Here is a 110,699-nt window from a genome sequence, read left to right as displayed (position 1 = left end):
CCTGAACTTGCATTCAAGACTGAATAGTGTTTAGCATCAGCTAGTTTACACATGATCTCTTCTACTGTGGGCCACTGGTAATGCTTTCTTTGTACTGCCTGGTTTAAGTCTCTGGGATCCAGACAGACTCGCAGATTCCCACCTGATTTTTCTGCAATTACAATTGGATTAACCCATTTTGTCGGTTCTTCACTTTTCTTGATGTGAAGTTTCTCCATTCTGTCCAACTCTGCTTTCAGTCGATCTCTCAGCATTACTGGTATTTTTCCTGGGTGGGTGTATTTTGTGTGTCACAGTTGTGTCAATCTTGATGGTGTGTTCTCCTTTTAGGCAGCCAATCCCCTGAAACACATCTTTATAGTCGCTCAAGATGTCATCAGTGGTGACTGTCATTATACTCTTGATTAGCTTCAGATTTTCACAAGCTTTGATTCCAAGAACGGGTTTTGCATCAGTTTTCACCGCTATGAATGGGAAGTGCTTGAGACTTTTTTATAGTTCACATTAAGTGTGCACTTGCCTTCTACTGCAATTTTTTCACCTGTACAAGTAGACAGTTTCACTTTTGCTTTAGTTAGCTGTTTTACTTTGCATATCCTACAATATAGGCTTATGGGAATGACATTTGCTTGCGCACCTGTGTCAAGCTTGAAATTCACCATCACGTTGTCAATTTTTAAAAGTTCAGTTTCAGTGTTTGTGTCAATCGTGCACTTTCTTTGATTTACACATCTTAGTGAAGTGATTTAGTTTATCACTGTTCTTACACTGCTTTCCGTAGGCTGAACAACTATGTGGTAAATGCTCTGTACTGCATTGGCTGCATTTAAATGTTTTAATAGTAGTTTTGTTCTTACATTCAGACTGTCTATTTGTTCTTTCCTGGCGCTGTTTCTGTTTAACTGCATCTAACTGCTTGACCGTGTGTGGCTTATCTTCTATCATCTGTTTAATCTGGCATTTTGTTGTCTCTGCCGCTCTGCAGATATTTACTACTTTCTCCAATGCGAGATCAACTTCTTTAAAAGCCATTCTCAGAATAATTTGCAGAATCACAAATGACACTCATCTTGGATGAGCGATTCTTCAAGCTCTCCAAATTCACATAGCTGAGAAAATGAGCCAAATCATGTACTGACTAACGTTGTCACTGCCTTGTGTGCACGTAAAAAATTGGTATCTTTCATACGTGATGTTTTTCTTAGGGCTGCAGTAGGCTTCAAATTTTTCCATTATTTCTTTCAAGTCATTTTGTTTCTCATCACTTTCAAACATGAATGTGTTATGGACTTCTAGGGCTGTTTCACCAGCTACGTGAAGAAATATGGAAGACCATGTACCTGAGGGCCTTTTTTTTAATCACGGTCCCGTTGCTGAGGTACAGCTAAATCACTGCCAGAACCACCTCCAGTTTTTGGCAAGATTACCCTCCAAACCAAGCTGTCGGTGGTTTCAGAACCTCCATTGTTGCATTTAGTTTATTTCTGGCACCATGTCTTGTTTTCTGTTTCAATGATGTGTACAAGCCATCAACATTGTAGCTGAGCTAACTTTATTGATAACACATTTTCCTAACATAAAGACATATCTGCAGTAACTGAATTCTATCTAGATAGCACATGTTGGAGCCTATCTGACCTTCAACTCCCAGGTCAGGTGACACCCTATCGAGTCCAGAGTACCGTATAGTCCACTACCACAATCAACTATCATCATGACAAGTTGTAGGAGGTTAGAAACATAGGGAGGGGTGAGACAATGGAGGAATTTGTAAACAAGTTTTAAGAATTTTGAAATTGAGGCTGCAAAGAAATGGGCCCAGGAGGGCTCTCACTTAAGGTTGTTGCAAGAAAGATCCTCATAAGACTCTACTCTTTGCCTCTCAGAGACAACTGTGATATAAGTATGCTGGATAGAAGTAAAGAAAAATTGGACATTACCTTTGGGTGGTTCTTCTTTGGCCTGTCTACTTTTAATGAACAGCCAACTTGAAGAGATTCTGTTTTATATATAAATTACAGGCCAACACCACCAAGTGTCACTTTTGTTGTTTTCAACAGACATGCAACCTTTAGTTTCTTGTGCATTATTTGAAAATGCCTCGAGATAAAGCCAGTAATTTGGCAGCACTCCTGGTGCAGGCGATAGATGATTGTGTATGTATATTTTAAGACTCTTAAAATGAGTGGTGTTCTATATAGTTGGACACTTTGCACACTGTAAGGATCCACATTTGGTCTTAAAGGCAATTACTTTGTGTAAAAGCATGTGTTAACAGCATTTCTATAGTTTCCATAACTATTAAACTGTTTAGCTCCTGGAAGAGAGATGCAAGAGAAAAGTGACATACAATAGCTGATCAGAATTCCAGGGTCTGAATTAGCATTAGCCAGCCAAGAGAACCAGTGCTACATCACAAACGGGCGGATTCAAATTTTCCTGCTTAATCCTTCATCACTGGTTTCTGTGACATATGCTGAATAGAGAGTTCCCTCTCCTAAAAAGAGGAGAGTCCCTGTGTATTTTGATGTTTCAGACATGGAGGATGTGGGAACAATTGAGGATGTCCAAAGATGTAACTGGTCATTTCCCTTATTAAAATGCTGGATAAATTATTTGATTAATGAAGTTGAAGTGAAACAATCAGAAATTGAACTCTTTAATCAAGCCTTCAGTACAGATGGGAGAAGGCAAAAAAAAAACATATACTCTAAAATCCATTAATCACATTGATAATTAGGGTGAAGTGGTTTAAAATCAGTTTATTTTCTTATAGAACTTCACTTTTCACAGTCTCCAAGTCAATGGTTAAAATATATGGCTGGTTACTGAAAAGCATACTCTACTAGATCAACGACATTGCACATCTGAAGAACTGGTATAATTGCAATAGGACAATTTTCATCCAAGACCACCTCAGTATTACAGCATTCTTGTACTTTTTGTACATTTTACATTAACTAGCATTTATTCTGATGTAGAAGTCATTGTCAAATTGACTTGGTAATTAGTTTACTTTAAACTTCCTTAAAAAAATTAATGTTGAAGAAATGCTAACAATTATTTACTGTTAAATCAGTAAAGGATGTAATTGCTCCATTTAAGCCAAGTTTACAAATGGTGTATTAAGTAGGCTAAAGTACAATCCAGAGACTAAATGTTTCTTTTCGCAGAAACCTAAGAACAAGCTTTTCATTTGGGTACACATATTATTAAAAGTGGTCTTGGTATGATACATTAAAACTTGAAACAAATAACAAAATTGTAACTCGGTCTCTTATAAAAACCTCGATCTTCCTTAACTATCCCCTTTTCTGAAAGCTTTGTGATAAAAATATTAAACGTCAACATTGTATGATGCGATTAAGGGTCAATCAGTCTTTTCCATGCTAATTCAATTTTGTACAGGAGAGTCAGTTACAATTGACAAAAATCACGTACTTTTCATCAGTCATTTTAAGAAGCTTGTTAGTTTGGGTTGCATATGTGCATTAGAGAAGGGGGAGGAGAAATAGTGCAAAACTATTAAAAAAAAATTTGAAACAATGTGATAACAAGAATTATTAGTGACAGAACATTGAGTGTACACTCTGTTGCCATAAAGAATGATTACACAAATAACATTAGATAAATCACAAACTCAAAGAAGGTCAACTGTTTACAAATATTGCACTGTATAATCTTGTTCCTGTGACAAGTAGATTATTTTATTAGGATTTTTCTCCATGTCAAAACTATAAAATACTGACATATTCAACATGCTACAGTACAACAAATGTGACCAGAAAGAAGCAGGAGTTGTGATGACCCAAGAAAGAATTCTTCTGCATGGTGTGTGAACATACTTTAGCTCTTCTAAAGCTTTAGGAATCTCATCCAGTGGAGAAGGGGACAGGCAGCAGAACAATTAGATAAAGAAGCTACAGAGGAAAATTAAAGAAAATCGGTTAAACGGACATCAGATGAAAGGAGAAAAAAATGGAATAGAACCTAATAAATGACCAAGTGTACTTCCAGACCCTGGGATGAAACTGGGAACGTCATGCACCAGTGAAATATCTTGAACGAAAGGCAAGTTATTGGAATAAGGAAATCATCATAATTGTCAACTCACCCTCCTTAAACTGAAGATACTTAAAGGTGCAGTTGCCTTAGCGCTAGCTACCATCTGATAACTTGGCCACCTTCAACTGTGAATTTAGGTAGTAAGTGCCAGCAAAATATTCATCTGCAGCAGACATCACAGCAGAGCCCAACCCATGTCTCCATCTGCCAACCATGCATGTGCACTTTCCAGTAGGAATCAGTGGGTAGTGATCATGCGCAGGAATATCTGGCTGATGTTTTCCCTTCCTGACTGACTAAGGATAATCGCACAACTACAGCTATCCCAAATGAGATCAGCAAACTCAGCCTTCAGATTTACATAGCTTAATTACGCACCAGACCATTCAGCTACTGGGTCACTGGAAGCTATTTTTTTTTAATAGACAAGCACACAAGTTTGTATTTCCCCTAATAAATTCTTACAATTTTTAAATCACAAATTGGACTCTACATGAATATTTTTCCTCCCTGTGAAGATACCATTCCTCCCCAACCACACAAGATACTGTATGAACACCAGTGAAAATGTTGAACATAAGAAATATCCAACTCCTAGTTTCACAGTCAAAAGAATCAGGAGCATATGCAGGTTTACAGAAACAATAATTGACAAAGCAATACACTTTTTGCAAGCTCGTTCAGTAAGCCACATACAACAAACAATGCATTGACTGAACAACAGGAAAGGACAGACGGCAGCTTACACTGTAAATCAAAACTTCACACAATAAAACATTCCAATGTAAAAAATTATAAGATACATGTGAACACTATGAATTCACTCAGGATGCAGTATATTCAGATTCTGGCTCCCTACTATTGGGACATGATTACAACAGTGTGACGTGCACTTGTGGTTATCTTACTTGTGTAATATTTTGGTGGTACAAAAAAACATTTAACCACACACTACACAGAAAGGTCTTACAAAAACAGCCATTTGAATAAAATGTATCCGTGCTGGCACCATTATATTTATATGTGCTCTGGAATACTCAAGAGTGTGGCTATAACCAATAGCTTAGTATTTTATAATACTATCAGAAAATTAACCATTATTACTACACGACCATTTTAGGAAACCTAACAGCAATAAACATTTAGCTAAATACACATAACTCTAATCATGTCTTTTGAGATACAAAATTTGTTTGAAATATATTCAAGGATTTACTAATTCCACCCCATCCCCCCTCCCAAATCCCCATATAAATTCACAAATAGAAAGCAGGAAGCATAAAAAGGCATATAAATACATTGTTGTGTAGTACGTGTTCATATCTTTAAGTAAGGACTTCATACAAGCAATATAAAAATGACTGGTCAAGGTACACATATGTACGTAATGGTGCATCTTGGAGAAACTGCAATAAACATGTTCAGCAACAAGGTGATTAAGCAGCTGCAATTCATATAAAAATACAGAGAAATCTACATGAACTTAAAACATTTCTTAAGTGTTAACTGCATTAAAGTGGAGCACAGTAAATGCAAAAATAAATGTGGCATCTTGGTGAGCAAACTATTTGGCAGAGCCGAAAGCAAAGTAAAATTTGAGTGTGGTAGAGGCAGCTGGTGGAACACTTCACAGTGGGGAAACCAGACTGGCCTAGAAGTATTTCTGCCAGAGTTCTGAACCCTTCTGTTATCAAAATGGGTTAGATCAGAGGCCAGAGCACAGGCAACAAATCCTTTGGGCTATATATTCATCGCAAGAATACAAAAGTTCCAACTGCCATACTTACATGCATAGGTGAAAGTACAATCCAACTAGATTTGTGGGATATTAGTTATTCCGTGCAGAGCCAAGGATTACTGTGAAAACAAGGCAGAAGACATACAAAACAAAATAAAACTGCTGCTAGGGTAATCAGCTAAACATGGCCCAGGAAAGATGTGCAGTTAAAAGCACTTTCTTATGATTAACACGTCCTCAAGATTATGGATTAAGGACTAATGTTAAAATTTTGATTACCATAAAGTCATCAATAGAAAAATTTGTACTTACTGAATTCCAGTCCTGCTTCATTCCCCACCACCACCCCTTCCTACCAATTAAAATAGGAGTCATTGCTATAGTTTACTGGGGAAGGTCAGAGAAAGATGATTGGTTTTAATATGACTTGAGAATAATCGCCCAGGCATTTGGAGGTGCAACAGATTCTGATGCTGTCTCCATCTTCCTCTCGCCATGCCCCCATAATCTTCTCCATTATCACATACAATGTAAAGATAGAAACTGGCATTGAGGGTGGTCTTACCCAACTGAGACAAACTGAAGGACAAGTCGTTATTGAAAATGAACTAAAGAGCTACTGAGTTAACCAAACACAGTGCAGTTGATATTCAATGATACATTAACATTGTAAAGCTTGTCAGCATTGAAATTGATATTTATAGAAAAATATATACTAATATTTAGTATATACTCAGATGAGAATTCAACCCCAAGAAGAAACGTGAATTTCAAGATTACTGAATATCAGTTTAAACGCTAACCCCCAGTAAAGATATCTTTTAAAAGAGTTGTTTTTCTGATTTATAATTCCTATGTACTAAAAGATGACAAGTTTCATTCAAAGGTCAGATCCAATCTGTAAGGTGGTAAACTTTCATAAGTTTTAATGTGCAAAGTTTTCAAGTACATGTACAGTTAACTGCACTGCTGATTGAAATGTAAATGCTGAAGGTTAAATGCAGGTTGGTATTAAGACTGCTTCTGCACAGGCCAACATGGATATTAACATCTCTCTTTCCTGAGCCATGTTTGGCTGGTGAGCAAAACTGAAGCCTGCCATTGGAAGGTTTGAAGCTGTGTAACTCTGCTGTAGTAACATTAGTCCTTGTTTAAAATAGGTTGGTATGTTCAAAATAAGCAAGAGGCACTACCAAGACAAAAGAGAGCAGATACAAATCCATAGCAGCCACAGAGGAACAATAGTTGACTTCTCTTTGGAAAGGCATCAAAAGGAGAATCTATCCAATGGTGTATGGCATGAAAGGGTTAAAAGAAACAACTTTGACCTGTGTAGTCAGCACACTAAAAACAGGGACAAATATTACTTTAAATTCCATCTTATTAATAATAACTGAAGCATATCAAGGAAACTGGGAATATTAGATTAATTTTAGATGATCTGGAATGAACTTTTCTACTTCCTAAATAGGCTGCTGCTTATGGTAGCAATAGGCAAAAGAAAGTATACTATTTACTATCTGTAAACGAGTAAACTGGAAATCATCTCTTTCAGATTTGGTTCCTGCAACACTTCAAAATGGAAAGGGGTTGGGGAAATAGCTATGATATCCATCACTGCTCCCCAACTACATGGCTGACCACTCTCCTGTTCATAATAACTGTCCTATTATGTTAGCTTCTGTTTTCAAAGCATTAAGACTTCACCCTTTCTCCTCACTGCCCCCTCAGTTTGTTTCAATTTTAAGTTGTACCCCTCCTCCATTTCATGGAATGTTCTTGAAAGGATTTTCCTATATGAAAAGATAACTGTTAATGTTCTCTCAATTTTTTTTCTAAATGGATGGATATTCTGATGCCAGACACGTTACAGCTAAGCAGATGGATAGGTGACATCCTTGACTTGCCAGGGTTGCTTATGTGAAGCTTGCACTGCAATTAAAAAGGAAAAAAAAAATAAAACACACAATTAGAAATCATACCTCATAAATAAACTAATTTGTTGCATTCCAATACAGTTCCATAAGCAACAATTAAAAAACAAACCATTTTTATAAAAAGCTGCATTTAATTACAACCGCTAATAAGTAACTCATGCATTATAGCAAATTATATATGAGTTCCAAATGAAAAAAAAACAAAGCACAGGCACTTGAGAGATAACTGGTAAATTACACACCCAACCTAAATTCATGGCAGAATGATGTCATCAAATAGATTGACACTCAATACCCTCCCCAAAGTTATCAATTAGACTAATTAAAATAGCATCTAGATTCGGAAATTTAACTTAAGATACGGTTATGTTTGTGTAGTTTCAAGCTGGTGTTTTACAGGCCACAGCATTTTAAAAGTGATTCCTTTATGTTTTTCCACTTCTTTGGAGAATAAGTCATAATTTCACTACTCCCATTATCCCAATTGTTTATGTGGTGAAATATTGTTCGACAGTTTAGCCGAACAGAGGAATTTCAAAGGATTGAGCTATTAGATTAGGTTTAAGTTCCAACTATTTCCACACATTCCTGACAACTTCAGTTCCTAATGAGTACACTGTACCACTGAAAAGCAAGTACTGCATTCTGTGATGGCGTAAAGTTAGCTGTATGACCACTATTCTGCTGAGCTGCCCAATGTAGATTTAAATGGTTATACAGCTTGCATTATCGATCAAAAGAATCCTGTCTATTGATAAATTTGATCATAACAAATGCTGTACAGTTGAACTACGAATTTTTAATACTCATCTCTTAGCACCTTGGAAGAAAGCAAAGAGTTGAAGGTTAAGAAGGTCAGTATTACTTTTAAGCAAAATGAATGGAAACTTTGGCCCTTAATTTCCATGTGCATTCTAATGCATTCACATCATTAATTTGAGAATACAGATCTGTCACAGTTTAACTGAATGGCAGAATAGGCTTGGCGAGCTAAATGGCTTATTCCTGTTAATATGTTCCTAAGTAGGAGGATGGGTGTTGCAAAATGCTTTGGAGATATACCAGGTCCTTGTTTCTGCTCTCAGCTTCCAGGATCCATGTTTACAGATGAACCTTCAACCATTCTACCACACAAAGCACCCACATCAGCAAGACAGCAAGGCCAGGAACTTTCCTTGGACTCTTGAAGATGATGTTGGAAATATTTGTAAGATTTTTTTCCAGCCCCCTTTTAGAGGGGCCACAGGGGCTGACAGTTACTGACAGATTTGCAAACATGTTGAGACCCAACACCTTCCCCCCTACCCACCCACTGCCGACCCCCCCCCCCCCCCCCCCCCCCCCCCCCCCAAAATCCCTTTTTATGGTAGGCACATGAGATGGTGCCCATTGGGCATGATTGTTTTGGCAGACTCAATGGCAGAAGTTCCCAGTTCATATATCCCAGCACTAATTTCAGCTCTGTATATTTTCAGTCTCTCTAATTTTCAAGGAGAAAGTCAACAGGACCCCAACATTCAATATGGGCCAATAACATTTATTGCTTGTCATCTTCATAATTAATATATGTGTATGTGCCCGTGGTCAGAAATCACAGGTTTAATGTGTAACATTGAATAATTAAAATGCTAAAGTGATCAATTTCTGATTACTGGAAAATTCTTTACACTAGCAGCTGGTTATGCAGGTTTTGCTGCCTCTTGGAGGCTGGGGTACAATCCCATGAGTGTCTGCTGCCTTACAGCATATTAGTCAAGTGGCCAATCTTCCTAATACAAAAGGATAGAGTATGTACACTAATAGCTGGAATGGTCTTCACAACCAAACCCGTTTGTGCGCTGACCAGATGTTTCAATATGGGCTTTCAAACAGGATTCATCAGACAGCAATTAGGAGTGGCTCTCATCCCTCTCTCCAGTCAGAGGAGGCTGGAGTCAACTACAGTGCTTCCACTTATACTTAGATCAGAGACTGGTATAAAATTTAGTCAAAAAACTCTATTTCCAGCCTCATTTCAAAATGCTTTCAATAAACTAGAGGTGATTTAGGAACACTTCACAAGACATGTCAGTCATGGTAATAAAGGAACACCTAGGGAATAAGCATCAATATGAAAAATGAAAATGAAATTGGATTGGATAGCCTACAATTTGATCCCAATCATATGGAATTAGTTTAACACTAGGGGCTTAGAAATGCCCATTAATTACTTTCCATATTTTGTCTGAGGAATGAAGCTATTACATCATGCAACTTGAAGATAGCAGATATCCTGAACAGTTTTCTGCATCAGTATTCACAGAAGAAGCTGTTGATCCGCTCTCAGGAGTGTGGTTGATTTTTTTTTTAGGAATAACAAAGAACAATCAGGATAACAGCAATTATTGATGATGACGTGATGGTAACATTAAAAAACATGAACAAGAATTAGGCCCCAGGCTACAAGGCCCTCCACACAAATGACCAATAACATTGGTTATGAAAGGGATTCATTAGAATCTGGAGTAGGAAAGAAAGGAACATCACACCTATATTTTTAAAAACGGCAAAAGGGCTGTCCTGGCAGTTACAGGCCAGTGAGGCTGATGAGGTCCTGAGTGTAACATTAGGAGATTCTCCTGAAGAAAGGGATTTTGAAATATGAGAAGAGTATGAGCTCATTAGAATAGGTCGGTGTGGCTTGATAGGGGTAAATGCCATGCTTGATAAAATTGTTTGAATTTGTGAGGAGGTAATAGGAACTCCATGGAAATTCTTTACAGTTTCACATTGAAGCTTAGCCCATACGGTAGCAAAGCATGGAATAGTTGAGCAGTTAATGAACTGGATTAGCAACGAGCTGCATCAAAAGGAGACAGAGTAATCATCAGAGTGCTGTATTGGAATGATAGAAAATAACTACTGAGGGACTCCAACATCAAGTTGCATTGGGACCCTCACAATTCATGTTGTACAGTATATTGATGATTTGAAAATGGGGATAGAAGCAAAATTGTCACAATTTGCCAATAACATGAAGGTGGTGGTGGTGGTGGGGGGGGGGTTTACAAACAACCAAGAGCATGCACAAAGGGACCTAAATAATTTGGGCTGAGAAATAACAAATGAAATTCAATTTCAATCAGAGCAAAGTGATGACACTATAGCATATATTTAGATGATAAACTAATTGGTAGTAGGCACAAGAACAAGATTTGGGAGCATTGGTAGATAGATCATTGAAGTGTGGAGCAGTGGTAAATAGGAACTTGGGTTGTATAACGCATGAAACAGAACACAAATCATAGGATGTGACAATGAGTCTATATAACATAATGGTTTATCTTGATCTGGAGTAGTGTGTGCAGTTCTGATTGCCTTATTGTAGGGAGGACATCACTGAAACATTGAAAAACTTGCAGCAAAGAGCTACTTGTCTGATACCTCATGACAAGGAGTTGAAAATGTTCACAATGGAGAAGACCGAGAAGGAATCTTAAAGTATTCAAAAATTCCTTAAGGATACTGATGAGTTGAACCCAGAAAACCTTTTTCCCCATGCTCTTAAAAATGACACAGCTGGAAGCCCAGAGAAGGGAAGGTGAATGTACAGATCAGATATAACTATTTCACATGAGTGGCAAAGGATTGTCTAGTGAGACAATTGAGATTGAGAGGAGTAGGATTGACATCCAGCAAGAAAAAAAATTGAGGGATCTGATAGTGAACTATGCATTCTGCCAGTTGGACTAACATTTTTCCCCTATATTTATATGCTCCTAAGTTATTAATCTTGTATTTGTTTATGGTATAGCCTATTCTAACCAGTGCACAGACACTGATTCTATCCTGATATGGCACAAGTTTAACTAATAAACACTAGAATTTCCATACACGCATTACAAAACAGCTTAAATGCACTGTTTAGAGGACAAACATATGGAATCGTGCAACAGATCACACTTGATAAATTTACTTAATCAGTGCACAGTGTAAGCAATATAATGATAGCATTAGTGATTGAAAAGTTACTTTAATGATGTAGACATGCAAATAGTAAAATAATGAAAGCAGCGCAAACAATGTTAAGTCCATACAACATGGAGCAATACTGTGGTAAGTCAAAGCACCTGTAAAAAAGGAGGGAGCTGGAGAATCACCTGTAGATAGCTGCACCCCACAACTCTTCATCTGGTATTGCCCCACTATACTAGTGATAGGAAACGAGATTTTTCCTGTCACAGACTTTTCCCTAGTGTGAACTCCATGTGAAAGGAATACATTATGTTGCCAAATCTATCAGAGAGTATTTATTCCTGCGATTGGAAAGTACATAGATTACACTTTATTATGTCTTAAAGTCACTGGTTATAAACATTCATATGAAGAAGCAGGAAATATGGAAATAATTCAAACCTATTTCCTAATCTTCCCATCCCTATGAAATAATCCATTTTTTAAGCATGTTCCAGGCCACATGTTAGATTCCAGTAGTAACTGAACTTCAAAAATAATCTGAAATGTTTTGATAGACATCAGCAAGTAAGCAAGCAACATTTCCTCCTTCAATGTAATAATTAAAGCTGATAAGATGAAAACTTGCTTTTAAAAACTAGCAATTCAAACATACCACCAGGGGCGTGGGATTATTGATAGAATCCATATTCAGTAACATTCCAGTTACTACTGTTTGTGATTAAGGTCGTTACACAAGAGGTAAAAGCAGGGATAGACCAAACAGCCCATCGGGCCTGTTCTGCCATTCAACATGATCATGGCTGATCTTAAACTCCACTTTTCCACACCCACCCCCCACCACCCCAAATCTCTCAGATTCCCTGAGAGCCCAAAAATCTATCCATCCCAGCCTTAAATATAGTCAACAATGCAGCATCCACAACACTCTGGGCTACAGAACTCCAAAGATTCACTACCCTTTGAGTGAAGTAATTTCTCCTTGTCTCAGTCCTAAACGATCAATCCCTTATCCTGAGCTTGTGCCCTCTTGTTTTAGATTCCATGACGAGCGGGAACAGTGTCTCAGTGTCAATCTTATCAGGCCCCTTCAGAATCTTGTATGCTTCAATGAGATTGCCTCTCATCCTTCTGAATTCCAGATAATACAGGACCAATTTCCTCAGCTCTCAGCATTGGACCCCCTCATCTCAGGGACCAATTTAGTGAACCTTTGCTGTACCACCTTCAATGTAAGCATACCTTCCCTTAAATATGGAAACCAAAACTGCACACAGTATTCTAGAAGTGATCTCACCTAAGACCTGTACAATTGTACCACAACTTTTTTATTCCTGCACTCCAATCCTTTTGCAATAAAGGCCAACATGCCATTTGCCTTCCTATTTGCTTGCTAGACCTGCATGCTAACTTGTGTTCCTTGAGCACACCTAGGTGTCTTTGAAAATCAACATTTACAAGTTTCACACCTTGTAAAAAAACATTATTCTTTTCTGCAAAGTGAATAACTTCAAACTTACCCACAGTATAATCCATCTGCCATCTTGTTGCCCACTCACTTAACCAGTCTATATCTCTTTGTAGCCTCTCTGTGTCCTCCCCCGCCCCACAGCTTACCTTTCCATCTAGCTTGGTATCATCAGGAAAATTAGATATATTACTCTCTGTCTCTTCATCCCAAGTCATTAATATAGATTGTAAATAGCTCAAGCCCCCGCACTGATCATTGCGGCACTCTACTAGGCAAAGCCTGCCAAATTGAAAATGCTTTGTTTATGTCCACTCTCTGCTTCTTTCCGTTAACCAATCCTCTATCCATACTAATATATTACCACCCAGCTCCACGAGCCCTTTCCTTGCCTACTAACCTTTCCTGTGGCACTTATCGAATACCTTTTGGAAATCCAGGTATACTGCATCTTCTGGTTCCCCTTTATCTACCCTATTTGTCATATCCTTAAAAAAGTCTAATACATTTATCAAACAGGATTTCCCTTTTACAAAATCATGCTGACTTGGTCTAATCATGCTTTACTTTTCCAAGTGCATTGTTAAGACTTCATTATTAATAATTTAGAGCATTTTCCCAACAACTGATGTGAGGCTAACTGGCCTGTAGTTCCCATTTTCTCTCTTCCTCCTTTCTTGAAAATGGTGTAACGTTTGCCAACTTCCAATTTGATGGGACCATTCCCAAATCTAAGGAATTTTGGGAAATCATGGCTAGCACGTCCACTATCTCTGCAGCTATCTCTTTTAGTACCCTAGGATGTAGACAATCAGGTCCCAAAGATTTTTTGGACTTTAAACCCTTAAGTTCCTCAGGCTAATGTCATTGGCCCAACCAGCTTCAGCAGCTTCATCAGTATCTTGCCTTCCATCACAAGGTCAGAATGGGGATGTTCGCTGATGATTGCACAATGTTCAGCACCATTCGCGACTCCTCAGATACTGAAGCAGTCCAAGTCCAAATGCAGCAAGACCTGGACAATTTCCAGGCTTGGACTGACAAGTGGCAAATAACACTGGCCAGACAATGATCATCTCCAACAAGACAGAATCTAACCATCATCCCTTGACATTCAATGGCATTACCATCGCTGAGTCCCCCGCTATTAACACCCTGGGGTTACCAATGACTAGAAAACTCAAATGGACTAGCCATATAAATACTGTGGCTAAAAGAGCAGGTCAGAGGCTAGGAATTCTGTGGTGAGTAACTCACCTATTGATTCCCCGAAGCCTGTCCCCCCTCTACAAGGCACAGGTCAGGAATGTGATGGAATACTTTCAACTTGGCTCGATGAATGCAGCTCCAACAACACTCAAGAAGCTTGACAACATCCAGGACAAAGCAGCCTGCTTGATTGGCACCCCATCCACAAACATTCACTCTACCACCAATGCACAGTAGCTGTGCAGTGTGTACTACCTATAAGGGGAGATGGTGGCATAGTGTCATTGTCACTGACCTGGTATTCTAGAGGCCCAGAGTAATGCTTTGGGGACCTGGGTTCAAATCCCAACACAGCAGATGGTGAAATTTGAATTCAATAAAGTCTGGAATTAATATATGACCATGAAACCCTTCTGGTCCTTATCTGGTCTGACTACATGTGACTGTGGTTGACTCTTAAATGAACAAGGGCAATAAATGCCTATGTCTGAGTGAATAAATAAAAAGATGAACTAACAGCAGGAACTCACCAAGGCTCCTCTGCAGTTAAGTAGCTCACCACCAGCTTTTCAAGGTGTGGGCAATCATCCCATGAATGAAAAGTTTCCAATACTTTTTCTTTGCTGATATTACCTTAATTTCCTCACTCTTATTAGTCACTAGTCAACCACTATTTCAGGTATCCAACTTGTGTCTTCTACTATGAAGAAAGACATAAAATATTTGTTCAATACCTGTGCTATTTCCTCATAATTTGTCTCTGCTTCTAAGGGACTAACATTTATTTTAACTATTCTCTTCCTTTTTATATACTTATAAAAGCTCTTACAATCTGCTCTTACATTTCTGGCTGTTCACTCTCATATTCTATGTTTTCCCTTTCTAATCAACTTTTTGATGGCCCTTTGCTAAAATTGAAGTCAATAGGAATCAGGGAAGAACGCTCCACACTGGGGTCATACCGAGCACAAAGGTTATGGTCGTTGGAGGCCAGAATTCCTCAGAATGGTGCCCTATGTCCAGTCATCCTCAGTTGCTTCATCAATGACCTGCCCTCTATCAGAAATGGGAATGTTTGCTGATGATGAGTGTTCAATACAATTCACAACTCCTCAGATACTGAAGCAGTCCGTGACCGCTTGCAGCAAGACTTGGACGACATTCAAGTAACATTCACGCCACATAAGTGGCAGGAAATAACCGTCTCCAACAAGTCAGAATCTAACTATCTCCCTTTGACATTCAATGGTTTTTTTATTGCTGAATCCATCTCCAACATCTTGGGGTTTACCATTAACCAGAAATTGAACTGGACCAACCATATGAGTATTGTGGCTACAAGAGCAGGTCAGAGACTGAGAGTTCAACATTGGATAACTCACCTCCTGACTTCCCAAAGCCTGTCCATCATCTCAAAGGCAGAAGTCAAGAGTGTGATGGAAATCTCTCCACTTAGCTGAAAACCATCCAGGACAAAGCAGCATCCACAAGGAGTGCACAGTGGCAGTGTGTACCATCTACAAGATGCACTTCAGCAATTTGCCAAGGCTTATTCAATGCCACTTGCCATACCTGTGACATCTACCATCTAAAGGACAAGGGCAGCAGGCACATTCGAACAGATCACCTACTAATCCCACACCTCCATGTGCCATAACATCCTGACTTGGAACTATATTCTATAAGTCATTCCTTCATTGTAACTCAGTCAAAAATCTGAAAATCCCTTCCTGACACCATTGTGGGTGTAATTACACCATAAGGACTGCAGCGGTTTAAGAAGGTAGCTCACAACCAACTTCTCAAGGGAAAATTATGGATGGGCAATAAATGCTGGTCTTGCCAGTGACGCCCACATCCTATGAACAAAAAACTCATCCCATCCAGGTGATTATTTCTCATGTGAGAGACTACGCCTCAAAAACCAACAGGCCATTCAATAATGGGGTGCCCAGCCCTATCTATTCCTTACCTGACATCTACACAGGGCTGTCAGTCCTATCCTGGCTGAGACCTGCTAACTTCTTAAGAACATTAAAGGATTGAATGACAGGTATCCTTGGCTCTATAATGTGCAATGCCTTGCTTAGGAACTTCATTTATTCAGTAAGCCATCTGGGAGCTTTTCATATGTTTCTAGTGAAGAATGTAATAACATCGTGGAAGCTTAGCCAGTGGTATGGCACAGGTTTGTGCATGAAATAATACGTTCACAATTTTATTCCAATAGCAAGTCATATCCAATCCCTATGTGAATTCTAAATGTTAGTCACATCACTTTTGAGCAACACCAAGCAGAGGAAAGATGTGGGACAAGTTTTACCTGGCCGCCAACAGGCATCACCTGGTGGCTAATACAGACCAGTTAAGACTGCAAGCCAAGATCATTCACCTAGCAACTTTGTTCACATGAACAAATGGCCCATTTAGAGAAAAGTAGGAGAAAAAGAAACAGATAAAAATGAGAGTAAATCTATTTTGCAAAAGAAAATCATCGTAGAAATATACCAAGTGCTTAATGAATTAAAATCTTAAGTAGTTCAAAGATACTAACAAGCTGCTGTAAAATCAAGTTACGAATGAGCAAAAACCATCTCAATGACTGCAGGGCTCCCCACTCCCTGTGACTACCATTTACTAAATTGTTTTATGACTTTAAATAATCTAGCTGTAATCACTTAAATTTTCATTTTCACAACTGTAAATGTGTCTATTATTAAACAGTGGGGTAGACCTTTGTGCAATAGTGTAAAACAGGTGATTGTAATTTGGCAGCCCATCTTACAATCATTAAGTCAATAAAAATAAAAAAGGAGAAGATGTGAGAAAAGCTACTGACTCGCTATCGTCTGATCTACACTACTGCACAAAATCAAAACCTACCCCAGTATATAGGAACTCAAACATTTATACAGCAAGTTACTCTTCACACCTACACAGTTCCACCTCATTTTTGACCTAAAATTATTTAAATAATTTCCCATAATCTAATACTATTGCCAATTGCAGAAAGAATTTGATACTCTAGCAGTCATGATCGCACAAAAAGAGTACAATCCTCTTCTGAAAATGCGCATCAGCACTGAACAGAGACAGTGGAAACCAACCCAAGAAACCCTGGAATGCTACAAAACAAACACCCTATAATCTCTCACATTTTTCATGTGGGGTCATACAAATTAATTCAATATTAAATTTTACAAACTGCTCAATTTGATTCTCACTTAATAAGAAACACCAAACCTGTTAGATGCAAGGACGCAGAGATTCACAGTTCAATCTCTGCTGTGAGTTCACTCACTCTCCAGCTCTTATTACATTAAATGTTCTACTTTCATCATTTAGAAAACAGACTACTGAAGCTGTTATACAAGAATAAAGTTGAAACAATCTATACAGGGATATTTGTGGCTAAGAGACAGGCCAGGTTACAAGGTATAATGAACCAACACAAGAGCATTTCTAGAGTGGTATGTATAGGAGACCTACCTGGTAGCAAGTTTTAACACATATATTTTGTGAATAAATATTACAATTTCTAGCCATTTGACACCTAAATTGTGCTTTTCTCCCCTTTCACTTGAAGATTAAAATCAAATCAGGAAATTTCTGTAGAAGATGTAAACACGAAAAAGAAAAACACCCAGCATTTTAAATGCATTGAAAACTGACATACTTCTTCTTATCCTTGTCCTTCTTGGTTGTCTGGGAAGCTTGCTGAGCCTGTGATTGAAGCAGCTGAGTTGCTGCTTTCCTCTTATTGAATGCATTCATTTCATCCTCTAGGTCCTTCTTCTTATCTTCAAGTTTCTTCTTCTCATCTTGGTGAGTCTTCTTCAAGTGATCAAACTTCTCATGAAGCTGTGAACACACAATATACCATGCGCTTCAAACATGTACAACCAAGTGGGTGAATAATTGTAATAAGGAAACTTGTTGATGTATGAATACAAGCCCTTGGTGTACTATAGACTAGTGACCCAGAAGTTGTGAACTCTCTAAATCTCACCATAGCAAATTATGAAAGCAAAGTCAGTAAAATCTGTGAACTGTGGACTACCACCAAAAGGAAAACGGAGCATAAAAATACCAAATTGTCATGAGAAGGATTGTTAAAGGAAATCTTGCACCCCTATCTATCCATGACTCCAATCCCACACAGTGGTTGTTTTTTCAATTCCCTCTCAGCTCAGTGTAACATAGGACAGTTAATAAATGTAATCTTGCCAGATTCACACACATCCCAAAGCTTTTTTTTAAAGAAAGTCCTCCACTATTCTAAGTTTGCTTTTTTAAACCAGGTTTTCGCCCTTTCAACCCTGAAAGAGGCATTTCATGTTAAAGCATGATTTCCTAGGCACCAGCACTCTTCATCCAAGCAAACAATCTGTGTAAACTAGGCAGCAAGTGTCTGCAAGGTTATATGATTTTGGCAAAAGAGGCATCACATTTGAAAAACAAGCAATTTCTATCAGGAGATATTGGATACCTCACAGAAGCAGGAATTCTGCAGTAACCCCAGTGCCCCAATTAAACTTGGGGAATAGCACAGATCATGTATTTTGCTGTCCTCAGCACCAGGTGGTATAGAAACTTCAGAAACTGACCAAAAACTTCACTGGACCAGAAATACTGTGGCTAGAAAAGCAGGTCCAAGGTTGAGAATTCTGCAGCAAATAACTCACCTCCTGACTCCCTAAAGCCTGTCTAGAAGCTACAAGTCAGGAGTGTGATGGAATACTCTTCACTTGCCTGGATGAGTGCAGTTCCAACAACATTCAAGAAGCTCGACACCATCCAGGACAAAGCAGCTGCTTGACTGGCACCCCATCATTCGCTCCCTCCAGCACTGATGCACTGTGGCAGCAGTGTGTACCATCTACAAGATGCACTTGCAGCAACTCAAGACTTCTTTGTCAACACCTTCTAAATCTGCACCAGCCGCCACCTAAAAGGACAAGGGCAGCAGCCGCATGGCAACACCACAACCTGTATGGCCTCTCCAGGTCACACACCATCCTGAATTTGAAATATAATCACTGTTCTTTCATCGTTGCTGGGTCAAAATCCTGGAATTCCCTCCCCAGCAGCACTCTGGGTGCACCACACTGACTGCATTGGTTCAACAAAGTAACTTACTATTACCATCTCGAGGGCAATTAGGGATAGGTAATAATTGCTGGCCCTGCCAATGACACATCATCCCATGAAAGAATAAGAAATAAAAGGTTCACTGAATCACAGTTTTGCTTAAAATTGATATTAAAAGTAGATTAATAAATTATCATTGAAGTCACTGTATTTTACAGCTTCTTTAACCTTTCCTTATTGTTCAGCTGACATCAAGCTTCTACTAAAACATCTTAAAACTTAGGCAATGCATTAAAAATTGCAGAATAGGTCACCACTTTGAATCACAAAATAAATTGGAAACTCCTATGCTAAGCTTTGCTCATGGAAATATCCATTTTAAAAAAGAATATTTTGTCTATGATGGGATAGAAGTTTTCAATGTTAAATGCCATTCAACAGTACATGCCGTAGCATATGTGTTTATGACAGAAAAGCTGTTTGAGTCTAGCCACTAAGCATGGCTGTGAAGTAGCCCAAATCGCTGGGATTCAACTGTATCACAATCTTTTAAAAAATATTTTGTACTTCCAGGTTTTCCAAAGCTCCCGCTCACTAGCAGCCCTTCCTTTATTCTCCCACATTGGATCATTCATCATCCAGGTGCTGCCCCCTGCACCACCACACCCCCACCGCCCCCCTCCCATCCCAAACTGACTTACGCTTTCTTTGTCTTCCCATACCTTGGGCCTCCTGCACCCCCATTAGCACACAGTGCCCCTCCCCACCCTTCTGAAGCATTGTTGGTTGGTGAATGGGCCATCATTTCTCTTTTTTGCACCACTACCTGATGAGTAGTTGGGTGTGGCCCCTACATATTATTCAGCCAATATGATATCCAGCCAACATTTCCACCCTACTTCCAGGCCAATCACTGCCCCCTTAACAACATCCCTCAGGCCAGAGAAAAACAGGTACTTGCCCCCCATCAATCCCCCAAGTACAAGTTCTACCTCCTTCTCAGCTTCTTTCAGCTCAGCCTCCTTCTCTTTCACCCTCATGACGAACATCTGTCTCATCTCCTCTTCCTTTTTTTGAAGCTCAGTCAAGAATTCATTTCTCTTTGCTTCGTAGGTCTCCTGTAGGCTAAGGTTAAAAAAAACACAGAAATACAATTGAGACTGTTTTCAACCTATGTAAACATACTTTAAATGCACGCAGTTGTTTTTCCAGGAAAAGATTTTTACTTGGCTCTGTCCCATACTAGCAAGTTAAAATATAGATTTAATCCATTAAAAAGATAAAAACAGCCTTTGTAACCAAATGTTGAATGCCACAATTTTAAAAATAAACAAATGAAGTATTGTACGTGAACTGATATTAAAAACATCACATGCAAATTGCAAATAACTACAGCACAAAAATGTGGTTTCTGGATTATCCCCAATTGAATGGAGATAATTTGAAGACACAATTGGGCCTCACGAGCATCCAAAATTTTGGGTGTCCTGCACATTTCCCAAGCACCAATCCCACTCAGACATAAAATTAATCCTACTGGATTAAAATACATAATTCAAAAGCTATTTCCTTGTTTATTTTCTATCTTTGATCCACCTCTCCAGAATATACTTTTTTTGCTGGAATATAGCACCAAAGGCACGGGGAGCTTGGAACTATTCCTTAGTCCCAGAACCTAAAGGAGGAATCATCCCAGAATTGCACTGTGCAGTGGCAGGTGTGAAAAACGATGTTTTATCCGCCGGCCACAATGGTGGCTTTTTGCACCATATCGTCCTCTTCCCGCCTCAAATTATGCAGTCACGCCGTCTCGCTGGTGGGTGGCATCCGATTTGCCCGCCATGCTGTTACCTCGCCACTTCCTCACTCCGGTTGCCATATTAAACCACAGCAATGTGCACACTTCTCAATGCTTGCAGCCCAAGACTGCTCCGGTGAAGACATGGCCCTAAAAGCTAAGAAGAGTGCAGGCTCCTGATTTAGTGACACAGCCCTGGAATGCCTTTTGGATGCTGTGGAGGCCCACCACGATGTCCTCTACCCACGCTCTGGCCTCAGGAGGCTCATCAGTCTCACCACTCCAGTTTGGGAGACTGTGGCAGAGGTGTTCTGTGCCAACGCTGCACACAAGAGGTCGGCCATCCATTGCAGGAAAAGAATGAATGATCTCATCTTTGCCATCAGGGTAAGTCAACCATTTCATCACTCTCAACTCACCCACTCACAAACCCATCACACATTCACTGGCATCTCACTCACTGCCAGCTCAAGAGACATCGCCACTCATTCTCTCACATAAATCCTCAGATCTCCATCCAGCCTCATCTCCTCTAGAGATCGTCTCCACATCCTGTCCATGGCTCTACTCAGCACAGCCGCACACCTGGCATCATTCTCATTTAGCTTCATATGGGCCTTGCTCACATTCTCGCCATCTGTCTTTATGCAGGACAAGATCTCGCGCGATCACTGGGAGAGGTCCCAAACCAGGGTGGAATGCTGGACATCAAGGTCCTCACCCTGTTCATCCCTCTATCAACGCTACTCTGAGTCCTCTGTTCTGTGTGTAATGTGGCTGCCAAGCATTAATAATCTCCACTTTCTCTCCTAGGCACATCTATCATATCGCCCTCAGGCAATCTTGGCCCCAACTCCAACGCTGAGAGGACCTTGGATGAGGATCCTGAGGGCAGCACCATTGAAGACCCGTCGTGGCGCTCACACACCCTCCACCAGCGCTGTGACACACACCTCGATGGGACCTAGATGTAGAGTAGCCTCAGGACCACAATCTGGTAAACACAGCACACAATCTGTTCCACAGCAAGCAGAGTTAGGGACATCCGAGGACGCCGGCACTCGGAGGACTACTGAGGGCAAGGAGTTTGCTGAGTTCAAGCCAGATGATGAGCCTCGGGACTCGATGCTCAGTTGTTGGAGCTGCAAAAACAATCACGGGAACATCAGGATGGGACATCTGGTGCACTTCTCAGATTGCAAGGGATGACCGAGGAGTCCATCCATCTCAAGTTGGAGGTGTTTGCGCCGTCATGCCAATGCATGACAGCGCAAACATGGGGCAAGGGATCAAATTTGAGAAGATGTGGTAAACCAAAGAGTCAAGACAAGGCAAGAGAAAACGGTAGTAACATGGGAAATGACAAACAGACCATGACAGGAAGGGACAAAGGGTGCAAATCTAAGAGTAAAAATAAAAAGGTCAAAACTAAAGGCTCTATATCTAAATGCACGTAGCAGTCAAACAAAACAGATGAACTGATAGTGCAAACAGAAGTAAGTAAGTACAATCTGATAGCCATTACAGAGATATGGTTACAGGATGACATAGATTAGGACCTGAATACTGAAAGGTTCGTGACATTTAGGAAGGACAGGAAGTTAGGAAAAGGTGGAGGGGTGGCTCTATTAATTAATGACGGTATTAGCACATTAGAGAGGGATGACCTAAGTTCACGAAACCAGGATGTAGAAGTGGTTTGGGTTGAGATGGGAAATGATAAAGACAAGAAGTCACTTGTGGAAGTGGTGTATAGGCCGCCTAATTGTAACTACACAGTAGGACAGTATAGAGAAAATGGGAACTTGACAGAAAGGTACAGCAATAATCATGGAGGATTTTAATCTACATATAAACTGGAAAAATCAGATGGCAAAGGTAGTGTAGATGAGGAGTCCCTAGAAGGTTTTCGGGATGGTTTCTAGGAACAGCAAGTTCTGGACCTAACTAGAGAGCAGGCTATACTAGACCTGGCATTGAACAACGAAATTGGATTAATTGATAACCTCATTGTGAAGGCACCCCTAGGTGGCAGCAATCATAATATGATTGAATTTTACATTCATTTTGAGGAAGAAACGAATACGTCCAAGGCCAATATTTTAAACTTAAATAAGGGCAATTTTGAGGGCATGAAAGCAGAGTTAGCTAAACTGAACTGGCAGATGAGGTTAAGAGATAGGTCAATAGAGGTTCAGTGGCACACAGTTAAAAGGATATTTCAAAATACACGGAATATATACATTCCAATGAGAAAGAAAAATTCCAAGGGAAAGGCCCACCAGGGCACTTAGAAAAATTCAAGGCAATCAGGCAGTCAATATGGTTTTGTACAAGGGAAAGCATGTTTAACCAATTTATTGGAGTTCTTTGAAGAAGTCACATGTGCTGTGGATAAAGGTGGATGTACTGTACATAGATTTTCAGAAGGCATGGTAAAGTGCCAGATCAAAGGTTATTGCGGAAAATAAAAGCTCATGGTATTGAGAGGGGCGGGTGGGGGTAACATACTGGCATGGATAAAAGATTGGCTAGCTAACAGGAAACAGAGAGTAGGCTTAAATGGGTCTTTTTTCTGCTTGGCAGGATGTGATGAGTGGTGTGCCACAGGGATCAGTGCTAAGGCCTCAACATTTTACAATTTATATAAATGACTTGGATGAAGGTACTGAAGGGATGGTTGCTAAATTTGCTGATGACACAAAGACAGGTAGGAAAGTAAATTGTGAAGGGGACATGAGGAGGCTACAAAGTGACATAAATAGGTTAAGTGAGTGGGCAAAGATCTGGCAAATATAGTATAATGTGGGCCTATGTGAAATCGTTAATTTTGACAGGAAGAATAAAAAGGAAGCTTATTGTCTAAATGTTGAGAGATTGCAGAGTTCTGAGATTCAAGGGATCTGGGTGTCCCAGTGCATGAATCACAAAAGACAAATATGCAGGTTTAGCAAGTTATCAGGAAAGCTAATAGAATGTTATCATTTATTGTGAGGGGAATTGATTACAAAAGTAGGGAGGTTATGCTTCAGTTGTGCAGGACACCGGTGAGACCACATCTGGAGTATTGTGTACAGTATTGGTCTCCTTATTTAAGGAAAGATGTAAATGCGTTAGAAGCAATTCAGAGATAGTTTACTAGACTAATACCAGGAACAGGTGGGTTGTCTTATGAGGAAAAGTTGGACAGGTTAGGCTTGTATTCACTGCAATTTAGAAGGCTAAGGGGTGACTTGATTGAAGACAATGAGGGTTCTTGACAGGGTGGATGTGGAGAGGATGTTTCCTCTTGTGGGAGAATCTAGAACTAGGGCTCACTGTTTAAAAATAAGGGATTGCTCATTTAAGACAGAGATTAGGAGAGTTTTTTTCTCAGAGGGTTGTGCATCTTTGGAACTCCCTTCTTCAAAAGGCGGTGGAAACAGAGCCTTTGAATATTTTTAAGGCAGGACTAGATAAATTCTTTATTAACAAGGGGGTGAATGTTTATTGGGGGTAGGCAGGAATGTGGAGTTGAGATTACAATTAGATCAGCTATAATCTTATTGAATGGCGGAGCAGACTCGAGGGGTCGAGTGGCCTACCCCTGCTCCTAACTCGTATGTTCATATGTAGGTCAATAGTGGCAGGATGGTGGTTGCCATAGAGACCTTGGTCCAGGGCATCGATCCTGCACTGCTCCTGCGAGGGCTGAACTCCATCACTGATGCCACAGTTGGCCGCTAACAGTGTCAATGCAAGAGGAGTGTGGGGCAGCTCAATCTCATTCCAGCTTCCCTTTCTCCTCAAGGAGTCAGCCTGGGGCTCTCGGCCACCCATGGGGAGGAGGACTAGCATCTCAACACCGCAGTGCAATCCACCCTAGTGATTCCAGGAATGTCCGGCCAATCCAAATCCCCTCTTCTTGTGACCCCATCATTTCCAGCTCCACAGGCCAAGGAGGGTGAGACAGGCCCCCAGCAAAATACCCAAAGCAGGTTGGGGCCCTCCACATCTCGACTCTCCAGAGGACACCCGCTAAGGCCACCAGAGACAGGGCGTAGCAGGCTGCCTCCACCTCCATGTGGATGTCAGGGGAGCTCCAAGACGTGGTGGCAGGGTTAGGAAAGTTAAGATGGTGTGGTTGCACCTCATGGGCACGGGTGTTAATTACTTGTACATAATATTCACTATTGTAAATAAACTCCCAAGAATGTCTCCTTGTCTATGGCTCCTTGTTATGATGAGCAGTGTTCATGTCATTCAGATGTGAAACCCTGGTTCCTGCACAAGATAAAGGCAGGTGTCTCAGTCCAGGGCCTCTTCCCTGTACAGCATGAAACCTTCAGATCAAAGTGATGGTCCAGCCTCACACTCACTGGACACATTACTGATGCCTGCAGCTCATCAGTGCTGCCAGAATGTCATGGGCAGGCGTCACAGAGTTCTGACATTCTCTCTGTGTGCTCGCAGCACCTTTGAGGTGGGACTATCACCCATCTTGCCAGCATCTGTGTCTGGTGATGGTGTGGTCCTGAAGGGTACAAGTGATGAAGATTGACAAAGGGTCAGGTGCTTTTGACATTTCATGGCTGAGTCTCCATGAATGACCCTGATCACAGAGCGCAGGTGAGCAGCCCTCAGCCAGACAGCAGTCAGACGCTCACAGATTCAATGTGAAGATCTATGGAGTGTCCGCACCACGTCATTATCATTGTTCTGGAATCTTGCGACTATTATGGCCTCTGATGTGTCTCCATGACACAAGCCTGAGCACTGAGGGTATGTGCACTACCATCAGCCACACAGGAGTCAAACGTTCATAGATGCAAGGTGAGGATGTCAGGACTCTCCTCACTGCATCTTTTCATCATCCTCCACAAATCTAGCAGCTATGAGGGCCTCCTAAGCGTGCCAGTCTTATCTGGCCAGTGCGATGGCCTCATTGCCGGCATCCTCGCCTTTGAGGACCTCATCACTGTCATTCCCTTTGACGTCCTTCTCATCAGATGAGACATTGCAACTCTTCCATCTTCTCTTCAAACAGGTCTTCCCACCATTGCAGTGACAGGTTGTGTAGTGTGCAGCAAGCTACTATGATGCAGGACATCCTCTGGGGACTGTATTGCAGGGCTCCACCGGACCTGTTGAGGCACCAGAACCTCACTTTCAAGATGCCAATCGTTTGCTCCACCAAAGTCAGGGTTGTGAAATGAGCCACGTTTTACCATCGCTCTGCTGCAGTCAGAGGCCTCCGCGCAGGCATCATCAGCCTTGTCCTGTGGGTAACCCTCATTCTTGAGTAACCAACCCTGCAGCCTCTGTGGGCCCTGGAAGATGTCATGCTAAGGATGTAGGAGTCATGAACACTCCATGGGAATCATGCACAGATCTGCAGGATATATTTGTAATGGTCACAGACCAGCTGAACATTCAGCAAGTGGAAACTTTTGCGGTGTCCATAGATCTCCGTGGCAACAAGCAGTAAACTAAGTGCCACGTGAGTGCAATCGAAGGCACCTTGCAGCTGTGGAAAACTAGAGATCACCACAAATTCTTGCTTCCTGGCTTGCCTGACCCCGGTTGAAATGCTCAGAGTTCTGTGCGTTCGCGAAAATGGCATCTGTGACCTCCTGGACGCATTCGCGGGTGGAGGCTTGCAAGATCCCGCACGGGTCACCTGTGGAGCGCTGGATGGATCCACTGGCATAGAAATTGAACACTGCGGTCACTTTCACTGCCACTGGCAGTGGATGCCCTCCATGCCCCCGAGGCGCCAACTCCTGCAGCAGGTAGCAGATGTGACTGACCAATTCCCTAGACATGAGCAACCTTTGGGGACATTAGTTCTCAATCATCTTCGGGAATGACAAACGCTGTCTATAAACCCTGGGTCTAGCGAGGTGCCTACAAGCGACAGCTCATTGTGGATCTTCAGCTGGTTGCACAGGAGGCCCTGCTGCATCTTCAACTTGAGGGAGGTGCTCCTCCCATTGGCAAGTCAGGCACCTCCGTCACACATTCCTCCTTCTTCTCTACTCCCTGTAAGCCATGAGGCCAGATCACCAGGCCCCATGGTCCCGATGTTCTTCTCCTGCAGGATCAAAGAGACTGATGCGTGGATTAGCATGTGTCCTCAGGACCTCTCTTGGTTAAGTCTCCAGCTTCGGCTATGTCTCAAAGCACCTTCACGCATGCCAGAGAGTGCCGGCTACCACTTGGATGGCCTGTGTGTAGTGCACTGCATGGTTGTCTGAAACTCCACCCACCTCCGCCCCACTCCACTTGACCAATTAGCAGCACCATCGGCCATTGGACTGCATGCTGTGCTTTCAGCTCAGGCATTCTCCTAACCCGCACTGCAAGACTGCACTGTTAGCTTGAACCATGAGGGATACTGGTCCAAACCGGAATGATGACATTGCAAGGGGCTGTAGCGCCTCCACCAGTGACTGCGTGATGGCCACCTTTCACAAGGGGATTCTACAACTTGACCAGTCAGCCAATTGTTCTGCTGCTCCCTAAAATGCTCATTAGTTTGCAGTATGCGCCCGAGGGGTGCAAAGTTCTGGAGCATTTGGTGGCGCATTCATGTTTTTGTGTTGCTTGAGTGGGCAGAAAAGTTTCAAAGGCCCGACTTCAAGCTTGTCAACGGAGCTGCAACTGAATGCTCTTAGCTGTGGAAGAATGTTCACTTTTGACAAGCTTTTCCAAGTGTGTGGCCGCACCCCTCACCCTCCATCCCACTCCCCAGCATGTGCTTGTGTACTTCAATCAATCTGTGCTGCCTTGGCCACCCTCAGCCCCACCCACACTGAATGCCAGCCGGGAAAAGTGACTTGCATATGCTCCCCTATCTGCCCGAATGCGCAGTGCCTCTTCCTTGACGTCCTACAGGCGATCATCGCAAGCACTGCACCAGGTCGTGTGCACTCACCTCCAAATTCCCCTCAAAGTTCAGGTCGCCAGGTACACACCTTTTAAAGGCAGCCCTAAATCACAGCAACATGGGAGGTAAATTTGACATGAGGGGAATGATTCCGGCATGCCGCCACAATGATGAGGTGCAAATGCATTAAAATTAAGTTCCTGACATTGGACGGCAGAAAACACAGCTTGCCATTGACGGGTGGAGCAGATGATTGTAAACTGGTTTCACAACAGCGTCAAACCGATTTTTGGCCTTGTCGTCATATTGTCCGCTTACGCTGCCAAACACGCCTTCTGCCAATGGGAGTGGAAAATTCCCGCTTAAGTTTTCTCTTGTCATTTGACTGCAGAGGGCACCACTGTTGAATGCAATCCTGTATTTGTCTAATGTCCACACGATAAGTAGTGGGAGCAGTGTCACCGAATAGGAATCAGGGATCAATTGCCCCCTCACTAGCTTGGATTCTGAAGTCACTGTCCTGTCCCTAACATTGCATTGTCTGAATTCAATGAATGCAGCATAGGCCATAGATATTCAGCCTGGGATCTTCCTGACCTACAAAGCTCAATAATGCACAAGAGTGTGACCATACAGACAGATCCTACAAAGGTATTCACATTCAGAAACACATTTTTAAAAATTCACCATAATAAACATAGGGACCAACCATAACATTAAAAAACATTTTCTATTTCACTCTGGATCTCAATAAATCAACATTATATAATGTATATTGATTTTAGTAAGGAAAAATATCAGTGCTTTGCTGTAAATCTACATGACCTCACCTTCACTGAAGAAATAAGCCTCAACAACTTTAAAACTAGTTCTGTACCTGAATGGTTTGCTGTCTGGATCTGTGTCTTTAAAACCCATTTCCTCCAGCTTACAGCGTCTGTACAGTTCATAATGACGTGCATGTGTCTGCTCCCTCAGATCCTCCATATTTACACGAATCAGCATTTCGCGGAGCTTCACAAAGTCACAGTGGTTTTCATTTTCCACTATAAAGTAGTTTAGTTTTACCCCCAAAAAGGGTGGGTGGGGGGGGAAATAAGTAATTTTTGTCAGCAACTGTTTTCTTTAAAACGAGGTTCAAAGCATATAATTTCTAGCTCCTTAATATTTTCATAAATCAATGATGACAGACTGTACAAGTATAATCTAAAAGCATATTACATTGTACTGGTTGATCTACTGGTTTCTGAGGGAGAGGGCTGGTGAGTGGGGAGCATGACAATATTTTTAAAAATGCACATTTGTTTAAAGAGAGCATACGTAAAACTGATGGCATCAGGTCTCAAATTACATGAGATACTGCAGCCATTGGCATCCAAGGTGTTATTTTCCCAATATATTTACTACATTCTACAAAACGATCATGCATTACTTAAGTGATTTCCATAATTAGGCATCAGGCCCAGACACACCAGCTCTCTTCCTATGTTGTTTTTACAAGGTAAATTTTAAAAACTCCTGAGGTTTCACTGTTGCAATTTATCTTTAAAGGATTCAACAATTATTTGCTACCACCATACACATTCAATTTTTAGGCTAGTTTCTGGTGCTGAAAGGAAGTCAGGGTTGTTTCACTAGTAAAACTGTGCAAAAATCAACAGAATCTAAAGCTGATCTCTTGGATGTAAATCACCTCCTACTCTTGTAGAATTATTTTACTAATAAGTTCAGTACAAAGCAGCTCAGTACTATAATTTGGTTCACTGTTACACTGTCTGGTTACACTGTTAGTTTGATACGAACCCTGAATGACAGAGGCGAAGAGTGGATTCTTTACTATTTCACAGGCCTTTGAGGCATACTGCTTATATGAAATTTATGTTAAACATAAGTGTATCGGTTGGGTGCATGATGCACTATATTCTGTTTCAGGTGACCTCACTGAATATCACAAATCTATTGTTCTGCTGCAGGTGATGAAGAATAGATATGTTTTGACTACTACTTTCCATCATTCAAAAAACTCAACCAAAAACAAATCAAGAATTTAACATCTTCATCAAAGGAGATAATTACTTGGCCACTTTATCATGGCCAAGTATAAAAGCTTAATGGAATGGAGAAAAGCTCTGCTTCCAAGAATTTTTAAAAAATAATTTCCCTGTGATATGCTCGTGGGGCACCTGAACCCCACCTTGGTGACTACTCTGCCTGGTGTAGTGAGGCACCATGTCAAGACACCTGCATTCAGCAGCAATGTGGGCAAACTGATTGTGATCTAACTGGCACAATACACAGTGGTGTTCCAACATGCTGCAACCAATCCCTTCCACGATACGCTGAATGTGCTTCTTTTAAAAGGGGTAAAAGCAAATCTAATCAATTTCAAAAGCACAATGCATCAATTATGCCTGTTAAATTGCTGCACATGATTACTGATAGATTAATAAAATTCAGAAGTAAGATAGAAAGCAATTTGTTTCAATCCTTTATCACAAAGAAATATGCTTAGCAAATTTGCAACTGTTCTTTCTGCCATTGAGTTCACGAAACATAACAGCCAGATTTTAAAAAATGCACCTTCCTAGTCAAACATACCCTGTACAATTCCCCAGGGATACTGCCGAGCTTTCGCCATTTTATTCCCAATCTTTATTTCTTCAGTGCTGCCAACAACAGCAAATGGAAGATGGCCCTGCAGAGGAAAGAAAGGAAGAAATAAGTTCTTCCTGCATCAGTCTGCAACATAGTGAAAGGGAACAATACACTCCATTAATACGCAAATGCTTTCTTTGACATAGTGTGCAGTTTTCAAATACAATGAATCACTTTGGAAGTATAAAATCCAAAAAGAACAAAAATCCACTACAATGCCTAATTTTGAAACTTATTTTCATTTATTTTTTCATGAGAAGTGGGCACTGTGGCCAGCGTTTATTGCCCATCCCTAATTGCCCTTAAGGTGGCGGTGAGCTGCCTTCTTGAACCATAGGTCCACCCACATTGCTGTGAGGAAGGGAGTTCCAGGACTTTGACCAGCGACAGTGAAGGAACAGTGACATAGTTCCAAGTCAGGATGGTGTATGGCTTGGAGGGGAACTTGCAGATGGTAGTGTTCCGATGTATCTGCTACCCTTTCCTCCTAGGCAGTAGAGGTCAAAGGTTTGGGAGGTGCTTTTGAAGGAGGCTTGGTGAGTTGCTACAATGCATCTCATAGATGGTACACACTGCTGCCACATCTGTCGGTAGTGCAGATGTTTCAGATGGTAGATGTGATGCCAATTAAGCAGGCTTGTTTTGTTCTGGATGGAACCAAGCTTCTCGAGATTTGTTAGAGCTGCACATATCCAGACAAGTGAAGAGTATTCCATCACACTCCTGACTTGTGGCTTGGAGATAGTGGACAGGCTTTGGTGAGTCAGGAGGTGAGTTACTCGCCACAGGATTACTAGCCTCTGACCTGCTCTTTTGTAGCCACAGTATTCATATGGCTGGTCCTGTTCAGCTTCTGGTCAATAGTGATGCCTAGGATGTTGATAGCAGGGATCCAGCGATGGTAATGTCAATCAATGTCAAGGGGAAATGATTAGATTCTCTCTTGTTGGAGATGGTCATTGCCTGGTACTTATGTGGTGCAAATGTTACTTGCCACTTATCCGCCCAAACTCAAATGTTGTCCAGGTCTTGCTGCATCTGGGCATGGGTTGCTTCAGTATCGAGTCATGAACGGTGCTGAACATTGCGCAATCATTAGTGAACACTTCTGAACTTGTGATAGAGGGAAGATCATTGATGAAGCAGCTGAAGATGGTTGGGCCTAGAACAATACGCTGAGGAATTCCTGCAGTGATGTCCTGGTATTGAGATAACTGAATTCCAACAAGCACAGCCATCTTCCTTTGCGCTAGGGATGACTCCAACCAGTGGAGAGTTTACCCCGATTCCCATGAACCTGAACTTCTCAATGCCACACTCGGTCAAATGCTGCTTTGATGTCAAGGGCAGTCACTCTCACCTCACCTCTTGAGTTCAGCTCTTTTGTCCATGTTTGGACCAAGACTGTATTGAGGTCAGGAGCTGAGTGGCCCTGGCCAAACCAAACTGGGCATCTGTGAGCAGGTTATTGCTAAGCAAGTGCCGCTTGATAGCACTGTTGATGACCCCTTCCATTACTTTACTGATGATTGACACTAAACTTATGGGGCGGTAATTGACTGGGTAGGATTTGTCCTGCTTTTTGTGGACAGGACATGCTTGGGCAATTTTCAACATTACCTGGTAGATGCCAGTGCTGTAGCTGTACTGGAACAGCTTTGCTACGGGCACGGCTAGTTCTGGAGCATAAGTCTTCAGTACTATTGCCGGAACATTGTCAGGACCCATTGCCTTTGCAGTATCCAGTGCCTCCAGCTGTTTCTTGATATCACGTGGAGTGAATTGAATTGGCTGAAGATTGGCATCTGTGATGGTGGGGATCTCTGGAGAAGGCCGAGATGGATCATCTACTCGGCTCTTCTGGCTGAGGACGGTTGCAAATGCTTCAACCTTGTTTTTTGCACTAATGTGCTGGACTCCTCCATCATTGAGGGGTGTAGCCTCCTCTTCCTCCAGTTTATTGTTTAATTGTCCATCACTATTCATGACTGGATGTGGAAGGACTGCAGAGCTTAGGTCTGATCCGTTGGTTGTGGGATCGTTTAGCTTTGTCTAACGCATGCTGCTAACAACATTTGGCACACAAGCAATCTTGTGTTGTAGCTTCACAAGGTCTGGCTTGGTGCTGCTCCTGGGATGCCCTCCTGCACTCTTCATTGAACCAGGGTTGTCCCCTGGCCTGTTGGTAATGGTAGAGTGAGGAATTTGCCAGGTCATGAGAATACACGTTGTGATTCAATACAATTCTTCTGCTGCTGATGACCCACAGTGCCTTTTGGATGCCTAGTTTGAGTTGCTAGATTTGTTCAAAATCTATCCCATTTAGCACGGTGGTAAGGTCACACAGAGGATGTCCTCAATGTGAAGATGGGACTCCACAAGGTCTGTGCAGTGATCACTTCTACCAATACTGTCATGGACTGATGGATCTGCAAAAGGTAGATTGGCAAGGATGAGATAAAGTAGTTTTTTCCCTCTTATTAGTTGCCTTGCCATTAGGCGCAGACCCAGTTTACAGCTATGTCCTTCAGAACTCCACCAGCTCAGTCAGTAGTGGTGCTACTGAGCCAATCTTTCCTCCCATGACATCTGAAGTCAATGCTGAGAACTCCCAGGGCAACTCCCTCTCAACAGTATACACTGTGTCATCTCCTCTGGCGGATCTGTCCTGCCAGTGGGACAGGATATACCCAGGTATAGTGATGGTGGTATCAAGGACATTATTTGTAAAGTATGATTCATGAATATGACTATGTCAGGTTGTTGCTCGACTTGTTTGTGGGACAGCTTTCACAACTTTGGCACAAGCCCCCAGATGTTACTAAGGACTTTGCACAGTTGACAGGGCTGGCTTGTCCAAAAACAGTCTGTCCCAGTAGACCACAACACCTTCCCACTTGGAAATTACAGTGGCAATATGGATTACAACCTTCAAATGGAATTTGTTTATTCTAATGAGATTTCAAGAAGGTTTGGTTAAATAAAATAAAAAATCAATGCATTAACTGGCTTTTCAGAGGCGTATAAAATGAAAACATACATCGGGGGCAAAGAGGGAAATTGTTGAGAAGTAATATCAAGACAGCAACTTGTGTAATTCTGCATGACAAATTAGATGCAAGAAATCAGGGTAAACCTAAAAATAATTTAAATGTTAAAAAGAAAATATAATCCACAAGTAATTACAACCTACGTTCATTGTTGAATTGATCTCGGCAACAGTTTCATCATCCGTTGGGAATTGGTAAATCTGCACGCCATTACTGACTAATTCACTCATGATTTTGATCTTGAATTTATGTAGTTCACTCTTGGATATTGTGTCTGCTTTAGCAATGATGGGGATTATATTCACCTGTAAAAATAAAAATACATCGGCTCTTGTTTGCTTTGCTTGGCCAAAGGCCACATCCTGAATTCTGCAGAATAATAAAGTTGTGTGTTAAGGATTAAAAAAAAAACCTAATGGCTACAAACTGCAGTTGAATAACTAGATTCAAATGGAGACACGTTTTTGATTAAAGTTGATAACAGTAAACTGACCAGTGGCATAGCAATGGATAGGTCACAGCTCACACACATTCTCTCTCGCACATGTTATTAGTGCATTACAATGCAGTATATATTTGTTCGCTGGATTGATAAAGCAAGGCATTTGGTCTCAGGGAATCAAGGGAAATGGGGAGCGGATGGGAAAGTGCAGTTGAGACAGAAGATCAGCTATGATCTTACTGAATGGTGTTGCAGGCTCGAGGGACCTTATGGTCATGCCTGCTCCCATTTCTTATGTTTTTAAGGTCCCCGCCTCATCCTCCACCACCAATTCTGTCCTATTTCATCAATCTTATTGCCGCCATGAAAGAAGAAGTTTCATGCTTGTATTATAACTGCAAAGCCATGTGAAATCATTAAGTTTAAATTAACCAGGTCAGAGATCATCACAATAGGCAGTGAAATTAGTTGGCTATGATTGCCTAATTCCACATCAAGGGGTTGGGATAATTTCATTCCAGGTCAGTTGATGAAAGGACATGAAGTGAGAAGGAGAAACTGGGTGAATATCAAACATTTCTGCTGGATGCAGGCTATTAGAACACAATGTACAAAAATAGAAGAATGTACAACAAGTGTCTTTATCTGCAATTTATTTGTAAACTGCATTCCCAGTGTTGTCATTATTTTAATTATCACGTAGCTATAAAGTATTAACCAGGTAACAGGCACATATTTGGAGCTCATTCTCAAGCTACAGACTGCACCACAGTTTCTAAAGAGAATAGTTTCCAAATACACAAAAAAGTCCAACTTATAAAAGTTAGGAATGTTACTACTAATATGGTAATGAGCTCATCTCCAGAGTTTAGAAGAACGAGAAGTGATCTAATTGAAACGTATAATTTTTTTTAAAAAAAGAGAGCTTGACAGGATATATGCTGGGTGCATGCTTCCCCTGGCTGGAGAGCCTAGAACTAGGGGATAGTATCTCAGGATGAAGAGGTTGGCCATTCAGGATTGAGATAAGGAGAAATGTTTCACAGAGGGTTGTGAACATTTGGAATTCTCTACCCCAGAGGGCTATGGTGTTCCATCAATGAGTACATTCAGGACAGAGATTAATACATTTGGACACAAACAAAATCAAGAGATATGGGGATAAGTCAGGAAGGTGAATTTGACTTAGAACTTCAACCATGATCTAATTGAATGACAGAGTAGGTTCAAAGGGCCACATGGTCTACTCCTATTCCTTTCTCTTATATTCTTGTTTAAATGCAAAGATAATAATGAATTGTTAATATTGCATAAGTAGGAAAAAATTCTCCCCATTTTAAATGGAACTGGTATACATTACTTAAAAAATTAATTTCCCTTCCTTTTCCTTATCAAAATATTTCACTCCATTTTAATTACTTTGGTCAAATGCTGAAAAAAATGCAAAACACCTATTTGGATTTCTCAAATACAATTAGCTCCAGAGATGAACAATGTCAGTGCTCGGGTAGACAATGGAATAGTGGTAACATCACTGGACTTCCTTGGGGGCACGGGTTCAAATCTCACCATGGCAGCTGGTGGAATTTAAATTCAATTAATAAAAAGTCTGGAATTGAAAGCTAGTTTTATGGTCACCATTACTGAAACTATCAATTGTTCTAAAAGCCCATCTTGTTCACTAATGCTCTTAAGGGAAGGAAATCTGCCATCCTTACCTGGCCTGGCCTACATGCGACTCCAGATCCACAGCAATGTGGTTGACTCTTAACTGCCCTCTAAAATGGCCAGCAAGCCACTCAAGTGCAATTAGGGATGGGCAACAAATGCTGGCCTTGCCAGCAACACCCACATTCCATGAAAAAGTAAGGAACTAAAAAACTCTCATAACAGTGAGCAAAATTCAGAAAATAAAGGGCTGCCTGAAAATAAAAGTATCTGTATAAAATGCATTTTGTTTGGAATGTGTGTTATGCAAGAGCAGATGAAAAATCCAGGTATGAAATGTGATCGTTAGTAATGATGATGATATATCGGACCTCTTCGAACTAGAGTGCTGTTGTATGTGGGTTGGAGGGGATTAAAGCATCATTTATCTTGGATCCTGATGGGGAGAAGATTTCAAAATTGATTTTAATTTTGCAGAAGCAGAACGTCAGTATCCATATCTCATGACGTTTACAACTGCATGTGGCTAGTGAAGGTTGTGAAATTAAATTGCAGGTGGGAGCCCTGCTGTGACACCACTGCCTGCAATGGGGAAATCACCCAAATTTCAATTTCTAGCCTGAGGCTGGCAAACAATATAAGCAATTGTTTACTACAAGGCACAATTTGAAGTTACTGCAGTTTCTCCAATGTGCTGCCGGCCAACAAAATAAATAACTTGCTTTTATGCAGCAGCTTGCACATCGTTCTCAGAACGCAGTTTACTGCGTTTGCCTACAAAACAACAAAGTCCCACAAACAGCAATGAGATGAGTAACCAATTAATCTCAAAGTTGTTCAAAACGTGACTGTCTGCATCGTGTCCAATATTAAATTGCACTTGGCCACTACTCGGCCACAGAGATCTACACAAAAATCAACTTTGAAATCTTCTCCCCACCAGGATCCAATATAAATAATGCTTCCATCCCATCCAGCCCACATACAACAGCACTCCAGTTCGAAGAGGTCTGATATACCAGCATCTTTACTAACATCTTCCCTAATATCTTGAACCTTTGTCCATATTTTTGAATTCCTCCACAGCACCTTTGCAACCTTGTCCAATCTTCACCCTTTGGAACTTTGGTCTGCTCCATTGCTCTATCCGCTGAACCAAGATAACAATCCCTGGGGTTGTTCCCACCCATCCCCACTCCTTCTCACTCCAACTTCAAAAGTTTGCAAAACAAAAACTTCTTGACTAATCTTTCATTTATCTATACCAACATGGCTCAGTTCCTTTTTTATTTTTCTCTCTCTAAAGCTCTGTAAGATTTTTTCCCATGTTGTATACACTCAAGTTAAGGTTGTTTTATCCTGAGATTGACTATACAAAGTGGAAGAGCCTAGAGGCAGTAAACTGTTTCATTTGGTATTAGTTTATAGTTGAGCTAATTCCCTTAAAACAGCTGTCACCCCTAAGGAACAGAAAGGTCCTTTGTTTGATTCCTGGTCAGTTTGAAGTTAGCTGGTCTCAGCAGGGACAGCAGCGGAGGCCCTGGTGTTCACCAGAATATTGCTGGACTTTACTCTTAGACTACAGATGACATTACAGATGTCAGACAACATCAGGATCACACTTGGCTTTGAAAGCACAAATAATCTTTTAATGTTCACTGCCTACCCTCCTGAAGAATGGCTCAGTGGGTGAAGTAGTGGAGCAATATAGGCCCTTGTGTAGCCTTACCATGCCACCTGAGAAAACAGAAAAGAACTGCAGGCAGAGCATGAAGTTGAAACATTTCATTGGGCACCTGGTGGGAATGATGAGGAACCAAAATACCTACAGTGTGCATGCCTGGCGACCCCAATGGGGGTAGTCTTTATTTTCACAGGTTTGACGACATATGCAATTAAAAAGTCAGGTCTTTCATGCAGAGTAGGAAATAGTCAGAGTAGGAATTTGCAGAACCAGAAGTTCAAAAGCTAGTAGATCACCCCAGACATAAAAGTACAACTTTCTGAAGGCAAACAGAATCCCACGAGTATAAATTTCTTGTTGTAGTTAGGCAGGAAGGCTAACATTTTACATGCATTGACTGGAATATCTTCCTGGTAACCCAGTAGCAAAATAAAACTATCCACTGCATCCTTCTTGATCCATCTGTACCAATAACTCCACACTAACTGAGCTATTAAATGCAATGCCTAATAAAAAAAGACTAGTATCTGTATCGTGCTTTTCATGACCACCAGATCCTTTGCAGCCAATGAAGTACTTTTTGAATTGTAATCACTGTTGCAATGTAAGAAACATGCATCACATTTGTGCCCAGCAAATTCCCACAAGCAGCAATGTGACAATGACCAGATAATCTGTTTTTGTGAAGTTGATCAAGGAATAAATCAAGTAGGGCACTGGGAATATCTCCCCTGCTCTTCTTTGAAACAGTGTTATCGGATCGTATACCTCCATTCAAACCAGCAGATGGAACCTGGGTTTAACGTATCACCCAAAAGACAACACCTCCAACAGTACAATACTTCCTCAGTACTCCACATTATCAGCCTGGATTTGTGTGTTCAAGCTTTGGACTGGGACTTGAACCTTAAAACAATATAAGCTTATAGGAAACAATTTTTCATTCTTGCACTAAACAATACCCTCATTAAAAACAAATTTTGCTATTTCCTTTCAAGTAGCTATAATAGAAAACACTAGTGTCTGCATCCTTTTCAACAACACTCATAAGGAATGAAGAGGAAGCATGCTACAGGAAATCAAAACAGCGTGAGATTCGCAACAGGAAATTAATTACCCCAACACATTGAGCTAACTTCTTTAAAATTACCTTATTTGAAATTATAAATCTGGAAAACAACTGTATTTAACAAGTGGAGACCTAAGGGTAGTCCTATCTTGTGATTATATTTTGAGCACCATACTGGCTAGAAAGCTAACTTTTTGATATTTTCCACTCTCAGAAGATTAACTGCAGCTTATCTCACATATTAAAAATTTTCATCTCCATCACATCAAAACAAATAAAAGCTTCTTCTGGAGAAAGATGAAAGGGAAAAGGAGGAACAAGTTGCACATAAATAGCACATCGAACAAAAGGAGAAGACTAGATGATTGTGGGTATGACTGAAAAGATTATAAGATGGTTTTTGAAAACAGGGCGCAATACAGGAGCATTAGGAAGCGCATTCCAGCAACGAGGGCCATGACAGGTGTGATGTAGAAGCAGAACAGTCAGGAAAATTTATAATTTATTTAAAACATCCAGGGAATTTATAAAAGCAAAATACTGTGGATGCTGGAAACCTGAAACAAAAACAAAAATTGGTGGAAAAACTCAGCATCTGTGGAGAGAAAGACAGAGTTAATGTTTCGAGTCCATATGACTCATCTTCAAAACTAAAGAGAAGTAAAAATGTTGTGAAATATATACTGTTTAAGGGGGGTGGGACAGGTAAAGCTGGATAGGAGGCCAGTGATAGGTGGAAGCAAAGGAGAGATTGCAAAGAATGTCATAAGCAAAAGGTCGAAGGGATTTTAATGGTGGTGATACTGGCTAAAGGAGGTGCTAATGGTGACATTAAGAGTAGAAAGCAGAATGAGCAAATGACAGATGGCCCTTATGTGGGAGGGGGGAGGGGAGGGAAAAAGATCGAAATAGGCTAAAAAGTGGTGAGGATGGAGGAGAGAGTTCATGATCTGAAATTGTTGAACTCAATGTTAAGTCCAGAAGGCCGTAAAGTGCCTAGTCGGAAGATGAGGTGCTGTTCCTCCAATTTGTTTTGAGCTTCACTGGAACATTGCAGCAGGCCAAAGATGGGCATGTGGGCATGAGAGCAGTACGGGGTGTTGAAATGGCAAGCGACAGAGAGGTCTGGGTAATGCTTGCGGACAGACCGAAGGTGTTCCGCAAAGCGGTCACTCAGTCTGCGTTTGGTCTCTCCAATGTAGAGGAGACCGCATTGGGAGCAGCAAATGTAGTAGACTAAATTGAGGGAAGTGCAAGTGAAGTGCTGCTTCACTTGAAAGGAGTGTTTGGGCCCTTGGACGATGAGGAGGGGGAAAGTAAAGGGGAAGGTGTTGCACCTTCTGCAATTGCATGGGAAGGTGCCGTGGGAGGGGATTGAGGTGTTGGGGGTAAAATAGGAGCGGACCAGGGTGCCCTAGAGGGAATGGTCCCTATGGAATGCCGACAAGGGAGGTGAAGGAAAGATGTGTTTGGGGTTAGCATCATGCTGGAGTTGGCAGAAATGGCAGAGGATGATCCTTTGAATGCAGAGGCTGGTGGGATGAAAAATGAGGACAAGGGGGACCCTATCACGGTTCTGGGAGGGAGAGGAAGGTGTGAGGGCAGCGGAATGGGAGATGGGTCAGACAGGGTTGAGGGCCCTGTCAACCCACATGGGTGGGGTTTCTTTTTCAAACTGAAGAGGGAGTCAGGAGAGAAAAGTTTGAAAAAGAGTTGAGATTGGAAGCTTGAGGCTTTGCAAAGTTCTACTGTACTTCCAATCAGCTGACACGATAGCACAGATCTGCAGCACCCTTTCTTTGAAAAAAGGGCGGATGGAAAATCAATTTTCATTGTTCATTTTTGACAGTCTTCAGAGAGTTACAAAGTTCCTACTAATGACGTAGGAGAAGCTACATCATCTATCATGGATGACAAGAACTCTGAATTCAGATAATTTGAAATTGTGAAACAAAACATTTTCTTTCCAACAGCTATCACAGAAGAACAGTGAAGATTGTTATGCTGAATTATGTGGTTATCAGAATTGGAAACAAATAGTTGCCACAAAGATTTCTACAATGGGTCACTGAACCATATCTGGAACACAAATGCAGTGATATTAGAGAAGAAACTTAACTTACAAATTTATACAGCATCTTTAAAACAACCCAAGGTCAGTATCAAACAGGAGCATGATCAAACAAAATTTGACAGCAACGCACATAATATTAAGGCAAATGACTGAAAGCTTAGTCAAAAAGGGAGGTTTTAAGTGGTGTCATAAAGGAGGAAAGAGAAGAGAGAGGCAGAAACGTTTAGGAATGGAATTCCAAAGCTTAGCGCTAAGGCAGCTGAAGGCATGGTTACCAATGATGAACTAATTAAATTGGGGACACAATGGAGACTAGAATTAGAGAAGAGCAGATATCTCATGAGGGCTGTCAGAGGTGACAGAGGAAGAGGCAAGGGCTATTTGGAAAAAAGGATGAGAATTTTAAAATTGAGGCATTGCCGGACTAGAAGACGACGTAGGTCAGCGAGGAGTGATGGCTGAACAGGATTGGTATGAGCTAGGATAGGGGCAGCAGAATTTTGGATGAGGTCACGCTTGTGGAGAGTAGAATATGGGGAGCTGGCAAGGAGAGTATTGGAAGGTCAAGACTAGAGATAACTAACACATGGATGAGGTTATCAACAGATGAGCTGTTGATGATAAATACCACTAACTATTTAACATCTGCATCCATCCTTTTTATAAAATAGGCTAAAATGAACTTGTGGTGATTTTTATTATTAGACTTGCACATGATGTAGTTTACATTCCTTGGAGCAAATGGACTAATTGTATCTTTTTTATTCTTTCATGCGATGTAGACATTGCTGGCAAAGCCAGCATTTGTTTCCCCATCCCTTAGTGCCCTTGAATTGAGTGGCTTTCCACTCCATTGCAGAGGGCAGCCAGACTGAGTAAGGATGGCAGATTTCCTTCCCTATAGGACATTAGTGAACCAGATGGTTTTTTTTATGACAATCCAATAGTTCATGGTCACCATTATTGAGGCTAACTTTATTTTCCAAATTTATTAATCAAATTTAAATTCCACCAGCTGGCATGGTGGGATTTGAAGCATTAACCTAGGTCTCTGGATTACTAGTCCAGCGACATTCCCACCACACCAATATCTCCCCCCATATAAGTTTACATCTAGTTATTTTCATTAGAGGACTCAACTTAGTGTACGATTAAATTGAAGTAGATTACAAAGCCATAAGAGCATTCCATTAGGGGGTCAAGCATTTAAAACAAGTATGCTGAATGCCCTGTATTAACCTATAAAAAGCAACGGTAACAAACTACGAAATATGGTCATTGAGGTTAATTTAACAGTGACTTACAAAATGCAACCAATCCTTAATATATTCAAAAATTGATCAACATTTTGTTTAGATATTTGACAACACCACATTGTTAAGAGTGAAAAATAGTCAATTACCTTGCTATCTAACTTTTTCATGGTAACGAGGTCGAGGGATTTCAGTGAGTGTCCTGTGGGTGCAATGAAGTACAGACAGGTGTGAATTCTTGAGTCAGGATAATTGTAGAAGGAACGCCTGATTTTCAACTCTTCCTGGAGGTAGGCTTCAAACTGTGCATCAATGTATTCAACGATAGGTTTGTAGCTGGAATGCAAACAACGGTAAATTATTTAGAAGTATAGGAAAACATTCCTGAAGTAAAATATAGAAATTATCTGGGAAACTGATCAAGTTAAACATACAAACTGACTTGAGCCATCGCGAAGAAACTGTCTACTCTTTTATGGCTACAACCCAGCTTGATTGGAGTGGGGAGGGAGGGGCTGGAGTGGGTGGTAGACAGCATGAGAGCAAGAGAAAGAGCAGTGAAAGGGAAAATGGAAAGCAGGGAACAGAGCAAGAGAAAAGAGAAAATATCGAAAAAAAAATCCAGATAGAGAGTCCTATATTGGCTTCATTTCAGATTACTATCTAGTGGCAACTGCGCAAAATTTTGTTATATAGACATCCGGTGATGGCAGTACTGGATACCATTGTTCACCAGTATAGTCACAATATAAATTAACAAAGAATTACAGCTGGAAGGGTGACAGCATTGTAAAACCAACACCAAATTACAGCACAGAATTTTATTGCTATACTTTCAATAACAATTGTACTTAAAAACTTACCTGTCTTCCTTGTTTATCTGGTCTCCAAATCCTACTGTATCTACAATGGTCAGCTTTAGCCGTACATTACTCTCTTGTAGTTCATAGCTGCTCGATTTTAACCGGACACCAGGTTCAGTGTGGGATGCTTGTGTATTTTCAAATTTAGTGTTGAACAATGTGTCCATTAATGTTGATTTACCGATACCAGTTTCACCTAAAAGATTATATTAAAAATGCTATTTAATACACAAAAACTTAGTTAACTCCTCAAATTTTATTCCTGGGTCTATCAGTGAAGTAGTAAGGAGATGTATATTTAGGGATTTTTTTTAAAAAAATTATACACAAAAGCTCACAGTGGCCGAACCAGCCGGCTTAGATGGATTCATAGTAGATAGTTACTTAAAACAGAGGTGATCAATGGTCACATTAAAAATCCAGACAGAAACACTGCAGATTAATGCTCAATTCAACCACTGAATGTCTCTGTTGCAAACATTCTTGAATCAAGCAGAAGGCAAATACAAATACAAGAAATAGGAGCAGGAATAGTCCGTTCAGCTCGTTGAACTAGCTCTGACATTCAAATAGGGTTGATCTTCTACCTGAACTCTATCTACCTGCAATATTCCCATATTCTTAGTTTATTAGTATCCAAAGATCTAACAATCTGTCTTAAATATATTCAACAACTGAGTATCCATAGCCCACCAGGGTAGAGAATTTCTCATCTCAGTCCTAAATGCCCCCTTTTACCAAGGCTGCGACCATTAATTCTAGACTCACTGGCCAGGGGAAACATCCTCCCAGCATCTAATCTATCAAGCCACTTAAGAATTTTATATGTTTCAATTAGTTCACCTCTCAGTTTTCTAAATTGCAGAGTATATAGGCCCAGTCTATTCAATCTTTCCCCTCATTCCAGGAATCAGTCGAGTGAACCTTTGTTGCATTCCCTCCAAGGTTTATGTATCTTCCTCAGGTAAGGAGGCCAAAGCTATACTCAAGTACTCCAGGTGTGGTCTTACTACATCCTTGTAAAATTGTAGTAAGACTTCTTTACTCTTGTACCCAATTCCTTTTGTAATAGAGACTAACATAATATTTGCTTTCTAAATTGCTTGTTGTACCTGCATATTTCTGTGATTCATGTACAAGGAAACTCAGGACCCAATAAACACCAGCATTCCACAGTCTCTCACCCTTTAAAAAAAATCCTGTTTTGCTACCTTTTCTTCCAAAGAGCAAAACCTCATACTTTCCCACATTATATTCCATTTGCCACGTTCTTGCCCACTCACTTAACTTGTCTATATCCCTTTGCAGCCTCTTTGCTCTCTTCTCACAGCTTACTTTCCCACTTTGTATCATCAATAAACTTGGATACTTTACACTTGGTCCCCTCATCCAGGGCATGAATACAGATTGTAAACAGCAGAGGCTGAAGACTTGATCCTTGTGATACCCCACTGGTACCTCTAGGCTGAGCCTACTAACTGGAAAAATGAGCTGTTTATTCCTACTGTTTCCTGTCCGTAAACCAATCCACAATCCATGTTAATATATAACTCCCAACCCAATGAGTTCTAATTTTTTGTAATAATCCTGTGTGACACCACATTGAATACTTTTTGAAAATAATTTTTTTGCATATATTTTGCTGCACAGTTATCTTTGGATACTGGTTTCCCACATTTTTAATAAACATTAGGGGAGGTGGTGGCACAGTGGCAATGTCACTGGATAGCAATCCAGATGCCCTTGAGGACATAGGTTCAAATCCCACCATGGCAGCTAGTGGAATTTAAATTGAATTAATAAGTCTGAAATTAAAAGCCAATCTTGGTAATAGTGATGCTGAAATCATTATTGATTGTTGTTAAAAACTCATCTGGTTCAATAATTCCCTTAGGAAAGGAAATCTGCCATCCTTACCCAGTCTGGCCTACATGTGACTCCAGATCTACAGCAATGTGGTTGATTCTTAAACGTCCTCTCAAATTTCCTAGCAAGCGACTCCTGTCTTCACCTTGAGGATACCGTTCATTGTATTGTGTGGCACCACCACCGTGCTAAATGGGATAGATTTTGAGCAGAACTCAAAACTGGGCAACCATGAGGCGCTATGGGGCAGCAGCAGAGTAAAAAAAAAATCTAAGCTCAGCAACCCTGGCACATCCAGTCGTGAATGGAGGTAGACAGTTAAAAACTCACTGGAGGAGGAAGCGCCACAAATATCCCCATCCTCAATGATGGGGGAGCCCAGCACAACCGTGCAAAAGGCAAGGCTGAAGCATTTGCAGCCAGCTTCAGCTAGAAGTGCCGAGCGGATGATCCATCTCAGCCACCTCCTGATGTCCCCAGCATCACAGATGCCAGTTTTCAGCCAAGTCGATTCACTCGACATATCCAGAAATGGCTGAAGGCACTGGATACTACAAAGGCTATGGGCCCTGATAACATTCAAGCAATAGTATTGAGAGCTTGTGTTGCAGAAAAAACTGTACCTCTAGCAAAGCTGTTCCATTAGTTACAACACAGGCATCTACCCAGCAATGTGGAAAATTGCCCACCAAAAGGAGGACAAATCCCAACTGGTCAATTACCAACCCATCAGTCTGCTCTCGTTCATCAGCAAAGTGATGGAAGATGTTTTCAACAGTGCTTTCAAGCAGCACTTACTCAGCAATAACCTGCTCACTAACAATCAGTTTGTGTTCCACCAAGGCCACTCAGTTCCTGACTTAATTATAGCCATGGTCCAAACATGGACAAAAAAAGTAGAGTCAAGTGGTGAGGTGAGAGTGACTGCCCTTGACAGCAAGGCAACATTTGACTGAGTGTGGCATCAAGGAGTCTTCCAGCAAAACTGGAGTGATTGGGAATTGGGGAAAAACCTCCACTGGTTGGAGTTATACCCAGCACAAAGGAAGATGGTTGTGGTTGTGGCAGGCCAATCATTTCATTCCCAGGACATCACTGCAGGAGTTCCTCAGAGTAGTGTACTAGGCCCAACCATCTTCAGCCATTTCATCAATGACCTTCCCTCCATCATAATGTCAGAAGTGGGGACGTTCATTGATGACTGTACAATGTTCAGCACCATTTGCAACTCCTCAGATACTGAAGCAGTCCATGCCCATATGCAGCAAGACCTGGACAATATTCAAGCTTGGGCTGATAAGTGGCAAGTAACATTTGCGCCACACAAATGCCAGACAATGACCATCTCCAACAAGAGAATCCAACTATCTCCCCATGACATTCAATGGCATTACTATCGTTGAATCTTCCAACAACAACATCCTGGGGGTTACCACTGACCAGAAACTGAACTGGACTAGTCATATAAATACTGTGGCTACAAAAGCAGGTCAGAGGCTGGGAATTCTGTGGAGAGTAACTCACCTCCTGACTCCCTAAAGCATGTCCATCATCTACAAGGCACAAGGCAGTAGGGTGATGGAATAGTCTCCACTTGCCAGGATGAGTGCAGCTCCAACAACACTCAAGAAACTTGATACCATCCAGGACAAAGCAGCCCACTTGTTTGGCACCCCATCCATAAACATTCACTCCTTCCACCACCAACGCACAGCAGCAACAGTGTGTACCATCTACAAGATGCACTGCAGCAACTGACCAAGCCTCCTTAGATAGCACCTTCCACATCCACAACCAATACCATCTAGAAGGACAAGGGCAGTAGGCACATGGGAACACCACCACCTGCAAGTTCCCCTTCAAGTCACTCACCATCCTCACTTGGAAATATATCGCCTTTCCTTCACTGTCGCTGGGTCAAAATCCTGGAATTCCCTCCTTAACAGCACTGTAGGTGTACCTACAGTACAGGGACTGCAGCGGTACAAGAAGGCAGCTCACCATCACCTTCTCAAGGGCAACTAGGAATGGGCAATAAATGCTTACCCAGCCAGCGACACCCACATCCCATGACTGAATAATAAAAAATAGGTTTAAGGTAAATGGGTGTTGTTTGAACTGGGGAAAGGTTATGACTTCCACATTCATTCTCAGCATGGGTGATGATTTGGGCATGGGTATAGGGTCTCAATATAAACTTTAACATTTGCTGATGACAGAAAATGAGGTGGTTTGATAAACTATGAGGATGGCAGAAAACTTCAGGAAGACAGACAGATTAACAAAGTGGGCAGGCAGATGTAAGATACAATTTAATGTGGTTAAATTTAAGTCATGAGAGAAAAAACAAGGAGGGAAATATACACTTAAGTGAAAGACAGTGAAGGGTGTGAATGAACATTAATTTAACAGAAGTGGTGTGCATAAAGCCATACAAAAGACCAAAAGAATGTTGGGTTTTATAAATGAGAGAACAGAGTACAGGAGCATAAGAAGTAATGATAAATGTATACAAAACATTGGCTAGGCCACAGTAGAATACTGCATGTAATTTAGGGTGCCACATCATTGAAAAGACATTAAAGAGAGTACACAACATAGATTTACTCGGATGATATCAGTGATCAGAAACTATGTTGATGTGGAGTGATTTGAGATTATGGGACGATTTCTATTGGAGCCAAAAAGCTCAGAACAGATTCAATAGAAATGTTTCAAATTGTGAAGGACTTTGATAGATTGAATATGGAAGGAGTATTTGCCCTGGCTGGGAAGTCAATGATGAAAGGGTCATCAATGTAAAATTATCACAGAGAGCAACAGCAGAGATGATGAAAACTTAAATGGAATGCTTTGTCACAGACTGGTTAAGACAGACAGCATTGTACTTTAGGAGAAAGTGGATCAATATCTGAAGCAGGGTAAGATACAAGGTTATGGGGAGGGAGCAGGGCTGAGAGATTACTCTTCACTTGCTTCAGAAAATAGCTGGCACAGAAATGATTGGCCCAAAGGCCTCCTTCCATTTTGTAAACGTCAATTTTTACTTTTTTTTTTACAGATTTGATGGGGCAGGAGACATCTGTCTAATCCTACAGGGCGGAGTTAGTATAGGCTGAATGGCCTTCCTCATCTTCATCTACCTTGTGATCTTGCAGTAAAACTGACTTTATTGGCATAACATTTCACCATTACTTTTTCCTTAAATAAAAAACGAGTATTTTTTTTCTTTAAAAATGTGCTCTTTCCTTTCCATACATGGACTTACTTTTCAGAATCATTTTGCTTAATTTTATTAAATCATCACATGTAAATAAACTAATTCTACAAAGTACAGCCAAATTCAGGGTGATCCGAAAGAATTATGCGCAAAGCCAAAATGTTTTTACTGTTTTCTTACGCAGTGTTATGACTTTCATTAATATGAATAGCATTGATTGGAGCCACCCAAGCATCTACCTCTTTATTCCCACAGCACTTCTAGTGATTCCCCATTCAAGCTTGGGATTTATTTGCATCCCAACTCATTGGAAAATATATATTTATTAAACAACATACAAGATACCAAGCAATGTTTCCTCTAAGCTCCACAGTGACCCGAAAATTCCCACACAGAGGCCAATGCGCATGGCCTAAGTTACCGTGCATGGGTAGCCATGCAAAAAAAAGTGAAGGGCCTGTACACTTGAACAAATTGCCCAGGAAGAGGGTATGTTGATGCAAAGTGAATACCAAGGTCAGTCCTTGCTCCCTGAACTCTGTTTTTGTGCTGCCAGACCTCTTCCCAATCCTAAACAGAGAGACCATTTTACTCCCACAAAAGCAACATTTAGAGAAACCTCACAAGCATTACATCAGCACAACACTGACAAAGTAACCATTGTGTTCATATCAAGTTCACTGAGCTTGTGATCAAATTGTGGTACAAGATTTCAGCAATTTTAACAAAACAGTTTCCATATATCACACACTAGACTAGGCCCACTCCTATTTGGAGCAATTTTGCAAGGTAATTCCTATACTCAATTTGTAAATCAAGCGATCCAGTGTTCCAAATGATCTCCAATGCTAAAAAAAATTGGGAAGCAAATAGAACTCTTGATCAACATGTTGCAAGTGAGATAAAACTAGAATAGTCTGCATTTTATTTGGCCTTTAACAGAACACATATCACTTCGATGCATGCTAAAGACGATAAAAATAAAGTCTTCTCAAATTTTATACTGACATTGTTTATTTTCTGAAACAGCTGTTTCTATTGATGGAAGAAAAATTTAAAACATTCTTAAGTCCAAAACAAATTTGAACTCAAATTTCCTTGCATTTTAAAATTGAATAAAATATTCCTAGCCATGTGCAATTTTTCTAATCTTAATCCTGTTATGATCCCCATAGAGACCGATACTTTTTAAAAAATCAAATGGATTCCCTAACAACCAGGACATTTCACCTTTTAAGATTTTTACCGTAACAAACAAACCAAAATCAACATAAATCAAACACTACTTAACAGACAACTAATGCACTGAACTGAAGATAAGGTATTTTCACATAACTAATGCAATTGAGATATGACTTATAACTTCTGCTGTGCACTTCTAGCAGATATACAGCATTACAAGGTCCAGTCCCAAGTTACTCCCAGCTTTCTAGCAGGCTCACTTCTCCCTGCTATGCCAAATTGAATCTCCCAGTATCCTTCGAAAATCGACCCACTCCACCTGAGTAATCAGACTTCCATCACAAAGGCCCTCTTGGGGACTCCTTGTTCATTAAATCTCAAAAAGTCCCATCTGTCCTGTTGTCTTCTTTTTGAACAGAGCACCAGCTCTCACCAGCATCCTGCTTGACTACTAACACAAGCACCGTCTCACTGCTCTTCACAACAGCTGTACTCTCTCTCGCTCTCTCTCTCGGTGTGTCTGTATCCAGAAAAGAGTTCCCTCTTTTATGTCAAGGTGTGAAAATTGTCACTTTAATAGATTTGGGTTTCCCACGACAATCAGATCGCGAGCCTGTCTCCAGGTAGGTTTAGTCTGATCAACATCCCCCCACCGTCATCCAGAATATTCTGTTTCATTTGAAGTTAAAGGAGATATTTAAAAACATAACTGTCTTATAAAGTCCCACAATTGTAACAATCTACAGGATAAGTATTTTAAGATAACAAATAGTATGAAAGAAAATCTCCATTAGTTTCAGAAGAATTCTGCTCTGCAGCTTCAAAGCTGAGCTGAAATAAACATTTTAAAATACAAGTACAACTGATAGCCTCACACCAAGTTTTTCAATTTATAGTAGCTGATTTTACTGTGCTTGTCTGAGTGGTGAACGGTAAGGTTACATTTTATATTGATAGATTCCAAATGGCACAAAAGGTAGCTATTCCCATCATGTCTGTACTGGCTCCCAAAAGAGCTGTTCACCTAGTGCCATTCCCCCAGCTTCTCCCTGTAACCCTGCACATTCTTCCTTTTCAGATAATAATCTAACTCCCACTTGCCTTCCTCGATTGAACCTGCCCCCACCACACTCAGGCAGCGCATTCCAGATCCTGATCACTTGCTATGTGAAAAAATATTTTTCTCATGTTGCCATTGCTTCTTTTGCCAATTACCTTAAATCTGTGCCCTCTGCTTCTTAATACATCCACCAATGGTAACAATTTCTCTCTCTGTCCAGACCCTTCCTCATTTTGAATACCTCTATCAAATCTCCTCTCAACCTTCTCTTTTCCAAGGAGAACAGTCCCAACTTCTCCAATCTATCTTCATAACTGAAGATCCTCATCCCTGGGACAATTCTTGTGAATCTTTTCTACACTCTCTCTAATGCCTTCACATTATTCCTAAAGTGTGGCACTTAAAACTGGACGCAATACTCCATTTGATGCCGAATCAGTAGTTTATACAGGTTTAACATCGCTTCCTTGTTTTTGTACTCCATGCCTCTATTGATAAAGCCCAGGGTGCCATATGCCTCAATAAAGGCTCTCCCAACCTGTCCTGACACCTTCAATGATTTATGCACATAAACACCAAGGCCACAAGAACATATGAATTAGGAACAGGATTATGCCACTCAGCCCCTCGAGCCTGCTGTGCCATTCAATAAGATTATGGGCTGAATTTTCCTCCCGTCGGGGGGGGGGGGGGGGTGTTGTTGGGCAGGCGCATGCGGGCACCATTTTACATGAGAGGGCCAATTAAGGCCCGCTCAGCGTGACGTCCGCAGGGAAAGCACTATGTGCTTTCTGTGCAGGCAGGGGGAATGCCTGAAATCAAGAATGCGCTCTTTCACGCATATGCACGAAAGTACTGCCTCAGGGAGATCGCCTCTACTTTCCAAAATAATAAAAATAGAAAAAAAAAATTTCCCTTATATGTCCCCGCATGCAACAAAGTCGCATGAGTTAGGAAATGTTCATAATTTCCAAAAAAATTTTATTAAAATTTTTAAAACCCTACATGAAACCTCATCCCACCCGTGGATGAGGTTTCATGTTTTTTTTAGTTCCCGTCGGGACTCCTGGCCTGCTCGCCAACCTCCCCAACAGGCAGGTCCACTAATTAATTGCTCTGTCAATGGTTTCAATTGGCCATTGACAGGTCGGCGGACACGCAGATGCTTTTGCTGCACCCCCTCCTTCCTGAAAATTTAAATGGGACACGGAGTCATTGGGAGTTCCAGCCGACGTCGCCACACGTCATTTTGCGTGTTGGCGAGCGCCCCCCACCCCCCACTCTCTGACGGTAAAATCCAGCCCTATGACTGATCTGATTGTAACCTCCACTCCAGATTCCTGCCTACCCCCAATACCCTTTCAAGAATCAATCTAGCTCTGCCTTAAAAATATCCAAAGACTCTTCTTCTGCTGCATTTTGAGGAAGAGTTCCAAAGACTCAGAAAAAATTTCTCCTCATCTTGGTCTTAAATGAGCAACCCCTTATTTTTAAACCATGACCCTTAGTTCTAGATTCTCTCACAAGAGGAAACAACCTCTCCATATTCACCCTGTCAAGACCCCTCAGGATCCAAAAGGTTTCAGTCAAGTCACCTCTTACTCTTCTAAACTGCAGCGGATACAAGCCTAACCTGTCCAACCTTTCATCACAATATAACCCGCCTATTCCTGGTATTAGTCTAGTCAACCTTCTCTGAGCTGCTTCTAACACATCTACATCCTTTCTTAAATAAGGAGGCCAGTACTGTACACAGGACTCCAGATGTGGTCTCACCAGTGCCCTGTATAACTGAAGCACAATCTCCCTATTTTTGTATTTAATTCCCCTCGCAATTAATGATAACTTCTATTAGCTTTCCTAATTATTTGCTGTACCTGCATACAAGCCTTTTGTGATTCATGCACCAGGATATCCAGATCCCTCTGAATCTCAAAGCTCTGCAATCTCTCATCATTGAGATAATAAGCTTCTTTCTGAGTTTTCTTGCCAAAAAAGACAATTTCATACTTTATCTTCCATTTGCCAGACCTTTGCTCACTCACAGCCTATATCACTTTGTAGCCTCCTTATGTCCTCTTCACAACTTAATTTCCTACCTATCTTTGTGTTGTCAGCAAATTTAGCAACCATACCTTCAGTCCCTTCATCCAAGTCATTTATACAAATTGTAAAAAGTTGAGGCCCCTGATCACTGTGGTATGCCACTCATCACATCCCGCCAAACAGAAAAATACCCATTTGTGGCTTCCCTGTTTCTGCTGCTGCACTCCTTTCGAAACTGCATCTTTTATTTAATATTGCCTCTCTGCATCCTTCCTACTAAAATTAATCACTTCACATTGCTCTGCATTAAATTTCCATCTGTCACTTGTCCACCCATTCCAACTCACACATCTGTCCATGCTCTTTTGAAGTTCTACACTAGCCCCCTCACAATTCACAAAACTTCCAAGTTTTGCATTGTCCACAAATTTTGAACTTGTTCCCTGTACACCAAAGTCTAGGTCATTCATATATATGAGGAAGAGCAGGGGACCCAATACCAACCCCTGGGGAACTCCATTACAAACCTTCCTCCAGTCCGAAAAACATCCATTAATCCTCACTCTTCTTTCTGGCACTCAACCAATTTTGTATCCATGTTCCCACGATCCCTTTTATTCCATGAACTCTAACTTTGCTCACAAGTCTATTGTATGGCACTTTATCAAATGTTTTTTGGAAGTCCATTTGCACCACATCATCACCATTACCCTCATCAATCCTCTCTGTTACCTCTTCAAAAAACTCAAGCATGCTAGTTGAACATGATTTGCCCCTAACAAATCTATGCTACCTTTCCTCAATTAACCCGCATTTGTGCAAGTGATTTTGTCCAGAATTATCGTTTCTAGAAGTTTCTTCATCACTAAGGTTAAGCTGATTGACCTGTTGTTGCTGGGCTTATCTTTACACCCTTTTTTTAAACAAGGGTGTAACATTTGCAGTTCTCCAGACCTCTGGCACCGCCCCTGACTTCAAGGGTAATCATAAAATTATGGCTAGTGCCTCTGCAATTTCCATTATCACTTCCATCAGTATCCTTGGATGCATCTCATCTGATCCTGGTCTCTTATCAAGTTTAAGAGTAGCCAACCTGTCCAATACCTCCTCCTTATCAATTGATAATATTTTTAAGAAAAGCACAATGCTAAAACTTAAATTTATTTTTAAATAACATATAATTCATAATAAGTTATTTGGTACATAGGCAGCCATCTCTAGTCTTACGTTAGCAACAGACGCAATGACTTTGTCTTTAGGTCAGTTTATTGACAGGAAAATATACACCTTCTTTTGTGCCTTTTAAGACAAGTGGAAACCAGTTACTAAAATTCTAAAGAGACTAGAGTTCTATGACAAAATGTAAACAAACAATAGCATAACTGAAAACACTGCATCACAAGGAATCCCAATCTGAGAACATGTACCCAACAAAAGACTCAGATTGACAATATTCTCCATCATATCCCAAATATTCATGTCTTCAAAGCAGTGATTGTTTCAGAAATGCTCATATTTATATGTACATCATGTTAATGAAAAAATTTACTGAATTAGGTGGTATAAGCCTCTTGAACTGAATCTTAAATGAAGTTCAAAGGCTCGATCTTCTCAGTACTAAAACATAAAAAACTTAGATCTTTCTTTGTGTTTAGTTGTTTAACATACAAATTAATCCTTGTGTAAGCTCTGACCAAAAAATTCCATCATGTACAATTATCATTCAGGATAAATGTAACAGATAAATGTAACAGGGCAGCTAGCAATCAAATAAAATGACAGTAATGTGTTGATATGTTATAGAATAATTTATGAACATATTTCCATCATCTCAGATGGGCCAATTGCTGTGTTTGGGGAAAGAGGAACATTCTGAAACAACAGAGGACAGAATCAACCTTGCCTGCCCTTGAATATATACTGGCTACTGAGCAGCACTGGCAGATGTCAAGGAGCAGGTTAGTTGGGCTATGAGATTTTTTTAACTCTTTTTTTTAAAAACAGAAAGGAGTTTCATACTTGAATAGCTTTCTTTCACCTACAGAATTATACTGAATTCTGATATTTGTTTAAATATAAACCATGCAGCGTTTCAAATGCTAATTAATAATTTGCACGTACGAATTTCAAAATGCTTCATGCATTGCAAAACAAGTCACATGTTGGCTTCAGGCCACTTTTCACTCTGCTGGACTCTCATGATTAAGAATAAACTAAACTCAATGGGAAGGCTGTTTTTTTCTGGGTCACCAGGGTTGATGTGATGTTCAGCAGACAATGCATTACTAATGGACAAAAACAGGGTCCAAGAATGTAAAACATTCCCTGTTCTCTCCAACAGGACAAACTTATTAACAAAAATCAGATTTACCTACACACAGACTGGATAAAATTGCCTCTGGAACAGCTTTAACATATGAACTTACATCTTGTTTGCATTCACCAGTTTAATGAAATCAATTAAAATTACAATGTGCTGTGTTCAAGTATGTAAAATTTCATTTTAAGATTTTAAACTTCAGACATTCAATGAAATTAGATTGCTCAAATTCTGTGCTGCACAATTAAGTATGTTAATGATAAAGATGTTTTGTCTGCAGAATCCCCTTTTAAGAATCCACTAAATTATTTTAAAACTGATTTCCTGATTTAATTTTTCATCAAGTATTAATTCAGAATCAAACATTCAGAAATGGACAATTAGTTAATAGTTACATATATTTTTATAAAAAACTTCACTGGAACATAAAAGATAAAGAAGAAAGGAATGTACATGGAATTGTCAAAGGAATGGGAGTTGGCAATCTTGGTATAGCAAATTGGGATTTACTCTGCTGCTTTATAATACTGGGGGGGAAGGGACAAAGAAAATATGAAAATTAAGCTTTCTAACAGATATATAATCTATCCTGCTGTGAATTTAAATTGGCAACTCGCTACACTTTGGGCTCTCCAGCTGACATGAGGAGAGATGCTGGCCACATTTGAGCAGATTGCTTCTTTATTGAGAATAGTTCTACACTAAGCTGTGTAAAATAGGTCAATCCTAATACAATTCGTTCACAGGAAAATTGCCATTCCCTTAATCATTCCGTGTACTTTCATGTCTTCTTTCTTTTTTCCTGACTCGCTAATCACTTTATGTAAGTTATTTTGTCAAAAATCTTTTTTTTAAAAATGATCTCACAGTGTGGCTCATGCTTCCAAGGCTACATATATTGTCCAGCCCTGGGTTCCCTTGAAGTGGTAGTGGGCTGCCTGCTTAAACTGCTGCAGTCCTTGTGGCAACTGTGCTCCCACAGTAGTGTCGGGTAGGGAATTCCAAGACAATGACCATATATATTACTATATTCATATATTAATAATAAAAAAAATCAAATAAATATCAATATCTAAGTCAGTTATCCAGGTCAAACCTTCCAGTGTAACAGTGTAGATAGAGAATCACAGAACGATTTCAGCAAAGGAGGCGGCCATTCAGCTGTCATATTCAAGCCGGCTTACTACAAGAATAACTCAACTAGTCACATGCTCATTCCTCGGAGTCCTGTAAATTCTTGCTTTTCGGGTGCTCATCCATTTCTCTTTTGAAAGCAACAACCAAATCTGGCTCCACCACACACTTAAGCAGTGCATTCCAGATGCTAACCATTTGCTGCATGAAAAGGTTTTTGTTCAACTCGCCATTCACCTTGTAGTCAGTATCCTCAAACTCTCCGCAAATGGGAACAGTTTCCTACTATCTACTCTTATCTAGACTACTCATGACTATGAACACCTCTATCAAATTTCCTCTCAACCTGCTTTTCTCTAAGGAGAACAGTGGAAGTTTCACCAATCTATTCTTGTAACGGGTCCCTCATCTCTGGAACAATTCTAGTAAATCTTTTCTGCACTCGCTTCACATCCTTCAGAAAATGTGGTGTCCAGAATTGGGCACGATACTTCAGGTGAGGCTGAACCAGTGTTTTAAGGTTCACCATAACTTCCTTGCTTTTGGACTCATCCCTCTATTTACAAAGGTCAGGATGTATACCTTTTTAGACAGTTTCTCAACCTGCCCCTCCTCCTTCTTACCAAAATGTATCGCTTTTTGCATTAAATTTCATTTGTCATGTGTCCATATCTTGTAGATTGCCTACAAATTTCTTCTGAGGGCAGTGTTTGATGATGTGCATCAGGGTGTGATTTGGAGCTCCGCAGTCACATGATGAGCATTCCATTATTCTCCATCTGTGGAGAAGACGGCAGCATCTACCATGGCTGGTTCAGAACTGGTGCATGGTTGGCCGCTGTTGGTGCAGGAAGTTTGATCCTTCAGGTTGTACTGCGGGGTCTTCGATAAGCAATCAATTTCTCGTAGTTCTCCCAAATCTTACACCATTAGTCAACAAGGCTCAGGGAAGATCAGCGACGGTCCAAAGCAGCTTCTAGATTTGAGACGAGGGAAGTGATGTCGTAGGGATTTTGAGTGTAGATCCAGCAAATTTCTGGATCAGGTTGATTTACTCTTTAATTTCTCCCCAAGGTTCTGAGGCGCTGCCTGTATTACAGGATGTGATCAAGAACAATTTCTAAATAGGAGGAATTTTGGTCTGGTTTACCTCAGCTCCACAAAAAGAGACATTCAAGAGGTAGGTTTGCTTGATGGGTTTTGAGGTGGAAAGTCAAAGTGATGATCTTTTGTAGGTTTGGCCCAAGTCGCCATTGTTGAAATAAGAATTCATCCTCTGCAAACCACTGGTCAGAGCCTCTGCAAGCCACTGGTTAGAGCCTCCTCAGTGGCAGCCAGATTAGTGATGTGTGTCCCCAAAGCAGTGTCATCAGCACAAATGAACTTGCCGGACTCTGTTTCAGATGATCACTAGTGTAAATGTTAACAAGGATACCAGGACAGGTGTCCTTGTTCTTCTGAATGCCAGTGCACACATGGAAGCATTAGTTGCTAAGAACAGATTTGAGAAGGGATCATTGTTCTGCAAGATAAGGTGATTGAGAGCTCGAAATACAGTCCAGGCTGTTGTCAGGTCACATGTGACACAGCATTCTTAATGAAGCAATGATTGGGCATAGTTCCATTCCAGCTGGTCATTCCTTGGCACTTACATCGTGCAAACAATGCTTCCCATTTGTCAGCGCATGTCATGATATTGCCCCAGATTTTTTTTTTTTACAGGCTAGCATAGGCTGCTACATTATTGGAGGAGTTGTGAACATATTTGAATATTATCATAAAGTCAGTATTGGGCGCCTCACTGACGATTCTACTGAGGCAACACAGGAACATAGGAACAGGAGTAGACCGCTCAGCCCTGGAACCTGTCCCACCGTTCTATTAGATCATGGCTGATATAGATCTCAACTCTTATTTTCTTTTTTTTTCTCCATATCCCTTATCTAACAAAACCTATCCACCATCACTGATGAAGCAATTGTAGATGATTAGGCTTAAGACGTTACTTCACCAATGGTTATACAATAATTAGGAGCTGGACTAGGCCATTTGGACCTTCAAGCATGTTCCATCATTCAACAAGATCATGGTTGATCTACTATTTCAACTCCACCTGCCCACACAATCCCCATATCCCTTAATACCCAAAAATCTATCAGCCTCCGTCTTGAATATACTCAGTGACTGAACATCCACAGCTCGCTGGGGTAGAGAATTCCAAAGATTCACATCCCTTTCAGTGAAGAAATGAGATACAAGAAAGTAAAAAAATAACTTGCAGTTGTTTAGCATCTTTCATGTCCCCAGAATGTCTAAAAAGCACTTTACAACCATGAATTGCTTTTACACACACACACAAACCCCCCCCCCCCCCCCAAAAAAAATCCACAATGAAACAGTTACAGTTTACAGACTCATCAGGTAGAGATGTTTATGCACTAGCCAAGGAGACCTCTCTGGAACAAGGCTGCATCCCAGCATTTGGTGCCTGAACAGTTTTGGAATTATTCCACAAACTCCTTTACTTCCATCCTACCTGCCTTTTTGCTAAAAACTTGGTAGACTGTGAGGGCAATAATCTTGTAACCAGTCCAAAACAGTTCACTGAGTTAGCTGAGGAACATAAAGGGACTCTCAAAGTGTGGTTTTTATATCGACATTTCAGATTTCAGGGATGAATAAGAGAAATAAATTAAACCATCCAGTAACAAGTACTGTAAATGTTATGTCTGACTCTGTGGCCCAGAGGGGAGAGGTGATCACAGAGAGTGCACTGTAGTAAAATCACTAATACCCAACACCTGTGACTTCCTGTGTACTGTTCATGTGAGTGCTGCTCCTCAATGGAACATAGATTTGGGCCTATTAAGTAGTTACCTGCAATTGCCTCATTTGATTTACCTCACCTTTCAACTTCATATTCATTATTCAGGTATACACTACTAACACCTAACTGCACACTCTGTAACAGAATGTTGAAAGTAAAATACTGCGGATGCTGGAAATCTGAAACAAAAACAGAAAATGCTGGTAAAGCTCAGCATGTCTAACAGTATCTGTGGATAGAAAAACAGAGTTAATGTTTCAAGTCTGCTCTGAAGAAGAATCATACAGACTTGAAATGTTAACTCTGTCTTTCTCTCCACAAATGCTGTTAGACCTGCTGGGCTTTTCCAGCATTTTCTGTTTCTGTAACAGAATGTCCTGTTAGATATAATGGTAGCTAATGGTATCTTCTCCTCAACCCCCTCCTATGGCACCACCTCATGCCCACGCAAAAGATGTAACACCTGCCCCTTCACTTCCTCTCTCCTCAATGTCCAAGGGCCCAAACGCTCCTTTCAAGTGAAGCAGCATTTCACTTGCATTTCCCCCAACTTAGTCTACTGCATTCGTTGCTCCCAATGTGGTCTCCTCTACATTGGAGAGACCAAACGTAAACTGGGCGACCGCTTTGCAGAACACCTGCGGTCTGTCCATAAGAATGACCCAAACCTCCCTGTCGCTTACCATTTTAACACTCCACCTTGCTCTCTTGCCCACATGTCTGTCTTTGGCTTGCTGCATTGTTCCAGTGAAGCCCAACGCAAACTGGAGGAACAACACCTCATCTTCCGACTAGGCACTTTACAGCCTTCCGGACTGAATATTGAATTCAACAACTTTAGGTCTTGAGCTCCCTCCTCCATCCCCACCCCCTTTCTGTTTCTTCCCCCTTCCTTTTGTTTTTTCCAATAAATTATATAGATTTTTCTTTTCCCACCTATTTCCATTATTTTTAAATATTTTTAAATCTTTTATGCTCCCCCCACCCCCACTAGAGCTATACCTTGAGTGCCCTACCATCCATTCTTAATTAGCACATTCGTTTAGATAATATCACCAACTTCAACACCTATGTTTTCTTTTGTTCTGTTGTCTGTGACATCTTTTGATGATCGGCTTCTATCACTGCTTGTTTGTCCCCACAACCACACCACCCCCCTCCACTTCTCTCCCCCGACCCAAACCCCACCCCCCCCCCCCACACACACATAACTTAAACCAGCTTATATTTCATCCCTTCCTTGGATTCACCTAGTTTTGTTGAAGGGTCATGAGGACTTGAAACGTCAACTCTTTTCTTCTCCACCGATGCTGCCAGACCTGCTGAGTTTTTCCAGGTAATTCTGTTTTTGTTTTGGATTTCCAGCATCTGCAGTTTTTTTGTTTTTATATAGATACAATGGTAATCCTGCTTTCCAAACCTGAGGGTTCTATATCCAACCACTTTCCATCAAGGCTGACACTTCAGTATGGTAACTAATAGGGTGTTGTATTGTCATTGTGCTGTCTTTTTGATAAGATGTTAACCCAAGGTCATGTCTGCCAGCTTAAGTTGACATAAGGAGTCCCAAAAACAGTCATAGCGGATGAAGAGTTTTCCTAGCGCATGGACCACATTCATCCTTCAACCAATAACGCTGAAACATCAAGTGGGCGTTTAATGCATTTGATATTTAGGGGAATGAAAAGCTCTATGTAAATCAAAGTTTCTTATTTAGTGCTTTCACATTTTACTCACCTACACAAAGAATGTTAAAGCAAAATCCTTGTGTTGTTGATTTGTTGACTAGCTGATCTGGAAGGCTGTCAAATCCAACATGGCCAGCAAGATTCAAATTTCTTAAGTCTTCACTCTGTGACTGTAAAAGGAAGAGAGAACAGTCACAAAAGTAGTTTCCATAAAAAGCCAATGCTAATTACCCAATTATATAAGCCCTTAGTGCTGCTTCTCATACTATAGACACCACTCACTTGTGCTTCACCTCCGGAAGTGATGTGAAGATGTACCTAGCAAACCTTTCAGCAAGTGAGATCTTGAGCCATAATCTAAAACGGTGCAGTTTAATGTGGGCATCCAGCAAATGTACTGATTTACAAACAGATAATGTATTTTTCCTGATCCAAAATTTAATTAACATATGGGTACTAAGATTGTGCTTCAATACATACATTAACCTCTATCCTTTTCTACAAAATCAATTGGCAAATTTAACATGCAATAGAGAGTCAGAAGGTTCTATTTCAAAATGTATTAAAAATCTCTATGTCATATTCTAACTATGGAATGAAAAATTGCAAAGCTCTCAACACATACCTACAATACCATTGTGCATGTCCATGGTGTTGTAAATGGCCAATTGCCAGCTCAGATATAGACACCCGAGTGGGCCATTCAACCCCTGGAGTCTGTTGTGCCATTCAATTAGATCATGGCTGATTGGTACCTCTTCTCCATCTTTCCTCTATATCCAGTAATAATCAAAAAAACATTTGCAGTCTTAAAAGCTCCAATTTTTCCACTGCCACAGACTTTTGGGAGAAAGAATACCAGATCTCACCTACATGTCCTTGCAACATTAGTTACATCAACTTGTGCATCTCTAAGATAATTTTTTTGGTGAATCCTTCTGAACTTGAACATACTAGCCACTGGATATCTCTACTGTAGATGCTCCTTCCTGCAGCATCCGCCCACAAGCTAAATAACGTGCTGCCTTCTTTTAGAAAAGTAAGCAAGACATACCGACCAAGTTAAAATCCTTTCTCTCCCCCCCACCATCACCACAGCTCTCATTCACAAATGCTGCGCATGGAATTCACTCCTTCAAGCACAACTTTAGTGCCCACTTCATGAGTTGGCACCCCTCACAATGAAGTTCAGGGCCCAAACCCCTGGTCTACCTCAGCCTCTAACCTCACTTGGCCTGAATACTGCCCTTGATCTCATCTCCTGGTGTGCAGTGCCACAAGGGATGGAGTTTGGAAATACTGAACTCATAGCATCCTTTGAAGGACAATCAACTCCCAACAATGGATGTGATCCCTACAAGCTTCATATGTAATCAATTCAATTTCCATTTTTTATTGTGCAACACCCCTATTTACCATAATTTATAATACAATCATAAAACAGTATTACTACATGCTAACACTTCCATTGTGAATTACTTGTATACCAAATACAATTACTTTATCAAGGCTATCTACAATAACAAAATGATCTAGGGTTGCAATGCTTGATCACTATCCTGCAACACCTGCTGATAACCGTGTTACATGTGGGTTAGGGGAGGGCGGGATCCATCCCAGCTGTTAGAGAAGCTCGAAGTTCCCAGAAGATTGAAATAATTACACTTTTAGATTCAAATGCTAGATTTTTTTTTGAATTCATTCCTCAGATCACACTCTGCGCTGCAAATCGATATGCTGTTAGTTCCTTACACAGATTGTAGTAATGAGTGTTGTGGCACTCTGGATTGCCCATTTAGACATGGTACCAGAGGCAAGCCTACAGGAGGAGAAAGGGTTTTGGAGGTTGGGATTTGAAAAAAATCTGCTGTATACTGCTTTCAGTTGTAGAATGATTAAATACTATAAAAACATTTCTCCAAATTGCTCATTTCATATTTAATCTACAGAAAATCTTGATTCAAAATTAACATTTCTTGGTAAACTGGTTGCTATTTGTATGACACAGATGTACTTCATTTTGCTTAAAATTTATAGCCACAATTTATAGGGTAAAATTGCTAAGCTTGGCTTATATGTTCATCATTCAGCAGTCTTTACTCAGAGCAACTGCTCTTTTCGTCTTCAATCAAGTAAAATATTCATAAATTTGACTCGTGATATGTTGTGATATGATTAATCTCATCCCTTTAGGAGAATTAACTAAACTATGTATTGACAGGGTCACTTACTCTGAAATTTTATTTATTCAACTACAGGACATGGACATTGCTGGCTAGGCCAGCATTTATTACCCATCCCTAATTGCCCTTGAGAAGGTGGTGGGGAGCTGCCTTCTTGAACCGTTGAAGTCTGTGTGGTGTAGGTACACTCACAGTGCTGTTAGGGAGGGAGTTCCAGGATTTTGACCCGGTGACAGTGAAGGAACAGTGATATATTTCCAAGTCAGGATGGCAAGTGGTTTGGAGGGGAACTTCCAGATGGTGGTGTTCCCACATATTTGTTGCCTTTGTCCTTCTGGATGATTGTGGTCATGGGTTTGGACGGTGCTGGCTAAGAGATCTTGGTGAGTTTCTGCAGTTCATCTTGTAGATGGTACACACTATTGCTACTGTGCGTTGGGTGGTGGACAGTGTGAATGTTTGTGGAAGGGGTGCCAATCAAGCGGACTGTTTTGTCCTGGATGGTGTCAAGCTTCTTGAGTGTTGTTGCATTTATCCCCAGACAAGTGGAGAGTATTCCATCACATTCCTGACTTGTGCCTTGTAGATGGTGGACATGATTTGGGGGGTCAGGAGGTGAGTTAATTGCTGCAGGATTCCTAGCCTCTAACCTGCTCTTGTAGCCACAGTATTTATATGGCTAGTCCTGTTCAATTTCTGGTCATTGGTAATCCCCAGGATGTTGATAGCGGGGCATTCAGCAATGGTCATGCCATTGAATGCCAAGGGGCAATGGTTAGATTCTCCCTTGTTGGAGATGATCATTGCCTGGCACTTGTAAATGTTACTTGCCACTTGTCAGCTCAAGACTGGATATTGTCCAATCTTGCTGCATTTGGTTATTGCCCTTTGTAAAGCCTCCCAATTGCTCTCAAGACAACATACATCTGACTACAAATGTTTGAGAGAAAGAAATAAAATGTTGCAAATACACAGATTTGTCAGTACATGAAACAAAAAGAAAGATAGACCAACAATTCAGGTGGGGCCCTTCTACCTCAGAACAAATGTCCTTGATGTGTTTATTGGAACAGAATACAAATGTTTATGCAAGGAATAAACCGCTTCCAGTGATGGAGCTCACAGAGGGGCATTCAACTTTGTCGTATGCAGACATGCTGGGAGAAAGGGTTCCACAGAGTTCCGTCGGTTCCTCAGGGGCAGACAACACACGGGCCACTATCCATGCGGTGTTCCTCATTGATATTATTGCCGAACATGGAGCTATCTGCCCTCAAGGAATTAATGTAGTCTGCATAGCACTGCTCACCCAAATGAATTCTCCCTCTTATGTTGGGGAAGGAGTGGTGAGATAAAGAAAATGGAGGAATCATACAATCATATAGCTCAGAATGAGGCCAGTCAGCTCATCTGTGTCAGCTTTTTCAAAGTGCAATCCAGTTAATCCCAATCCATCAATCATTCCCCATATTCCTGTAATTGTTTTTCTTCCTTCAAGTATTTATCCACTTCCCTTTTCAAGGCTACTATTGAATCTGTATCCTTTGGTCTATCAGGCAGTAAATAATTTTTGAGTCGACTTGACAGGCTGGATGCCAAAAGGATGATTCTCCTTATAGGACAGACTAGAACTAAGGGGGAATAAAAACAAAAAGTGCTGGAAAAGCTCAGCAGGTCTGGTAGCATCTGTGGAGACAGAAACAGAGTTAACATTTCGAGTCTGTATGACTCCTCTACTTCCTGACAGCCTGACTCGAGCCAGAGAAATGCTTGGTTTGTAGCTAGATGTGCAAAAATCCATACTTGGAGAGGGTAGTACCAAATGCCCAAGACTTGCAGAGTACAAGCAGAAACACTCCAATGAGCCTCAGCTTCTCTGGGGAAGGAAGGGAGGGTGGAGGAAGAGGATGAAGTTAGGGTTCCCACACTTGGGTCACTGGATAGTGATTATGCAAAAAATAAAAACTACTTGTGGACAACAGAAAGATTGACTCTGTGCGAGGGGCGAGGGGTGAGGGGATAACCAGCTTTCCATGGAACCACCCTCAACTGAAGTAAATGACAGGTCCAAGAAATTAGGGGTAAAAAAAAAAGTTAAAAGCTGGACCCATTCAGTTCTTAGATAGCTGGCTAACTCGGCCATTTTTTTTTGGACAGAACTCGTTCTTCCGCGTAAAGTTAGTCAGTAAATCGGTTTTTGGCACTAATCAACATGAACCATCAAAACTTACCGAACATATTTATTGGGCAAGGTAAAGGCAAAATACTGGGGATGCTGGAAATCTGAAACAAAAACAAAAAATGCTGGAAAGAGTAGAAAGTAGGATGTGATAATGGCTGGACCAGGGTAAGGACTCTGGAAAGTGACAGATGGCCCTAGTCGGGGTGGGGTGGGGGGAGGGGACGGTGGTGGGGAAAAAGATTGAAAAGGCTAAAAGCTGGGGATAAAACAATGAATAAAAATTGAAATAAAATTTAAAAATAATAATGAAATTAAGTGGAGAAAAAAAAATGAATATAGAAAAAGGGAGGGGATCAAAAAGGAGTGGGAATAGAGGAGACCGTTCATAGTCTGAAGTTGTTGAACTCCATGTTAAATCCGGAAGGCTGTAAAGTGCCTAATCAGGAGATGAGGTGCTGTTTCTCCAGTTTGCATTGAGCTTCATTGGAACGTTGCAGCAGGCCAAGGACGGACATGTGGGCATGAGAGCAGTATGGGGTGTTGAAATGGCAAGCGACAGGAAGGTCTGGGTCATGCTTGTGGACAGGCCGAAGGTGTTCCACAAAGCGGTCACCCAGTCTGCGTTTGGTCTCTCCAATGTAGAGGAGACCGCATTGGGAGCGGCAAATGGAGTGACCAAATTGAGGGAAGTGCAAGTGAAGTGCTGCTTCACTTGAAAGGTGTATTTGGGCCCTTGGATGGTGAGGAGGGGGGAAGTAAAGGGGCAGGTGTTGCACCTTCTGCGATTGCATGGGAAGATGCTGTGGAAGGGGATTGAAGTGCTGGGGCTGATGGAGGAGTGGACCAAGGTGTACCAGAGAGAACGGTCCTTATGGAATGCTGACCGGGGTTGGGGGTGCGTGGGGGGTGAAGGGAAGATTTGTTTGGAGGTGGCGTCATGCTGAAATTGGTGGAAATGGCAGAGGATGATCCTTTGAATGCCAAGGCTGGTGGGATGAAAAGCGAGGACAAGGGGGACCCTATCATGGTTCTGTGAGGGAGAGGAAGGTGTGAGGGTAGAGACGTGGGAGATGGGCCGGACATGGTTGAGAGCCCTGTCAACAACCGTGGGTGGGAAATCTCGGTTAAGGAAGAAGGAAGACATGTCAAATATTTATTGGGCAGCTGCCTCTATTAGGTATCAAGTCACCACCAATGAAATATTTACAATTCAGCGACTGCCATCACACTACAAAGCCACTCAGCATAAAATTCAAATAGAAATCGAAAAATTCTTGCTGTAAAGAGAAAAGGTTCAAACTTTCACATTCCATTGTTATTAGTGGGCACATCCTTTAACTCTGTGATGCGTCATTTCAAATTTAAACTTTATAAGCCAAAAACAAAAAGCTTACCAATTGTTCAGTAAATGTATCTGGTAAATAGCTAAGTCACACAGGCTAAGATGGACCTTGATTATTCCCTACTACCTCCTGAGTAAGTTATTCTAACTTGTGTGATGGTGGGGGCACTACAATGGGCCTCAATTACCATGAGGGGAGAGAAGGAATCAGAGTCAATACTTCTGACTGTAATCCAGCATCCCTGTGGGATTGGGGGTGGTGATCCAATTATTGAACTGGGAAAGCAAGCAGAGGTCACAAGTTTAATTCCCACTACTGAAACAGAATGCAATGAATTTGGTAATTTTTGAGCTAACTCCATAAGAACTGACCATGAAAGCTGCCAAACTGTCATGCAAACCCAACTGAATCACTAATATCCTTCAGTGAAAGTATCTTTTAACCAGTTTGACCAATATGACATGCCAAACCATTAACTAGAGATGGGCAATAAATAGTGCCACCCACATTCCAAGAACAAATAGCATTTTTTTTTTTAAATGGCCAATGCTCCAGACTGCTATCAAGAAGCCCTGGTGGGAAGAGAGGGGTACAAATATGGTCAATGCTCCTGACTGCTAACTAGCTAAAAGTGCAACTGTTTGGACATCAGATTGAGGTCAAGACTGGAACAGAATTACCTGGAAAAACTCAGCAGGTCTGGCAGCATCGGTAGAGAAGAAAAGAGTTGACGTTTCGAGTTCTCATGACCCTTCGACAGAACTAAGTTCTGTCGAAGGGTCATGAGGACTCGAAACGTCAATTCTTTTCTTCTCTGCCGATGCTGCCAGACCTGCTGAGTTTTTCCAGGTAATTCTGTTTTTGTTTTGGATTTCCAGCATCCGCAGTTTTTTTGTTTTTATCAAGACTGGAGTTGGTTGCAATGCCCTCACTCTATTGAACAGCTTTGCTGATATTCACCATCTAGGTTTATGTGTGAAAAAGAGCTGGGGACTACCACAAGGTGTATACACCTATGAAAAGATAACTTAGCAAGGCTCTTCACCACAAGAAGATCCAAGTCCTGGCCACCTGGTCCTTATCGCTCAGGAAATAGAATTCTATTTGTGCTTTTCTTACTTGCTATGCTATTTGAACTTCATAGGCCTGGAAATTTGAAAAGGCTTGAAGTCTCACTGGTCCACAAGCTCAGTCGCAACAACTTGAAATACAAGCAAAATTAACAGGAGCGTTTATACATGGCCCCTGGGTCTCCATGATACATATCTATGTAGCATACAAATAAAAAAATTAGCCACCCTTGGCAATAGGCAGAGGCCTGGGAAGAATGTCACATCTCTTTCTTTGCAGGAGATGCATGATCTGGGAAAACCAGAAGAACAGGAAAGGAAAAATTTAGATGACATCATGCCCTTAAACTAAAATCAAAAGGATGGATGCAAGTTCAGCAGACACTTATAAAAACTAAACCAATTAACACTAGATAACTGTTTCAAATCACCACATGCCAACACAGCATTGTTTGGGATGCAAGTAAGGAACATCAGCAAAGTTAATAAAGACCAGATGTGCATACCACAGTGTCATGCAAACTTCACTTTAACGACCCTGATGTGACAAACAAGCCTGGAGGAATCCGAGCAGAGCCAAACAGAATGGTCACACATGTTGCATATTTTATGTTGCATATTTTACTGCCAAACTCTAAATCCTCAAAGGCTTCCAACAAAAAAAAAAGCAGGATTTTTCCAAGAGCCTTTCCAGTACCTCTCAAAAAACTGAATGAGACTTTTGATTTGTGCTGTAAGCAAAAAGAAACACAAACACCAAATCAAATTCAAATAAATTACCAAGTTTACATTGAGTTTATTTCCAAAATGAATGTTACAGGGAAATTCTATGACGGAATATTAATTCACCTGAAAAGCAAAAGAAAGTATTCTTTTTCAATGTGGAACTGCAATGTTTCATAAAATATTTGCATTCACAATGTACAAGGATTTGGATGGCATTAAGGAGAAATTTCTTCACTCAGAGGGTGGTGAATCTTTGGAATTCTCTGCCACAGAGGCTGTGGAGGCTCAGTTGTTGAGTATGCGCAAGACTGAGACTGATAGATTTCTACAAATTAAAAACATCAAGGGATACAGGGATTGTGCAGGAAAATGGTGGCTGAAGTTGAAGATCAGCCATGATCTCACTGAATGGCAGAGCGGGCTCAAAGGGCTGAATGGCCTCCTTTTTCTTATGTTCTTATATTACATTTTATGTTTCATTATGAAGTCAAGTACCAATTGTTATTACTGTTCAAAACAAGTTCCTTGCTTCCAGTTAAACTACATACATGCTTTCATGTGTTGCAGTTTAATCCTAGCTTCAGTTATACTACAGTTTGCAACTGAAGTGTGAAATCACTAGAGTTGAACTCTATCTACCTCACAGAGACAGTCTCATACTTAAAACACTGTGAACTCAAATTTCAGACAGTATCAGAAATTCCACTCTCTCTGCCCCAAATCACTCTTTCTTCCTCTTGAAGATACTGTCTTTCACTAAGCTCCAAAAGTGACTGAAGTTCCTGATACTTCATCCAAAAAGCATTACAAAAAGCATAGCTGGAATTTTACACATAGGTAATAGACGCACAACCCAGCTGAAAAGTTGGGAGCAAGCTCACCTCCGCTTGGCTGGGAAAGCCCACAGCGATTTAACAGCCACTGGGCCATTAATTGTCCCCATCTGGAAGCAAGTCCCATCTCAGAGAGCTGCCAGCCAATCAAATGACCAGCAGCTCTCAGATTCCAGCAGTGCAACTGGGTGGGGTGTCCGCAGTCCCCAACAAAGAGCCTTCATGGACATGGGCCTGCTCCACATTATTGTACTACATGTGATGAGCAACGCTGTAAATTCCACTTTCTAATTTATTATCCTTGTCTACTCATGGTTTTTTTTAAAAAGGGGGCAGCAAGAGAAAAAAACAAGGAAAAATTTAAAATAATGCCAGAGCTTTCTGGAAAGGCGGCACCGAGAACAACTTTCATTTGTGTTAAGAAAGCCAGTCTGGATGCTTCGTCAAAAGCCACACAGAAAACAAAGACTAAATTAGGGAAGGAGAGATTAGGGGATGTGACCAAAAGCTTGGCTGAAGAGACATATTTTGAAGTGGTTTATTTCAGAAGCTGTAAAGAGATGAAGCAGCAGAGACTTTTAGGGAGGGAACTACAAAGAGGAGGACCCAGGCAGTTAAGAATCTGCCAACAATTATGGGATAAGGGGGTGTGGGATGCACAAGGCATTGACCATTATTAGGAGGGAATCACTGGAAACTATGGAGATCAGCCATGATCTTGTTGAATGACGGAGCAAGCTCAAGAATGATCTACTCCTGTTCCTATTTCTTAGGTTCTTAAATCAATAGATTAGAAACAGGCTAATGAGCAGCAAAACAGGCAAAGGCAACTACAGACCCATATTACTCCCTCCATCCCATCAGCAGTAAACTTGAGGATATCAGTACAATAACAAATCAGAGAGAAACAGAAGTGGCACGAGGAATAACTTTATTTTATGCAGCAAGTGGTTAGGAGCTGGACTGTACTGCCTGAGATTATGGAGGAAGCAGATTCAATCGTGGCTTTCAAAGTGAACTGGATAATTATCTGAAAAGAAAAGATTTGCAAGGCTACGAGTAAGGGCTAGGAATGGGATTATCAGAGTTGCTCTTGAGAGAACCAGTGTTGTCAGGTCAGGCTGAAAGGCTCTAAACAAGTCAGGTCTGACAATTGACAGCCACTTCTCTTCAAGAAATGCCTACCTTGAAGAAGTTTTGTTCTACTCTCCGTCAGGATTTTCAAATTTCTCTCTTGCCTTGTTCACCTTCATTGCTTTCCATTTCTCTCCTGGTGTTTGACAAGGTGTTTACTAAAACCCGCTTTCACGGCCATATTTCCTTTCTCAGTGACTGTCTCCGTCTCCGACTTACCCCACGTGGATTTCAACTGAAATTCCATCCCTCATGCTTCGAATCCACCCAGGATTACAGGTATCTCCGGGACATAAAACGTTTCTCGGACTGCTGTTCCCGTCACATTCTGAAATCCACACTCAGTGCCATGCGCCGCCATATGAACACACTCGACCTCTCCCTCCAGCAGCACCGCCGCACCCTTTTTCCAAACTGCGCAAGCCCCCAGTTTCATTTTATTCTTCGTCTCATCCGATGCCTCAACTAGAAACTTTTTCTCTTTCTCTCAAGTGCTAAGGAACGCGAGCTCCAACAACTCATCGACACCAACACCCATCTAGGACCCTCCTCCCCCGCCTGTCCCTCAGTGCCCACCCCATCTTCCAATCCCAGCCCCGGCCGTGTATTCACTATACCGCCTGACCTTCCCCTCGCCGATGCTGAGCGTTCAGTGCTCAGCAAAGGACTTAGTTTCATACCCTTATGCCCTCATCTCAATGAATTTCAGGCTCGGCATGATGCTGAACTCTTCTTCCGCCGCCTTCGTCTCCGTGCTCACTTCTTTGGGCAGGAGTCCTCTCCCCGTTCAACGGATCCTTTTACCCACCTCCAATATTTTCCCTCCCTCGGGATTCTTACCTTCTCTTGATCTTTTCATTGAGAACTGCTGGCGTGACATTAGTCGTCTCAATTTCTCTGCTCCTCTCATCCATTCTAATCTGTCTCTCTCTGAACTTACTGGACTCCATTCTCTCAGGTCCAACCCTAACATTGTCATCAAACCCGCTGACAAGGGCGGTGCTGTTGTTATTTGGCGCACTGACCTTTACCTCTCGGAGGCTGGGCGTCAACTCGCAGACACTTCCTCCTACCTCTCCCTGGACCATGACCCCACCACTGAACATCAAGCCATTGTTTCCAGGACTGTCACTAACCTCATCTCCTCTGGAGATCTTTCTCCCACAGCTTCCAACCTGATAGTCGCCCAACCTCGCACAGCCCGCTTCTACCTCCTACCCAAAATCCACAAACAGGACTGTCCCGGCAGACCGATCGTGTCAGCCTGTTTCTGCCCCATGGAACTCATTTCTCGTTATCTTGACTCCCTTCTCTCTCCCCTTGTCCAGTCCCTTCCCACCTACATCCGTGATTCCTCTGACACCTTACGTCACATCAACAATTTCCTGTTCCCTGGCCCCAACCGCTTCCTCTTCACCATGGACGTCCAATCCCTCTACACCTCCATCCCCCACCGGGATGGTCTGAGGGCTCTCAGCTTCTTCCTCGAACAAAGGCCCGAACAATCCCCATCCACCACTACTCTCCTCCGTCTGGCTGAACTTGTTCTCACACTGAACAATTTCTCCTTCAACTCCTCTCACTTCCTCCAAATAAAAGATGTGGCATTGCGTACCCGCATGGGCCCCAGCTATGCCTGTCTCTTTATGGGGTATGTGGAACATTCCTTGTTCCAGTCCTACTCCGGACCCCTCCCACAACTCTTTCTCCAGTACATTGATGATTACTTCGGTGCTGCTTCATGCTCTCGTTGGGACCTGGAAAAATTAATTAATTTTGCTTCCAATCTCCACCCCTCCATCATTTTCACATGGTCCATCTCTGACACTTCCCTTCCCTTCCTTGACCTCTCTGTCTCAATTTCTGGTGATAGACTGTCCACCAATATCCATTCCAAGCCTACCGACTCCCACAACTACCTCAACTATAGCTCCTCACAACCCGCTTCCTGTAAGGACTCCATCCCATTCTCTCAGTTCCTTCGCCTCCGTCGCATCTGTTCTGATGATGCTACCTTCAAAAACAGTTCCTCTAACATGTCCTCCTTCTTCCTTAACTGATGTTTTCCACCCACGGTCGTTGACAGGGCCCTCAACCGTGTCTGGCCCATCTCCCGCGCATCCGCCCTCATGCCTTCTCCTCCCTCTCAGAAACATGATAGGGTCCCCCTTGTCCTTACTTATCACCCCACAAGCCTCCGCATTCAAAGGATCATCCTCCGCCATTTCCACCAACTCTAGCATGATGCCACCACCAAACACATCTTCCCTTCACCCCCCCCATGGCGGCATTCCGTAGGGATCATTCCTTCCGTGACACCCTGGTCCACTCCTCCATCACCCCCTACTCCTCAACCCCCACTACGGCACCTCCCCATGCCCACGCAAAAGATGCAACACCTGCCCCTTCACTTCCTCTCTCCTCACCATCCAAGGGCCCAAACACTCCTTTCAAGTGAAGCAGCATTTCACTTGCATTTTCCCCAACTTAGTCTACTGTATTCGTTGCTCCCAATGCGGTCTCCTCTACAATGGAGAGACCAAACGCAGACTGGGCGACCGCTTTGCAGAACACCTTCGGTCTGTCCGCAAAAATGACCCAGACCTTGCCATTTTAACACTCCACCCTGCTCGCTTGCCCACATGTCTATCCTTGGCTTGCTGCATTGTTTCAGTGAAGCTCAACGCAAACTGGAGGAACAGCACCTCATCTTCCGACTAGGCACTATACAGCCTTCCAGACTGAATACTGAGTTCAACAACTTTAGATCTGGAACTCCCTCCTCCATCCCCACCCCCTTTCCGTTTCTTCCCCCTCCCTTTTGTTTTTTCCAATAAGTTATATAGATTTTTCTTTTCCCACCTATTTCCATTATTTTTAAATCTATACCTTTTATGCCCTTTTAGTCTTATTTCACCCCACCCCCACTAGAGCTATCTGTACCTTGCGTGTCCTGCTATCCATTCTTAACTAGCACATTCTTTTAGATAATATCACCACCTTCAACACCTCTTTGTTCTTTTGTCTGTGACATCTTTTGGTTATCTGCTCCTATCACTGCTTGCTTGTCCCTACAACCACCCCCCTCCCCCCCACTTCTCCCCTAACCCACCATCTTAAACCAGCTTTTTTTTAACTCTCTCTTATTTTTACTTAGTTCTGTTAAAGGGTCATGAGGACTCGAAACATCAACTTTGTTCTTCTCCGCCAATGCTGCCGGACCTGCTGAGTTTTTCCAGGTATTTATGTTTTTGTTCAGGTTTGACAATGTTTGGTTCGGCCAATTGCATACCAGTTGAACTCAAGTTTGCATCCTTCAAATGGGGGGAAATAAACTTGTACATTGTACAGGGGAATGAAAAGTGAGGATATTTGTGGCCCAGACTATCCTGCCCCAAAACTTAATTATGCAAGTTGTATTCTGTCAACTCAAGAATGGCAGCTCAAGAAAAGTTTTTTTTTTAAAAGTGGGCTGGGTTAGAGAAGATAATTGAAAAAAGTTAGGGGTTTTAAATAAAACAATAATTGAACAAAAGCTGGTTCTTGAGGAAATGGTGGGGGAAATAAATTTTATAATTCCAGAAAAATTGTTGTTTTTGGACAGTTTCAATGTTCAACATAAATGTCACAAAAAATCTTGTGGAGTATAACAGTTAATTTTCCAAAAACTCAACGTTTCAAATTTTTTAAAAAAGAGCGATAGGCCTGTGGGTCTAGATGTTCTAAAAATTGCCACTGTTTGTTGTTTACAAGAATTTCAAGCTTTTAAAGGAACAAGTTCCAATTCCAGCCCTTCAATTTTAGCTGCACATTTTTACTGTGAGAAACTGGTACAATTTAAAGAGTGGAGGGAGTTAACATGGTCCTTTCCCCTAATGTTTTTACAGCTGTGCTGGAGTTTGACCTAATAATTTCACCTATAATATTTTCACTTCCCTATTCACATTCTGTCACGTCTGTCCGAGTGGACTCAAACAGCAATAAAAAACATACTGCCTCTGAATGCTGTGGGCAGAGCATTTTTTCCTAATAGCATATAGTTAATCACTGTTAATCATGAAGTTCATTTGAATATTGCTCTCGTTATTTAGGAATTTATGAAAAACATCTGCTTATAGACACTTCAGAGTTTGTACAGCAGGTTTTGTTCAAGACTCATTTCTATTGTAGTTAGAGCCGAGTGCTGCTCCCAATAATCCAAGGATCATTCACAATCTCCATCTCCCTCTACACATATGTACAATTTGATTCAGGGGTTCAAAGTTTGCAGTAGAATAAGAAAGGCAACAAACTTTGGACTTTCCTCAGTTGGCTACAAGGATCGGAATCAAGTTAGCAAATCTGAGCTGGAGCACTGGTTAAAAGAAAATTACAATTCATTATGGCAGCCTACAAGGTTGAGCAGGGTGGGGGAGAGAGAAGGGGGAATGTAAAAGGAAAAACATTTGCCAGATTTCCTCTAATTGCGATTCAGGTGAAAGTGTGCAAGTCAAGGATGCCAGCAGAATTACACTTGGCTTGCCAGTGTCTAAGCTTACATAGAGAATGAACCGTTTCACTTGCTTAAGGTCACATTTTGGTACCTAGCCAAGTAGCAATTGTACAATTATTGGTCTCGAGAACAAGAGCATTACCAGGCTATTCTACCACACTGAGCTCCAAAGCAGAGCCAGATTCACTCCCTGTCCAACATCTATACACCCGAGACCACAATCAGGCTCAAGGGACATGATAACCCACTCCTGCTCCTAATTCTTGTGTTCAAACAGTCATATGGTAGTACAAAACTTGAGCATTGCTGAAAAAAGACATGTTGTTGAGGCTTTTCATTTTGCACTCATCAGGATAATTCACAAGAATACCAAATAGTAAAGGGAACAATAATTTATACTGTATGAAAAGAGTGCTGATTGTTGGCAAATGGATTCTGATTAGTAGAGGCATTGCCATGGGGAATGCACGTTAACTGCCAAGCTTTGTTTAAATTCCAGCCAGGCAGATTGACTCTGATCGGCCAAGGCATTGCCCTGGGTTATGAACCAGGGATTTACTGTCATCTATTTCATTTGGCTGAAAAAGGCGCAATGTTCGTACATGTTCTTTCTGACTGCAAAGGACATGGCCCTGTGGGATTAATATATGTAGCTTCCCAAAAGCCACATGTCCCAAAAACTGGTGGATTGTATTAAACAGCACGTCCCTTCAGTTGTTCGCAACAAGCAAACTACTGACCGTACCTAACCAGCCCATGCTTTCAAAACTCAAAACAGTGCCCAACATTAGATGTGATTCCGCCATTGGACAACATTTGCTAAACAATCCTGAGTGTGCTAAGAATTACACTGACAACCAATTTAAGATTATCAGTCAGACACACAATACAGCCATCCACAAACATTCACTCCCTCCACCACTGACACACAGTGGCTGCAATGTGTACCACCTTCAAGATGCACTGTAGAAACTCAACAGGACCTCTTAGACAGCATCTTCTAAATCCACGACCAGCAAGGGCCAAGGGCAGCAGATAGGTGGGAACACTACCACCTGAAAGCTCCCCTCCAAGCCACTCGCCATCCTGAATTGGAAATATATCGCCATTCCTTCACTGTCACTGGGTCAAAATCCTGGAATTCCCTCCCTAACAGCGCTGTGGGTGTACCTACATCACATGGGCTGCAGCGGTTCAAGAAGGCAGCTTGCCACCACCTTCTCAAGGGCAATTAGGGATGAGCAATAAATGCTGGCTTAGCCAGCGATGCCCACATCCCACAAATTAATTAAAAAAGTCAGCACAAAATGTGCACACATCAATTACTGGAATTTCACAAACTAATATATAAAAAGGAACCCAAATGTCAGTTCCTGGACCTTCACAAACTAATATATAAAAAGGAACCCGAATGCCAGTTCTTGGACCACATAGTGATGTCACTGATCCTGTGGCATGAGTACAGAGAAGGGCAATGTGGGAAACAAAGCTGTTTTGCCTTTTGAACATGCAAATGGTAGATGGTACATACTGCTGCCAACGAGATTTAAGTAAAGACACTGGAGAAAAACTGTACTGGTCAAAATTTATTTATTAAACCCAAAATGATGCTGAAGTGACAGGCAATAGCTTTGAGGATGTTTCCCTTGGCTTTTTCTGAAGGTTTGCTCAATGTAATTTAACCCAGAGTTTTTATTGCAAATCAGCCACAGCTGTTAAACTTTGGCTTCAGTAATAGAGGAAATAGAGTTGAATTAATATAAACTTACTTGGAAGATACATTCAGTTGGTGGTAGAATCCAACATGACGAAGAATTGCAAGAATTATCTAAAACCAATTTAATGCTTTCTAATCTTCCCATTACAGAGTCCTCTGGAATGTAAGTCTTCTACACTGTTTATATATTATGTAGGTCAAAGGAAGAACTAGACAACCAGGAATTTAAGTTTAAGTTTACAAATTCCCATAGTTTATTCACATGACCAGCTGTCCCATAAGTTTCATCCAAGCCGAAAGAAAATACCGACAAGGTAAAAGACGGATCAATAGGAATATAGGCAAAGGCAGACAAAATGTTACATGTTACATGTTTCCACTAAAAAATTACGGTGCAGAAAAGAGGCCCATCATGTCTGCACTGGCCAAAAAGAGAAAAAGGAAACTGGCCGCTCATCTTAATCCCACTTTCCAGCACCTGGTCCGTAGCCTTGCAGGTTACAGCACTTCAGATGCAGATCCAGGTACCTTTTAATGAGTTGAGGGTTTCAGCCTTAACACCCTACTTGAGCAGTGAATTCCAGACGCTCTCCACCCTCTGGGTAAAAAAGTTTTTCCTGGTGTCCCCTCTAATCCTTCTACCAATCATCTTAAATCTATGCCCTCTGGTATTTGACCCTTCAACCAGTGGAAACAAGTCTTTCATGTGTACACATGCAAATGGCCATCAGCGATCAGTACAGATTTAGCCAGCCAGAAATAAATAGATATCACAACTCACGCCTATATAGTGCTGTTAAAATAATAAAACATCCAGAGAGATCTGCACACTAATACACAAATGCCAAACACCTATCAGCAGGCATATGTGCCTGCCATCCATAGTTATTGTACTTGGGCTCCAAAAATATATTTTCTCCTTGTGTTTAGTATGAATTCTTACCCAGTACAAACACCCTAGACATTCTACTGGACATGTTGTGGACTAGTTCTAACCGTACTTAGATCTATTAACGTCCAACCTGTGGCTGGCTCACATGTACCCTTTTGCCCCTGGCAATTGGCATTTGAAGCTCAGGCAACACTGTTCTATTTGCATTTTAATTTCTTATTCACTGGTTTCTCTTGTTTGACTTTGATTGCTTGGAAAGGGCTATGATTTCCACATCAAAGGAGCAATTATTAAATAAAATGGGACAGAGCCAAATAGGCAGATATACATACAGATGAGCAAATGTTTGGTCAGAAAGACATGTTTTAAGGAGCGTCCTAAAGGAGGTAGAGAGGCAGAGATTTAAGGAGAAATGTTCGGAACATTGGGCCTAGACAGCTGAAAGAATGCGTGATTAAAGTTGGGAATGCCCAAGAATTAGAGGACCACAGATATCTTGGAAGGTTGTGCAGCTGGAGGAGGTTACAAAGATAAGAGAAGAAGCCATAAACAGATTTGAAAACAAGGATGACAATTTTTTTTAAAAACAAGGTCTCGCCAATTGTAATTATTTACCAAAACGTGAATACTTGGACATCAATCATGCTTTGCAGAGCTTTTCAGACTTTTATCCAATTAGACCTCAAGAGCTGAATTTAAATTAACAAATTTATGAAAGAGGATCACTTTACCTTAATAGGCTATGATTGCAGACTGGACATCCAGTTGGGGACCACATACACTGCCAATGAGGTGCTCATCTGACTGAAGGCTGTGTGTGTGGGAACTCCTGGCAGAGGGAGTCTCTGCCCCACGCCCCACCTCTCCTACACCACTGGCCTTGTAAGAGGCAAAGACCCTCTGCCCACCTAATACAGGGTCCCTGTGAAATTATGAGCATAATCATGAGACTGGTCACATCTGGATTCCAACAAATATCCGGCCATCTCTCACTAGAGAGATCACAGCATAGCATCAGAGGGGTGATTGGTTTTTCAGTCCCTTTCTCCACACCCACCTCCAAACATGATTTTACACAGAGATAAAAACAAAAAAACTGTGGATGCTGGAAATACAAAACAAAAACAGAATTACTTGGAAAAACTCAGAGGTCTGGCAGCATCGGCGGAGAAGAAAAGAGTTGACGTTTCGAGTCCTCATGACCCTTCAACAGAACTCTCCAACTCAACTCTTTTCTTCTCTGCTGATGCTGCCAGACCTGCTGAGTTTTTCCAGGTAATTATGATTTTACACAGTTTAGTCAGGAACTTCACAATCCAGGAAGTTTCCATGTTCAATTCATGGCGTTAGCTAATTTTACCATGGGGTAAAATGTTGGTAGAATCACCAACATTCCCCCTTATGCTAGTGAGGAGGAAAGGGGACAAAATAAACACAGCAAACAGAAGGCTGAAGAAACAACTGACACAGAAATAATATTACACTACAACAGATCAAAGTGACCAAAGTGGAGCTGTGGCAATAGCTTTTAACAATGTAGTCATCAGAAGCAATCAACCTTTCTACCACAGTTCAAGTATCATCTTGAGAGAGACGAAGTTCGAGAGAGAGAGGTGCTATCCTCAAATAAAAAACAGGTTACATCGATTAGATTTCAGATACTTAGAACCAAATTTTTTAAGGACAGTAATCTTTATATTGCAAGAGATTGCCAATAGCAAACAGGGCATTAATGGCAGCATAGAGTCAACAGAGTTGACACTATTTGCGGCAACCACTACAGAAGGGTTTATCTTTATTGTGGTTGCTGTCTATTTTCTTCCTTAGCCAGTTCATATTGTGCACATTTATTGCACCAACATTCAATGGAAAGATTACAGCCCAGTCCAAATAAGTTTGGGCTGATTAGTGGCAAGCAACATTTGCGCCACACAAAAATGTTAACCACTTCTCTTTTACGTTCAACTGCATTGCTATCAGTGAATCCCATATAAAAACTGTGGCTGCAAAAGCAGGTCAGAGGCTGGGGAATTTGGGAAGAGTAAGTCACCACCTCACGACTCCCCAAAGCCTGTCCACCAACTACAAGGCACAAGTCAGCAGTGTGATGGAATACTCTCCATCTGCCTGGATGAGTGCAGCTCCAACAACACTCAGCTCCCTATAGTAAGGTTTATTATTATTGTAATGAGATCAAAAAATGCTTAAAAAACTTAGCAGGTTTGTTAGCAGCTGTGGAGAAAGAAACACAGTTAATGTTTCGAGTCCAATATGACTCTTCCTCAGACTCCATTTTACATGTCAGAAATATGATTGAATACTCCCTACTTCTCTGGAAGAGTACAACTTCAATAACACTTGAGAAGCTCAACACATCTCTAGGACAAACACAATCACGTAAATCACTCTGTGATGTATGTTTTCTGTTCCATCAAATATGCATTTTGTTTTAAAACAATACTCTACACATAATACCAAACAAGCACATTCCATTCATTGGTGTGAATGCATCATCTTATGCTCAGCTCTGCTTACACAGGGCCTAAATTTTGAATTAACTAGAAAATCAGTGGAATTCAAGTATTTGAAGAACTCTTTATTCACAATTTATGATTTTTGTTTTAGCAAAATTATAACAAAGGACTCCAATTATAATGTCCCTTTTAAAAAAAAAACTGTTGGGAATTCTTATGTCTACTTCTCACTCAGTCCAATCCTTGGTAGTCTCCCTATAACTGTCACAGCAAGACATGCGAGAAAGTGGCAAGGGAGAGGGGTTTAAAATGTTGACTAACTTGATATTTAAAAGCTAAAGTTGATCAGAGGAGACAACACTTGCCCCACTCATATGCATTAAATGAGCATAACTCAGAGTCTGCTATTTTGAATAGCAAAGTAAAGATAATGTATAATGGTGTGGGGGGTGAAATAATTAGACATTTGTACCTCTTACACACCCATTGAAGTTAAAAGAATTAGGACAGAAATTTTGCTACATGTATGCTGTTGGAACTGTTATTGTGAGCATCTTAATAGTTCTTAAGAGCTGCTGATGCTGTGGTATTCGCCCCATTTATGTTGTGGAGGTTTCAGGCCATCATAGAAATACTGAAAATTCCAAGTGTGCGAACTCCACTATTGCTGTAAAGATACGATTGCTACTTTTAATTTTGTGGTTGTGGCTTTCTCTAATGGTGATGAAAAGTTTGGAGACGTCTGGTTTGCAGAGAATGTCTATTAATACCACCACTATCTATCTAGGCTTTGGCCCAGTGTTTCAGCAGGATAGACCCCTCTTATCATGGGTCTCTGGAAGCATTGGTGCCATTTCTTTACACCAGTAGTACGTTCCTCTATTAAAAGAATCTTACCTTTGCCCTCCATCTGCACAATTTTGCCCCCACAACCACCACCCTTTCTGAGACCATCAGTTTCTTGTTGGGATACAATTCCACTGATACTGATGCTTGCAGGTGAAGAATTGATATTAAGCTATTCCAGCATGGGGGCATCACAGCCAAACCCAATCCTGTTTACATATGAATTTCTATACACACACGCTTCCAGCAGGGATTCAATGGTTAATGAACAGAAGGAGTCCTTCCAATTTTGATCTCCTTGAACTAGGAATAGCAAGCCCAACTGAAACATTCCTACTGGCAGCTTCACTGAAACAGGCTAACTTAATGGAAATTATGGGTGGAATTTAATAAAGAGGAATACAGGTCCTGACAGTGGAACCTGAATTGGATGTTGCTTCCACTTTAAACAAACGAACCATATGCACTCTGACCAGCATTACCTTGCTCTAGCCACGGGCTCCACACAGCAGTGACTAGGCGGCAGGCGGGTGCTGCAGAAACGAGGCACCTGGACCTCGCTCCAAATATCCCTTCTGAGAGAGAGACAGGGAGGTACCATCATGCACAAAGATGGAGAAGGAGCATGTGTCTGTTGTCCCTGGGGCTTCCTCTCAGGAGACCACTATGGTCAGTGCCACTCCTCATCCCCTCTCCCAATGACCCCATCACCTCCAGTAGGTGAGGCCCAGGAGGATGCCCCTGCACAAGTGCAAGAGAGCCCCCAGGACCTATCATTAGACATTACTGAACATGCCCTTTAGGCCCCTCATTTTGCATCTCCTGACTGCTCTCCACCACCACAACTCTGCCAAATACACCCAAGATGGCATGTCCCTCCTGTTGTGCACTTCCACCCCACTCCCCCAACTGCACCTGGTTCCCTTCCTTGTAGGCCTCTGGTCCCTACAGATAGATGCCCCTGACCACCCACCCATCCCCCCACCCCAATTCAACCTTGCCCCTTTGATCAGCCATCCAAGTTAACAATCTCCTGTTCCCCTCCCCTGAGCCACAAGTTTCCACAAGAACAACCACTCACCTCAGATCCAAAGGGCCAAACTCAACTGGTTCACGCCACCTTTAAACAACCGTGAAACAAGAGGCAGAGTTTACTATGAACGTTGACTTAATCCAAAAGGTAGGACTTAATTTGAAAACGTTTTAAGGTAATAAGACCTTAAAACGTTTTCAAATTAAGTATTCATGAGATGCAAATGTATCAAAAACAGGCACCCGCCACCAGACGACATGAGGCCTAACCCTCGCTTCAAAGCCACTGACTTAATTCAACCCATTCATTGGGAAACCAAGATTTGGGTTCCTGCCTAATTAAGTCCCCTGTCTGCCACATTCCTTGTTAAACACTACCATGTGGATCAAACCTACAACTTTCCTGGGCTGTGTGAATTAGCTACTTACTCTTTCACAAGTATTTTTTTAAAATCAAATGCCATATGTAACATTGCTTATCTATTGTTTATGTGTCTATTTATTTCTCATCACATTTCATGTCAACTTTTGGGCCAAATGCAGCAAGTGGATTTTCCAATCTGATCTAAAAAGCCCAAGCAACCCAGTTTCAACTTGCGTTTGTGCGACTTACTCACTGGTTTGTCCTGGTTGAACAGCATATGGCTGCAGTTTTTCAAAAGGCTGATCAGAGCCCTGTTGCCTTGTTAGTGAGTAGATCCTAAATCTACACATACATCCATTACTGGCAACAACAGTTTGAGCTATATGCAAGTTCATGAGGACACAGATTTATATTTGGCCCTGAATTTTTACAAGAATTGTTCCAATCTCCTGCTGTCATTTCTATGAGAACTCTCAAAGGAAGTGGAAAAACCCCTTTTCAGCCATTTGCACTGTTTTTCAAGGGTTTTGCCAATCTCCTACAGACAGTTTCAACAGGCGATTGGGGCAACCCATGTGGAAATTCAGGGTCCAAGGCTTTCACGAGCCTCCATGGTACTGAACCAAGTGGCAGCCAAGGGCAATGACTCACTCACTTACTTTTCCAGAACCGTTTCATCCAATTCAAGGTCATGGGAAGTCACAGCCTATCCCAACAGGCAATGGACATTAGGCAGGGTACACCCAGGATGGGATGCCAGTCCATCACAGGGCACACACACACGCGCGTGCACACTAAGGGTCAATTTAACTACAGCCAATCCACCCAGCACGTCTTTGGATGGTGAGAGGAAACCAGAGCACCCAGCAGAAAACCACGGAGACAAGGGGAGAACATGCAAACTCCACACAGGCAGACACCCAAGGTCAGGATCAAACCTGGATCCCTGGAGCTGTGAGGCAGCAGTACTAACCACTGTGCCACCATGCCACCCTTGAAAGTAACTTATATTTCTATGTACTATACAAAAACAATTCTAATTCTGTTGCCTCTAACTGCATTTCAATCTCCTCAGTTTTATTATCCCTTTGTAAAGGCATCTCTTGTTGTACCTCCAAGAAGCTACCAGTCAGCAAGGTATTTTGAAATTCTATTAGGAACCTTAGCTGAGTGAGTGGGTCTAGATGGGGGTGTATGTGTTTTTGGGGGGGGGGGGGGGACATGGGAACATAGGAAATTGTAGGAGTAAGCCATTCAACCTCTCGAGCATGCTCCACCATTCAATTACATCATGGCTGATTGTCTACCTCAATGCCATTTTCCTGCACTATCCCCATACCGCTTGATGTCTCTACTCTCGAGAAATCTCGGTCTTGAACATACCCAATCACTGAGCCTCCAAAGCTATCTGCAGTAAAGAATTCCAAAGATTTACCATCCTGGAGTGATGGAATTCCTCATCATCTCAGTACCCCATATTCTAAGACTGTGTTCTCTGGCTAGGGAAAACATCTTTCCTGCATCTACCTTGCTGAGAACTATAAGAAGTATTTATGTTTCAATGAGGCCACTTCTTATTCCTCTAAACTCTAGAGAATACAGGCCCATTCTCCTCAATCTCTCCTCAGGACAATCTTGCCATCCAAGGAATCAGCCTGGTGAACCTTTGTTGCACCCCCTCTATAGGAAGTATATCCTTGCTTAGGTAAATTGTGCACAATACTCCAGGTACAGTCTCACCAAGGTTCAATACAATTGCATCTTTACTCCTGTACTCAAATCCTCATTCAATAAAGGCCAACATACCTTTTGCCTTCCTAACTGCTTTTTGGACCTGCATTTTAGTTTTCAGTGGCTTATGAACAAGGAGACCCAGGTCCCTTTGGAAATCAAGATTTCCCAATCTCTCAACATTTAAGAAATACTCTGCATTTCTGTTTTTCCTATCAAAGTGGATAACTTCACATATTTTCACATTACATTCCATCTGCCATGTTCTTGCCCACTCCCTAAACCTGTAAATCTCGTGGAAGCCTCTTTACAACTTCCTCACAACTCACGTTCCCACTTAATTTTGTCTCATCAGTATACTTGGAAATATTTCATTTGGTCCCCACATCCAAACCACTGATATCGATTATGAATAGCTGGGACCCAAGCACTGATCCTTGCGGTATCCCACGAATCACAAATGCCTAACCTAAGAATGACCCGTTAATTTCTACTCTTTGTTTTCTATCTGTTAACAAATTCTCAATACATGCCAGTATATTACCCCAATTCCATGTGTTCCAAATTTGTTTACTAACCTCTTATTTGGGACCTTAGTGAAAGCCTTCCAAAAATCCAAATACACGACTCTCATTGGAATGTTGTGGTCCCCCTTATTTATTCTGCTAATTACATCCTCAAAAAACTCCAACAGGTTTGTCAAACATGATTTCCCATTCATAAATCCATGTTAACTCTGCCCAATCCTACTAATATTTTCTAAGTGTTCAGTTATCACATCTATTGTAATAGATTCTAGGATTTTCCCTCCTACTGGATGTCAGGCTAACAGGTCTGTAATTCCCTGTTTTCTCTCTCGTTCCTCTCTTAAATAGTGGGGTGGCATTTGCTACCTTCTAATCTGCAGGAACCTTTCCAGAATCTGTAGAATTTTGGAAGATGATCACCAATGCACCCACTATCTCTACAACCACCTCTTTCAGCACTCTGGGATTTAGATCATCAGGTCCAAGGGATTTCTCCACTTTCAGTCTCATTAATTTTTCCAGGACTACTTTTTTACTAATACTAGTTTCTTTCAGTTCAGTTGGTTCTCTAGTATTTTTGGGAGATTTTTGGTAGCTTCTTTCATGAGGCAGACACAAAGTGTTTGTTTAGTTTCTCCACCATTTCCTTATTCCCCATTATAAATTCTCCTGTCTCTGCCAGTTATGGCCCATAATTGTCTTTGCTAATGTTTTCTTTTTTACATACTGTTTCTCATTAGTTTACTCTCTTATTCTATTTTCCCTTTATCAGTTTCTTGGTCCTCCTTTGCTAAATTCCAGAAAGCTCCCAATACTCAGGCTTACTACTTTTTTGGCAGCTCTGTAAGCCTCTTCCTTTAATCCAATACAATTTTTAACTTCTCTTGTTAGCCACAGTTGGATCACTTTTCCTGTTGGGTTTTTGCACCTCAAAGGAATGTATATTTGTTGTAGAGCATATATTAATTCTTTAAATGCTAGCCATTGCCTGTCTAACACCACACCTTTATAGTAATCTCCCAATCTACCACCACCAAGTTGTCCCTCATGCCTTCATAGTTTCCTTTGTTTAGATTTAAGACCCTAGTTTCAGATTGAACTACATCACTTTCAAACTTAATGGAAAATTCTGTCATATTATGGTCACTCTTCCCTAAAGGCTTCTTTACAATGAGATTATTAATTAGCCCTTTCTCTTGGACAATACTTGATCTAAAATAGCCCGTTCCCTAGTTGGTTCCTCAACATACTGTTCTAGAAAACCATTTTGTATACATTTCAAGAATTCATCCTCCACAACATTTGTGCTAATTTGGTTTACATAGTCTATAGGTAGATTGAAGATCGCCAGGATTATTGTATTATCAGCCATGATTGTATTGAATGGCAGAGCAGGCTTGATGGGTCATGAGGTCTATTCCTGCTCCAATTTTGTGTGTTCTTGTACCCTTGTCACAAGCACTTCTAATTTCCTGATTTATACCATGCCCTACACTATCACTACTATTTAGCGGTGTATAAATAACTCTCACCAATGTTTGCTGCCTCTTGCTATTTCTCCATCCAAACTGATTCTACACTTTGATCTACTGATCTAAGATCCTCTCTCACTAATGTACTGATCTCATCCTTTATTAACAACGCTACCCAGTTCCTTTTCCTTTTTGCCTATTCTTCCTAAGTGTCTAACACCCTTGAACATTCAGTTCCCAGCTTGGTCACCCTGCAGCCACATCTCCATAATAGCAATTGGATCATACCCATTTACTTTTGTTTATGCCATCAATTCATTACCTTGTTGAGAATTCTGCATGCATTCAGAGAGAGTGCCTTTAATTTTGCCTCTTGAACATTTTTTCTATTTTGACTCTGATGCTGGTCTTTGATTCAACTGCCTTCCAATTACTACCTTTCTCCCTACCATTACCAGCTTTCTTCCTCTCTTATCTGAATTCCCTCTATGGTTCATAGCCCCTGCCAAGCTAGTTTCAGTTGTCCCCAACAGCACGAGCAAATCTCCCTGCAAGGATATTGGTCCTGATCCTACTAAGGTGTAACCCATCCTCCTTATACAGGTCCCACCTGCCCCCCAGTCTTAATGCCTCGGAAACATATGAACTAGGAGCAGGAGTAGGCAATACAGCCCCTCGAGCCTGCTCCGCCATTCAATAAGATCATGGCTGATCTGACTGCAACCTCAATTCCACATTCCTGCCTACCCCGATAACCTTTCACCCCTTTCTTTATCAAGATTCTATTTAGTTCTGCCTTAAAAACATTCAAAGGCTCTGCTTCCACCGCCTTTTGAGGAAGAAAGTTCCAAAGACTCACTACCCTCTTGGTGAAAAAATTTCTCCTCATCTCTGCCCTAAGTGGGCTGCCCCTTATTTTTAAACAATGATCACTTGTTTTAGATTATCCTACAAGAGGAAACTTCCTTTCCACATCCACCCTGTTAAGACCCCTCAGGAACTTGTATGTTTCAATAAATTGGTTCTTACGCTTCTAAACTCCAGTGAATACAAGTCCAGCCTGTCCAGCCTTTCCTCATAAGACAACTTGCCCATTCCAGGTATTAGTCTAGTAAATCTTCTCTGAACTGCTTCCAATGCATTTACATCATTCCTTAAATAAGGTGACCAACACTGTACACAGTACTGCAGATGGGGGCTTACCAATGCACTGTAGAATTGAAGCATAAACTCCCTACTTTTGTATTCAATTCCCTTAGCAATAAACGATAACATTCTATTAGCTTTCCTTATTATTTGCTGTACCTGCATGCTAACCTTGTGCGATTCATGCTCTAGGACACCCAGATCCTTCTGCACCTCAATGCTCTGGAATCTCTCGCCATTTAGATGATATGCTTATTTTTTATTCTTCCTGCCAAAATGAACAATTTCACATTGTCCCACATTATACTACAGATCTTTGCCCAGTCACTTAATCTATCTATATCCCTGTGCCGCCTTCATTTGTCCTCTTCACAGCTTACTTCCCTACCTATCTTTGTATCATCAACAAATTTAGCAACCATGCCTTCTGTCCCTTCATCCAAGTCATTAATATAATTTGTAAAAAAATTGAGGCCCCAGCAGTGATCGCTGTGGCACTACATTGATTACATCTTTCCAACCAGAAAATGACTATTTATGCCTACCTTCTGTTTCTTGCTAGCTAGCCAATCTTCTATCCATGCCAATATGTCCTACACTATGAGCTTTTATTTTCTGCAATAACCTTTGATATGGCACTTTATCAAATGCCTTTGTGAAATCCAAGTGCAACTCATCCACTGTTTCTCCTTTATCCACAGCACATGTGACTCCTTTAAAGAACTCCAATAAATTGGTTAAACATGATTTCCCTTTCACAAAACCATGTTGACTCTACTTGATTACCCTGAATTTTTCCAAGTGCCCTGCTGTAACGTCTTTAATAATAGCTTCAAACATTTTCTTTATGACAGATTTTAATCTAACTGGCCTGTAGTTTCCTGCTTTCTGTCTCCTTTTTTGAATAAAGGAGTTACATTCGCTATTTTCCAATCTAATGGAATCTTTCCCGAATCTAGGGAATCTTGGAAAATTAAAACCAACGTGTCAGCTATCTCACTAACCACTTCTTTTAAAACCCTAGGATGAAGTCCATCAGCACCCAGGGACTTGTCAGCTCACAGTTCCAACAATTTGCTCCCTGGTGATTGTGATTTTCTAGAGTTCCTCCCTCTGGGATGCTACTTGTATCCTCTCTAGTGAAAACTAATGCAAAATACCGGTTCAAATCATCTGCCATCTCCTTATTTTCCATTATTAATTCCCCAGACTCAATTTCTATAGGGCCAACACTCACTTTGTTAACTCTTTTCAAAATATCTATAGAAACTCTTACTATCTGTCTTTACACTTCTAGCTAGCTTTCTCTTGTACTCTAACTTTTCCATCCTTATTTTAAAAGAATTAAAACCTGAAGCCCTCCCTCCTGCACCAACTCTCCAGCCACATGTTCATTTGTTCTATCTTCCTGTTTCTACTCTCACTAGCACATGGCACTGGGAGTAATCCTGAGATTACTGCCTTGAAGTTCTGCTTCTTGACCATTCCCTGGCTCCCCAAAATCAGGACCTCATCTCTTTTTCTACATTTACCGATGTGGTCTATGACTTCTGGCTGCTCACCCTTCCCCATAAAAATATCTCTCAGGGATATTCTTGGCCCTGGGCACCAAGGAGACAACATACCATTCTGGAGTCGCATCTATGGCCGCAGAAACATCTGGCCATTTGCCTAACTATTGAATTCGCTACCACTGTTGCTCTTCCACACTTCTTCCTCCCCTCCGGTGCAGCTGAGCCACCCGTGGCGCCATGGACTTGGCTTCATCAGCATCCAAAACAGAAAACCAGTTAGTGAGTGAGATGGGCTCAGGGGACTCCAACACTACCTGCTTGGTTCTCCTAGATTGTCTGGCGGTCACCCATACCCTCTTTGCCTGCACTCTGTTAACCTGCAGCATGACCACCTCCCTAAACGTGCTTTCCACGTAGCTCACAGCCTCAAGGCTGCGCCACAGTGACTCCAGCCGTCAACCGAGTTCTGAAACCCGGAAGACGAGTTTCTGCTGGTGGTGGTACTTCCTGCAGGAGAAGAAGAATGATAACTATGAAGCAGCTGTCCAACAGTCACATTCCGTCCACCCACCCCCAACTGGCTCTCCACCCGAATACCATCCATTGCTGGAACATGTACAGTATGCATCACCTGCAGATTTGAATTTCAATTTAAAATAAGGTGGCTGCATTGCAGGTGACTGACGCAAGTCCAACAGTATGAAGTGCTCACAACATGAGAAGGGAGATGGTGGTGTAATGGGAATGTCACCTGACTAGTGATCCAGAGGCCCAAATTAATGCACTGGGGACACAAGCTCAAATCCCACTATGGCAGACGATGAAATTTAAATTAAAATTAAAAAACCTGGAACTGAAAATCTAGTTTCAGTAATGGTGGCCATGAAACCATCGTCGATTGTCATAAAAATTCAATTGGTTCACTATGTCCTTCAGGAAAGGAAATCTGCCATCCTTACCTGGTCTGGCCTGCATGTGGCTCCAGACCCTCAGCAATGTGGTTGACTCTTAACTGTCCTCTGAAAAGATATAGCAAGCCACTCAGTTCAAAGGTAATTAGGGATGAGCAATATATGCTGGCCTTGCCAATGATGCCCACATCTCATGAAAGCATAAATAAATAGTACATCTCTCAATCATAGGCTGCGCCCCACAATTTTAGGAGATTTACTCCTGGCAAGAACTGCTCCTCCCCCAATCTTTTTTCCATGTTGCTATTTTATTAAAATGAACTCTAGTTCCAGAATATGCACATTTTTCATAAATCCAAATGTAATGAAGCTTCCAAGAAAAAAGCAAAACAGAAATTGCTTCAAAACAGAAAAGTAATTATTTTTATAACTGTTGTGTAAATGTTATGTAATAAGCAAAAAGTTGGCTAATATTTAGTTCCAACATGCCTACTTTCTGTCAGGGTATTCTTACCAGCAAGCGATTACACCACAAATATTGAGATAAGAGACGAGGGTTGCAGTACCACAATGGGCTGTTACATAGTGAAGATAACATGAAGATAACACAAAGATCCTGTCAGGGTCACCTCCTGACTTGATCCAATTCAGATAATATACACACAATAATCCAGGGTATATGCTCTGAATTTCCCCTTTGGCACCAGCTTCAAAAGCACCAGCAATGTGCTATTCCTGGAGTCAAATGGTCATTGGTTCAGAATTCCAAACTGCCCATTCTTAACTTGGGATGTGCTGAAAATAATTGTCAGTCAGGATCTGCAACTGCACTAGCTTGAATAACAAAATATACATAGATTGCATTAAATTCACCTCTTGTAGCTAGATTTTAGCTGAGATCTCTCAGAATTATGGATCTGCTACAGATCGGACCAAAATGCCAGGATGGTGTTCATGTAGCTGGGTACTGTCAGTTTATAGAATCAACACATCACTCACATTATGAATTAAAATGTACAAGTTTGGGGTTGAATGAATCCATTTTTAAGAGAACACATTATTCCAAGGGTTACCTTTGATCAGTTGGAAACACTTTCATCCAAGCAAAAAGGGTCAGCCTCCAGCACAGTTTGCAGATGACACTAAAATAGGTGGCACAGTAAATTGGGTGGTTAGGAGCAGATGACCAAAAGCTCAGTCAAAGGGGTAGGATTTAAGGAATGCCTTAAAGAAGGAAAGAGAGATGGCAGAGAGGTTTAGTCAGCTGAAGGCAAGGCTACCAATGGTGGAGCAATTAACATTGGAGATGCTCAAGGGGTCGGAACCAGAGAAGTGCAAAAATCAGATGGTTGCAGGGCTTGAGAAGGTTACAGGGATAGAAATAGGTGAGGCCATGGAGGGATTTTGGAATGAGAATGGGTATTTTAAAATTGAGGCAGTCAGGGGCCAGCATTCAATGAACCAAGCATATGATAGATGGGTGAATGGTAATTGGTGCAAGTTAAGATATAAGTAGCACAGTTTTAGATGAGCTTAAGTTTATGAAGGGTGAAAGATGGGAGGCTGACCAGGAGAGGCTATGATAGACACAGAAGAAGGTCATTCAGCTGCTTGAGCCTGTTCAATGAAATTATGGCTGATCTGTATCCTAACTTTTTCCATCCAATTGGGCTCCATATCACTTAATACTCTTGGCTAGCAATAATCTCTCAATCTCAGATTTTAAATTATTGAGCTAGCATCTACTGGATTTTATGGAGAGAGTTCCATATGTCTAACAACCTGTGAAGAAGTATTTCCCAACTTCTCTCCTGAATGGATTTTAAGGTTATGCACCCTTGTCCTGGACTCCGCACCAATGGAAAATGTTTCTATCTATCCTATCAATTCCTCTTAAAATCCTAAAAACCGCAGTCATATCACCCTTAACCTTCAACATCTGGGCAATACAAGCCAAGTTTAATTAACCTCTACTCAATTTAACCCTTGGATGCCTGGTAATAGGCTGGTGAATCTGTGCTACTCTTCTTCCAAAGCCAATATAAACTTTCTGCGGTCCAGCACCCAGAAGCACAGAGAATACTCCAGATTTGATCTAACCAGGGCTTTGTAGAGCTGTAGCAAAACTTCCGGCCCTTTATATAGGAGCAATGAAGGCTAACATTCCATTAGCCTATTATTTTTTGTGTCTGAACACTACACTTCAGTAATCTATGTAAGCGGACCCATAAATAATTTGGACCGCCACTATTTCTAGCTTTTTACCATTGGTCCAAAGATGGTGACCTCACGCTTTCCGGCTTCAAAATCCATCTGCCACAATTTTGCCCATTCACAATCTAACAACAACCCCTTTTAATCTTATGCTCCTGTTTACACTACTTACTGTTCCACCAATCTTTGCTTCATCAGTAAACTTAGATATATGGCCTTCTATTGTTTTATCTAAGCCATTAAATAAATTAAGTGAATATTTAAGGCCTCAGCACAGATCCTTGTGAGACACCACTAGTCACTTCCTTCCAATTTCAGTACTTTTTGTCTTGTATAGCACCTAACCAAACCAATAATTTGCCTATAAGTCTATCAGCTTTTAACTTAGCTAATAGTTTCTTCAGTGGAACCTTATCAAGCCTTCCAGAAGTCCATATAAACTACATCCATAGACAATTCCTGTCTATTATTTCAGTTATTTGCTCAAACAAAATCATTCAAGGTCGTTTGACATGACCTACCCTTAAAAATTTCTCTAATCCGCTCAAACTTCTAAGTCATCAGTTATCTGTCCTTAGTTCTAGGTTCCATTAGCTTCCACACAACAGATGTTAGAACAACAGCTTTATCATTTTCTGGTTTGTCTTATTTGTAATTTTCGAAAGTCAAAAGGAACAATTCTCGAATTGGGAACATTGTAAAAGTTTATGGTTAAAGCACCTGCAATTTCCTCATGTACTGCCTTTTAAATCCTGGGATGGAAAGCATCATGCCCTGAGTTAGTATCATTATTTTTTTCAAATATTATTTTCTTACTTACATTAACTTTAGTGAGTTCTAGTGCTTGATTCAATATTAGTTTCCATGGAACGTCGAGTATTTTATCCTCTTCCTCTACCATGAAGACTGACTGAAAGGAATTATTTTCATTTGCAATAGTAACCCCCATCTGTTTTTCAAAGGCCCACATTACGCTTGATTACAATTTTCCCTCCGATATAATTTAAAAAAAACTTTTTTATGAACCTTCTCACGATGTTGACAGACCAGGAACCATGGAGGATCCAAGGAATTTAGCTATTGACGTACACAAATCATTAAAGGCTAGTGAACACGTGCAAAAAATAATTAAATAGACTAATGGAAAATTGGTTTTTCTCTCAAGGGAGTTGAATTCAAAAGTGGAACAGCAATACTTCATTTATACAGAGCCATGGTCAATCTCCATCTGATGTATTGCATTCAGTTTTGGGCACCAAAGCTCAGCAAAGAAATAATGATCTTGGAAGGGGTACTGTACATATTCTCCAAAATAATACAGGAACCTAAAGGGTTAAATTATAAGACCAGTTTGCATAAACCTGAATGATCCACTCCCGTTCCTAAGCACAGATTTAAGTTTACAATTAGTTTAACACTTCAATGTAATATTGAGGGACTACTACATTGTTAGAAATGCTGCCCTTCAGATGAGATGTTGTCATGTTTGCTTACTTAACCACATCACATGCACTGGAAAAGTAATTCAATAGCTGTAAAGCCATTTGGGATATCAGAGGATGAAATAAGGTTCTATTTAAATGAAAATTATTTCGTTCTATCTCTACTGAATTTGTGAAAGAAAATCTGGAAAAAAGCATTTGCTAAAAAAAAATTGCACTGTTGGTACAAAATGCACTTCCATGTTCTGACAGAAGACAGGAGAAGGCCACATATCACATAGCACAGAAATAGAGGAGACACAAACAGCCAATTTAATTTCATGACTCGCCTACGTAGAACAGCTCAGCAAGTTTATCAATGGACATCTGCACCAAACAGGTCAGGACTGACCTAGCTTCAATCCTGAGCCTGTGCAGAGCTAACCAACCTCAACTGAGGAAGTAACAGGAGCATTACAATTAATCTTAGCAGCTTTTAGATAAACAAGAGTAAATCAGCCAAGCGTCCATCATTTCAGAGTGGGCAAATCAGCCAGGGCTCCTGCCCTGATTATTAATAGCTGCTTACAACAAGCAGGTCTTCTGGCATTCTGATCAACTCCAATCCCTTTAACCAACATCATTAAAAAAAACTGGTCATAAATCTCATTGTTGTTTTAAGGTCTTTGGCTGGTGTGGTTCCCTACATTTCAATTCAAAAATATTCAATTGGTAGTGAAGCATTTTGGGAAGAAAGGCGCTATATAAATGCAGAGGCTCTTTTTCCCTGGGGTGGTGGTGGTCAGGGGGCTGACAAGAACAGGTAATTAGACAATGAAATCAAAGCAAGTTTTATAAAAATGTTATTAATTTCCAATCATTCCACCCTTTAAGACCTAATTTCTCCTAAATGGGATTTTAAAGACCAAAGAATTGTGGTGAGGAGAAGCAGTAAGCACTTTATAACAGTTATGATCTGAACAAGCACCCATGAGTTAAGCAGAAATGTTACTGACAGAATATCACTAAAGGTCAGACCTACTGTTCTCAGATTAGAACAGGCTTCCCTCGCAGTGAAGAGGAAGGAAGGGCAATTTGTCTGTAATAGGGTATCTTTAGAGGAAATATAAGAAATGAATCAATGTTCATCCAGAAAAACAGTAATGAATAACAGTGTACAGAGGGAGGGAATCAGGTTTGTTTTATAATGATTCAGTTAGCAGCTACAAGATAGAATGCACAACAATGGCCCATGTTAACAAATATGTACAATGTTCAGCTTGTGCTACTGAAATAATGAATAGAAAATGCATTAGATAAATTCCCATATTTCAAAAAGTGGCAACAGTTTGAAATGTCATAAAGGATACCAAGCATTCAAACTGCAGCTTGAGATCAGAGGGATTTGTTGAAAATATCCTTGCAGACATGTTTCTCTTGTAGGAATGTTATCTTGTCTTTGGATTCAGTTTGTATCTTTGAGCCAAGATACTTACAACAATGAAAGAGATATACAAACAAAACCAAATGGATTAAATGCATATAGAATCTGAAGTTAACCATTACTACACACCAAAAATCCAGTGCAAGACTCTCCCCTTTCCCTCCACTCCCCAGCCAAAAAACATTGAATGTTTTACATCTACAAAGAGATTCAACTGCTGAAGTTGGCCATTTTTCCACCAACTTCAATTAGCAGGCGATTAACCAACTCTTGCACATTATTGAAGTCAAACTAGCGTTAGAGGTGCAGCTGGCAGTAACCACAACTTTGGTAGCAATGTAGGATGATAAATTAACTGGCAGGCTGCCTCCTGCATTGGAGATCTCCCTCAGGAAGCAGTTCTCCCCAAACCACCAGAGCCAATGCAAAAACGTTAACAATTGCAGCCAAGAGCAAAAAGCCATTAAAAGGCACACCTAGTGCTTAATCTGACAACACCGGTCATTCAAGCCGCTTTAATGCTACTCCCCTATACAAACTTTCCAACAAAGAGCAAGGCCTGAAAGCAGAAAGAAAAATGTGATAACCAATTTGTCTCAAGAATACCTTCGAGTGGAAGTGATTCTGTGGAACAACTCAGTTTCCTCGCTATTGATTCAACAGGAAAGATGAAAGATCTGGTGGTAATGGGCAACTGCCTGTGCAAAATATGTGCATTTGCATTTACTCTGGTCACAGACATGACTTTAAAACTACTGCAAATGTGCAAGTATTACATGTGCAGTTAAACAGTCACACTTGTGGTTTCAGGAAACTGTGTATAAAGTGCCAAAACAAGGGGAAGGCTGAATACACACAGATGGTCTTCACACACAGTCTGAGACCTCAGTTCACCAACAAGAACAAAAATTGGAAGATGCGACTGAGCTCTTGTCAGCAACTGTTGCTTATATTTCCTGCTCTGGTACCAAGCAGTAGGAGTCACCAAATAAATCCCCCTCTCAAGGGAAGTGTGTGTACCTCCAGTGGCATTTGTATCTTTTACTTCACAGGGTCAACCGCCCTCTTTCTGTCAGAGAGAAACCTACAAAGTAATTGAAACTGCAGCACAATCAAAACTACCCATATTTATTGTTTTGTATTGTCACTGCAAGCCTGGAGAGGACAAAGGGATTTATAAGGGCTACAAAAGGAAAAATCTATAGTATCGAATTAGGACCTCTTCTTTTTGAAGTTGTTTCTACATAATATAAATTTGCTATGAAAAATACAAAGAGAAAATGACTCACAACAGTGACTTTAAGCTCATGGCTCATGTTGGGCTGAGGGAGAAATATGTGGTACTTTGTGGGTAGGGGCTAGATCTCATGTCTGGTGTATGTTGCAGGCCATGGCCAAGATTAAGTAGGAGGCCAGGCTATGAATCTTCCGATCACAGCCATAACTCAGGAAAGGCAAAGCTGTGGACTGGGGAAAATGGTGACTTACAGCCCTCAAGTTTTTTCTTCTGTGTGTTCTTACTCCTTTCTTGGTCACTCTTGGTCCTTTGGTTCCTCTTACTATGTTTAGCCTGTTACTTTCCCTTTTGTACAGTATTTCTTTCTTCTGGTCTCTATTACCTTAGCCCCTCTCTCTCTGTTCCTCTTTAGGAATATAGGACTTAGAAGCAGGAGTAGCAGGAGCAGGCTGGCTCCACCATTCCATAGAATCATAGCTGATCTGATTATGGTCTCAACTCCACTTGCCCCCCCATAACCCTTTACTCCCGTGGTTATGAAAAATCTATCTAACTCAGCCTTGAATAAATTCAATGACCCTGCCTTCACTGCTTTCTAGGGAAGAGAATTCCACAGACTAACAACTTTCAGAGAAAATAGTGCTCCTCATCACCGCCTGAAATGTAAGACCTCTTAATCTTAAACTGCATCTCCTTGTTCTAGTCTTCCCCCACAAAAGGAAATATCCTCCCGGTATCCACTCTATTAAGTCCCCTCAGGATCTTATATATTTCAATAAGATCAGCTCTCATTCTTCTAAACTCCAATGGGTATAGACCCAAACCTTTCAATCTTTCTTCATAAGATAAGCCCTTCATCCCAGGAATGAGTCGACTGAACATTCTTTGAACTGCTTCTAAAGCAATTATATCTTTCCTTAAGAAAGGAGACCAGAACTGTACACAGTGCTCCAGTTGTGGTCTCACCAAAGCCCTGTACAGCTGCAGTAAAACTTCCCTACATATCTATTGCATTCCCCTTGCGAAAAATGCCAAGGGCTGGAGTTTACTGTCAGCGAGCGGGAGTGAGGCCCGCTCGCCGACGCTTAAAATGATGCGCAGTGACATCGGGCGGAACTCCTGACGTCACCACGCCCCATTTAAATTTTCAGGAAGGCAAGGCGCAGCAAAATCAGCTGCGCATCCGCTATTGACAGAGCAATTAATTAGTGGACCTGCCCGTCCAACCTTAAGGTTGGTGGGCAGGCCGGGAGCCCCGGCAGGAAGTAGAAACAACATGAAACCTCTTCCACGGGCAGGATGAGGTTTCGTGCAGGGTTTTAAAAATTTTAATAAAGTTTTTTTGGAAATTATGAACATGTTCCAACTCATGTGACATTGCCACATGAGAAGACATGTAAGGGAATTTATTTTTTTCTATTTTTAATATTTTTGAAAGTAGAGGTGATCTCCCTAAGGCAGCACTTAGCCTCAGAGAGATGAGTGCGCTCTTTCGTGCGCATGTGCAAAAGAGCGCACTCTCGATTTTGGGCATTACCCCCCCCCACCCGCACAGGGAGTGCATTGAACTTCCCTGTGGGTGTCACGCTGGGCGGGCCTTAATTGGCCCACCCACGTAAAATGGCGCCACACCTCCGATTGGGGGTGCCAATCGAAAGTGCACCCGCATGTGTCCGCCCATCAACATCCCCCCCCAACAGGGGAGAAATTCAGCCCCAACATTCCATTTGCTTTCCTAATCACTTGTTGTATCTGCATACTAACTTTTTATCATTCATATATCAGGACACCCAGATCCCTCTGTACCAGATAAAGGCAAAATACTGCGGACGCTGGAAATTTGAAGTAAAAACAGAAAATTCTGGAAAAACTTAGCAGGTCTAACAGCATCTGTGGAGAGAAAGACAGAGTTAACATTTCGAGTCTGTATGACTCTTCTTCAGAGCCAACTCACTTAACCTGTGTCCCTTTGTAGACTATTGTTTAACCTTGTCTTTTTGACACCAAAGCCACATGGATGAATGAGCAGATGGGGAAGAACAAATATAGAACAAGAACATTCTCTTCACATTAAACCAATGTTTGTTAAACAATTAACAAAGACCAAAACCATGGACAATGCCACAAAGTTCTGGGCTAGGGATAGATGTGCTGCCTGCATGTATTGTTATACTAATTCTGCAATTGTTTAAGAAATGTATATATTAGACACTGAACTGTAGTATTTTGTAGTAAAATGTAATTTGCTAGTCATGAAATAACACTAGAAAGCTGCTCTGGAATCCAACTATTTCCTGATGATATGCTCTTAATTTTCTTAAATGGTTGAACATACACTGGCTTCTAGCAGTTGACAGACTGAGTTTCCAGGATATGATTCGATTGGCTGAAAGGCCTCCACAACAACAAAATTATCGTCTTGCACCGGTGAATCAACTACTTCCTACTCACATCATGTGAAAAATCTAACATCTGTGTACACTTCTTATCAACTTTTTGGGTAATTTCCCATGTCAACATTTATAATAGCGATTGCCTATGTCTATAATGTGCCATAGTAACATCCTCCCACCAACAGAAGTGCTTCAGTCCTATCATTGGAAAGTGAGTGTCATTACAGATTGACAAATTTATACATTTATATCATAAATATTGAATGTATAATGGAAAATACGGAACACATGGCTTTAAAGTAGGGACTGAATTTCATATATGCATCCTGACCTAATTATCCCCTTCTAATCTTGCTTCAGAAGATTGCATTTGCGAGATTAGGTGGGGATAAACTTCTCAGCCAGTTGTTGCCATGAGGAATTGGATAATACAAGTTGCAGGGAGCTACATGGCATGGGCTCCTTCAGAACAGGGAGAAAGGGAAAGGGTCTTGGAAGTCTGGACATCCAGGCATTCAGCTGCAAAAATCTAGTAGGGTTTGCCCAGAGAGGAAATGCTAGGACAGCTCTTCAACATTCTCCGAAATAGCTGCAGTTGATCTCTTTCACTTAGTTTTACTGTGCTCAAAATCCTCTTCCTGTCTTGAGACGCAATTGAACTCCACAAAGTGTCTCAGAAATATCCCCATGAAGCTGTGGCTAAGGCCCTGGGAAATTTTCCCCATTTTTGCTGCTGCAAAGCCAATTGGGGTTAAATTGAGCATGGCCAAGAAGCAAAACAAATGCGACCGCATACCCACTACACGCACACACTGTCCAATGTTGTTCCACTGGCTTAGATAGAACTGAATATTGGGCACATCGTATGGGCAGCAAAAGTTATCATGCCCATTTTGTGTCATCACCCAAATTTAATTTCATCCAAAAAGTAATTAAAATCCAGCTGTCATGATGATGTGACATGCGCATGTATAATATTAATCTTTAAATTTCATCAGTTGGTCAAATATATATTAACTGCTTTAAAAGCACTTATAAAAAGCAAGCAAAGACACGATGTAGGAAGGCTGCCACGGGTCACCTGACATGTCTGGTACTGCAGGTTGGTCAGTTCTGGAAGTTTCCAATGTAGATTACAATTAAGACATGTCAAGACAACCTCCTATGGAATTTCACACTTGCTGATGTCAAGAATTACTTCAAAGATGAACTCTACTGACTCTCGCTATTTGCATTTATATAAAGCTACCTTTCAGACAGAAACAGAAAGTCTATCAGGACAATGGCTATATAGGTGTTCTTTCTAGTTCATCACAAGATAAATGGTCCATTCAGAAGCAATGGCTGGGACATTAAAGAAACTAATCAACTAGGCCATAAAACAATAGCCAAGGTCTGCCCAGGCTTGAACTAATCAAATACCTTCCGGGAATACCCAAATCATTATGGGAAGAGAGGTCATGTGACCAGAGTAACTATTTTGAAATGGTCTTTTATTACAACACCCAAGCTGCTAAAGGACAGTCTACAGGAAGAAATCGGCCAATGGAGCTGTAAGACCATCTCTCTCTCCCCCCCTGTTTTTAAGTTCAGAGCCCTGTTACAGTTTGGAATCCATCACAGAACTAGAGAAATTTCAATCAAAAGGAACCTCAGGTTCCATCAATTTTTGGAAGAGATGGATCACGGTTTAAAAGAGACTGTCTCCAGGAATTGCAGTTTACATCTGCTTCATCCCCACTGGAATTTCAAGACCACTGTGGAAAAAAAACTGCCTCAGCCTCGAACACTAGCGAAGTATTCAAACAGTGGACTCTATTTTTTCAAACCTTTTATCAAATCTTAAATTTGGCCAATAAGTTACATCCTACTGTATAACTTGTAATTTTGCATGCTTGTGAGAGTGTGTGTTGCAAAGGTCGGGACATGTGTTTAACCTTTTTAATTACTTTAATATCTTTACCTGGGTGGGTTTTTAAGCGCAATAAAAACTAACCCCTGTGTTTAAACTCAAGCCTGTCAAACTGAGTTCTTTGCGATCTACGCATAAATGGTTAAGTACAGACACATAAATTTTTTAAAACCCTGTTATGATCAATCAAAGAGTGGGAAAGAAAGGCGGCTGAGTCCTGACACATGTCCTCACCATTGTAACATAGTAATCCATTTGGGAATTGAAGTGACAATTAAAGCAGTCAAGAGCTTCAGTGCTCTGCACCAAAAGGAAGCCCTGTCACATGAGCATAGTGTGTTTCTAACTGTGCACAAAGTCATTTAAGGAATAGCTGCTTTTTATGTATTCCAACATTATTTTCATGCCAATTTTCCCAATGGCACATTAACCATTCCATGCTCCAATGTCCCACATGCTTTAAGCCTTCACGCTTAATCATTCAGTCAATTGTGCATAGTCTTGATAACACACTGCCTCTTACCCCCACCACCCCCAACTCTCTTCTCCACAATCACAGAGCTGCTTGACAATCGCTATCTAAGCTCACGCAAAGCACAGCCTCTCAGATGATTCAAGGGAAAGAGTCAAAGTCAATGTCTTCAGGTGAGAAAATAAAATTACTCCATGTTTTCCACCATACTGGCAGTAACCATAGTCAGATGAATAAGTTGTAAAATAGAAATGTATTCATTTCTGTGAATCACTCAATAATAGATGAAGCAATATATATGCAGTTTCTGAAGTGAAATCCCTCTAATTTCTCAGCAACTCTGTGGCTATTATCAATGGTAAAATATTTTACAACTCATGACCACAACATGTGTTCTGTTTGACTAACTAGGAATAGACTTGTCATTCAGAGTTATCTATTCTGCTCCATGGATGTTATAATCAGCTATTATTATAGGCTTCCTTTACTGAGGCACTACTTCTGACAGGAATGGTACATTACTATTTTTTTTCTTTTTCTCTGCTACCATAATTAGTTACCATATAATCATCCAATACCACAAAAAGAAATTTAAATGATGAGTTAATGTGGGACCATCACAAATTGAGTGTGGGTTTGCCTACATAATAATTCTAACTTACAATTCTATGCAAGATGCTTAGGGATGCCGTGAGAGCATGATACGGTGAAAGAACTTGGATTTTTGCACAGTAAGCGCAGAGTTAATTTCCTACAGGCAAATGTACTACAATAGCATTGTCCTAGAGTAGATCTTCCACAAATCTTTCTGTAAAATTTCCACCTATGTAATGGCTCTACAAAGATAGGACTACCATTAATATTTTGAAAAAATTATTACAGATGTAAGTATGACGTACAAAACAAGGAGTCAGAACCATGAACTTAGCTGAAAAGTGCTCATTCTCACTTCCCTCAATTCCACCTACCACAAACTTCCCCCATCTTACACATATCTCCCTCAAGCTCATCATCCCATGACTTCACATAAGCATAAAAAGCCAATCAACAATCACCCTGGAAAGTAATTTCTTTCTTTAAAACACAACATCTGGTTCTTTGACTCTACACCTTCAGTGCTAGGCCATCCAATGTTCACTTTTTGGACATACTTGACAGCATAAATCAACCAATCCCTATTCTCTGGGATGGCTCAGGTCCCTTTTCAAAACTGCCATGTTCAAAACTCAACCCTTAATTTTCTTATTCTCTAAGTTAACTATTCTCTCCAACCTTAATGTTGACTGCACCCTGCAAACATACACATAACTTTCCTATTTTGAGTTCTTCTAACCTAGTTTCCAGTCCACTTGCAGCATGAAACTGGTCAGGTCAAACTTAACATCCCGTGCAACTGTATTCATTACTCATTAACCTTCTTCATTCTCCTCAAATTCTGTACCACTTTTGACAGGGTTCATCATTTAATTCTCTTCTATAGTGCAACTCTCTCAAGGATCTGGTCACCTGTCCCATTGCAGCCACCTAAACCCACTATCACTTCCAGCAATCGCAGGGCTTCATCATCATTCAGTAATATCATACACACACCTTCCACATTTATGCCAATGAACATCATGGATCAACGTCATGGATTCAAAGGCTATTACCACACTTTTTGACCATCTGGCAAATATCTCATCCTGGATAAATCAAAATTTCCTTCACTTCAATCTTCATATATTCAAAGCCATCCTTTTGGGCTCCTGCCAGTGCCAATGTACTGCTATCTCAAACTCCGTGACCCCTTAGCCCATGTTAAATCTGATGGTATATAATCTTCACATTATATCCAACCCCAAGCTGAACGTTGAATCTCACAAATGGCCCAACATCACATCCTTCTATAACTGTTACTATCAACATAGAAACATAGAAACTAGAAAGAGTAGGCCCTTCAAGCCGGCTCCACCATTCAACATGATCATGGTTGATCATATTCTATAACTGTTCCACAACATTCACCATTTACACACTATTATTCATTACTGTTGCTAAAACTTTAACTCCCATGTACTCATTATCTTGAGGATAAACTTTCCAAACAATATTTTTACCTGCCTTCTTCCATTCCCTTCACAAACATCAACTAAAACAGCACAGACAGTATCCTCTCTAACACAAAGTCTCACCAGTGACTGTTCCAAGTTCTGCTACCCCAGCAAATAAACCTCCAAAATTCTTTGAATTGTTTTCAAATCTCTCTACAGCTACATTTCATTCCATTTCAGTGATTTGCAACTCAACATCTCTGCCGACGTCATCCATTTGTCCGAGTTCAGGCTATTTATTATTGCTTCTTTTGTACTCTCTCCAGTCCTTTCAGCAACTACACTGTATCTTCCCCCACACCACCCATCATTTCCTCCTCTCTCCAGCTGGATTTCTGCCTTTTTACTGTCAATCTTTCTGATATATTTCTTTTTTTACACTGTATAAGTGCAAGCTGTTGTTGAGAATTCATTTAAAGGCTGTAATCTATTCAGTCAAGATTTCCTCATTAATGGGCTTGTATCTTACAGTTGCTACGGTCAGGAGCTCTGGTATTATGGCTCTAATTATAATGTATATTAATAACATTGCATACTATTATCTAACTTTTAACGGGATCTCAAACAAGCCCCACCCCCTTGGCCTACCTCATCTCTGCCTAACTAAAGATGCTGTCATCTGCCACATGGCAACGGGTAGAAAATTTAAACAGTTCAAGGCAAGATGCAAAGGAATTATCTCCGATTGCAACCCAAGGTATGAACAATATGACTTGAAATAGATCGGTTTGTAAAATTATAGAATGATTATTGGGCATCAGAGCAAGCTTTCCGTCTGAGTTACTAATCCTCTTGTCCATAATGCAAATTGCGCTTTTACAATTACGAAAATTGAAAAAACAAACCCTGAAAATATCGTGTTCAGTTGGTGAGTCAGTGCAGGAGCACAGTTCTTGAACACAGGCCCCTGATTTCCCACAGCTTCCTCTGTCTGTGGGAAGCTCATTCAGCACTGAGCTGACTGCAGGCAGCAGGCAGGGAATGCCTCATCCCATCCATCCCATCCGGTATAACGGCAACCTCTGTATAAAAAAAACTCCACTCTTCCCCACCATCAGCGCCACGGATCTTCCACAATTCAAACAACCGAATATTAAATAATCCGACATCAAGAGCGACGCCATTAACACTTGTTAACGAAAAAAGGTGTGGGTTTAATTAACCTCGCCTACCTACTTACCAACAAATAGAAATACACGACTCTGCGAACTGAAATTTTCCAACTGAAACAACTGGTTAAACTGCCACCTTTTTTTCCCCTTAACCCCTTTCGCCGTTAACAAGTTAACCCCTTCCAACAGGCAACTGTGCCGTTTAGCGGTACCAGTGTTTCATTGACAGAAAAAGAACAGTCCAGTCGCATCCTGCAACCTCTACGTTCATACAGAGGTGTTACATTAAAGAATGGGAACTTACCGCCTTCCTCCCGACTAGAGCAGCCATCCTGAGTTGCTATTGCTGGGGGGGCTGTGTGTATGTAGCTGATGCCTCCGCTAAGCTCCTTTCCCCAGGAGTTGCAGCCTCTCCTCTCGCTCAATATGGCATCCTGTACACAGAAAAGCTCCTCACACACACCACAGACAGGCAAAGCCCGCAGGGGTGCAGCGCAATCCACAACCCTGACCTGAAACATTGTATCCGCCCCATGCAACAAGGTGTCCAAGCTCAACATTTTAACTCGTTATGATGGAACAAAGCCCACAGAGTTCGGATGCATGAAACGCGTGGGATCCTGCTAATATAACATTAAAAGAATTTGCACCCCTCTCGATCACAGTGACTTACTGTGGTCCGGGAGAGGAGGAGATAGATACTTTATATGTCTTTCCTGGAAGTTTATTGTAAATTGATATTTCTGTACAGTGTTTTTTTCAGATTAAACAATAACGTTTTAAGCAGCAGAACATTTCCCACAGTTGTGCTATTTAGATTACATATTTGGAAATTCACATTTTTGATTTGCGATAATGACGAGTGTATGTGTTAATGTAAGATGACCGCAATGTGTTCCATATAGCTCATGTAATTATTTTGGCTTATCATATTCAGTAACAGGAAAAAAAAACAAAACTGAAGATGGCAAAAATGCGAAACAAACATAAAATGCTGCAAACATTCAACAGGTGTCAGATAAGTTAACGTTTCCGATGTAGATATTTCATGCTGGAGAACATAATATACAACCTTGGAAATTATGCATGCTTGAGTTTGCCTCTTTTTTAGTCAATATATGCATTAAGCTGACTGCGACACTTCAAGAAGGTCCCCATTGGTGCAGCTACCTGCCGATCCATCCGTCATTTGAAGCGACTAGCAGGCATTGCAGGATTTTGGTCGTATTATCGACCATGTGGATCAAATATTATTTGCAATTGCATACAATTTTTGTTCAGATAGACCATCAGTATTAATGATGCCAGCCTGAGTACTTGGATCGTGTGTTTTAGTTTGGTAGGTGTTGGGCTGATGAAGTATCACTCCACTGATCTATTTAAAGTAGCCATGGACAGCAGTTGGTCTCAGCATATGGAACCTAAATGAATCGGTGTAAACACTAGCAGAAATCCTCTTGCTCAAAAATGAACTATGACGGGAGTTCGTGCTGCTAAGAAATGTTATTTGACGGATGAATAAACTTCAAATTTGAAAGAAAAGGTCTTGGGTTGGAAAAGGCAAATTCGACCAGGGTTGCCACTCCTTGTTGCTCCGTAAACCTTCTGCTGGATGGGCATCTGCCAGTCAATACTCAGGCTTAGCTGTGATGCCCCCTGCTGTCAAATACCTCACCAAGGTTCACACATGAAAATGGCGCCTTGGGCGAGAGCTAGCCATTTCACGACTATCTTTGCATCTGCTATGTTACATGCCAACGTGTTGTGCTTTATTTGTGAACTTTTTTCAGTAGATGGAATCTTCTGAGTTTCAGAAACCTCCTGGCTCCTAGATTATAATAAAATTGACTGTCTAAAACATTTCTGGAGCAATGTGGTATAACCCATGTGGTACTGGGCTAGTGACAAAAAAGCAGGTTTCCACTGTCGCTCCACAGAATTATTCATCAGCATCCTGACGTCTTTAAGCACCTCAGACATTGACTTAGACTCAAGCTGTCCCTGCTTGCTAAAACAAACAACCTATCAAATTAGGCATCCAAATCAAATTAAAAACCTTGAAACAAAATAAAAGCAAAATACTGCAGATGCTGGTAATCTGAAACAAAAACAGAAAATGCTGGAAAAACTCAGCAGGCCTAACAGCAGCTGTGGAGAGAAAAACAGAGTTAACATTTTGAGTCCGTATGATGACTGCAACCCAAATTAGAAATAATTCTTACATAATAAAGGTATGAATAAATAGTGATTTAGAATTACAGTTTAACAATTATGAAATACAAGAATAGGAAATGATTTTGCATTACATGATATAATAAACAGTGAGGAGAATAGTCAGAGTTCAGGTAAGCCGGAACCATCTGAAGTTTCTGACTCAAAGTTGGAGACTTTCTCAGAGCGTCCCGGGAAGCAGGCGAATTGCCCATTGGAAGTTCAAACTGCCCAGGCAATTCCCGCAGAGTCAGTGCATCAGAACTTCCAAGGGGTCCCAAAATTGATCAAATGGGCAGAAAAATGACATGAAATTTAACACAGTGATGTGTTAAGCAATACGTTTCAACAGCAAGAATGAGGGGAGGCAAGATAAACCAAATGGTACCTTTTTAAAGTCGGGTAGGAACAGAGGGATCTGCAAGTGTATGTATACAAGTCCTTGAAGGGAGCAAGATAAGTTGAAAAGGTTATTAAAAAGACATATTGATCCTTAATTTTATAAATTGAGGCATACAGTACAAAAGCAAGGAAGTTATGGTAAACCTTTATAAAACCTGTTCGGCCCCAGCTAGAGGATTGTGGCCAATTCTGGCACCACACAATAGGAAGGCTACTAGGGATGAAACATTTCTCTTACATAAAGAGTAGAAAGAAACTGAGGTTGTTCTCTTGAATGCAGAGAAGATTAAGGAAAAATTTGATAAAGATGTTCAAAATCATGAAGCGTTTTGATAGGTTAAGTAAGGAGAAACTGTTTCCAATGGCAGAAGGGTCAATAACCAGAGATGACAGATTTAAGGTATGTGGCCAAAAAAATGACAATATTAAGAAACATTTTTTATGCACTCAGTTCTTTTCATCCAGAATATAGTGCTTGAAAGTGTGATAGCAGCAGATTCAATAATAACTCAGCAGGGCAGGCAACAATTGTGGAAAGAGAAACAAAGTTCATGATTTAGGTTGATGACCTTTCATCAGAATTGGTTAGAGATGTTGTGGTCCAGTCTCTGGATCACTGGAGACCAGACGAATAGCCGGAGATGCGTTTTGGGACCCCTTGGAAGTCCTGATGCACTGACTCTGCGGGAATTGCCTGGGCAGTTTGTACTTCCAATGGGCAATTTCCCTGCTTCCCGGGACGCATGGGCAATTTCCCTGCTTCCCGGGATGCTCTGAGAAAGTTTCCAACTTTGAGTCAGAAACTTCAGATGGTTCCGGCCTACTCACCTGAATAGTTTACCAGGAAATATTAGAAAAATCCTAGTCTAATGCCTGGGTGACTATTCAACTATCACCACTGACTCTTTCCTCGACCCCTGGACTACCGTCCCTGAAACCCCAACTTCCCTCCTAGTCCCTCCAGCTCCCCCCCCCACCCCCACCATCCCACTCCCTAGATCTGACCTGACCAGCTCCGCCACCTGACTCCCCCTCGATCCCCTCACCTAACCTCACCATCCTACCCAGATGTCACCCAACCCCTTACCCACTTACTTCACCCACCCTACCCCTTACCCACTCACCTCAACCACCGTACTACCCACTTACACAACTACACATTCACCCATTCACTCATAAACTCATTCACTAACATACTGACAAACTTTGGGACATGTAAACTCTAACTTACCAGAATACAGCAGCAAGTGTGTTAAAAAGGAGAGTGGCTTCTGAGCTGATTCTCTCTGCTGCTCTGAGATTTCCTGCACTGAGTGAGTTTTGCAGGATCCTCCATCAGAAGATTGGCCAGAAAATCAGAGGAATGTAAGTGGCTAGTTTTTTGTTTGATCAGGATTGGAAACAAGGGTTCTGATACTGATTGGAAGATTTGGGCCAATAAGTTTTTGAGCTGGGTAAGGGGATGGGGAGGAAAGAGCAGAAGAGGAGGCCTTGTAATAGGGTGGAAGGCAGGAGAGATTAAATGACAAAAGGATGATGGTGCAAGGCAAAAGGGAATGGATGGCAATGGAAAAAGTAAAAAACTAAATAAAATTTGGTCTAGAGGAGGTGAAAAATCCAATAGCAGAATCACTACCAACAGCTGCTATCAAAAAAATGAGAGCAGTGGTTATGATCTGAAATTGTTGAACTCAATCTTGAGTCTGTAGGGGCATAAAGTTCCTAATTGAAAGATGAACATGCTATTCCTTAACCTTTCACTGAGGTTCATAAGAACAGTAGAGGAGGCCAAGCACAAAGAGGTCAGAGTGGTAGTGGGGTGGATATTTAAAGTGACAGGCAACCAGAAACTTAGGATCGCACTTGTGGACTTGAGAGAGGTGTTCTGCAAAGTGATCACCCAATCTGCATTTGGTCTCCCCAATATAGGAGACCGCATCGTATACAGTATGCATTTATACAATATACTAAATTGAAAGAAGTACAAGTTAATTGCTGCTTCACTTAATGAAACATTTGGGGCCCTAGATGGTGGAAAGGGATGAGGTAATTGTACAGATGTTGCACCTCCTGCACATTCACAGGAAGGTGCCATGGGAAGGGAAAGAATGTTGGGGGTAATTGAGGAGTGGACTGGGTGTTGTGTAGGGAACAACCCCTTCAGAATGCTGAAAGGGGAGAGTAGGAAAGGTGTATTTGGCGATGGCAACAATGGTCCAGATGAACATGAGTCCATGAAATAACCTTTGAATTCAATTTTAAAAATAAATAAAACTGGAAATGAAAAGCTGGTTTGAGTAAAGGTGACCCTGGACCTGTCTGACTGTGGTAGAAACCCAACTAGTTCACTAATATCTTTTTATTCCAAAAATATACTTTATTCATAACATTTATAAGCAGACATTATTAGATCATTCAGAGCTGACATTACATAAGATGCAAACCAAATAAGTTTCTTCCAGTACTGTGTGTTACTCACATTTACAATTACAGTTAATATTTACCATCAATAGATGCCAAACCTACAGCCGGAGGGGTTTTGGTTTCTAGCCCCTCATTGTACTATGGCTGAAGGGCTTTAGACAGTGGCCCTTCCCCACAGCACTTTTGCAGCAGTTGCCCCAAGCTTTAGTGAGTCCCTTAGCATGTGGTCTTGGACCTTGAAATGTACCAGTCTGCAACACTGGGTCATGGACAACTCGGCACTGGAAGATCAACAGGTTTTGGGCAGACCAAAGAGCATCCTTCATTGAGTTGATGGTCTTCCAGCTGCAGTTGATGTTTCTAGAGTGCACAGTTGAGCAGTCATAATTGGGAAACATTATGTCGTGCAGATGCTGCAGAAGAAGACATGAATGGTTACATTCTATTGTTTATAATCAGGTGAGAGCTTAAACATAGCCCCTACTACCACAAATTTTACAGTCGAGTATCCCACATTTAAGGACATCGCAGGCGTCAACACGCTCAAAGTGCAACTGATATCTGCAGTCCTTATCTGATCTGATCTAAATGCAGTTGACCTCCCACACTTTAACCACCCTTTTAAGTGGTTGTGTAAGCCACTTCACTGTAATCATAGGGATGGTCAATAAATGTCAATTGTAGTGAATGAACGTATAAAACGAAATCCAGTTCTGTCGAAGGATCATGAGGACTCGAAACGTCAACTCTTCTTCTCCGCCGATGCTGCCAGACCTGCTGAGTTTTTCCAGCTAATTCTGTTTTTGTTCTAAACTTAATGTTGGGAAATTTAACTTTGGACCCCCTGCAGCTGAACCATCAAGCCCCAGGGCATTGGCAGGTAAATGGTCTGCGGTCGGGCCTCGCATTCTTGCACAATCAGCCCGCACAGAATGAAGGGTGGTAAAAACACAACTTTTAACCTTTCCCTTGCACAATATGGCCTACGTTTTATACTTAGGCGGAGTGCAGGACTTTAATTGGATATGACTTTTCCGAGCCACCTTAAGTTTTATCTGTACAGGTGGAGCCACCTGTACAGGATAATCTGCAGGATGTGGATCGACATTGATTGACATCGGGATTGTCCAATGGAATTCAGCGCTGTGACGTCGAACCCAATCGATGAGCTGCAGAGGCGAACTCAGTGCAGGTAGCACCAGGTGAGTGCCAGAGGGAAGCGGCAGTGGCGCCGGAGCCGGTACCAGGAGCCAGAGCAAAGGGTTTCGATGACATTTCGCCAGTGATGGCCGCAACTTTCAGTCAGGAAACCGTTTTGGATTTTCTGCTGCTTCATCGTGGAAAGGTGAGGAATGCGGATCTGACCGCTCATTTCAGCCATTTCCTCAGGGACCCTGAGAGGCAGCTGCAGACCCGCGAACAATTCAAGAAGTTCGTCAACTCAGTCGCCGTGGTGAAGATGGAAGGTGGGGTTAAGTATATACTTCTGAAGAAAAGATATGTAGAATTGATCCCCGAAGAGATTTCCACTTCAGGCCATGTCATCGCGCCTGCTCGTCCAAAGATAGAAGATAAGGTGAGGCAAAGAGCAGCTCAGTGCACCCAGCCGGCGGCTGCTGGACAACTTCCAGAGAGTCCGCTCAAGCAAAAGCGCCAGGAGGCAGTAGCACAGAAAGTCAGCAAAACTCACCGTCCTTCCAGAGGTGAGGAGAAAGCCACTCCCGAGGAGTTTGCAAAACTTTCCATTGACGTTGTGCAGGAGCCAAAGGAGTCGCCGAAGGCATTGCCAACTATATTACGAGGTGAAAACTGCGTCGATGAAGCGAATGGCTGCACCTTATTGAGCGAAGGTAGTCGCCCACAGCTTGAGATGGTCAGGGAAAATGCCAAAAAGACCAATGTGGACCAACCCGTTCGACAGAGGGATTCAAGTGGAGTTCTCAACAAAGGCGATGGATCAGTTCTTTGTAAGTCAACAGAGCAGAGGTCTCGAAATTTTAAAAGCAAAAGTAGAAGAGGTCCTGTAGCTCCAAGTCGTTGCGCGGGTGACACCCTGAGATTATTTAATGAGGATAGTAAACGCAGCAGCAATTCCACAGCCTCGCCCAACCTTTCTCATCTCGCCCCTCCTCGCTGTATTGCTGAGTGTAGAGAGAAGGGAAAACCCATCTATGGACCTCCTCCAAGCTACAATTCTGAAATCATTTCTGATGCACCTGTCATTGGAAATTTGCAATATAAACCTGACCAAAATCTTCTGGAGAATTTTGCGGAGAAGCCAAAAAATGGTTTTCAGCGAGTGCACATGCAGGGCAGCACATCTACTCACCAGAACAAAGTGGTCAACCACTGGAAAAAGCCTTCATCACGAATGAAACATGGAAGTACTGACAAAATACAGAACATTTTGCCAGTATTATCAACTGGTAGTGACACTAAAGTGCTTGTAAATTCAGCAGCATATACAGAAGAATGCATTCAAAAGAGTCAAAAAAAGCTGTCACAACAGCATTGTCAGGCATCTGAAGGAAGTGGGCAGCTATTGGGTA

At 41.3% G+C, this 110,699-nt stretch overlaps 2 protein-coding genes across 6 annotated transcripts in view; one reads left to right on the top strand and one right to left on the bottom strand.

Moving 5' to 3' along the window:
* Positions 1-2,747: 2,747 nt before the first annotated feature.
* On the bottom strand, positions 2,748-103,548 carry LOC121276384 (septin-11). 5 transcript variants are annotated; one of them, XR_005942649.1, is made up of 11 exons: positions 103,418-103,547; positions 60,279-60,399; positions 42,887-43,082; positions 42,173-42,359; positions 33,977-34,138; positions 30,727-30,823; positions 29,006-29,174; positions 20,455-20,587; positions 18,048-18,232; positions 5,853-7,735; positions 2,748-3,920 (listed from the first exon to the last, which is right to left on the bottom strand). XR_005942649.1 is itself a non-coding variant. In XM_041184726.1 (10 exons), the coding sequence occupies exons 1-10, from the start codon at positions 103,442-103,444 to the stop codon at positions 7,720-7,722; spliced, it is 1,293 nt and encodes a 430-aa protein (XP_041040660.1). In that variant the 5' UTR covers positions 103,445-103,547; the 3' UTR covers positions 2,748-7,719. The 5 variants fall into 5 exon arrangements, 4 of the variants coding, with proteins under 4 accessions (XP_041040660.1, XP_041040671.1, XP_041040680.1 ...); XM_041184726.1 differs by having other exon boundaries at positions 2,748-7,735; XM_041184737.1 differs by lacking the exon at positions 5,853-7,735.
* Positions 103,549-109,337: 5,789 nt separating this feature from the next.
* LOC121276421 overlaps positions 109,338-110,699 on the top strand; it is a 2,258-nt gene continuing 896 nt past the window's right edge. Inside the window, exon 1 of the mRNA XM_041184789.1 lies at positions 109,338-110,699. This exon is cut by the window's right edge and continues 896 nt beyond it. Coding sequence (XP_041040723.1) covers positions 109,436-110,699 — 1,264 coding nt within the window. The 5' untranslated portion in view covers positions 109,338-109,435.

Source organism: Carcharodon carcharias, chromosome 1, assembly GCF_017639515.1.
Source record: "Carcharodon carcharias isolate sCarCar2 chromosome 1, sCarCar2.pri, whole genome shotgun sequence".
Classification (NCBI taxonomy): Eukaryota; Metazoa; Chordata; class Chondrichthyes; order Lamniformes; family Lamnidae; genus Carcharodon; species Carcharodon carcharias.
This window is presented reverse-complemented; position numbering and strand designations above follow the sequence as displayed.

Coding starts and splice junctions, on each gene's coding strand:
- LOC121276384 (XM_041184726.1), bottom strand. CDS start 103,444: ATGGCTGCTCTAGTCGGGAGGAAGGCG. Junction 60,400..103,417: donor CTCTAGTCGGGAGGAAGGCG/GTAAGTTCCCAT, acceptor TTCCTTTTACAG/TCACAGAGTGAAGACTTAAG. Junction 18,233..20,454: donor TGAAAGAAGCTGAGAAGGAG/GTAGAACTTGTA, acceptor GTGTGTTCACAG/CTTCATGAGAAGTTTGATCA.